The sequence below is a fragment of the Corvus cornix genome, chromosome 10 (genome assembly GCF_000738735.6).
Source record: "Corvus cornix cornix isolate S_Up_H32 chromosome 10, ASM73873v5, whole genome shotgun sequence".
Taxonomy (NCBI): Eukaryota; Metazoa; Chordata; class Aves; order Passeriformes; family Corvidae; genus Corvus; species Corvus cornix.
Genome location: NC_046340.1, coordinates 17229176 through 17366122, shown reverse-complemented (window position 1 = coordinate 17366122; position 136947 = coordinate 17229176). Strand labels below are relative to the sequence as shown.

At 39.5% G+C, this 136947-nt stretch overlaps 5 protein-coding genes across 19 annotated transcripts; 3 read left to right on the top strand and 2 right to left on the bottom strand.

Annotated features, from left to right (window-relative positions):
• Positions 1-24325: 24325 nt before the first annotated feature.
• Positions 24326-31715, top strand: WDR61 (WD repeat domain 61). Its single transcript, XM_010412348.3, has 10 exons — positions 24326-24433; positions 24550-24577; positions 24926-25031; positions 25814-25986; positions 27104-27252; positions 27572-27665; positions 28435-28528; positions 29178-29270; positions 29915-29993; positions 31433-31715. Exons 1-10 carry the CDS (start codon positions 24422-24424, stop codon positions 31520-31522), a joined length of 918 nt encoding a protein of 305 aa, XP_010410650.1. The 5' UTR covers positions 24326-24421; the 3' UTR covers positions 31523-31715.
• Positions 31716-32147: 432 nt separating this feature from the next.
• On the bottom strand, positions 32148-38335 carry DNAJA4 (DnaJ heat shock protein family (Hsp40) member A4). Of its 3 annotated transcripts, XM_039558028.1 has the most exons (8): positions 38226-38335; positions 37998-38138; positions 36178-36358; positions 35174-35278; positions 34240-34467; positions 33930-34160; positions 33271-33371; positions 32148-33188 (listed from the first exon to the last, which is right to left on the bottom strand). In XM_039558028.1, exons 2-8 carry the CDS (start codon positions 38127-38129, stop codon positions 32970-32972), a joined length of 1197 nt encoding a protein of 398 aa, XP_039413962.1. In that variant the 5' UTR covers positions 38130-38138; positions 38226-38335; the 3' UTR covers positions 32148-32969. The 3 variants fall into 3 exon arrangements, with proteins under 3 accessions (XP_039413962.1, XP_019149098.1, XP_019149099.1); XM_019293553.2 differs by lacking the exons at positions 37998-38138; positions 38226-38335 and adding an exon at positions 37353-37934; XM_019293554.2 differs by lacking the exons at positions 36178-36358; positions 38226-38335 and having other exon boundaries at positions 37998-38132.
• Positions 38336-45191: 6856 nt separating this feature from the next.
• Positions 45192-80047, top strand: ACSBG1 (acyl-CoA synthetase bubblegum family member 1). Of its 3 annotated transcripts, none has more exons than XM_039558026.1 (14): positions 45193-45356; positions 54215-54297; positions 62753-62970; positions 63602-63690; positions 64462-64582; positions 66385-66465; positions 68890-69039; positions 71294-71470; positions 71956-72137; positions 72755-72985; positions 73553-73770; positions 75523-75662; positions 76661-76907; positions 77531-80047. In XM_039558026.1, the coding sequence occupies exons 1-14, from the start codon at positions 45277-45279 to the stop codon at positions 77605-77607; spliced, it is 2094 nt and encodes a 697-aa protein (XP_039413960.1). In that variant the 5' UTR covers positions 45193-45276; the 3' UTR covers positions 77608-80047. The 3 variants fall into 3 exon arrangements, with proteins under 3 accessions (XP_039413961.1, XP_039413960.1, XP_010410651.1); XM_010412349.3 differs by having other exon boundaries at positions 72752-72985; XM_039558027.1 differs by lacking the exon at positions 68890-69039 and having other exon boundaries at positions 45192-45356; positions 72752-72985.
• A 103-nt stretch (positions 80048-80150) lies between these two features.
• IDH3A (isocitrate dehydrogenase (NAD(+)) 3 catalytic subunit alpha) lies at positions 80151-92405 on the bottom strand. The gene is made up of 11 exons (XM_039558029.1): positions 92287-92405; positions 90155-90217; positions 88377-88460; positions 87109-87223; positions 86381-86568; positions 86033-86166; positions 85341-85443; positions 85197-85261; positions 82933-83017; positions 82271-82423; positions 80151-80398 (listed from the first exon to the last, which is right to left on the bottom strand). The coding sequence occupies exons 1-11, from the start codon at positions 92311-92313 to the stop codon at positions 80315-80317; spliced, it is 1101 nt and encodes a 366-aa protein (XP_039413963.1). The 5' UTR covers positions 92314-92405; the 3' UTR covers positions 80151-80314.
• Positions 92406-92563: 158 nt separating this feature from the next.
• On the top strand, positions 92564-133478 carry CIB2 (calcium and integrin binding family member 2). Of its 11 annotated transcripts, none has more exons than XM_019293557.2 (7): positions 92793-92855; positions 96445-97114; positions 109114-109148; positions 118429-118540; positions 126293-126440; positions 126539-126734; positions 132377-133478. In XM_019293557.2, the coding sequence occupies exons 4-7, from the start codon at positions 118451-118453 to the stop codon at positions 132396-132398; spliced, it is 456 nt and encodes a 151-aa protein (XP_019149102.1). In that variant the 5' UTR covers positions 92793-92855; positions 96445-97114; positions 109114-109148; positions 118429-118450; the 3' UTR covers positions 132399-133478. The 11 variants fall into 11 exon arrangements, with proteins under 11 accessions (XP_010410664.1, XP_010410665.1, XP_019149102.1 ...); XM_019293559.3 differs by having other exon boundaries at positions 92820-92838; XM_019293561.3 differs by having other exon boundaries at positions 92839-92855; positions 96481-97114.
• Positions 133479-136947: the final 3469 nt, after the last annotated feature.

Genomic DNA, 136947 nt, shown 5'->3' with positions numbered 1-136947 from the left:
TGAGGTATGTATAAAATGTGTTTACTCCTAGAAAATGAATAGAACTGGGAGTTACTTTAGTATGTTAGGCAGGATTCTATTTATGCTGAAATTTGCTCTCATTTTTTATTCCAGGAAGAATTTCACCTGAGTAAGAACCATAGAGCAGAGCCAAGTACTTGTCTGTTGATTGTCACTCTTTTTCTACTGATTTTTGTTTCTGCCTTTTCAGAACACCCTGGAGACCTGGCATCATTCTTTAACTGAAATATTTTGATGAAAAATCTGGGTTTTTTTCCAGGAAATGAACATTTCATTGAGGAATATCTGTTTTCAATAACAGGGTTTCTCTAAAAAGAGAAACAGAACAATACAAACCAAAAGCAAAAGCCAGAGCACGAAGCATTCTTCAGTTGTTTTAGTAAATGACTATAAATTAGTCCCCATCTGAAAAACTTTCTTTAAAGATTTCAAATTGCCTCAAAGAAAAACACTTGTGAAAAAAAAGACACACAAATAATTTCCTATTGCAACTAGGTTTAAGACTTTCAAATGTAAGGCTGCAGGCCCAACAAACACATACCAAGTCTGTACATTGCTATGAAACACTGAAGAAAAACCCTGCTCAGTCCCTCAGTTTCAGCTTCCCAACTGCATAACTGAAAACATGCTGCCATGGTCCAGCTTTGCTTCCAGAATCCTGCAGAATGTATATACCTGCAGCCCAGTGGAAGTCCCTAGCTACCTATGACAGAGAGTATGAACAGCATAAACCAGTTGGGAACTCCTATCTCTACCTGAGAAAAGAAACTGACTCAAAAGATTTTAGGGAAGGACAATTTATTCTTTAAAGGACCATTTAAGTTCTTTCGTTTGCTGTCCCACTCATACAAACAAGAACTATTCCAGCAGATGTCACCTGAGAGAGTGTTTCTAAGATGGAGGATGCATGTTCTAGGTGTCGGACTGTGGACATTGACCTATTCCATGAAGACCACAAGGAAGCATTCAAAATACCCTTCATCTAGAAAGTGCATCAGGCTGGAAAGAAGTGCCTTCAGACAATAAAGGCTCCATTCTGTAATGGCAGCACATTGAGCTATTTACCCTAAATACAGAGATACTGAATTACATTTTTATTTGTGTTATAATCTTACCTAAAGACCATGAGGCACTGTTCCACCTCTACAATACGGCTTCTAACACAAAAACCCAGTTCACTCTAGAGTGTCTAACTGCCTCTCTGTGTCAAAGTGTACAGATTCACACCTCATTTATATAGAGAGGTGGTTTCCTTCCAGCACTGCATGATACAGATTTAGCAAGTATTTAGAATTAGACCTCAAAGATCAACCCCAGAAGGAGTTGCTCCTCTCTGAGAGCGAGGGTCCACTGCTGCCAGCACAGGCGGGACACAGGCATGTGCATTTCCAGAGCCAGTCTTCCCTCTCACCCGCAGTTCTTCATGTATACACAGTAGTTGAACTGATCAGCAACAGTCATTCCCTCTTACCCTTTGAGTTACGCTTCTTTTTGTATTCTTTCTGCATGCTGCTTCTCTTTTAAATAATTTATGTTTTTCCTCTTTTTATAAAAAATAAGCCTTCATGTTTCTCTGGCTTTACTAATTAATTTAAAAGTCATCATGAGCTAAACTCCAAACTCAAAAGCAACCTAACTTCACTCCAACAGTTTAAAAGCAAAACATCTCTAGTATTTAACTCAATTAAGACAGCCAAAGCTCAGTGAGAAAAACAGTCTTTTTGGTTTTCCATTTGGTGTTTCATGAAAACATTGTGGATTGTAATTCCATTGCATGGTGGAACACAAATCCCCACTTAGGCTGGTAAGGCAACACAGTGAAACGTAACTTAAATGGAAACAAACTTCACATGGTTATGCACCAGTTACACCAATTAATTATGCATATATTAATGATATAAAAGTCAGTAAGAGCTGAGTTTCTATTTTACAAGCTGTGATTCTATCAGTTAGCTCAATGTTATGAGATTCATTTTCATGCTGAACTGTTTGAAGGAAAGGGAAGGAAAAGATAAGGAAGAAAATATGGAAAGAAGCTTAAAGGGAAGAAAAACAGAGGTGTGGTGCAAGACCCATAAGGTATATAGCAGTGTTATAATAAAAAAAATAAGACAGAATGTGAATTAGGATCAGTTTACTGCATGTCAGATCACCCAAATGAAGGACAGAAATAATGCCACTCTGGCAGACATGACTCAAGTCTCTACTGTTATAAAGTGAAGATCAGAAAGCTATACTGATTTATATTAGCTGAGAATGTTGTCCATGGACTTTACCTTAGCCCACTTCCTAGATCCTTTTTCCTACCACAGCAGCAATGATGTTTATCAGGTCATGCTGAAATAACCCAGACTAAATGACAGTTTTACTTTTCTTTCAATCTCCTCCTGCATGTAATTTCCCCATTAATGTTATGAAAACCAGTTTGATTTTCAAAACATGCCCCTCAGCACTTCTTCCCCTTGGCATTTATTTTATTTACCTGAATCCCCTAAGGCTGATCCTTTCCTACAGATGGACCTAATTAATCTTTCCAATGGTGCCTCTAAGACAAAAGAAAGTAATATAAGTACAGATGGGACTAGGGCACTCCATCATCTATAGAAATAAGTGACCAGTAATGTGACCAAAACTGTCCCCTTGAGGTTATTGACTGACCACTGGGAAGTCACACAGGGCTCAGTGTAAACAATAGATTTTATTTACTAAGGTGGTACCCTAGGGGGAAAAAAAAAAAAAAGAAAAGATTGGTTTAAGGGAGAATATAATAAATTATTTCTGACCTGAATAAATTATACAACTGGAAGGTAAATTGCCATTGTAAATTTATCCGCCAAATTAATTTACAGTGGGCCTCTAGCATGACAAGAGGTGAAATGTAATATGAATGTATGCAACATCAACAGCATTTCTGCAGTGTTGCATTGTATCTGCTACCGCACTCTCATTTCAACTCTCAAATTGAAAAAATACTGACTATTCCGAAGCTGAAATGTTAGAGGGATTTCCAATGCCAAGTTATCCTTTTTGTTTCTGAGACTTAACTAATAGGAAAGTAAATGAATTCTTGCATTGTTAGAGGCAAACAGTAAAGTGTTTGCCAGTTTTCTGTTCATTAAAAAAAAATAGATATGATAATCTTAATTCCTTCTCTATAATATTCCCTTTCATGGGGAACTAATTGATCTGTGTTCCACAAACAGGCTTTAAGCTGGCCACCTGCTCTATCTTCTGATCTGCTACAAGGATACAATAAAACTGAGAATTTTTTTCCTTAACCAAGTAAAATTTGCTACTCTGACTCTGAAAACAAAGCGAGTTTGACTGTCTTTTCACTTGGGCATTAATTCTGCAGATTGCTGAGCAATTTGATCCTGATCCAGCAATGCATAGTAGCAATGCTAGTAACACAGTCACCATGAGCTGCGCTTCAGAGGTGCTCATGGGTGTGTTTTCCTGGGCTAGTACCAGAATAAAGCCACAAATATGAGGAAAGAGGAAAATCAAGATCATTCAGTCTCAGACTAATGTTCTGTCTGTAATATAAATTAATTTAGAACACTGTTTTGGAAAAGGACTTAAAAACTGGTAAATAATTTTGTAGAAGGGCCATATTGAATAACCAACATCCAATATAGATTTTTAGTAGCTGGACCTTTTAATGTACATTTAATCATTTGTAACATAATGAATTTGAGCATTGACTGAGAGTGTAAGGAACATAAGTGACATTACCTTCTGTCCAAACTGCCCAGCTGCCTCCTGAAAGTCAGATTCTGCCTGTGGCTTGGCAGCTGAAAGAGAGTCATCAATCCCCAAACCCCTCTGGTTCAGACAAAGCAACATGGCAGAAAGTAACAGCTTAGAAGCAACATTAACAATCTGCCAATTTTAAAATACAGTATTGTATGAACAGGAAGAAAAAATCTATTCACATTATTAAATAGAGCTTTCTGTTTTATTGGGCAAAACAATGTACTTCAGAAAGAAAAAACTAAACAAGGATTTATTGATTTCAGAATCCATGGCCTGGGGTGAAAGTCATCCTCTGTGAAGAGCATTACACAAGTTTTAATGGATTTTTTTTTGTGGAATTATTTGTCAAGGATGGCTCTCTGAAAGAAGAAGGTCCAGAAAAGTCCCAATAGGTTCTTGACTAACTAGCAAATAAGATATTAGCCTCCTTTTCTATCTCCCCAGCTTTCCTTTCCTTTATCTGAAGGAAGCTATTCATATTGATTTGACTAATTTTGGGGGTGCTTCCCTTCAGCACAATACCTTCACTTCAGACAAGATAATGAACATCTCTTTAAGCAGTTGAGTTACCACACTTGCTCACAGGCAGCCTAAGACAAGGACTAAGCCAGGAGAGTAGAGGATCCGAGACAGGAGCTTCCTAGGCTCCTGAGATTGGGACACACTGGTCTACATAAATCTCTAGGAAGTAAAATCAAGCAAGCTCCAAGCCAAAGAGTCTTTCATAGGTATGTCCAACAGTCAGGAACAAAGTTCCTGTTCCCCTATCGGACACTTTTAAGGAAATACCTCATAGGATGTATTTATTAGATGTCTCCAAATGTGTACTTCAGTCAGGCAAAGGATAGAGGTGTTGATAAAGCAGCTCTTAAAACCCAGCCTTTCCTTTGAGCTATGTCTGGTATGGTAGTTTGTCTGGTATGGTAGTTTCCTCATGTGGTCACTACAAAAATCTGAACAAAGCTGGAAAAGTGAGACCAGTGCTCTGGGTGTCACAGCCTTGCTTTGCTACTTCAGGCTGTGACATTGCTGAAGTTTGGTTGCTAAATTGGAAACGCTCCCTATGATCACTAATGCAGAAAAGTTGCTTCTTTTTCATTAAGGGGTTACCATGACGTTTGAAACCAGGGATTTTCATAGAGGCTTTCAGGAAACCAGCAATTCTCCTTTTCTTGAACAAAAGGCATTAATAAAGCTGTAGCTGTCAATAGAAAAGTAATCAAACTGTGTCAGCTCTCTGAAGACAATGCAGGTCTATTAAGATTGACTTACTCAGGCAGATGGGCCGAGCTGATGTGTGGTCATTAGAGATTCTTAAAGGATCTTCGTCTCCAGGGATAGAGGACCATGGTATTTTTTCCAAATGTCCAGAAGAAGAATGAGTGAATTCAAAGGAATATATTCTCATTTAGGTCTGGACTGAACTCCCAACAGGGCCATGTCCTGAAGCTATAGAGGCCATGCCATTTGCACAACCGCAGGTTTTGCTCTGGTGCCCTGACCTTTGTGTATGTGCTAAATTCAAAAGCTTTCCACTACATCTGGCAGACAAAAAGAAGATGAAGAAACTTCATTTTCCCTTTCCTAACAAAATAGAGTATTTAGCATTCCACATAAATTAGAACCAGGAAATAGGGATCCTTTCCATTAATTCAATTTAAAATTCCAAATGTCTTTGAAAGGTTTTCCATCAGCTTGTTTTGAAGCAATAATACATCTAAGCATTTGAGCTAGTTCTTACCAATATAAACAGCTATAACTGTACCAAAGAAGACACAACGATTTATACTATGAGAAGATGAGGTCTAGAAATATGTAAGCCGTAGGTGTTCTAACTCCTATCAATTCTTCTCCCAGCTTTGTTTTGTCCTGCTAAACTTTGCTCAGAAAATGACCTTGAGTACAACTGCTCCTTCTATTGTTAACCCTCTGACCTTCTAAACTAACATCCTTTGCTCTTTCTAATTCAGAAGGTTTCTGGGGCTTATTAACTGAACAGGCCAAGTGACCGTTCCCAACAGAAACCGAAGTCCCTGACAAGGAGGTCATTGTTTTCCAGGCTTCCTCCCTAGTACTAGATCTGCAGATTTCAGACTGAAAAGGAATAATGCAGACATTCTTTGTCTAAACATTATCTGGAAAGCATCAAGATAACTCAAGCCACTTCCTCGCCAATTAAGATTAGAGGGGTCATCTCTAGGGACCTAAGTGATTATGGCCAGTTTTCAAACTTGGATGATGAAATTTGTAGCAAACTATATCATGAGGCATCTAAATTAAAGAACATCAGTCGTCAGAATTAATAATTATTTGAACTAATGTCAGTCAAAAGAGAGGGTACTCAGCACCCCTATAAAATGAATATTTTTACTTATGTCCCTCACTATATATTTAGATGAATAGCTGAAAGCAATCAAATTTGGAAAGTGTGAACAAATTTCTCAAGAGAAGATGCTGTCATTAGGCTTCTAAGTTTAGAGTTTAAGATCCACGAGGTCCTTGTATAATACATCCTGGAAAAACAGAAATTCTGGCCGAGATATAGGGGCGTACTACTATGGGCTTCAGTCCCTTAGGAACAGCAGATCATGTTCATGCAACCCATTAGTACAAATAAGTAATTTTCTACAGCATTTGTATCACTTTTCCCAAGAGACCCTCCCTTACAAGAGGCCACTAAAAAGCTAAGAATCTAGGAAATCAATTCTCTATGTTTTAAAATATCTTTGAACCTCTCTTATTTTAAAGGTGATGGCAGTAAGTGTACTGGTTCCCTGAGGAGGCTGTAGTTTCTCCCAGCAGCACCACCTAGTGCAGAGCACGCTCCCTGTCACTGCACCCACGGAGCTCCTCCATCTGTATCCCAGATGCCTTGAGCAGTTTCCTGTGAGCATCTTCCATCAATAATGCTAACAGGAAAAACATGGGAGAAGGACAGGATGTTATGTCAAGAAATTTCGAGACATCAACTCACAAAGTAAGGCTAGGTGAAATACTACAGCTGAATTCCAGGAGGGTATTTTTAGAAAAAGCTGACAAATAGCTCATTACATAGGTAACACTGTTAAAGGGGAATTGATAAACTTTACACTTGGTTGTGCTGATGCAATCTCTTTACTTTTCAGGAGAGCTGACAGAAAAAAGGACCACAGTGAAGCTGCAGGAACATTAAAATTTTTATTTTAATGTAATACTGGTTTATTTTGCAAAGAACAGCAACATCTTTCCATGTCAGAAACCTAAACAGCAATACCAAACCACAAATTTTTAGAGCAAAAGGTTAAATACTTCCTTTGTACCACTAATTACTGTGGGTCACTGAATAAAGACCACTCTCCTCATCTGAACTCAATTTCTGTCATATGGCTATTGCTTTCCAGGCATACAAGAGATTTTCCCTTTAGAAAAGACAAAAAGAAATGCATTGTTTTTTATAACATTTAGAGTGTTTGCGACAGGACAGATAGTTTATAAAAGCACAAATGCCATTACATGCACATTTTAAAAGCAGTAGTCTACAACCAAAAAAAAATTAATAGTTCCATGTAAACAGCCAGACCTAAATCATAAAAGAGCCGATGACCACAGACAACACTCATCTTTTTCAGCTATGCACTGTTTTGTAACATTGCATTAAAGAGGCCCTCCCAAGATTAAAGTCCCCATTATGTCATATGCTATAGATGTAATTCTGTCTACACTTTTCCCATTCATAAATAATGGTGAATGCTATTTTCTTGGTAGAAACAAATCAATGTCCATATCTGAGACCCAGGCTGTTAAATCTCTGCTAAAATGAAGGCTACAGGCCTAAGCAGAATCTCTGAAGAGAAACGGAGCCCATATGTCAGAGACACAACTTCAGATTATCACAGCTGGAAATGAAGAAATTGTGGTATATTGATTAATTTTGATTTTGCTTAATGAGCTATGACAGAAAGCCACTAAGATGAATGCATCTTCCTTTCTGGAACAGGAGGGGTTCTGCTCATAATACCACTGACTTTGAATGGGGTCTCGCTAATGTTTTTTTGGATTTGTTTCTGAAATTCCGTGATCTACTGCCAGTAATGAAAAGACAGACTAAGCAACTGAAAGAGTAATGGAGGCTACTTTCATGAACAAAGAGATGTTCCAGTATCAGAAGCAAGCTTACTTAGAGGCCTGTGATCTAAAGCAGCAGGAAAAGGAAATAATATCAAGGCAATTAAACTATATTCAGGAGCTTGTTGTGCTCCAGGAATCTGAACTCACTGTCTAGTAAGGACTTGAACCACTATAGATTGTGGCATAGGTGTAGCACAGGTGTGGCACAGGTGGCAGAATGCCTAAGCAGACTATGGGATACCACATACCTCTGCTTCCAAGTGCCACATATGGGAGATGCACCTGCAAAGCAAGAAACTGAGGAGCAGAAGCCTTGATCAATGGAGGGAACTAAGAACTGTATAGGATTCAGCATCTTGTTTCAGTCGCAATGGACTCACACTCTCCAGACAAGGCACACAAGGACAGATTGTGACACCAGCTACAATTACCTTTGTCCACTGTTACACATGTGACAGGTTTGCTGGTCTACTCAAAAAAACCCAAACCTCCCTGTGAAAGAACAATACCTTGCTGCTTATGATTTTGAGATGTCCCAGTTCTAGAAGCAGTATTTGCCTTTGGGATGTGGGCTAAGCATCATGGACTTAATAATGAAACACTTAACACATTAGAACAATTATAATAATGAAAAAAATGTTTACCATCCCTTTGAAGGTAAACAGCATATAAACTCCAGACTTTGTGCTGTTAAATAGGATTTTCATTCTGATGATTTATTTCTTGCTTCAGAAAGACACTGAAGACACTGCCTGTAGCTGTGATTAGACAGAATATACTTTCAAAACGATCTCTAATGTGCTTCCCATGTTTTTTAGACTAATGACTGTGACAGTGTAGTTTGCTGCTGGCTAAAGGTTTCAAATTCTGTTTTATCTGACAGTTGCAAAGGCTTGGTTGTACCATACTCACATACCGTGAGGGGTATGACACTGGCCATATACAGTGCGCCGCACCACGAGTCACTTTGGGCAGGAAGAAACCCTGCAAATACATGAAATGTATTAGTAGTTTAAGCCATTCTCTCCCACATCTGAAATGACCTCTATTGCCAGTTCAGCTGACACACTTTTCACATGGAGTTCCCAACCTTGGAAAAGGGTAGGCAAAATATAGGTGAAGCATTTGACCAGTCATATTGTATGATCCTGATGAGGGAACCAGTCTGTGCAGTCAGCTCCAAAATGTCTTTCCTTCCTGTAGATGCTGTGACATTAATTACATCTGACAAGAAGAGTAGGTGGGCCACCATGTTAAATACAAAACAGACTCACAATAGCAATAAAAAGTGAGACAGGAACAGGAAGGATAAGTGATATACTGAAAAGACAAACTGACAGCTGACTACCTGTGTGGGATTGTAATTGAAGTTGTACCCAATCTATGCCTCCTTGAAGCAAGAATCAGAAGCAAGAATTAAAAGCCCTCAGTACCTTGCAGGATCTGTAAAACTTGATTTTTTTTTTTTTTTTTTTTTTTTTTTTTTTGGTGCAGATCTTAGCTCTTCACAATAAACCCACCAGTAAACTGGAAAAAAAGATCCACAACATGGTGTCCTGATTCTAAATGTGTACCTAAAATGGAATGCAAATAGATGTAAGGCCAGCTAGAGCTCATATAGCACTAATTAAGTGTATGATAGTCCCTACTATTATATCTAGAAGCCTGTTTACTGCTGCTTGTCACAGCCCAGCAGCAGCACACCAGCAGCCCTGGTTTCAGAATAGATTAAAACCTTTCATTTCCTGGCCTTGGGCACTGACAGCAAGAGAAAAGAGAAGGTCATTTACTCATGATACCACTGGTTGTTTTGGAGTAGCTATGCTGGACTGACTCTGTGATCTGTAGATACCATGAATGTTGTAGTGGATGAGAATATTAGGAGAGCACTGTGTGCATGTGTAGAAAGATTATGGGAGTATTAGAAACATTTACTTCACAAAGCCATCAGGCGTACAAGCCAACACATTCAGACAGTTTTTAAGTTCTTGGCATCTCCCCCAGACTAATTGTTTCACTTGTGGAACAAAAAGAAATAACTGATATTTGGAATATTATCAGAAAATTATGAAGAAAAATCACGTCCCTTTTGCAATTTAAAAGAATCGTACTGTAGGAATCTAGTGCTTTATTACTATATATCTGAATATTATGTTAACATAAAACTGATACAATTTAGAGGTGCCACAAACTAAGAAAACAAATCATATCTGTCCGTGATTTTCTTGCAAATTCCTGTAAATGTAAATAATTGGAGAGAAAACATTATTCTGATATTCTTTTCAACTTGTTTACTCTGTGAAAAGTAGGCTCCAGTAAATTTTGGTGTTTTGCTCAAATACTCTCTGCAGCCAGCTCTGCCTTGTAGGATTAGTTTCAGTTTGGAGATGGGAGGGAAAATCTTAACCAGGACTATGCATGTACATATGGTCACCCATGAGCATGCAGTAGCAGTGCCCCAGCATTTAGTTATTCCACATCCCCTTTTATATCTTTACCAAATAAACAGTACAGAGAAAAGCATGTAAAAAAATAAGAGAAGTGGTAACAAAACCACAGACTTGCGGGAGAACTCCCTGCAGCACCTACTTCAGTTTTAAACTCATTGCTTTAAATTGATTTGGTTTTCTGCCAGCTATATCACACCAGGGTGCCTATTTTCAGCAATAGCATGAAAGCAAGCTCACACTTTTAAGTGAGATGCCAGAGTTGGAGTTAGTAGGGAGAAAAAAAAGGAAATTAAATTTTAAAACTCCTTGTTATATCCCCATCTTCACATGAAAGTACAATGCCAGAATAAGCCTCTGGGTCAGGCAAAAATAGAAAATAAAGATGAGACTACTGCACTTCACACTTGTAGAGGAAGCCCTGTGGCATAAAGCTCTGCATGAGGAATGTGGCAGAAACACAGACTTTCACTGCAGATGCTAATATGATCTGCTGCTTTAGGAAATCATTATTTCTCTACCACTTGGATCAGTTCTATGAAGATTAACTCATGCCAGAATGGATATCACTGTACTGATATCTAAGAAATTCATCTGACAAAAACCCAAATTTATGTCTTTGACATACATATACTTCTGTAAACCGCACTTCCTCGTCATTTCTCCCTAATACACAGAACAGTGCAAGATAGAATAATAAAACTTTATCTATGAGACTGATTTATGTCCCTCACTGGAGATACTCAAAAACCATCTGAATGCAATCCTGTACAATACTCTTCAGAATGACCCTGCTTGAGCAGGGAAGTTCGACCAGATGACCCACTGTAGTGCCTTCCAATCTTAGTTATTCTGTAATCTGGTGATTTCACTGTTACACAAGCTTTTAGGAAAAGGCACTGTTTTATCAGGAACATTATGAAAATTCAGCTATTTGCTATCACTTTCATTAAATGCATGTCACATTCATTCATAAAGAGTATTTTCCAAAAAGCTTAGAAAGGCACTTTGATATGAATGCACTCCTAATGCAATTGAAAATAGAGGAATCTACTCGAAGGAAAAAGATAAGGAAAAGCAGAAAATTACTTATTTATGTCACTTTCAGAGTTTTAGATATATTTTCTTATATTGGAAACGTTTTTATACTTTTTTTTACATTTTACATTTTTGTAGAGTGAAAAACATAAAACATTGGTTTTAACCCTACAAAATTTTAAAAACAAACTATATTAATCTCCAAGTTTTTAGTTATTATCCACTCCAAAGCAGTCAGTGCTTTCTGATAAAGCATAATACACACAGAGAAAGACCTTGACACATGACACAAATAGACAAACCAATGAAGTATTATTCTTCATCATGGCAATGAATCTCAACTGCTGTTGTAGGAAAGTCTAAATCTTGGACTTGAAAGGAGCTGTTTTGTTCACTGAAACTGTTAAATCCAGTAATTTCTCTGTGGCTGCAAGAGCTGCAAGAGGTATTTGTAGTTTATTTAATGATATTTAATTAAGTCTCCATTAATGCTCATTCTAAAATAGTTTCATCATTACCAAGAACGACTGCTATTAGCTGCAAAGAGGGTAGCCCTAGGCATTGAAAGATCAAAGAGTAGTAAATCAGCTTATTAGTTGAGCAAGGCACTTTTAAATCTGTCTATAACTGTCTCTGAAAACTTTCTAAACTTGCTAATAGTGCAGTATTATAGTTCTGATTGCATTTAAGTTTATTTAATTATGCTAATTATTCACAGTTTTCTTGCCCTGGTTGTTACAAACCATGAGCTGATGGATGTTACAAGAGTCAGGGCATTCATGCACAGGAATCTATTTACTTCAGTTCTAATGCATGCTAACATTATGATACATCTGTTCTTGTTACTTGACTGTTTCAAAGGATACTGATTTTGACATCGATCCAATTATTTCATCTGGAGATTATTTATTATATAATAATAATTCAGAACAGATTTTCCTGGCCTACAGACTCAGGCTGGGCTGTCTGCAATCTCTCAAGCGTGCCCAATGAAACCAAAGAGGCTGCTCCAGGAGTAATATACTGTTGCCTGTGAAAAAGAGAAGCAGACTCCAGCCCATTGTTACAAGATTATTGCAGAACCTATTGTACTGAGTGCCAGATGATAAAAGAGCCAGCATTTGTAGCTAGGAATAATCTTGAGAATGACGACAAGTAGCTTATGCCTAGCAAGATATAGTTACAAAAACAAGTGAGTCTTTGCAGATGAGTCAGAATTGTGATAGCAGAATTGTAGACAGAACAATCCAAATCATCAGGACAAAGAATAGAATATTACAGCAGCAGAGACTCAAGTCCCAGGATGAAAGTTTAGCTGCCGTGTGGCTGTCATTATCATAGAGATTTTACGAGGAAGAACTCTAAAGGCTTTAGAGATGGGCAGATAAAAACACAGGAAAGAGGAAAGTCAAAAGTGAAATTCAAGTCTGAGAAACAAACCTGAGAAATACTCTGAATTACTATGTTTTCCTCAGTGACTGGGAAAGACATAGGGGAGATAATGAGCTCTTTTTGGCTAGCTTGAACCTCAGCCAGTTGTGAGACCTTAACAAAAAAAGGCAGAAACAAGTACAGTGATTCCAACTGAAATTATGTGGGAAAACTACATTACTCAGAGATGTGTAAGAGAAGAGATTTACTTCAACAAATATGCTTTGATAATTACAAGCTGTTACTAATTTTACACTCATTTTACAAGGTCACTTCTACCTACAAATACAACTAAACAACTAGAGCTACACACAGGATGTATTTCCTTTGAAATAGTGAGGAATCAGAAACATCAAGGGGACATTCACCTTTACAGAGATCTCCAGAAGAAGTCTGCAGTCACCTACTACAGTGGAGTCCTTGGATTCATTCTCAATCCTCAAGTTTGTTCCTCCTTCTCTTTTTCACGGATATGTTTAGAGTTCTCTTTTCTGCAATGCTTATTGTCTTGTGGTGCAGACTTTATTTACATTCCACATGAATCCTTTATCATGTACAAGACTCACATAGGATCCAAAGGGACGCCAGTTCCACATTCCTGGACCTCTCATATCAGTGTTTTTAATTATAATAATTTTGCAAGAAAATATACACCTAAACCACAAGTACTGTGCCTACAGCAATAATATTTCTGAGCATGTGTGTTCGCCTTGAATGCACTGCAATGACGGGATAAAACATGTCTGATCAGAATTCAGTACATGGTGTATGTTTCAGAACATAGGTCATGGAGACTGGTTTCATCAGAGATGACAACAAAATATATCCACTCTAAAAAGGAAAGATTATAGCTGTTCCTGAGAGGAGTTTGGCATGATATAAAAAAAATTGCTGTCTTGATTGGATTGCATTGGGGCAGAACCCTCTAGCAAACACTGGGATTTCTCATCTTTTGCAAGTAATTACCCGAAAGAGTAGAAGGGGATGAAGGAAACTCTGGAAAAAGGGTAAACATGTTCTCCAGCACCATGTATGCAGCACCATCAGTTCATGGAGAGCAAGAAGCAGCAACATCATGGGTAGCAGAGAGCATCACCTCTGCCTTTCCCTCCAACCCTCCTCTCCACCACAAATGTGGTGAAGTTCTAGCTCCCTGGAGCCCAGTATCTGCCCATACTGTCCAGTTTGTCTCCTCTTGCCTCAGCAAGGAGATTTACATGGCTTGCACTAGCTGGATTTCACCACAGAGAAGCAGGTAAAGAAACAAGCAGTAGAAAAGCGTGTTGCCTGCCTTCTTGCACAATGCAGCAGTCTGGGAAAGTTCAGATGAGCCTGACCCGATGGTCATTTCCACGCTAACTCACTGTGTATCTCAGATTTCCCTGGTTGTTTTCCCCTTTGCTTATGGACTGCCTCCCAGATCTGTTTTACCAATTGAAACATAGTCCAATTAGGTTTCCAGCAGTTTGCTGAAAAGTCAGTCAATGAAGAGCCTGGAAGGACTTGAGACTGTTTTCCAGTAGATTAAATTCCTCCAAGGGCAGAGCCTTCCTTTGCTGCCTCACACCTCCCTCTTGAAAACATTGAAACATTTGGGGAACTGTCACATTGGATTTTGTTACCATACTCTAATGCAAGGAGACCGGAAAGTGACCCAATTCATACAAAAAGAAAAAAAATCAACAGACCAGCAATAACAAAAAGAATTTGTGCAGATAGCAATGCAGAGATGGCAAAACAAAAGGGATTGTGTTTACTTAGCAAGCTGATATTTTCTTGAAGGAGCTAGACAACGTAATTCCTCACAGGCAAGCTCGCTATGTTAAAAACTGAGTTTTGTCCACTTGCATTTGGCAGAAATCTAGCTCTCAAATTTAAGATGATCATTACTCAAGGCAGTCAAAAACCCTTTTGCTTTTATTCAGTCTCTCTAAGGTAAAACTGTCCACTGAGACCCATGACGTACAGTCTACATGTCTTTAAATCAGCACCTTATCAGCAGTTACTATAACATATTTCTATTACCACACGTGATAAACCCAAGAACTTCCCATCTCTGGAAGAGAGGCCGTTATTGCTGTGATTTGCACAGAAGAACAGGTGGATACACAATGCAACATAACTGGCCACAGCTGCCATCGCACTGGGAATAAACAGCCAGCCAGGTTTACCACTCTTCCACACACCGGCTCAGGAGGATGATCCTAGCTATGCAGGGCTTAGGGCTCCAAAGGATATCAGATTCCAGCTCACATTACTGAGTGTCCTTTAGCTTTTGTGCATTCCTCTCCCAGAAGAGGCCTTTTCCTGGGCCTTGCTTGGTTTCTCAGAAGACAAAACCTGGCACAGGAAGCAGCATATGGAAACAAGAGACGACTGGTCCTTCATACTTACACTAGAAATCTGTAATTTGTTTTTTCTTCACATTGTAAATTATTTCAATTCTAAACATGTGCTGGAAAAGCTGCTTTTCAAAATCTAAAACTGCTGCAAAGGATCATGTGCCAATATTTAGACCACCGGCTGTGAAACTGAATTTCCCATTTTCTTTTCTGATGTTTGATAGAGCACCTTTTATATCAAAAAGTGACTCTTCTCAGAGAGGGCCCCATAGCCCACACATATTTTGTCAAAATGTATGGAGACTCTACTAGGAGCAATCCCATCTCAGGAACTGACATATCTGACCTAGGCAAAACATCTGTCTAAAATATCTCCTTAAAACTGATTCTTCATGATTTGGGCAACAATTTTCACTGAGACAATCTTCTCTGAGGAGATGGGAGAAGGCTTTTATTACCTTTGTCTCCTGTAATTAGGACTGAGAACCAGCAAAATACTTAAACATCATGATTCCAAATACTTGTATTTCAATGCTAAAACACTTAGTGTATGCTTAAATACCGTGCTGGGTCAGGACTTGAGCACACTTCTGTGTACCCAGTTTATCAGTGCAAAAGAGCCAGAAAAATCCCTCCACTTTCTGAGCACTCTCATAAAATCCCTGTTTATAATGTCAGTCCAGACAGGACTACTGCTGTCCCTTCTCTTATCCAATACTGATCTACTGGGCCAAAACTCTAGTTCTCTGCTTTCTAAGACTGTGTTTGTATTGTCTGTTTGCACTAGATTAGTGAATGCTGTGCTGGCCAACACTCACATACTTTTACTACCACCTTACTTGGTGTTCAAACCCCTATGATACAGCTTTTGCTGTTAAACTGCCAGTTAGGGACTTGTACCACTCCCATAAACTCCATCTGTGATCACTGAATGTCACAGGAACATCCAGTGGTGGCACTCAAATTGAAAATATCCCAGTTATTTTTATGATGACTGTAGCACTTCAAACAATTACCTGCTAAATCTCTGCCATTAAACAACATGCTAACTAAGACTAATAAACGAGAGCTAGTGACTGCCCTTCATGGAATCTGGTGCTGCCTTGCAAGGGCGTAAAAGATCACTCTCTTCCTGACCTCAGAAGTTTAGGGGTCAGTGAGTAATTGTTTTCATGCAGGATCAGCTCTGGCCTAGGTGTCATTACAGAGATGTGCATGACTTCCCTCCATTAGGCAGCATCAAGAGCTGTAGCTAAGTGGGTCACAGATGAAAATAGAGCTCAGTGCAGCTGCTTAAACTCATTGTTCTCTTTCAGCTGAGCGCAGAAAGCACTGACTCCTGTGCACTACAAAAGCCTCTTCACTAGCACTTGTCAAACATCATACGATGAACACGTTTAGGGTTCCTCACCCTTAGTACCTCTGAATCTACCCTCAAGGGCCAAGACACCACAACGAAAATTGCACTCTCAGTATTTTCAATGCATCAATCTCTGCAAGCAAACCTTCCCACAAGAGTTTCCCAACATGTTTTTTGAGAATTTGCACTTCAGTGTGGAAGGGACGCTTGCATTTTAAACAGCATTTCAAAACCACCAAACTGGAAAAATCAAAAAGCACAGGGTTCCAGGTGTCACTTCATAAATTAACTCAAATATCAAAAGTGTCAAAGGAAAGGTTTTCTTGCCACAGAAAACACAAAGAACTGAAGATTTCCTGGTATTACAGCATCCAAATTCCAGTACAGCATTATGTGATCTCAGCAACAATCCTCCAGTCACAGCAGTTGATCTGAAGTTCACTGAAATCAGGAGTTTTCTTCCTCCTTTTTTTTTTTTTGGTTCTATGTCTGACTTAGAAAGCTTGAAACCCAGAAGACAATTACCTTACATACAAAATCTCTTATTTCCTCATGCCATGCTTCCGCTAATGTCAGTAACACATCACTAAACATAGGTGGACCAAAGCAGTCAAACAATCACCTCATCACACATCTGACTTTTTTTTCATTATATGAAACACCCATCACTGATACAATGTCAAATGTGAATGAAGTACTTATGATGGGAACTCAAGAAAGTGTCCAGCATTTTATATGAGGTATTTATGGAACCAACTCAGTAGAGACTTGAACATGTGTTCAGGACCTAGTAAAATCTATGAGACATGAACACATGGTCTTGCTGTGCAGAAATAGGATGTTGAATCACCACTGTAAAATGGGCTTTCACAGCCAGCAACGACACAGTGATTTAACCAACTTGTATGGTTTGAGTCAAGCATCCCATCCAGAGGTAGCTGAACATAATGTTTTATGATGTGCCATACTTAGTCCTCCTCCCTCTGACTTCCATGGGAGCCAGAGCTTGCAGAGCACTGGCATTTATCCTCCAGCACAACTCCTCTGTGTAAGGTTAATACCATCAATTTGATTCACAGGGGTTTGTGAGCCAGACAGGCAAACTGAAGAAGAAGAAAAAGCCTCTCTCACAAGGAGACAAGAACACGAAAGAGGTTGCTCAGCAAAGTCATCAAAGCAAACAGCATGAATGAGACAGTGTTGATGAAGACAGAAGAGGCATTGAAGGCTGCAATAACAAAGCAGGGCAGTGACATGAAGATAAGTGGCAAAGTAATTGTCTGCTTGAGCCAAGTGTATCCATACAGTTCGTCTGCCAGCAACCCATGCAAATGGACACCAGAAGACCTAAGTACCTATTTATGTAAGTATATTCCAAATGGTGACACAAAAATACATAGGAGCAAATAGTTAGTAAACACAACTACAAGTTTTTGAGAGTATCTGAGCTAATTATTATGAACATTCTTTGCATCTACTGCAAATGAACGAAGAGCTTTCTTCATGGGTTTTCTTACTAATTATTCTAAAAAGCTAGAGTTGTGTCCTCTACATTTGATCCTCTAAAAGTTTTTAATATAAAAAAGAGTCTGGATGTTACAAAGGTGCCATATTGACAGGCCAGTTTTAGCAGCTAAGTGGATTATCAATTTATAAAGAGAGTCCCTAAAAAGAACAAACTTAATAATGTTTTACAGTAGAGCAAATAACATATCCAGAGACTGGATCTACAGTGCTTTCAGTGCATCCTTAGTTAATTGTAAATAGTTTGGTCAGGCAGAGAATGTCCCATAGCAGGTGAAGGAAAACCCCTTCCCTCCTGTCTGTCTCCCAGTTCAGCAACCTATTCAAGTCTTTGTCTGTATGGATCAGAAAAAGGAAAAAAAAGGTGCTCTGTCTTGTCTTCTTTACTACCACTCACCATAACCTCACATGCCTGAGATGCAAGTAGAGCCAGCATTCTGCGTAAAGTGCAGGGGATCCTTGATGCCTTCCTCCTCCTGCTTTGTGAGAACAGCATCTCACTCTGCACAGGCAGTGACTGCAGACATTCACTGGCACTTGAAGATTGAACAGCCCTTGGCTGAGGGTTGGCACAGAAGAGCCTTCCATTACACATTATGTATGGATACCAAAATAAAAAGAACACAATCAGGCTTAGAAGAGTGCCTTAGATTAGGTGGTGAATACTTAGTTGCTCACAACTAAACAGCCAATTATTAATTGACAGCCAAAAGTGTTTTCCTAGAGCTCAGGTAGTTCAGTTTTGGTGCATAAGGTCATCAGGTCATCCCCAGCTGTCTCATATATCTGAAGCCACAATAGCAAGGGACATACATTAATTTTGGTAAAACATGTAAAATTCATCATCCTGGAGAGAAAAGTTTTACTGCTAGACTTGATCTATGGGTTGAAACTTGTGCTTTCTGTAAGTCAGTCCCAACTACATGCATGATGTTTTAAAGGTCCTTGTTTCAACCCTGATGAATGAGCACCAGACGTTTATTTTATCATAGTTGCATTCTATATGGTCATTCAACATTTTAGGCTCATGTTAAGGTCTGAGAAATTCTCTCTGATCCACCTCTTGCTCCTTAAAAAAAAAGAAAGCTGTGAGGGAGAATAAAATAAAGAATAAAATATGATAATTCTGATTAAGTTAATAAATGAAGGAAGAACTGAAGTTTTTCACAAAGAGAAAGAGAAGATAGGTAGAAAATAATGTCTGGGTTCATTTATCATCAAGACCAATTGTTAGAAAATCTCTCATGAAGAACAATGACTTTTGCTGGTTTTTTGCTTATTTTTTTATTTCTTTCAAAACAACAGTGCTCTGAAAGGTTCTCTTTGACCTATACATGCCATTAGGAGGAGGTTAAAAGGTCTGTAATTACATCTAACCATTCTGGCTTCTCTGCAGGTGACACTGGGGATGAGGTTCCTTCCATGGGGAAGCAAGCCTAGCTTTTAGGATTTATTTGTTTAATTAACTGTTTCATTTTCTTCTTTTCTTCCTAGAAGCAGCTGCTCATTCACTCCAATCTCACTGCCCACCTTATCCATTCCAAAGGAACCCGATCCATTCTGAAGGAAAGTACTCTCCAGGCCAAGCTTTCCCCTGACTAGAACCCCACCAGGACACCTTGAGCTGGAACTGCATACGGTCAGCCAGAGAAAGATTTCCTTCTGCAAGTGCTAAGTATTATTTTCATTCCTGTTAGGCCAAGTCTCTGGAAGTTTTGATTTTCCTTTCCATTTTTGTCTGTCCCAAGTACTTTTCCTTGCTTGTTGAATGAATACATTGAAATACTTCCTTTCTTGTTAGCAAAACAATTTAGTATTTAAGTGTAAACTTGAAGCAATGTCATTGTGTAGGTACACACTGAGCTAGAGCACATAGCAAGAGGCTGAGAAACTGGTTCCATTCTTCCATCTACCGCTGACTAAATTCATCACCTTACTTCAGATTTCACCCATCTGTGAAATGGGATAATGATCCTTTCTTAACTCATAGGGCAAGAATGTCATTAATATTTGGACTTGGCTTCTTGATTCTTGAAGAAGAGATTTTCCATTATATCATTTCCCTGTTTTGGCCAGCCCTTGGACTACAGATGTGACTGTAGTTCCAATTCTGTATCCTATAAAGTGTGGTGACTGGGTTTGGTGCCATCACTTGCAATATGCAATGCCTTTACAAAGGATGTTTTTGGAAAAAAGACAGGAGCTTTTTTAAAGCAAAGCTTTGATTTGAAACTCTTCAAACTTCAGGAAGGTTTATACTCGACTCCAAATCCCAATTCAGCTGCTTGGAACCATCAAAAAGAAGCTTATCAGTGAAAAAGCATATGAAGTTGCAAGAAAAGGGAAGGGGACAGTAGCTGACAAAAAGATATAACAAAGAAATAAATGAGCAGAGGAAAACCAACAAAAGCTGAAAGTTCATCAAATCTGCATGCAAGGAACCGGAGTTGTTTCAAAAGTGGAACTGAAGGCTGTATTAGGATTTGATTTTCTGTGGCTCTTGTCTTTTGCCTCAACTGCCCTGTTGCTGCCTGTTCCGAAATTCCCCTCCCCCCTCCCAAAGACATGTGCTCTGAGCTCCTTTGTTCCAAGCGCGGGCAAAGCCAAATGTAACTCAGACTCTTCAGCAGTGTCTGATTGGCCGCTCACCCCGGGTCCGCCCCCAGTCCTCCCCTTTCCCCTTCTCCTAATAAAGATGGAGGAGGGGAGGCAAACGCCCTCTCTCAGCTCAGCTACTTTCCTGTAAACATCTCTGGTCGTCTGTCTCATTTTGAAAGCTTCTAACTGCAGGGAATTGAGCGAGCAGGGAGCTATATTTCTCCCTCTTTGCTTCTGCTGATGGTATTTGCTCTGCAGCTGATTCAGGTACCGATTTTAGAGCTACTAAAGTGCTAGATCGCCCTTGCTACCTCTCAAGGCTGCTCGAGGCTTTCTAAGGCATTGAAATACAAGCGCTAGCCGGTATAAAAGCTGAAAAGATACCTTCCACACTGCCCCAATGCTAATGCACTACAATGCTGACACATGCTATACAAAAAAGGTGTAGGTACTCTGAGTGACTTGATGGAGTAGACAGAGATCTGAAATGCATGAGCAAACACTGCAAACGCCATTCCAATTCACTCCCAGCAACACAGTCCCTTAATGATTTCCTAGAGACACAGTACGCAACATAAGCAGAGGATTCTTTGCTCCTGCCACAACTGTTCAGAGTCCCCAGACACAGAAGGAAGTGAAATGATCAATTTTTCAATATGAATGCCAACCTCCTGGAAAGAGGATGGAGATGCTCTTGCTGCTGCTGCCCCACAATGGCAGATGGTATATACTTACATATATATATATATACACACATATGTGTAAATCTGCACACAGGCTCTGTGCTCTGTCACAAGTCGCCCTTTGTTTCTGCAGCACCTGTGGGTGACTGATCCTACACTGAACCCCAAGATGGAAAAACAAACCCAAAATTGATGGATCAGTCCTGAATGGAGCCTGGAATTGAATCCAGCTCTCTGCAGGTACAGTTGTATTACACAGTCCCTTTTCTAAACTGTCATGGCCTGACATTAGTAACCACAAAAATACATATTCCTGTATTATCCACTTTGGCAAACACCACCACATAACTTAAGTATAATTCTCATCTTCCTCAAACCCACAAGCAAATGAATTATTTGGTGTGGAGCAGGGAGAGGAGTTAACATGTCTGGCATTTGAATGCTGCAGTGTTCATGTACCTGCAGACCTGGAGCTCCCAGTTAATTATCTAGCCTTCCTGTTTTATGGAAGTTCATGCGTCTTCAAGACCTTAACGAATCCAGGCTTACTTGGCATTCGTCTTGTGTGCGAGGCTGGTGTTGAACTGTGAATGCTGATCTGAACTGGGATTGTAGTAATCTGAACTGGGATTGTAGTAACGGGCCACAATGGCACTCAGCCTGTGTTTTTAAATTGTCTTTCTCTCAATGTGTTCTCTGCAACTGAACTTTGGGCTGGGAAATGCCTTTTGCGATGTTTATGTGGCATCCAAAGCCTTGACCTAATTCACTTCTATGTGTAAGCACAAAATGAGGGTGATCATAATGGGTTTTAATACGTCAGGTTTCTTCCCTGTAACATTGTTTTAAAAACTGTCATTTGAACCCAGAGACACTCCTACGGCATTGTTGTCATTAGGGCTGAAATATCCATACAGACACAGTGCTCCAGAACAAGGACAGACATACAGAAACCTGCTCTCAGTTACTATTCCACAGAGGCAATTTATCTGTAAATCAAACATGTGGCACACTTTGCTTCAGATTGTCCTCTTGATGCACCAAAACAGCATCTAATCAGCTTTCACTCTAACAAATACAGATGTGTGTCATAAGTAATGTAGGAAATAACCCACAATCTCACTCTGCACTCTCACAGGAGAACAATAACAATCTTTTGCCATGAAAGCCTAAGGTGATCAGTGTACAGAGTAAATACCAGTGCACAGAGAGAACTTTGCATGATACAAAACCTCTGGAGGGATTAGAAACACTTTGTCTGTCAAAGACTATGTTACAATACTGCAGCACTCTATAAAGAACTGCAAAACAAAGCTTGATTATTTGAACATAAGGTGAAAGTATTACATTTTAAGTGCAAATTTAAATGGCAGAATTCTTAGAAGAATACTGGCAAGAAACAGAAATAGAACAACGTCTTTTATTGTGGAAAATGTTTACCGTTGTGTCATTAGTAACGAGAAAATAAGGATTTCTGAAATTCAAGACATTAAACCCATATGCCTTAAAATCTTCTCAAAACTCAACCTAATCAGAGAACTAAGGATTCTGTAATTATATGTAAAAGTCTGTAATTATGTGTAAGAGTTTTACCCAGATTTTCATTCTTGACTGCAGAACTGTGTTAAGACACATTCAGAATTCCTGTTTTGGTTGTTACTCTGCTTACTCAGACAAGTTCTATTGATCTCAAAGAGCTTTGTGTACACATAAAAACTGATTAAGAGCTGTGAAAGACCACTGATCCTTTGTCTTTAATTTTAAGCCTCAGGGAATCTGATTTATTCTCCTGAACTTTAATTCTGACATTTTTTCCGCTTCTAACTCAAGCAGAGGCAGCAACTTGAAAAAATTCAGCTTCCAAAACAAAAGTCATACCTTTTTTCCTGGTCTGACACAGATGATCAGTAGGGAAACTTCCTTTCTGGAGCACAAGGAGTGGCTGAGGGACCTGTGGGGACTCAGCCTGGAGGATGCTCAGGGGGGACCTTCTCACTCTCTATAACTCCCTGACAGGAGGGTGTAGCCAGGTGGGGATCAGGCTCTTCTCCCATAAACAAGTGACAGGACCAGAGGAAACAGCCTCAAGTTGCGTCAAGGGAGGCACAGGCTGGACATCAGAAGAATTTCTTCACAGAAAGGGTGGTCAGGCATTGAAATGAGCTCCCTAGGGAGGTCATGGAGTCACTATCCCTGAAGTGTTCAAGAAATGACTGGATGTGGCACTTTGTGGTCTGGCTTAGTTGACAAGGCGGTGAACTAAGGTTGGGCTTTATGATCTTGGAGGTCCTTTCCAACCTTAATGATTCTGTGATTCTGTGAAGTTAAAGCCTTCTGTGCCGTGGTGAGAGCCATGGGCAGTGCTGCAGCCCCAGGAGCGTGGGGTCGGTCCGTGCTGTGCTCAGCCTGCCCCTTGCCCCCTCCACACCTCAGACAACAGGCAGCCAGCTCAGCCTTCCGTCAGGAGCTTCCTACACGGCTGGGCAGGCGGACTTGAACGCACCCCTCAGTCCTTGGTGTGTCCCACAGCTTACACCATCCCTGCCATCGCAGCACCGCAGGGCATCACTGGCAATGGTATCACACAGCGAAGACGCTGAGGGCTTCTGACAGCGGCGGCGCCAGCCCCGCGCCTGGGGCTCCTGTGGGTGAGCGGGACGGATGAGTGAGAGGCGGCGATGAAGATGTAAGCTGTGGGACACAACTGCGGGACGCGGGGCCGAGGACTCAGCCCCGCTGTCCCTGAGGGCGCTGAGGGTCAGGACGCGAGGCCGGGGACTCAGCCCCGCTGTCCCTGAGGGCGCTGAGGGTCAGGACGCGAGGCCGGGGGACTCAGCCCCGCTGTCCCTGAGGGCGCTGAGGGTCAGGACGCGACGCCGGGGAACTCAGCCCCGCTGTCCCTGAGGGCGCTGCAGGCGGCGCGCGCCATTCCCGCCGGCGGGATGTGTCCGCCTGGGCCTCCCGGCCACAGGGCGGCGGTAGAGGGCGCGGGAGCCGGCGGGCACTGGGGAGTGGCGCTCTCGGTGGTCACTGAGGTCATCAAGGCGCGACGGCGGCAGGAGTTGTGTCCGGCTTTTTCCAGAGCGCTCCCGTCGGGATCGTTTTCAGAAAGACATGACCACACAGGTAATTAAAAACAGCGTTAGCTAGGCTAACTGCTGGCTTGAGGTATATATATATATATATGTGTATATATATCTGTAGGGTGCTGATGTGTAATATTTATTATTTTTTCTTTTTAGTACGGTATTCTCTTCAAGCAAGAGCAAGGTGAGCAAACGCTAACGGGTATTGAGCAATGTCGGTGTTCTGGGATGATGTAAATTTGATAATGGCAGGTATCCGTGTGAGGAGACCTGATTATGTTTATATTAGGCATAAATCTGAGTAACTCAGAGGTAGCTGTGCTGCTTTTTCAGCAGTGACGTTGGTCACACAACACATTGCATGTTTTGGAGCAAAGAAAACAGTGACAAGGCTCTCGAAGCACTCAATAGAACCGAGGAGCAGGGGGGTCTATTGCCAGCATTGCAGTTAGCCATTTCAGCATTACCAAAACTGATTGTGGTCTTCTATCAAAAGAAAATATTTAATTCCTGTGCTTATATTCTCTTTTAGCTCACGATGATGCCATTTGGTCAGTTGCCTGGGGAAAAAATAAAAATGATGGTTCTGAAACAGTGATCTCTGGTTCTTTGGATGATCTGGTGAAGGTCTGGAAGTGGTAAGTGTTCCATGTTAACCTGTTTTAGGCCTTGGAAGTAGTCAGTGTGGAGCAGTCTTGAATTTCCACCATCTGCAGGGATGTTAGAAGTTGCCTCACGGGAGGGGTAGCCTGGCACACAGAGGTGCTTCTTTGAGCAAGCTTATCTCCAGTGGTGTGTGCTTTCTCTTGGAGTGGTGGCATTCTGGTGTGCTTTCATTTCCAAAGAATGAGAATCCTTTTGAAAATGCATGTCAGAGAATAGTTGATGTATTTCTAAACCAAAGAATGAGAAATGCATCTTTTGATGACACAATGCCCTTGGAGATGTGTATTGTGAAAGCAGTAATGGGAATAGTGGAAAAGAAAAATCCTGATAATTCTTACGGAAGTGTGCTTTTGCAAAGAAGTTATTCTGTCTCTTAGGCAAAGCAATGTGAAGGATGTGCATCACTTCAGTGACAGGTTAGCTTGGCTGTGGTGGCTGTGAAAATGTCAATCATGGCACTTTGTGCTGAGCTCACAGGTGAACATCAGCTCTGTGAGCACCCATAGACTGGTGTGTGATGGACGTTTTTTGGTGGGATGAAGTACCTGCTTTGCAGGAATATGGTAAATGATTGATTTGTCAGTTCTTTGAGTACAGAGAGTTTGTGTGTAGCCCTTCACATTTCAAGGGTGGACTTGGATTGCCTTGTGTTGATCAAGTGGAGGAATGTGGATTGTTTGTTTTGTGTGAGGTTGAGGATGGTTCAGTACCCCCAGCTGTTCCTAATGAGGCTTTTCTTTCTCTTGCACCAAAGGAATGATGAAAAGCTGGATCTGCAGTGGACTTTGGAGGGTCACCAGCTGGGGGTGGTGTCTGTGGACATCAGCCACACGGGCGCCATTGCAGCATCCAGCTCCCTGGACGCCCACATTCGCCTCTGGGATTTAGAGACTGGCAAACAGATCAAGTCCATAGATGCTGGTCCTGGTAAGATACCAGTGCTGAGCTGGCTCTGCATGAGAACAATGCTTACTCTTCCTGGCAAATACTGAACAGTGGGGGAGTGGGGTATATGAGGGGATTAAGGTGTTTGGGGGCTTTAATCTTTCTCTATTTGCAGAAATCATAGTGGTTGGGGATTAAGGTGTTTGGGGCGTTTAATCTTTCTCTATTTGCAGAAATCATAGTGGTTTTATGAACTCAAGACAAAGCAGCATCAGACAATTTTGCATTTATTTTTACACGCTACTTGTGCTTTCTCAGGTACACATAGATTGGCTTTTTGCTGTATGCATAAAGCAGAATGGAAACCAGCTTGCTCTTACACATGTATTGATAAAAGGATATTTGGAAGGAAGAATTCAGGTGCTTATTCAGATTGATTTACAAAGAAACTGAACATTCTTCATCACACTGCAATGAATTTGAGTCATGCATGTGATCCTTTTTTATCCAGCACATCCAATCCTGAGTGAGCAAGTTAAAACAGTTATCAATGTTAACAATGCTAATGTTTTCCAAGATGGAATTAGGCTCCAAGGGCCTAAGGTCTTATTCCAAATATTTCATGAGTACATTGGAAGTCACAAATTTAAGAACAGTCTTGCAGTGTTTTAAGCAATTAATATTAAGCTTATAGAAAAAAACCTGTGAATTACATCCTGCCAGATAAATACATTGCACTGCTATAAAAAACAGTGGGTTTTTACATTCAGTTGCGGGAATGTTATCTGTGTTATGTTTGTATATCTGCATTTCTCCTGCATCTTCTATGCTTTGCTATGCGTTGCTTTTTTCAGTAGTTTCAATCTTTTGGTACTAGGAGAAAAGTAAGAATTTAGGCTTAACTGATGCAGTCTTAAATTCTAAATTTATTGTTACAGGAGGGCCTCATAAGATCAAGGTCTTACTAGAAAATGTAATCTTTTACTAAGTGTAAGTAAATGGCTCAAGATATGCTCCATTAATTACATAGAAGGGGTAATGTGATAAGCTTGTACAGTCTTAGAGGGCTAAATGTCTGAACAGATGCATACAGAACTGACACTGTTGAATAAGAACTAGAAACAGGATCCAGCTAACTGGCTTTTTCTTTTTAATACAGTTGATGCTTGGTCCCTGGCTTTTTCACCTGATTCCCAGTACCTTGCAACAGGAAGTCATGTGGGGAAAGTAAATATTTTTGGTGTTGAAACTGGAAAGAAAGAATATTCTCTGGACACCAGAGGAAAGTTCATCCTTAGCATTGCATATGTAAGAAGCACAATTGATAATTTCTTATGAGAAATTGCTACTGCTGTAATGTTGTAAATAGGTATTTTTGTTTCCATCTATCTATTTATCTCTACAATAATACTAAGTGACAGCTGTAGGTCCAAATACAAATTGTGTGGCGTTTCCCCCATGCACATCTGGAAAATACATTTTAATCTTGCTTATAGTCTTCAGGATTTTTGGAATCCAGGTATCTTGCATAGATCATTACTTGTGAAAAGTTGGCAAGGGAATGTCAGGGGTTACACAGCATAAATGCACACAGATGTTGAATCACACTTTTTGTGTTTTATTACAGAGTCCAGATGGAAAATACTTGGCCAGTGGAGCAATAGATGGCATTATCAATATTTTTGATATTGCAACTGGAAAGCTTCTGCATACGCTAGAAGGTATGGTTTGGTTATTTGCAACACCCAAATTCTGGCCTCATTTCTGACAAAATCAAAGGATATAATGCAAGTCAGAATAAGCTACAACAGCCGTGGCATCAGTGAGTTGACATTTTTGTCCATTAGACAGTGTTTAGTTATTTAGTGTGCTCTAACCTAAACCACTTAAAATATTAGAGGCAAACCGTAAACTCAGGCTTGCATCATAAATGCCTTTTTTCAAAAGATCCAGTCAGTAATGCTTAACTAAATTCTTAAATAGTAGTTCCATGTATTGCAGAAAGTACAAGGGAATGAAGCTAAACCAAATGTGGGCTGCCATGCATATGGTTTTTCTTTTTCTTATGGTATCTGTTCTATAGCAATTTATTGCTGTTTTAAAAAATAACTGAACATTTTATGTTGTAGAACGCATGCATTTTCCTAACAGATACATGGGCTTTTAATGCTCTTGCAGTTTCTGCCCAATTGTAACCAAAACCCCAACAACTTAAATATGCAATCATACTATAAAATAGGACATAATTTCTAATAAAGATCCACAGCTGAAAAAAATACGATACTCTTTGTGTTGCAGACATGTCTTAACATTCAAAATTGAGAATTGCTGTCCGTTTCCATTTTCTGTTGTGGGAAGAAGCCTCTAGAGAGGAAGAGGCTTCAGAGGCTGCTCTCTTTGAGCAGGGAGTGCTGTTGTGGTATAGCTTGCCAAACACTGGCATTAGCCAGAGTAATAGCACGTCCTAATCTGTGTCCCTGTGCCTTGCAGGCCATGCGATGCCCATCCGCTCGCTGACGTTCTCCCCAGACTCCCAATTACTCGTCACCGCGTCCGATGACGGCTACATCAAAATCTACGACGTGTGAGTGGGGACTCTGCCAGCCATGCTGGCAGGAGAACACCTGTTTAGAGAGGCTGATACTGTTAAAAATAGATCAGACCCTCTGCTCTCTAGAATTCCTTTCAGCTTTTGGTGACTTTTTATATAATAAATCATAAAATACTACATCCTTAGATAGTTTTTTAAAGTGTATAGGTAGAAGACAGCTGCAACTTGAAAACAAATTACTTTCCTCATATTTGCCTGTAAGCAACAAGCTAATTGTTCTGTGTATCTTTCCTGTGAGCTTGTGTTCACCCTTCCTAAACATCTGTTCTGTACATAAGAAATTATATTTATGACCTATTTCTGTTGCATCTTGCAATACCTTGGAAGACCCTGGGGAGGAAAAGGCCCTGCTTCAATGGTCTTCCCTCCCCTAAACCTGCATTGTTTTGACTTTGGTGAAACTATTTTGTCCTCCAGTGTATCTTCTTAGTGACTTATTCTTATGTTAACTATTTGAAATGGAAAAAACATAATCTGCTGTAAGACCAGTTCAGGTTGGGTGAACAAATGTCCAGAAGTCACCTTCCATTGAATCATTCTTGATTGCACTAGCTAGAGTATACTCCTGTTGCTTTTTCCCTGGAATTCACAAAGCAAATGTTAACATGCATTCTTTCCACAGGCAACATGCAAACTTGGCTGGCACATTAAGTGGTCATGGATCCTGGGTTTTAAACGTAGCATTTTGTCCTGATGATACCCATTTTGTTTCCAGGTATTGAGGATTTTTAATTGTTTGTGATTACTGAAGAAAAAAAAATTATAAGGGAAGATGGATCATAAAAATTAAATGTGTACAAATTAATTGCAGTGGGATCTATAATGAAATAACATAAAATTTAAAGCTCAAGAGCCAATCTGTGGTGTGATACCAGCTGTAGTGAGAGCATTCTACAGAGTAAGTCATCTCACTGCACTGTAGTTCCTGACAAGTGAAAAACACCTAAGAGAAGGGCAGTTTGATTCTAAATAGCTGAAAAATTGCAGTTGAATCAAGAAGTACAACCTAATCTAGTAGTACATTAATCTACTTGAACTTTAGTATTTATTCTTAAAACAGCTGAGGCAGTTGGGGGACCAAGTATATGTAACAGGAATTTCCTTATCCAAAGAACTTGCCCGAAAGAATTTTTTGGCCAAAATGTGGGTCTTCATTTTCACATTGCAGATGTTGGAACAGTAAATTTCTTTTAAAGGTAATGGAACCTGGCAGAAGATGCAGTCCTTTGCTACTTCATCCCTGTATTTGATGGGTGAAAGAAGGTTTCTTGTGTCTACCATATGAGACCTTTTAGTGTTCGCATTAAACTTTAGTTAATCTATTAATTTAAACATTGATCAGTATTATTTTTCTTCCAGTTCATCTGATAAAAGTGTAAAAGTTTGGGATGCTGGAACGAGAACCTGTGTCCATACCTTCTTTGACCACCAAGATCAGGTATGGCTGCTATTCCCTAAGTCACCATGTTCCCAGGAGAGCTTGTGTAGTTGTGCACATTTGTGTGTCACCTTGGCGCTGCAGCTCCAGCCTTGCAGTAATGCAGTAACTTTAGCTTGCTGTAATGACATTTTAGAAGTTGTTTGTGGTTATTTGGCACTTAATATTGAACTAGTATTCCCAAGTGTATATGCTGATCTCTTCCAAGTAATTAACATTTTTCAGGGTCAAATAAAGGCAAGCCTGAGTGGCCAAAATCTTACCAGACTCTGTTAGCTTTGTCTCTGGTCTTACTTATTTCTGTCACTTACACAGCATATGCATGTGTAAGGGTGGAAATACTTATCTAAAAGGATGGAATTACCTTAACAGATGCTTGAAAGCAGCCTTGAAACTTGGGACTTTTTCCTCCTCTACTGTCTGTAATACTGTGGTTTTTGTATTTATTGCTGAGTGCTAGCTACTTGTGAGGGAAGGAGTTAGGTTTCTACCTATTTACTCTTTGTCCAAACATCAGGTGATAAATAGAACAATATTATATTTTAATGGATCACTGAGTAAGAAACAAAGGCTATTCTTCTAGATTTTATTTGAACTCTTTCTTCTGTAGTACTGTTTTGCTGGTAACCTTCTTTTCAGTTACCTACGGGTATGAGGGTTTTAATACTGAAGTACCAAGTGGGATTTGATTTCCCCTGTTGTTTTAGCTGTTACCTATAATCTCATTAAGTCTGTGGCAAACAGAGATGTATCAGTTATTGGGAATGCTGGGTTTTGGTATTAATGCAAAATATTAATAATACAAGAATGCCCAAAACATACTGTTGTTAATATACCCATTCTGCATTTCACATTAATGTGCTGCTGGGTAGCCTTCACCCTTCCTGATGTCATTCTGATGGAGAAGGGTGTCACTTAAGAGCTTGTGTAACTGTCGTAAATCAGAGGACTGACCTGAATTTTTCTAAGTAAGCTTTGCACTGGTACGGAAATGGCTCTCTGAAAGAGCTCAAGGATAAACCAGATCATTCTTCAGTCTGTCATGATGTGTCAGTCTGCATGACAAATACCTCCTCTCTTGCTTTCCTGCACTGTAAAATACTATTTTCAGAAAGGGCTGCAGGATGGGTAAGAGTGAAAATGCTTGGGTTGATTTATGCAAACTGGGACGAGTACTTTTCAGCCCTTACCAAGTATCTCTGGCTTGTATAATCCTGTCAGTGGGAGTGGGTGTAGGAAGTCGTCAAGCTCCTAGATGGCAGTGTCCTGCTCTGGTTCAGCAGCCTTAGCTGCTGTAAAAGCAGAAGCCATATTGCACCAGCTCTAATCAGGTGACCTTTAAAATACTCCTTCCTCTTCTCCTTGTAATAAATATGACTGCTACAAAGCTCCTTTTACTTTGTCCTCTCTTGGTAAGCTTGCGTATGTCTTATTTACAGGTTTGGGGAGTGAAATACAATGGAAGTGGGTCCAAAATTGTGTCCGTTGGTGATGACCAAGAAATTCATATTTATGACTGTCCAGTTTAAATGTCTTGATTCCAATGCTTCACTAAACTCTTGTGGCAGTTGCAAGGACTACTACTGCCCTATGTAATTTTTTAGTATGAAAAAAGCATTTCATACTGAGCTGCAAAACCAGATATGTTTATATCTAATTTTGATTTTGTTTAGCATGAGAGAAAGCCTTACTTTTTTAAAATAAAAGCTACAGCTGCAAGTCCTTGTGTCTAATTCTTGGAAAAAAGTATTTTTGGAAATATGTAGTCAGGGGTTGAAGTAACTGCTCAGTTAATCGCCCCTGCCTTTAACCATAAATAGAGCAGAGCTGGAAAGCACAGGCCAAGGCTCACAGCAGCTTATTTTAGCAGAAGGAAAGTGACTGAGGCTGTTATAAACGTGGGAAATGACAGCCTGGCCTTGTCTTGATGTGAGCCCAGTGAGTGCATGAGGAGCACTTAAGCTGAACACCTGTTTCAACAATTGTGTGGTACATGGAGATCATGCATCATGGTTTAATTTCACTAAAGGGGACCAGTTGTTTCTAAACCTGACTTAATACAAACACTACAAGAAAATAGGTAAAAGTGAAAAAAGCTTTAATGGTATCTGTGTGGTATCACGTGTGTTTATAAAACAGCAGCAGCATAGCCAATGCATGTGATTTTGGTTTATTCATTTTAGTTAAGGCACAAGTATACAATGCCTAGCAGGAAGTAAAAACCCTTTCTAGGGACGGCTGAAATACAAAGCTTGAGCTTCTGAAAGGTCAAACTTTTATTTGGAAGTAGTTGCCTGTTGGTAACAGATTAGAGGACAGCTTGTAACCTTAAGTCACACTTACACAGAGAAGCAGCTGAAGGAATGCTACTGTAAATCCACAGAACACAGGAAGAGGGCTATGAGGCAGAGAGGGGGGCATGCACAAAATGCTTCTGAAATACAAAATGAAGACAGGTAGTAGTGGTGCAACTAACACAAAGTTGATATTGAGAATAATCTTGACTAGGTAAGATGAGTCTGAGCTTAGAAAAACTTATTTAAATAAAGAGGGTTCCAGAGTGGCTTACAAAGTACAAGAGAAGCATGAGTAAAGGTGAAGTACTATTTATTAGAAGTTATTCTGCTATGTTTTATTCTATGAAATTAATTTTCCAGTATGAAAGTATTTACATAAGACACTCCACTTAGCCTCTATCAATATTGCCAAAGTCTTATAGAAATAGCATAGGTGAAATAAATTGAGAACCTTCACAGCAAGAAAAATGTATACCAACTCAGTTGGTTCTCAGCTGTATGACATTTGGTTTATATAGAAAGACTACAAGAACACAATATAAATTAGTTACAAAAAGGTGATACTGACAGCGCAGCAACTCAATTTGCTGAACACAAAAACCACAAGCAGTGGCTATTACAGCCATGCAGTTTTCATTGTGAAAATTTACATCTTAGATGACATCCACTCCCCCTTGCTTTAAGATGTCTGACATTGTACTCCTGTTCTTGGACCCTCATCATCTTCTTCATAGGCTTCTCCCACACTGTTACGGTAGGTTTGCTCATTTGGATCAAAATCTTCAAGGTCTACCTGATCCATCTCATCTGTAACCATAACATCTTCTCGTGAAGGAAGCAGAGCCTCCAGCAGAGACAGTTTCTCCCTTGGGAGCCAGTAGTGCTCTGGAAACTGGACCTACAATTTTACACATTTTTTAATGAATATTTATTCATGTGCAAACACAAGTATATTGGCTACAGAAAAGCATGCAGCTTACCAAAAATTGTATAATCAGGCTGCCTTTGTCCATTGGAGATTTGTAGACAGGCATCCCTTCATTGTAGATACACTTTAGGTCACCATGTTTTATCACTTCACCTATGGAGGCAAGAGCTGTAAGTAAGCTGATGTGATGTGACAGGCATTCAGCGCCCCACAAGGCACGGCTGTACACAAGGAGTGTTCCCATGGCACCTCAGGGAGATTGTAACCAATTCATAGAAAAGAGCTAAACCCAAGCTGTACAGAACTAAGGTCATTTAGACTATTTCCCCTGCTATAAGAGAAATCAGCTTTTCTTGGCACAGCCTTCAGGCTGAATGAACAGATAATTTAGTAGAATTTTAGATTCTTGCCTCCTAAATTTATTTTCCCGGCTATCCACCAGCTGGGGCTGAGGTTTATTAAGACACATTTGACAGCTTTAACTGTAACTCTGCATGTTTTAGAAAGAATAACAACAAAGAACCAATTAAATTAAGTGACTACCTCGTGAATCTGTTGTATCATAGTTAGATATGTTGTATCATAATTAGATAATCTGTTGTATCTGTAGTTAGGAAAAAACCCCCCAAACAGAACAATCTCCCCCAAAAATGCCAGTCCAGGCAAGTAGTTGATACAGTCTACACAGTATTAGAATTCTTTAAGACCTACCTGGCCTAGTAGATATGACAAGAACTCTGTTGTCCAGCGTTTCAATTGTCTTTCTGAAACCACATAAAGCCTCCGAGAGTTGAATTCTCATTTTTGTGATTAAGTCATGCCCTCGTCTCTGAAAAACACTGTGATCCTTTTGATCAAGCACAATTATAACATCACCAGGCTCCAAATCAGGCTCCTGGTCACCTTCTCCATGAAATACTATCTTCTGACCATCTTTCATACCTGAAGAAAAGAAACCCATTTATTCTCTACAGAACTATAGACTTTTACTAGGGAACCAGTACAAATATACAGTTCTTACCTTTATCAACATGAACTTCTATGATCTTTTTCTCTCTTACAACCTTACAGCCATTGCAGTTGTCACATCTGTCCTTTGGATTTATTCTTTCACCTTGGCCTTTGCATTCTGGACACACAGTTTGGATTTGCTGCACCATGCCAGGTCCAATCTGCTGAACTATAACTTGCATCCCTCTTCCTTTACACACAGGACATTTTTCTACTGCCCCTCTCTTTCCGCCATAACCTATGACAAAAGAGTTAAGTTGGATCTCAGTCTCAAAAAATTACAGTAGTCAGGCTGGAAGTTCAGTAATGGAATTTAGTTGCCATCACAGAACATGCCCCACAAGCTGGATGTTTCTACAAACAAAATGTTTATACAGCTTGTTGTATTAGCCTCTGCCCCACCCCCCAGTAAATCCTGGTTTCCAAGGAACTGTCAGCATACCAGATTCAAGACATAAACATTCCATTAATACTTGGAAAAGAATCTGCTTACTAAATATTTAACAGAGTACTAAGATCCAAGACTTTATTAAAATTTACCTCGAATAAGTAAATTCATTAGGGAATACTTAATAACTGTAAAATTAGTAACATAACACAAGCTAGACTTCCACCCACAGCAATTTAAAAGGTTTTACAGAATAGACATTTACATCCAAGTTCTGGGTGAAGATAGTTTTAATTTAGGTACCCCTAACAGTAACTCACAGTGAGTTTTAGTCTGCCATTAGAACAATCACTTTGTAACATTGTGGTCGAGAGACTTATTCTTGGACAAGCGTTAAGTAGAACTAAATAACCCTGGCAGACTTTCAGGAATCAGGCAAAGAAAAAGGAGAGAGAAAAGTAAGAAAGCCTTCAGACTTTTTTCTCAGCCCAGACAATCCACACAAACACACACAAAAAACTTGAAGAGGGGTTTGAAACCACTACTTGTTTTTTACCTTCACACTTTCCACAAATGACATTCTTTTGCAGTGCCAGTTTCCTTGTAATACCATTATATAGGTCTTCAAGAGATACACCTAACTGGTGCACAACATTTTTGCCTTTAAAAAAAAAACAAAAGGGAAATATTAGTACTTGTTCAGCTGTTGTGAAGACAAATGTTCATGCACAGTCTCAATGAAGAAATGCAGAGTTCATTCCAAACTTTGAACACAACTCAGCCCCCTTAAAAGAATATGCAGTTCCATCAGCTTCCACTAAGCTCCACCCATTTATGTCCAAACATAAAAGTTGAGCTGTAATTAGGCAAAGCATCATTAAAGCCACCCTGTCCCTGCTCCTACTCCTAATTTTATAAGCTTAACTGAAACAGCAAGATACAAGGACACTACCAGCTTCAGCTCTGTTGATTCAGAAGTTGCTATTATGCCTGCGTATGAATTTCCATGCCACTTCATATTATAATTTCAATGATTTTACAGCAAGTTACTATTTGCTCCTTTAACAGGCACTGGGCATGGAAAAGACAAAAATCATACTGTGCTTTGGCAGCACACTGCACTCAGTTTCACATTATTTCTCCCAAATATTTTCATGAGATTTAAAATTATTGAAGTTTAAGTTGATGGTGTCCTTTGAAGCAAGTTGCCCAAAAGCGTATGAGCAAGTGAGGCACAGATTTGGAAAACAGGTAACTTAAACAGGTCTAATTCAACTGCTGACTTACTAACGTTTCCCCCTCCCCTACAGGCTACCCAGTCCCCCTTCAACAAAAAATAAACAGAACTTAGCAGAAAGATGGCTATGGCTAAGTCATGTTATCTACTTTATTAGAATCTTAATGCTAGAGTAACTAGAAAAATCATAGTTTACTTATTCTATTGTTGCAACAAGTAATATCCACACTATGTGCACTTAGCAGAACAGCAGTACCATAGCACAGGTGTTTTATGCTTAAGTGCATGGTTAGAGTTTCTAGAACTTGTTTAGAACTGTGTACCTCTTCTCTCTCTATTCATTCGGCCTCCACCACCAAAGAACATGTCAAAGATGTCCATGGGTGAAGAGAAGCTGCCGCCACTCAGGCCTCCTTCTTTAATAGCCTGCTCCCCACCCTGGTCATAGAGGTCCCTTTTCTTTGGGTCCGACAGAACTTCATATGCCTGGGATATAAGTTTAAACTAAAAAGAAAAAAGAAGCTCTGAACAACTATGACCAAGAGGAAAAGTAGCCCTCTCATATACAACTCCATCTACAGATCGAGCCACTACAGCACCCTCTTGAAGTATTTGTCTGTTTCCAAAAGGAAACTCCCTAAACAAATGGGTAACCGACTATAACAGTACACTTTTGTCCAGGAAAACCACCCCTTTCCTCCCTCTCCCCCCTCCTCCCATGTTTTAAGTGGGCTTAATTCAGAGTCACATCCACCTTACAAGTATATGCCAACTGCATTTTGTTGCTTGTGGTAGTTGCAACAACCATTATAACCTCTAACAAATCCATTTAGAAAGGAATATGGTACTATCCCTGAAGTCCCCAATTGCTCATGGCCACAGCAGTGCTAGTCAGCCTAGAGCTACACAGGGATCCTCCATGCCTGCTGAGCTGGTACATCCAGCTACAACAGAGATTTATGTGACCAGACACTGGTGTTGCTTACTCATCACAAACACAAGGACTTAGATACAAATCAAAACACATACTTTAAAAAAACAATTAAGGAATTTTCTTAAATAGCTATAAAGAATTTCCTATTACTAAGATTACCAACTCAATTTTTAAACATAATTTGCTATTGCTGGAATGACCACTTCCATTTTAAACTTAATTTACTCATGGCCATGTAAAGTGATGTAAGCAAAAAAAGCAGGCCCAAAATAAAAGCAGGAAAGGTTACCTTTGACTAGGCTACTGTTTGTCTTGAGTTCTGTAAATTAGTATTCTAGAGACATAAATATGGGTCTTCTATTCCTATATTAAGGTATTTAGCAGACCAGCTTTTAGATAAACAATCCCATCATTCATGTTTTCCATAGTTCTCCAATTGCGGTGCTCGTTTATGATCCAAGCCAACACAGGGAGCAGAGCAGGTCTGTGCTGATAGCTTGTAAAATAGTTCTGTTGTAAGCAGTCCACCCATGTGCAGCCCAGTGATTCCCTAGAGATAGTTACCTCGGACATCTGCATTAGCATTTTTCTCTGAAGAAAACCCATCCAGTTCAGGAACACAAATCCATCCAGCACAACAACGCTGGCAGCTGGATCGACTACCAGCCTTTTCAACATCTGACAGCACAATGGCCACTGGAGCACTAGAAATCCTTCCAGCTTTGCCTGTTTTAACCAGCACCTTTAAGGACGATTTTTCTACTGCAACTACAGGGAAACTGGTAAGCACTACATCCAAAAACAAGAAATGCCGCATCCCCTTTGCCACAGCTGGGCCGTCTCACAGGTCTGAATAGAGATCTGGAAGTAGGGGAGCCTTCACATACTGGCACTACGCCGCAGGAAGGGCAAAGCAGAATTTAAACTACGATTGCGTGCACGCCGGATAATAACAACAGCCTATCTATGGGGGATCCGCGGTGCCCCTCGTGGGCGGCCCTGTGCCAGTTCCCGGTTCTCCCTACAGGGCCGCCCATCCCGCGGCCCAGCAGCGCCTGCAGTGAGCCCGGCTCAGCCCCGGCCCGCCAGAAGGGCCAGACGGGGCCTGCGCCGCGCAGGGGCCGCAGGTGCCACTGGGTGCGCGGCCACCTCACGGAGGGTGGGCGGCCCAGGGGCCCCGGCCCAGCCCCGGCCCCCAGCCCCGCGTACCCGCTCGCCCTCGCTGGGGTTCTTGTCGGGGTGGTACTTCAGCGCCAGCTTGCGGTAGGCCCGCTTGATCTCTTCGGAGGAGGCATTGGGCTTCACCTGCAGGATGTCGTAGTACTCCGTCTCCTTCACCATGGTGGGTGCCTGTGGGAGGACGCACCGCGTTAGCGCCGCGTTATCCTTGGGTTACCCCCACGTTACCCCGCCCGGCGCCCCGCCGGCCGCGCTCACCGCCGCGGTCCCTCTGGTGCCGCCACTGCCCGCTCACCGATCCCGGCAGCCCCGCCTCTTCCGCGGGCTTTATACGGGCCCCGGCCGAATCTTCTGGAATGACGCCGCGCGTGACGTCACGGGGCTGGAACGGTCTAGAACTGCGGCGCGTGACGTCACCGCCGGTGCGCGCGGGGGGAGGAGCCTCGGGCCGGGCCCGGGGCTTGCGCTTGGTGTTTAATTTGGGGTTTTACGGCCGAGTGTCTTGATTGTCTTTAAGCCCACAGTCCGTACAGCTGACGTTCCCCAGGGGTCGTGCCTGGCATTCCCTGAGTACAGCTCACACAAATCGGTACTCGGGCAGTGGAGTCGGCATTGAATGTGAGCTGAAAAATGGTTATCTATGCTAATGTGGTCAGGCAGGTCTATTCTTACCTCTTCTTTATTGCTTTTAGACTTATATGTAATACCATTTCTCAGTAGTTTATTATAGGGAAGCTTTAGATGTGCTTTCCATTAGGGTTAAAATGCGACTATTCTGTGGGGCTAAAAATACATCAAAACCACCCCATATTTTATACCTTTGTATTGTAGAAACAGTATTTTCAGCCTAATTTAGAAAGCTTCTACCTATGTCAGCTTTAGACTAATCTAAAATAACGTGGGCCTGGCTGGGCTGAGGGGTCCCTCCTGAGGGGTCCCTGCCGAGGTACCGGGGTTTAGCCTGAGGGGGCCCCCTCACTGGCGCCGGTTTCTCTCCCTGCTCTGTGAAATCCATTAATTCACCTCTGGGAGAGCCTGGCAAGCACCCTGGTACGACCTGCCCCACGCTGTGTGTTAGATCTTGTTCTGGTTAATTAATAGGTGGCTTTCTTGATGCCTTATTCCTCAGTATTTTGAGCCTTTTAAATCAATTGGGCTAATGCTGTGCCCCTGCTCTCCCTGTTTGGTATTTGCCCTTTCCTCAAGCCGGCCTGCCTGGAGCAGACTTGGAAGCTGGGCTAGTTTTCATCTTTCTCCAGGTAACCAAAGGTTCTCAATTAATTATTTACTGCTTAGGGGAAAGGAGATAACTGGTACTGGTGTGGACCTGACCAAAAGCATATTTTCATAGAAGATGGCAACTAATGCTGAAAAATCTTAAGTGAAAAATACAGAAAAGCTGCGTGAACTGTGAACAGATTTTGTTCAAACTTAAGTTGAGTAGAAATGCTTACAAGCTGCTTTTTAATTCCAGGAAACAGTTCCTTATCCCTAGAAATAGTTTTATGAAACCAGAGCATCTCCTGTGGTTATGATAACCCAAAGGTTCCAGTGTCCTGTGCTGCCAACCACAGCCCAGGTAAGGAGTCGGGATGACTCTGAAGGAGAGGGCCCTATTGTGTTGTTTAACAGTGGGAAATGGGGAAAAAGGGGAAGGAAAAGCAGCAGTGTGGGATTTGAATGAAAAATTTTCGTTTTTTAGAGCTCTGTTATAATGAACTTCCTACTGTATTTCAGGTAAATACTATTAGAAGATTAAATTAATACAATCTGCTTATATTAAGCATGTAAACTTACTGAAGGAGGGGGAGCTAGGAAATCAATAGAAAATATCAATGAAAGGAACAGTTCAAAACCCCAAGAAAGAAATCAGTGTTGGTAACTATTACTTTCTCTAAGCATAATTATCAGCAGCTGAACATGTAAATCTGTGTTTTGCAATTGTGAAATTACATTGACAAGTAAATACAGAAACTATTTTCTAAAAATAACTATGGTAAGTTACTCTGTAAACTTGTAGGCCAAGAACTAAATATCCCCTTTTTAAGGCAAAAAAAGGTTTATTCTCATAATGGTCTTCACCTTAAAGATAGATGAGCTATAATCTGTAGTTCTGAACATAATATTTCCATTTAAGAAGAAGCAATAAATCTGCTTATAGCTTTGTAGCAGCTGAATGTTTCAACAGATGAGAAGCTTTTGAAGCACATAATGAATTTTAGAGTTCAATTTTTAGTATGTCATAAAAAGAGTATATAATTTCTGTGAGTAGAAATCCTCATGTAGGTGTGTGTAGATATTGGTAAATATAATAAGAACTCACACTGGTGGGTGGTTTCTTACTGTTAACGTTTGTTACTAGTAATAACAGCCAAAAATTTGGTTGGTATGGATCTTTGCTTAAGAGGATTGAGCCTCCTGCTTCATTTACTTTTATTTTATTAGGGAGACCTATCAGGTTATATTTACTTTAATATGCAGTATTTGTTTTCTCCATCTTTGGTTCCAGTTGGTCCAATCAAAGTCCTTGTTTATTCAAAGAATTAGTGGGACAAGTAGTAAGGGTTGGTGCTTGGGATTAGAAAAACAGGAGAGATACCAGGCTGCATATATGATTTGCATCATCATGCACATCTCCTACATCACTCTAGCCTGAGCGATGCACTCATTCTGATACCTGAGAGGAATACAGTCCTATAGGTGTCTGAAGCAAAACATTTCATATTTATCAATACTGTATTTATGGAACAGAGTTTGAATCCTCAGCAGCTGATTTTGTCATAATTAGTAATAAATGTCATACAGCCTTTACACATGCAGCCATATTTCTCAGCAACTACAGTGATGGTTCCTGTACTCAACCAGCCTGGTGATCAAGGGTGTATATGCCCAACTCTGTTTCTTTTGGTGCGCACCTTGCCTCCTTAAATCTATGGTTGTTGCTAACCAGCAGTTGCTTACGCATTTTTGAGATGAACAGCTAATTTCTTTTAATGTTTTTTTCCTCTCTTCCCTCCTGCTACATGTAACATGAATCACCTTGTCACTTTTTACTTGCACAGTATCAAACTTGCGTGTGGGTGTCAACAGGAAAACAAGCAGAGAATTTCTGTTCTCTGCAAGGAGGCAGGACTGGACTGGGAATGGGGAGTAATTGGATCTGGTGCCCGTTTCATTTAACCACCAGAGGACTCTGGTTCTGAAACAGGCATTGCACTGTTAGCACAAAACAAGAGTTAAAACTGCTTCCCCCTGACCTTGGGACCATGCAGTATCTTTATATGCTACAAGAATTATGCATGTATCTTTTAATCCCGTTATATAAACCACTGTTAGAATCTCCTTGTTTGCATTTCTCTCTTTTATATTACTATTGCTCATTCTTGTTGAAAGCAGCATACTGGAGACACAGGTAAGAGTACAATCTGCTGAACTGCAGCTGCATCTTCTTGCAGCACCCTTGATTTTTGTAAAGAAGTATCAAGAGTAACTTTTATTACAAACACTGGAAAAAAAAGTCAGGAATCTGCGGGATTGAAACTTGTGTTTCTTTTCAGTCACACTAAATTTGCATAAAGAGCTTCAGTAGTTCCTGTATAAGGTGAAGTTAGAATTACAGCAGACTTTCCTTGGTGCTGAGGTGGATTCTTTCAAGCATCCAGGCCTCAAAAGTTATCACAATTTCTACAAACCTCTTAGGAAAATACCTTTTAAATAATATTTTTAGGCTATGATTTTTAGTCTTTTAAAAAATATATGTTAAACAGTAAAGTATGACAGTTTAATTTAATGAACCTTTAATGGTCCTGGGCCCATAATTGATATACGAAAAAGATATTTCGTACAGAAACGAGCTCTTAGGAAAATCTTTTTGCTACAGATAGAAAGTAAAAGGTCTGTATCTGCAAGAAAATTTAAATGATGGCATTTGTTTTGAGCTGTTTTAGGGTAGTGTATAGTGAGTGAGTAGCAGTCACAGCTTTCTCTAACTTGAATTCCTTCAATAGAAATGAATTAGTATAAAAAGCATATGTGAATTAAAAAAGTTATTGCTTGTCTGGAGCTTTTAATTCTGGAATCTGCCCTCAGCATCATCTCCTTGGCCCAAGGTAGCATAAATTGGTTGATCCTTAAGGTATGTGTTGAGACTCACTTGTTTAGTAAGACTTAATGGAGGCTTTGCCACAGCAATGTTTGAAGATATGTTTGGATTTAGAATTTTGCATAAACCCAGAAGCCTACTCTCATTTAGTAGTATCTGTGGAGTTTAATTTTTTTTTTTACTTTAGCGAAAATGTTTTAGACACCAAGTGAAGTCTTTTATGAGAAAGTGGGAAAAAGAGAGCTATATATAATCACAGTAAATGCAGTTAACAGAACATAGCAGGCAGAGGGCTGCAATTAGTAGCAAGTTGAAAAGTTGACAAGAACACTGATTTGAAATAATGAAAGAAAGATTAGAAGTAGTGCCATTTATGTAAAGACGTGTAACAAAGCCTTTGAAATAGGAAACATAAAGGTTATTAGATGTTTGGCTGATGGTTGTTGTGGGGTAAGGCTTTTTTTGTTTTGGTTTAGACTCAGTGCTGAAAGATAGGGATAACAATAGGACTACCAGTTTAATGTCATGTTTGTACCAGAAAGTATTGTTTTACACTATTTGTTACCAGTTACGTAACTAAAAAAAGAAAAAAGGGAACCTATCATACAGTTGCTTAAACTAATTGGGATGAGTAGCAAGGAGCATCCAGAATTAGTACACTCATCCATTCATTTTAAGTAAATACAAGTTTTGTGGTGAAACATTCACTTTCTTGCCTTACACATAAAAAGATGGGGGAGCGCAGCACAGCCCTGGGTTGTTTCATTTTGCCATAATGTTATTGTAAATTAAACCTGAAACATTCTGTCCCAAACATGCTCCACCCACGCCAAGGCTGGTCTGCCTTGTGGTTCTATTGGTTACTGACCTTAGTAACAACACGGCTTTGTTTTAACCTCTCTGATATTTCTGTTTGGGATCTTGTGACAGTGCAAATTTATAGTGACAGTGTCTTCAACTCTGAGGTATCAGTTGCAAATTTCTGAAAGATACCAGTCCTAATTGCAGAGCAAAGGATGTGAGTAGTATGTGAGCTTTATTTGGCTTTTCTGTTCCTTCATAGCTTTGTAAGCCTGTCAACACCCAGAAATCTTAACCTGTAGCTGCAAAAAGCAGCCCATCCCACCACAAAAATTCAGTCTGAGTCTAGTACAGTGTTGTGCAACTTGCATGCAGGTAGATCTAGGCATAAAAGAAAAGGATCATAGCATCTTGTAAGGTGCAGAATGTAAAAATCATTTCAAGATGAAGGTCTTTTCTGCTGAACTCTATATAAGTTGCTGGCCTCGTTTAATAGGATTTATTTCTTGAAACTTGAAGACAACCTAGAAATGTACTAGAACTGCAAAGGCGGGTTCTGTGTAGAACTAGGACTACAAAGGCAAGGTCTGCATAGAACTATTACAGCTTGACATTCATGAGCCTACTGTTTAAGTGGCAAGACTGTAGCTGACAGTTGCAGGAAACACAGTTTATCACAATCATGTGAGTTTTCTGTTACAGTCACACAACAAAGAGTCCAAAAGCAACTCTTCTCCACCAACTCCCCTTGATAAATTCCCCTTGCTTCACAGCCTGGCTTCCCTGCAGCTGCCCTTGTTACTGGGGGAGCGATTTATCATTGGAGAATGCTTGATTGTGTCAAAAAATTTGCTAACCATCAGTAAGTTTAAAGAAAATTATAGGAAAAACAAAACAAAAACCCCTTCATAAACACAGTGTGTATAGAAGACACATATATTTGAGGTTTTCTGTTTATTTACTGTAAGTACAAGTCTTAGAGAGTGAGCAGCCATTTCCTTCTGTGAGACCAGCCTATTATCCAGCCACTAAACACCCAAGAAGCAACTCAAGCAAAGTAATTAGCAGTTCTCTAATTGGATTCTTTCATATAGCACCTAAAACACTTTAGATGACCTGAAGAAGAAAAATAAGAGTTTTCTTGCAGCAGAGTTTTCTTTATTCTATTACTGGAAAGTTGGTTGCAAGGAAGAGACCTTGTAGCTTTCTGCAAAGAATCTTTGGAACAAAGAGTTTGGAGAATTATCCCAAAATGAAGGAGCTAAATAAATCCTGACAAATATGGAGTTTTGCTGCATATGAGGACCTATTTTTACGATTGAAATATCCTCCATTATGTGTTCAGATATTTTCAAATCAAGTTTCTGGTGTTGAGAATAGATCCCTTAGAATCTCACTTCGAAGTTTACTTTCATTTCAGATTGCATTGTCTACAATTACACATTTATCTATGGTGTAAGACACTCTGGAATAAAATCCACACTTTCTATAAAGTTAATATTTGCTGATCTTACATGCTCCTGATCACTATGGCTGTCTTTGTACCAGTAAGCAAAACATTTTAGATGATGTTCTCTGGCTCTGAAGTCTATGACATGGCATGGCTTGCATCTGTCTTCCTCTTCCAGACAGGGTAGTCATTAATATCATCTCCAGTGACAGCCTCTGGCCTGGGTTGTCCCAGGGAAATGCCTGTTCATACAGATCAAAACCATGCCAGGGAAGGTGCTCACAGTGAGTGGCTTGAGCCATTCTCTGGATTGTTTACCAGTACAGAAGTAGCCTAAGTAGCTGAACTGGACTCTCTTACATCCTGGGAAGTAATTTGTTCAGTTGTGTGTAGAAACTTTCACATTACACCATAGGCCTGCTCTGATGAGGTGCAGGAAGTGCTGCTGTAGTTGTGGTGCTGGAGGAGGTGCTTGGCTGTTGCAGTACTGGGTTTTATAGGTATAATTGACTTGAAGGCATTTCCTAATGTAATTAATCTGTGTTTTCCTTAAGAAAATAGCTTCATTGAATGTTCTTTTTTGAAACCAGACTTAGTAAAGTTCGAATTGCTTCAACTTGTGTGAACAAGTTTGTTGAAATCTTGGCAAAAGAAAAGATTTGCATCTTAAAGCGTTGTAAACTCATTAAAATTCTTCTCATGGATAATTAAAGAAAAGTGAATTAAAAGGAAAGTTTAACAGTAAGCAGCTCACAAGCACTGCGACATTTCAAGCATGTTAAAATCAGAAAGAAATAGCTTTTGTAGCAGTAGTCTCCTCCTCTTGTATTACGTGTTGTTTTTTCTAACAAATAACAAGTTACTGTTGGTTTCTTTGGTTCTCCAAGTAGCTCATTTATGCCTGACCTGCACAGTTCTTTAGCATATTTGTGACCAGTTTTGGAGGGTTTGTCAGCATGCCTAACAGTGGAGAGACTCTCACAAAACAATTGCAGGATGAAAATGCAAGGAATGTTTCAGGAAGCTGTGAAAATGGGTAAAGTAGCTTGAGCATTTATTTTAACAAACTGATCTACCAGTTTTTCATAGCTTAAGTTTGTCTTGTACTACTGTGCAGATGCACAAGAATTTTGTCTGGTGTCTACTATCTAATGAAGAATAAGGTATATCTTTTGAGGCTAGAATGAGAGAAAGTTGTTGATGAAGATTCTAAATAGGTTTATTCTCCTATGCTAAATTCTGCTTTGACACTAAACCTAATAGCCATCACTGAGTCTGGACTATGTTGCTTGTATCCTATTGGCATAGAGGATATATCTGTATAGTGTTTATTTTATAGCACAGAGGCTATTTAGCCTCTTCTGGATTTGGGGGAGTAATCCTTAGATAATAATTGATCCTTATGATAGACCATCTTCTTCCTGTCAAAGGCAACAGAACTTTACCAGGTAACTCATTTCTTAGAGACAGAAGTGGGGAAGTGAATTTTAGAAGAGTGTATTTTAATGTTTATGTTACATTTTACATGTAAAATAATCCCACTGGCTGCTCTCTCCTTTGTGCCCCAGGCAGCACAAAAAGAAGGCATTATTTCTTCTACCTGTTGATCTGTCACTGGAATGCTATCTTCTGATAGAGAAATCTTCCCATCTCTAGAGTTTTTGGAAGTACTTAAGATTAGAACAAGACATCTCACAGGAAATATTTTAGCTTCTGATTGTTAGAAGTTTGTCAGTTTTGCTAAGTACTAATATACATTTCCAGAGACTGAACTATTGTATGATATTTAGTCTTCTGTTACATCTAACTTCACATTTGTTTAGGGAACAACTTGCATGTTAGTCTCTTGAAAGATTTGCTTGATCCCTTCAGGTAAAGGTTTGGTTGGGATAATTTCTGCCATAATGGTTTCTTCTGTTCTGGGCTTTGTAATCCTGGATAAGAATCATGAGGAGCAATCCAAAGACTTAAGGTTTTCAGAACAGGAAGAAGTTTAAGAAATCTTTGAAAACTTTTGAATATATTGTTGTTGCTTCTGGAATCCTAATGTAGTTGGTAGTAGAATTGTCACTTTTTGGTTTAATCTGTCCAAAGATCATAAAACACGTATTTGATTTATGGTCAATATAGGTATATGTACACTCTGACTCATGAAAGTTAGGTTTTGCTAAGTTAGTAATAATGCCTCTCTTTTAGTCCATGTATGCTTCTATTTGTGACATGCTTAAGTAAAAAAAAAAAAAAGTTCCTGTGTTTTCTTCATTAAAAAGAAAAGTTATAGGAGAATTTAAAAGTACAGTGGTTTGGGTCCACTGCAAACAGGAAGTTTAAGCTTAAACTTGCTGTATTAGAAAGATGTTTTTTCTGAATTTGTTTTTTTTCTGTATTTCTAATGAAAGAATATCAGACCCTAGAACTCTAAATACTTTTGATGCATTCAAAGTCCTTGGCATAAAACTTGTGTGTTTTGTTTGTGTTTTTTGAAGTAGCCAGTGCATGTTGTCCTGTTAAATGCTGTTGTTTACCTGGTAGTGATTTGAAGTTAGGTAACAAACTTTATCATACCTTTTTTAGTATGCTGGAAGTAGGATTCCAGGTGGAAAGGACTAGACAAAGAAAAAAAAATTGTATCAAATGGAAATAGGAAAAAAAGACCTTTTATAAGGCTGAAATTGAATCTGTGTGACCTAAAAAATGAGGAAGAGATGAAATAATGAGTTCTGTGTGACCTAACTTTGCTGCTTTCCCTGCAAATAGCCATACAGAGCCAGCTACTGGAAGATTTCTGCTTCAGGTCTAGGTTTTTGCTGTGCAGGGGAGAACAGAGCCAGAAAATCTGTACCAAGGTCAGGGCAGGGTTGTAGTTTGCTCCCAACTGCTGAATAGAGCCTTTTTGGGGGGAGAATAAAAAAGGCTCGTTACATTGTTCAATTCTTCCCATTCAACCATGTAGTTCTCAGCTATCCATAAAACCGGTCTGCTCACCAAAATAAATGACCTGATTTTTGAGAATATTTATTCTTAACAAGAGAAAAAAAGACTTCAGATCTATTTTTTGCAAGTAAAGAGATAGGTTTTGCTACAAGGTGTATGCCAACTGTGTTATATGGTAAAATAGATCTTAGCTGTTAACTTTATCACTAGTAATTTGTTCTTTTTTATTTATTAAAGCATTTTTTTAGCTTTTAAATATATCTTTGTGAGAGAAGAAGTTGTATGAGTAATTTGACAAAGAGTGGTTTCTTGTGCACTGTGAAAAGCAAAGGAATTGTCGAATCAGCTGGGCCTTTTTGCAAGAGTAGGAACATATCTGGGCTGATCCGTGGCCCTGTTTTTAAGTCTCATGAGGGCATGGAAACCAATTAACAGCTAAATCTAACTCGTTCTTCAGGGACAAATGGGAACTTTTAAATAGAATCAATAAGGAATGTATTATAATATTGCCCTCATTTGAATAGAGGAGTAATTAGGAAATAAGATGACCAGTCATAGTAGACAGCAATGTCTAAAGGGCCATGGGGAACTCCTGTGACTCTACTCACTATAGGAAAAATATTGCATGACAGAAAATGTGTATTTATAGAACTAATGTGGTGCATCATTACTGTGTGTTTTTTTTCTCTTATGTCATAAAAAATGAGAAAACATCTTCAGAATGTCTTAGGTAACAGTTGACAGCACCTCAGAGTCTGGAGATGCAGTATTTGCTTGGCTATTTCTGTGCCAGTCACACGTTTCTATTTAGCTGCTGAGCTATCAAAGTTGCAGTGCTATGTTGACTTAAATCAGAGTGACTTTATTGTCTTTGACTAGAATTCTAGGATATATTTGTGATTCTAAATTTATTGTCTTGTGCTCATGCCTACAATCTGTCCCCAGAGTTCTGTTTTAACATACTGGATTTGACTCTTGCAGGATACATGGGGATTTGGGAAAGGATTTCAAATGAATGGGATCCAGATGATGATATTTAGTTTCTAAAGTTTCTAGGCAAAATGCCAGAATCATTACAGTTTTCGGAGGTTACCTCTAGGTAATTTAAGCCATTGCTTTTTGCTGCCAGAAGAGTTGTCGGATGAATACTTAATGGTTTCATCTTGAATTCAAATGCCACAATGAGCTGTTGAAAATGTCTGACACCCAATGAAAAGTTTTTAAGAATGTGCAGATGTAGACCCAAAGCAGCTCTAATGGAGAGTAATGCTGTTGGAATGTATATAGCCTGGAGAACATGCAACAAAAGCTTGGAGGGGGGAATTTCTGTGTTGGAACAGAGATCAATATTTAGGATGCTTGTCACCAAGACTAAGACAGCAAAAGATGGACACTTGATTGGAAGAAGAATGTTTTATCATCCACTTTATAATGGATTCCATAAATAATCAAACCACCAAGATGGAGGAGTTTAGAGAAGGAATTCATTAAGTTGTCCTCATGAGAAGCAAGTAGTGAAAAATAAAAACAAAATTTATTAAAAAGTTCTGTGTTGGAAAAATGCATATTTTCCACTTCAGTCTATTTTTTTGTGTATATTAAATAGGATTAATATTTAATAGTTAGGAAAGCCCGTTCAACAAAGAAGTGTTTGGGAAAAAAAATACTTGTGCATATGGGGATCTGCACACGTTGCTCCCTAAGATAAACACCTGTGACTTACAAAATATTTCTTTGGGCAAGGCAAGCAGAGAAAGGAGTTTAATTAAAAGGTGGGGACTGTGTTGTAAGAAGTATGAAGTAACATGCCTACTGCCACATGAATGCAGCCTGGTGGTGGGTGAGCTTGTAGGTGATATGCTCAGAGGAACAGCAAGTCAGAGGAAGGAGCTGCACTGCTTTGGATCATCACAGTGAGGGCAGAACACCAGTGAGCCTTCCTGAGAGCCACTGAGTCTGGAAGCAGTGCCATGAGAGCACTCCCAGGAGCAGCTAAATGGGATTGCTTTTTGGAAAAACCATGTAAGTGACAGAGAAATTGTATGCACTCAGCAGACACTGTAACTGAGCATTCCCTCCTTATTGGCTGTGTTCTCTGTTGCAGACATTCTGCAAGATAATTTTTTTTGAAAGGATGAAAGCAGAAAAATCATGCAATAGTTTTATATTAAAAGCTTTGGAATTTAAGTGGACCTGAACTGCAGTAACATGGTTGACCACAGCCAGAGCTTTGCACCTTGAACATACTGTTCTTCTAAAATTAGGCATCACATAAACCTCATCTTATCTAATAATGTATATTATGAATGCATTATCTTCAAAAGTGCATATGTCTCATACATTAAACCAGAATAGAAATAATTAATTAATAAAAATAATTTTGCTGTATGGTAATCTCACATATGTGGTACAACAGTATCCAGGAGCAGGGTGGGAGTGGAGAAGCTGTGTAATGGAGAAGCCTCTGCAACAGGAATACCAAGAAAGGGAGGAGAAGATGGTATCTTCATTGTGAATCTGACAGCACAGGTCTGGAAGCTCAGAATATGGATCTGGGTGAATGTGTAGTCTGAACTACCTACTGGTTTCATGGCAAAAAAATGTTTATTTGAGTCTTCTTCATGAGCAGTCGTGAATGTGATTTCCAGACTTCAAAGTACTTTGACTTGCTATATGTGTGTAGAGGGTTATCAGTAAATATCCTGAAGTCTAAAGGAACACCTTGTGCTGAATAATGTACTAACAGTTTATGTATGTAATTATTTGTTAAACAGCTTATTTTTGCAACTTTACAGAAAGTCTCTCTTTCTATAGGAAGGTTGATCTTTTAAAATTTTTAATAATCCCTGTAGAGAGCCAAGTGGTAAAAACTTTATACTGACAAGGTTACAAGAATTGAACAACAGTGATCAGGAATAGGAATACCAAAAGAATGAGATGTCTTTTTACTTGTTCCCATACATAATCTGTTTAATGAATAGGTTCCCCTTAAATTTCATATTAATATGATGGCTGCATAACAGTGTTCGTTTGGTCCAGTTTGTGATAGTAGAAATCCCTCTGCAGAAACAAGGCCAAAATGTATCCTAGAACATAAATTTCATAGTTTTTAAATTTGAGAGAAAAGCTGCTAACCTAATTATACAGGACAATCAGCGTGTCCTGTAGGACTTATTTGAGTGAGAATTTCTGTAAAATGTTTTCCCCATAGAAGAAATGGTTTATTGTCATATTAAAGACTGACTTCATAGATTCTCTTCAGTTTTATTGTTTGTATTTTCACCAGATTTTACTATGAGGAAATAATTTAGAGGACAGCAAATATCTGACTGTATTTGGCCTAGAGTATGAGGTGTAAGCAGAAATTCTAATTGCCAGACCAGGAAACAGAGCCTGTGGAAGGAAAAGGCTAATTCCGAAGTCCCTTAAAACAACAACAAAATATTATGGAAATTAGTATCGCAGTAAGTAGTGCCATAAAGCACTAAGCATCATTATGGTAACAGAACAAACAGTTTTTCTAGTGTGCAATTAGCAAAAGAGCACTGTCATTTTGCAATGATAAAAGCAGAGAGATTTAGCTGTGGCATTCAGTTTCTGTAGCTACAATAAGAAATGATACTGTATTCAGTGGTTGCTATCAAATACACTCAGATAAAACCAGTAATTGCTATGCCAGCAAATCCAGATTGGATGCTTCTCCTCTGGTGACTCACACCCAGCAGGAAGGGCTGTCAGTTACATCAGTCATTATTTTACCTCACACACACATTGCTTCCACGGGGTTGCAAAGATAAATCTCACTAGAGCTGTTACAATCATGGAAAGACAGACGGAAAGGAAGCTGTCCCTTTGTTAATCCAGTATAGAGAGCATTCAGATTCTTGCTTTTCAGGTTGGCCTGGTGTGTGAGAACAGCTTCAGTGTGAAATAGCGTCCAAGGGGCACAGGGGAGTGGTGGGAGCTGCGGGTGGGTTGGGCTTTGTCCCAGACCTTTGGATAAGCTGGTCAGCCTAAGCTGTGCTTCTGTCTCAGGTGAGGGCAGTGTGTTGAATTCAGGCAGCAGATGAGGTCGTGTTTGCTAGAATGGTACCTTGAAATTAAAGTCCAAATTACATCAGGAAATACTGTCATTCAAAAATCACCCATGCTAATGGAGTTATACAGAAATATGCTTTGGATAGTTCTAGCTGGTCAATGTTTTGTAACATGATCTCATTTTGGTCTAATTGACTTGTTGAAGTGACCTCTACTGTTAAATTCTTGCTCTGTGTGATTCGTAGAGGTTTTTGCATATTATCTTTGGAACTATAAACTTGCAGGAATCAGACATAGAAAATCAACTTTTAAACTGGTAGTTGGATTTTGGAAGATGCTGGCCCTGCACTAATAACACTGAATAATTTATGCAGAACCTCAGTCTTAATAAAAAATTTAAGAGCCAAAGTCCAGATCTCCAAAGCATTTTGGTTTTGCTGGGGCATCTTGGCACCACGCCGTGGTTCTGCAGTGCCTTTCCTCCTTGCTGCAGTATATGTTCAGTAAGCTCTTGATCAGGCAGCCCCACCAAATTCTGCTCAGTTCAGTCTTGAACAATTCCAGATACCATAACCATTCTTGGATATTTACTTAATTTTTAAAGAACAAGTCCTAATAGGAGGTAAAAGTAAGGACATCAAAACCACATTCTTTCAGTCAGAAACGATGGTTCTGAATATACACAGGAATTGTTGTTGGAAGAGAAAATTTCTTAATTGTACTTTCAGGGCAAAAAACTTCACTCTCAAACAAGCTGCTTAATTCATGGGGACAGGTAGCAACTTTATTGCATGGAGTGTTACCAACTTTAACGTTCATGAAGATACTGAACATGTAGGACTCTTCACAGAAGTTCTGCACATTGAAGCATTACCAGAGGAAGTTCAGAAGTTCAGGTGTTGGTTGGCTGGTTTTCTATAAATGGAACATAATGTAAGCTGAACCAGTATCCTATAACAGATAAGACTAAAGCAAACTAAAAAGGTAATAATCTGGGAAAAGACATTAATGATGTTTATTAAAGTTTTGAGTATCCTCAAATGAGGCTCTTCTGATACATTACTAATCAGAGTTGTTTTATTCTGAAGGCTTTTCTGCTCTTTGTTTTCATCAAAAGGGATGTTCAGTTATCTTTAGACCAAGACTTCGGCTTATTTGTTTTGTAAAATAGTAAAATTTAAAAAGCTTTATTATTCCCAAGATATTTAAAGGAAAAGATTCCACTGGATTACTAAACATCAAATGTAGGTTTTCTTTAAAATAGGAAAAGAATCAATAATTATATCAAGTGCTTTGAGATGGCAGACAAACACTTTTTTTTTAGGTTATTTCAGATGTTTTGTTTTGGTTTTATTGCCAAATAAGTCTTCCTGGTCTTTCATTCTGTCTTTGCAATCCCACTTCATTAAGTCACCATTTCTTCCACATATCAAACACAGGCTTACCTCTCAAAGTGCAGGATAATCCCCTTCTATATTTAAATTACTCAGTTTCTCATCAGCATCTGCCTTCACCAAGCCAGTAACTATTTTCAGAGCCTCATTTTGCTTATCAGACAAGCCCTTTCATGTTTTGTCCTATTATGCCATTAGCAAGAGAGGAAATATCCTCACAGGCAACATTAGTGATGACTCCTTGTTTTCCTTCAGCTGCTTTTGTGACCTGTGCCCTCCTCCGAGAGGACCTGCGGGGCGGAGCAAGGCAGGAAAAGAACTGTGGTTGTCACTTCTGAGGGGTGAAGAGTTACGCAGTCTGCTGCATTCTTGTAAAAGGGATACAAATTGGTTAGGGCTTTTTTGCAGTTTTATTTCATTGTGACTAACAATAATAAATTCTAGGAGTGTCCCACATATGAGTATTTTACAAGTGTAGTTGTTAATATGAAATAGGTGATAACGTCTGATGTAGTGTTTGGTCCTGCCATTTGCTCCCCGTCACCACTGTGTAAAAAACTGCTTTTGAGGTTGTTGTTTATTTGAGCTGTGAAGAGCATTGTTTCAGCTTTCTTTTTCTATGTTTTGAGTTAATTTATTGCACTGTGGAGGGGAAGGACTTCCTGAGCTTCACTCAGGACTCTTCTGTTGTACCTATGGAGATGGAATGAAGGAAATCTTAACTTCTTAGCCTCTAAAGGCTGCTGATTCCCACTTGTTCTATGAAATGGAATTAATTAAATTAAAAAATCTTTATGCTGCTATTCATTAATAATCTGCAGTGCATTGCTATATGCAGTCATTCTAAATGCTGATTGTTAGGTATTTTGCTGATGGAATTCTTTGCAGTCTGTCACCTTACAGACTTTTTGGGTTGGAATTTGTTTTTGTGCTTTAAACTTGGTTTGTTTACTTTTAGCCAGGAAAAGTTAATTTCATCCATGTGTTAATGATAATTTGTTGTGCTGGTGAAATTTTTGAGAAACTTCATTATTATTGTTATTGTTATTATTATTATTAACTAAATTGCCTTCTCTTCCTGGCCTAGAATAACCCCCCCTGACTTCAGAGCTTCAACAGGTATTAACAGTGGCAATTTACAAGGTGTTGTGATATTAGTAGTGGCAGTGTAATCAGGTTTAAGATTGGTAACTCATTTTTCATACTTGTATTGTTCACGGCCTCTTTGTGGAGGTTCAAAGTTAGTGTCTTCATCTGGTATATCCCATGATGTTAAAACCAAAAGTGTGAAATAAAGAATTTCATCCTTAGAGTGAAGACATTTCCATTTAACTGGGTTGTAGTGGAGTTTGCAACAGAGTCAAAATGTATTTGATAGCTCTGAGCTTTCTGGTTCCACCTGCTTGAATTTCAAAGTGCTTGCAAGCTGTGTTTTTGTTTCCCTTTTGATACTTATATTGCATATTGTATGTTGATTGTAGTAGATCCTACTCCTGGATAACATCTTAATAGCTCTGTTTGCTTTTAGAACCTTTGTAGATGCACAGACTGTCTGCAGAGATCTGCTGCCTCATTTGGAGGAGGCCCAGGGTGAAGGCATAGAGCCAGCAGGTAAGCATGTAAAAGGTGATCCTTGGAAATTCGAGCTCTTCTTAGAATTTTTTTTAATGTAATTTTTGTGTCTATTCTAACAGGTTATGACTGACAATTTCTCAGATAATGTAAGACAAAATTAAAATAAAACTGAAGTGAGTCAGGGCAGCTGAAAAAATTTCAGGAGTTGTCTGTAAATTTGCATGGATTTAATAGTTTCTGCCAGTGTTTGTCTGTATTTGAGATGATGACTAGATAAAAATGAAAAATAGCTTGATCCCATTGGGAATCATGCAAATTGTTGGGTTACCTTTGGCATCACAGCCTACTCACCAGCTGTCGACTGGGGAGGATTTGGTGTGCAGTGTAATGACTGGAGGCTTTTAAGGAATATCTGTGCTTTGGTCAGTTCTGTGTTGCGTTGCAGCATGTGCATAGCGGTGTCATTTAATCCAACTGCAGCGGTGAATGACTTGCCTGAATGTGCTATCATGTGGCTTAAAAGAGGTTTGCTCGCAGAACTTTCTGAGGTTCTTTGGAAGGTTTGCAGCCCTAAGGGAGCTCCCTGTTGCCTTGGTGAGGCTGTTACTTTTATCTAAATATGCTCATTGAAACAGAATATTTGTTCTAGGAGAAAACTGAAGCAATGAGTACACAGATATAGATCTATGTAGGAGTCTTGCATGCAGACTTTATACATGTGTATAAATCTATCTGTGTGGCTATATAGTTGCTTTTCAAAAGGCAGTCTTTGATACACAGTTGGGTTCTTTCCAAGAAGTGAACTGCTAGCTGTATGCTTTCAGTGAGCAGGAAATAAATGTGGATATAAATGAATAAAGGTGATAACAAATGCCTGTTTTCAAATTTTCAGGGTATCTGATTGAACTATTTGAGCCACACGTTCTATATGTAGATTATCACTGAGGCTGTGATTCTGCAGAGTACTTGCTTGTGTGCTTGTGAAGGCTCTGACCTATTTTTCTAAGAATTTATCTGGGACAGTGGTTAATGCTGTCAGCTGCCTACCTGCTTCTCTCCCAGAGGTTGCTGCTGGCTGCAGTTTAGAGAAGTAAGCTGGGTTGTAAAGCAGTGCTCTGGAAGGAATGCACATGCCATTCAGCCACTCCTACAGAGGTGACCACAGCCTCTGCCACAAAGGTGAGGTGAACAGCTAAGGGTAGAAGCCATTCCAGCTGTTCCATCATAATTTTCCTGCAAACACAAGTCACACCTCATCCATTTTAATTAAGCAGTTCCTTTATTGGTGTTTAGGTATGTTTCTAAGTTGATGAATCAGGAGCTTACAATTTGTTAGACTTTGTCTTCTATTTGGCTTTGGGAATCTGTGGCACTACTTCTTATCCATTTAAATGAGAAGCAGTGTTTAACTTGAAAACATCACACTGCTATGCAGATGCTGTGTGGTGAAGTGAGGGCTGAATTTCAAAAACTCCTCTCAAAAAATACTCTATGAGAAGGAAGTTCAGTGTCTGGTTGCAGGGCGTCTACATTGTATATAAAGAATAAAGAAGGAGATTCTGGTATTTTGTAGTTGTGCGGAACTGTCTTCCTCACTTTATAATTGGTTCATTCTGCAACCTCAGGAGTAAATTTTTCTAATGAAGACCACAGGTTGTTCTGGAATTTTTTCCTCATTCCTTTCCACCAATGTATAGAAGCTCATTCCTGTGGAAGCAGGCCAGATTTTGTGGTTTCTAATGGATATGTAAATCCAGAGTATCCTTACTGTTGGCAGCAAGGATTACATTGACTTAAAACCAGTGTGAGGTTAGAAGAGAACTCATCCATGCTGGTTTTATACTGATGGAATCAACAAAATAATTTATGTTGGAAAAGAGCAGTGGAGGGCAACTAGGACATCTTTCTGCTCATAGGAAGCCTTGTGGCTTTGTTCAGCTGAGTTTTGAAAACCTCCAGGGATGGATATTGTACAGTCTCTCAGTCCCTCTTCTTAGGCTGAGTCACCTACATTGTGAAATTCTTGATCCAGCAAGAATTTTCCTTGCTGCAGCTCATGTCCATGGCCTCTTGTTCTTCTGATGTGTGCCTCTGAGAAGAATTTGTTTTCCTTGTAACACCTGCTTTAGTCTTTGGCAAACTGCAGGTAGATTCATACTTCGTCTCCTCCAGACCTGCATGGGCTTCTCGTACATGGTGTGCACTGGGCCCCTGACTGCCTGGGAGTCCCTCTTTTGGGCTTGTGCCAGTTTGTTTGTCAGGATCTCTCTCTTGCACTGGGGCTGCCAAAGCTGCACACTGCTTCAGGTGCAGCCTCAGGAGCACTGAGTAGGGGCAAATAATCACTTTCCTTGGTCTGCTGGCTATGATCTTGCCAATGCAGCCAGGGGTGTAGTTAGCCCCCATTGGGGCATACAGCTGACTCGCAGCCAACCTGTCCACCACAAACCTCATGGGCTTTTCTGCTGAGCCAGCTGGCATCCAGCCCATGCTGGGCCATGGGGTTATCCTCCCCAGAGTGCAAGACTTGGCTGCAAGTTTGTCGAGCTTTCAGGTCATACCAGCCCATTCTTCCAGTGTGCTGAGGTCCATCTGGATGGCTGCCCTGCCTTTTGTCCTGTCAGTCACTTCCTCAAGTTTGGTGTCGTCATTGAAGCTGGTGAGGTTGCATTCTATTGTCCAGGACAACAGTGCCATCGTTGAACAGTGTCATTCTCACAAGTAACCCCTGATGAATGTCACTTGGAATTGACTGCTAATTAGAGTTGTTGATCACTGTTCTCAAAGACTACTTATCCAGTCAATTTTTTATCCACCTGTTCCTCCAATTCCAGCTGGTTCAAACCTTCCAAGAATGCTGAGCTATATAGAACTTGTCAAAGACCTTGTTAAAGGTAAAGTAAGCAATGTTCCACTGCTCTCACCGTGTCAGAGCCATGATGTAAGCCAGGTGAGCTAGATTTACCAGGGCCAAGTCAGGTCGGTCCGTTCCGGCTGTTGTCAGTCACCATTTTATGGCTCAAAATGATTTATAGGAGAGTCCTATAGCATTTCCATGGACTGAGGTGAGGCTGATTGGCCCTTAGTTGTCTGAATCCTCTTTTCTTCTGCTTTTTGAAGACAGGTGTGACATTTGCCTTTTTTCTTGTGATGGGAACCTTAGCAGATTGCTGTGCTTTCTCAAAGTTGACAGAGAACAGCCTTGCGATGGCTTTGACCTGGTTTCTTAGTGTCCACTCTGAAGGATCCCATGTGGTCCCATCAACTCTTTTGTATGTGTCTCACATGCCACTAGGCATGGAAACTCAGGAAGCCTGACCTTGCCAGTAAATACCAAGGTGAAAAAGGCACTGAGAGCATCAGCCCTTTGCATGTCCTGTGCCAGTGAGTTGCCCACAGTATCACTGGTTATCCTTTTGGCTGTCACTGTACCTGTAGAAGCCCTTCTTGTGCTTTGTCACATTACTCACCAATTTCAATTCTAAGTTTTGATTTTCTATTCCTGCATGCCTGGGCAATGTTTCTGTAGTGATGTTTCCTCCTGATTACACCCTCTACACACTTTCATTTTGGTGCATTGTAATCAGTTTTAGAAGCGTCCGTATTGTTATGAAGCTTATTTTGTACTTGTCGTGGTGCACCACTCCCTCCCAGCTTGTGAAGGCATTCTTTGGACCATATCTTATTTCTCTGATCCACACTGGTAGGGGTTTTCACTGATGTGAAGAGCAGAGTATTTTATTGCAATTAATAATTGTTCCCTTTTCCTCCATTGGAAAAAGTATAAGTTTCCATTAAGTGAAATATTTTTGTGTGTTTTGGCTAATTTAAAAAGATTTCCTCTATTTATTGTTTTTTCTGTTACAGAGGGTAAAATTACGTGTTTATTGTGGAAAACTGGTAATATAGAAGAAAACCCTTTTCCTCCCCAAGCTGTTGAAAGGCAAGCCACAGGAGCTGGTTTATGTATTTTATTGGAAGAATCACCATGTGTTTAGGCTGGCTGAGACTTTCAGGTTCACTTGAAATTGCAAAGTTCTGTACTTTTGTTTAATCTGTTTCTTGGCACAAGGAGAAGTTTGACACAGATACTAAGCTTTCAGACTCTAAGCAGTGTATACTCGGCTAGAGCTTCTACTAAAAAGAAGTTAATCTTTCAGGGTCCCAAACATCTTGAAGAAAAGTGAAAAATAGTGGGTGAGAGGAGGAATTATGTATTTCTGTTGTCAGCAGAATGTGATGACATCATAGCTGTGGAATCTTGCGTGATGACTGTCTGTCAGGAATGCCTCCAGCAAAAAGCTGAATTCCTTCTCTCATCATTAGGGCAGAGTGTTGTTTTGCAGCATCTGGCATATAATCAAGACACTGTTTTGTGAGTTAAATCTGATTCATTTTCAAGCAGAAGTTAAATTACTGGTTTAGTTCTTGCTTCGCAGGGCACATCTATGGAATATCACTTGGAGTGGCTCAGGTCATGCAGCAGGGCCATTCCACAATCAGCCTGTCTGTTTGTTTATCTGTCTGAAAGGTGACCTTGGGTCTTTTGCTTTTTATATGACTCTCAAAACTGTTCCTCCATAAACATCTGAATTCATTTACATTCTCAAATCCTTTTTGGCAGTCACCAGAATACTTGTGGGTCAGGTAGTGAACAGAGAAAAGGTTTCACTAATTATATTAGCTTTAAGCTGTAGATTAGTGTATTTCTCTTGTCTTTGTTTTTTAACTACTACAGAGTCTCCTTCATATATCCCAGAGGCCCAGCAGTTTCAGCCAGACTGAGTATTCATGAAAAAAACCCCCAAAACCCCCAAAACTAACAAACAAAAAACCAAACAAAAACCCAAACAAACGAACAAAAACCCCCAAAACCCAAACAAATAACAATTCCTTTATTTGTTTAAAGTAATTTTTGATATCTGAGCTTGTACCATGTCAAAACTTCCCATTGTACATGGTGGAAGGAATAAACTGGCTGTTAAAAATACAAAATGTGTTTTATGTTGTGTATCATTTCAAACTTGGTAGAAAATGTCTGAGTAACAAATGTACTTTTGTAAGTCAGTATTCACATGTAAATGGTTCCTAATTTTAGGATTGTATTGTAAAAGATCAGTTGAAAACTGCAAGTGTATCTTTCAAGTGGTTCTTAACTATTTTTTTTCTCCTGTAAAGTTCCTTGTTGAAAATTTATGCCTAAGTTTTCACCTTAGGGGGAAAACTGCCCACCTGAAATCCCAGGTATTTAGAACAGTTCCCAAGACAAGTTGCAGTACAATCATCCTGATATAACTTATGTGTGAGACTACCCCGAGCCATCTCTTCCTTTAGTAGTGAAGACAGTGAAACATGTAAAATGCAGTTGGATCGTGGAGTTTTTGGCCTTGGAGGAGAACGACATGGGGAAAAAAGTGTACTTCAAGGGTCTCAAACAGTGACAGTCAAGATTTTATTACCTGGATAAAATCTCTGCTCTTTTTGTTTTACCTTACAATATAGCCTTCTTTAAGCAGAAATCTTTTTGCAACATACCTGCCCTTCAGAATTCACATGAAGGACATGAGCCAAGGTCACATAGTAGTGGATGGAGAAGTATTTGGGGTCTGAAGTATAATGCAGGTAGCAGGAGTTAGTGGAAGAAAGAGGAAAGGAACAACTTTCATGCATACAGAAAACTTTCAGTGGCATTGAGTGCTTTGTGCTGGAATGCTGGTTTTTTTCCTTGTACTCTGTGAAGCTACAGTTGTATAATGAACCAATGATAATAGTGTATTTAGAGGGGTCTTATTCTGATTTCCACTTTGGTTTCAGGAGGTACTGAGTTGATTTCCAGCCTGGACGTTGCAGTTTAACTTTCAGATGCTACTGAGGCAGAGCACCTGTTTTGCTTCTCCCAACATTTATAATTGATGCATTTAGTATTTAGCCAGGCATTCCTTCCCAGGCACTTTCTGCAAAGAATGAGCCCTCTGCTCAAAATCCCTCTGCAAACTGACAGAGGAATATATTGTTCATGTTGTTTTTACTAGCTCTGGGGACAGACTAATTAGATTTTCAGAATTATTTGGCTTATTGAGATTTCAGAACAGTTTTTGAGATTTAAGTTCTACCTGCAAAAACATGCAAAAGTGGACGCTGAATGGGCATTCAAGTTTATATTTATTTGCACTGTATCTTGAGTATTATTAAGGTGGTGCACACAGTCTCTGAAACCAGTTCTGTTCTTTGTCTTTTATATGAATCAAATATGCCTTTTTAATGCTGGAAAAACCTGAATAAGGAAAACAAAAGGAAACCCAGTTTTCAAGTACATTTTTGGTTTCTATGTATATTTCAGGCATTTGATTGATTTTCATTCTTCTCTGGGAACTGTGCAGTTATCTGCTGCACATCTGAGATGAAAATCACTATTAATGCAATTTCTGTAATGTTATTGTAGGAATGTTGCTAATATTTTCTGTTTCCTTCAAGAGAGGTACCCTTTATTCAGGAGCATTTTTAGTACATGGACCAGAATGTTGTATTTTAGTTCTGTATGGTATGATTTTGTTTTGAACAGAACAGTCACCCACCTGTGTCCAAGCACGCCTGCAATCCCTGACACCTTTGTTGTTTTAAGAAGCCAGAACATCTCTATATAGAGTTTTTCATCTGGGCTTTGGTGTGTCACTGCAGACAGTAAACCTTTGGATTAACAATAGATTCTGTGTCTGACCGGTCTTACCTTTCAACCTTTTCACACCTGCATTGGGGTTAAGTGCGCAAACACCTGCTTTGCCTTCTCAACTCATAAAGTATTTATTGGGTGCTACTGCTTACACTTTGATAAAGTCTATTACCTAATATCCTTCAGAGCTATTTGTTTTCTAAACTGTCTGGATTTATGATGCCCTTTCTCCACTGACCTCAGCACAGCTCCACCTGTTTTGAAAATCACTATGTGCAATTTACACATGAGAAAATGAAGGCACGTGGAGATGAAGCAGCTTTATTTGTACTTATTGTTGTCATTAGCACCTTCTATTTGGCAAATCTGCCAGCCAGGAGCAGGAATGGAATGAAATGTTTGTGAGCTTACAACATCTTGCTGTGCCTCTGGCTCTTGGTGCAGATTGCTAGCCTGACTTGAGGGAGGCTGCAAGTGTGTTCTAAAGCACTGGTGTGGCTCCAGCTATGGCTGGTGTATTCATATATTGTCAGAAGTGCTCAGAGAGGCAGTTCCCAGACTTCTGAAGCAACTAGAATAGCATTGGAGAGGGATGTGATGCATGTTGTACTTCTAACACTCCAAAACTGCTCTTTTTCAGCCACTGAGGTGGCAGGAAACAGCACAGATACTAACTGAGCTTGCTTTACAACTTTTGCTTTCTGTAAGTGTAGTAAAAGACAGTTATGCTTATTAACTTGTATTAGGAACTTCAAAAAGTGCTGTTTTCTGTTGCTCTTAATTCTGACAAACCCAAGCACTTTGGTCTAAAATTTTTTCATCAGCTCACTGTAGAGTATATATTTTTTTATGTCTATGCTAGAAATATTGCTTCATTTATGGAAGTAAATCTAAGGAAAAAAATGTTGTTAAAATGTTCTTATACTATTCTGTTCATAAGTATACAAACTGTTTGACCAGGGAGTTATGGGAATGTTTGTGCTTTGCATGTGAGAATTCACCTGAATTTTGCCAACTTGATAACCCCTAGGTTCTCTAAGGAATGTATTCATACTCAGCCTCTTGCAGGTTTGCAAGAACCAAGGAGAGTCTTTGAGACACATATTTCTTGTGAATGCCAGGGACTGTCCCAGTCCTTGGCACCAGTGGTGAGAGCCAAGTGACATTTGTTGGTGCTCTGCGTCTTTGTCCTGTCAAGGAAGGGGAGAAAAAATACAAGGAGAAAAAAGTGGGTGGTATAAAGACAGGGTGAGGAAGACAAGAGCAGAAGATGAAAAATGGAGGCATGGAACCAGGGTGAGACAGGAGTGAGTGGAATGGACACATTAGAACAAGGGAAAAACTGTGGGAAGTAGTGAGGAACAGGGACAGGATGAAGGAGAACAGCTGGAGGGACAGGAGGGAGAGAAGAGTTATAACAAGCAAAAGGAGCTTGGATATTGAGCAGGGGCAGAGGTTTCATGTCTTTTGGATCTCTTTAGCCTCCTGATTCACCAGCTACTCCATTGGCACAAGGGGGAGTGCAGAGCTGAGTACAGGCAAACAGATTCTTCTGGAACTGGTGGTGTGCCTGTAACACACAGAATCATCAGCATAATTCTGTATGGCACTTTTATGCAGAACAAAGAATAGGAAATAAAGATTTCTCTTTCTACATGGTCTATTTGATAATATAAAATTGGAAAGCCCTTCTCTCAAGAGCTGGGAAGTGCCAGAGTTGTGCTTAGTCCCGTGGTCTTTATTCAATCCTCTTGTTGTCTGGTACGCAGTCCGGTAATTTTCAATTATAGATTACCTTGACAACGGTGCTTTACCTTCCAGAGTCCCTGTGGACTTCGTTTGCTGATGGCAGAGTCAGACTGAGAATAGATAACTCATGTCCACAGACTCCCATAACAGTTCATCAGATGTTCAAGGAGAGCCTGGAAAAATATGGATCCCTTAATGCTTTGGCCAGCAAAAAGAATGGAAAATGGGAGAAAATAACTTTTTCAGAATATTATTCCCTCTCTAGGAAAGCGGCCAAGAGCTTCTTGAAGGTAGGTACAGGAAACAAAACCAATTCCTTGAATCCTTTTGTCTCCTTCAAAAACCCAAAAAACAAATAAACAAAAAACCCCCAACCTCAAAACCCACAATGTAAGAGGCTTTTTGCATTACTTGAAGATCAGTAGTCATATTCTTTATTGAAATGATAGTGATGAAAGTGAGTTTTGGTCAGAGGTAACACTGCTCTCAGGGAACCTTGACTGCAAGTGAGGAGCTGCTGTGTTCCACTTTCTCGGTGGGACATAGGTGCAGAGCTCAGCTTGAGGCCTTGAGAAAAATAGGGGAAAACTACTATCATGAATTTGGTGAGATAAAGACAATCTTTAAAACATTCTAAACATAGGGTGATATTAGTACTCATTAGGCTCTTATTCATATGAAATATTCTGGGTTTTAGGCCTTTCTGGACAGCAGAGTTCAACCAGACAGGAGAAGGTAGTAGAAAATTCACATCCTGTTAATTGCTGATAAATACCATGTTTGTAATGGATACCAAAATGTGCCTTCACATGCCTTGTCAATACTGTAATAATAAATCAAAGGTTTCCATGGTTTATATTTGTGTGTATGTTTCTCTCCAGTGTGCCTGTATTATATAACCTTATGTATATTATTTTTAAGCTTGGTCTTGAGCGATTCCATAGTGTAGCAATCCTTGGATTTAATTCTCCAGAATGGTTCATCTCAGCTGTTGGAGCTGTTTTTGCTGGGTAAGACATTTTGGGGGGGGTTAATTTTCAAAGGGGATTTGGGGATTTCTGTTTTGCTAGGTCTGGAAATGTAGCAGATCAGTATTATGTGTCATATCTTGGAAGTTGTGTTGCTACTGATTAACATATTCAGCAACCTTCTGGAGTCTCATATCCCAAATAGTCCAGGCATTTATAAATGGATCCTGTTTGCCATGGGCTTAACCGTGACAGTTACAGAGAGGCTGTTGTTCAGGATCTGATCCATGGAGGATGTGGGAAACAGATGAGAATCACAGTTTTATATTAATGATACTTGTCTACAGTGAGCAGATGAAGTAACATATGAATACTAGCTACCCTGATTTCTTCTGTTCTGATACCTGTTAATTTGGATTTTAGTTCTTAAGCTGTTTTGTACCAATGAAATCCAAATTAGTATCTGTGTACAGCTTGAACAAAAAAAGGACCTAAGTGGGGATTTTTTTACCACTTCCTGAGCTAACTCCTGTGTAGCCTTAAGTGGGTTAAAACACTGTGTCCTAGCCTACAGCATCTTTTGATGAATAGTTCAAAGATTAGTTTTTGCAATGTGCATAAATCAGAGATTCGTGTATATCTGAATATGTGAAACAAACATTAGAGCTGTCCTGCTGTTTGTTTCCATGTCTTCATACCCCTTCAGGTTTCATCTGATCTTTGATTATTATTCTCTTTTGATACTACGTGCATGTGTATGTGTGTGTATGTATGTAAATATATGTTCTTATATATATAAATTTTCTGATGCAGAGGAATTGTCACAGGAATATATACAACCAATTCTCCAGAGGCCTGTCACTACATTGCTCATGACAGCAAGACTGATATCATGGTCGTGGAAAATCAAAAACAGCTGGACAAGATAATGCAGGTAATGAGGTGGCTGAATGGTTACTGAAAAGCCACAATTTTTTCATTTCTCAATGCTGTATTGGTCCCAAATACCATGTACACTCCCTGTATCACAAAAACTTTCTTTGTGAGGTGTGTGTTGTTACTCAGAAATGTGGTATCTGGTGTTAAAGCTTGTGGGTGGCTCTGACCTACAGTGTCTGTGGCTCCAGCAGAGAGCTCACTGGATGGTTCGCTGCAGGCTTACCTGAAAAAAACCCACATTTTAATCCCATGTTTTTACTGTCACCACATGATTCTGTTTGGAAAAGCACAGTCCACTTGAATGGAAGAGATTATGCTGATGCAGGTTTGGAAAGGTCTGCTATTAAAATATTAAGGATGTCAGTGTTCAGAATTTCCTCTTTCCAAGGTATTATCTTTTCCTGCGTGTAATATCAGCCATTAAGGCTCTTGAGTTTACTGCACTTTGATAGCATGATTGTTAACGTCAGATAGACCTTAGTGAGAAAGGAGGAGCCTCCTGAAGTGAACAGCCACAATTTTGACAAAACTCTTGGGCAGCTGGGACTGCCTTTCAGCAATAGTGCCAGATGGAAAGACCAATTAGATGGAAAGATGACTTGGGAGAGGGGCACAGGCAGCTCCTTGGGAAGGGCTTGTCTGTCTGTCAGATATCGAGGGACACCTGTGGCCTCACCAAACTTGCACCAAATAGCACTCTTTGCTGAAGCAAGAGGGGCCTCCATGATGGAGTTTTCTGCCAAAACCATGTACCTGCCAGAGAGAAAATAGGCAGTGTTTTTTTTCAAATATATTTCATATAAGCTGTTCATTAATTACTTTGTATTCTGTAGTTTTGTTTTACATGCAATACGGAGGAAGAGGGGGTTTTTTTAAGTATTCTATAAAAACACACAATCAGACAAGCCTTCTTACAGGGTCATTGTGTGCTGTTGTGAACGTGGAGAGAAGAATCCAAATGGAGGAACTCGAGGGGTTTGGTTCATACTCAACTATGTAGAAAAAGAGAGCTCTGGCCAGCACTGCTTTATCCAGCAGAGGATTTTTTGAAACTTTTTTTTCTGGGACCCAAGACTGAAATAATAACATAACATTTCAATTGCTGTCCTTCTAATAATATGTACATAGTGGCTACCATCAAGCCACTGCTTTTGTATTGGCAAAATTCAGTTCAAAATGTGATCAATTGAAAGGCGTCTGTGAGGCACCGGCTCCCCCAGTATTCAGTGAAATCAATGCTTTCTGCAGGCCATGCAAAGCACACAAAGAGCTGCTGAAAGCAGCAGCCACTGCTGTCTGCCTGTAAGCCTGCAGCTTTATATTTTTATTTATCCTTACAATGTGCATACAGCTTCCTGTTCTTTTTTCCTTAAGGAAGTAGAGCTTTTTTTAGCACTTGAATGGCAGTTTGTGCTGAGGGACTTTATCTCTATTGGTAATCACAGCCAGGGTCAGCTTCTAGCTTGACCTGCACTGTTCCTTGATGTGCCCTTTTGTGCATTATGAGTAAGGATGCTGAGGAGCCATTTCTGGTGTATTTTTCATTTTTTTTAAACTTTTGACTGAAACCAGATTTCCTAGAGCAGTCTGTGTAGATTGTGTAGTTCCCTCCTTCTTCCCACCTCCTCTAGTTGAGCTAGGTGGTGATGAGTTTAGGGGAAAATATTTGGGGGTGGAGGGAAATGGGAGGATTTTTGTGCCTGTCAAGCCATTACAGTTTTGGCAGCATTTGAGTGGATAAAAGCCCACACAAGGTATGAGTAATAAATCATAATTTTGCTTTAAAAAATCCAACAGATCTGGAATCGTTTGCCACACTTGAAGGCTGTGGTGCTATATAAGGACTCCATTGCAGAGAGACATCCAAATATGTACACGGTGAGTGAATACTAGAACAGAGGCATAACCAAATAATACATGGAGTTATGCCCTTGTATTACCAGTTAATACGTGGGGTATTATTTATTTGATAAATTTCTACTGTGAGTATCTACCATTTAGAAGGCATTGCTGTGTTCCAGCAAACATGTTCAAAAGTTTCATCAGATTTTTTTTTTTTAATTTACCTTTGATTCTTCACATTTAAAAAAAGAGCTACCTTGCTTAACTGTTTGTCTTGTGTCTTCCTGATCTCTAACTTGACTGGGTTATTAAAACACCTGTAGGTTTTAGGTGGGAATGTGTACTCTCAAATAGTTAAAAATAAAAGTTGTCCCCTGATGCCCGTGAATTCGGTAACTTTTTTTTAAATCCAGTATTTTAACTGGACTACAGATTATCAGATTTTAGGCTGAAAAACTTCAACTGCGGAAAAAATATATTGAAGAGAAGTATAATGTATTCAGTATATAAAAAGGAGGAGTGAACAGCATAGAAATATTTTAAAATACTTGCAATTTTGATAATCTGATAAGAAAAAGGTTTTCGGTGTTTTTTTTTCATATCCTGCATATAACTTAATAATAAACCATTACTGTTCTGATACTGTACATATTGGTATAGAGCATGCCTTGCATCTTGTACAATAAAAACGTTAATACAAAGATGATCTTACTATTTAAAAAGATTAAGTGCTAGCATTTAATTCTTGAACAACCTGCAGTTGCTGAAATCTAAATGTCTGAGAATTGCAATATTTTTAAACACTGGTTCGGTGTTCAGGTGTCATGTTGGACATTTTCTCAAAGGAGCAGGGTAGCTGTTGAGTGTCTGACAGTTGCCACAGTTTGTCATGTAAAGAAAAAATTAGAGATCAGATCAGCAAAGGCAGAAATGATTGTTGATAAGGTGTGATGTAGAGCAAACCACCAGCCCACATGGTGTTTGATAAAAGGGATTTGTGCCATGTAATGAGCGGCTGCAGGGGCAGAGCTGGCTGAGCAGTGTGTGTTTCCAGAAGGCAAATGCAAAGTCAGGAGTGTGGTGTGACTGTTCTGTACCTTCCACAGTCGCTGGAAGGCCAACACCATCTGTTGCAGGTGCTGTTCAGTAAACAAGGCCTGGGCAACAGATTCTCAGTGATCAATGCATTCCACTGTGTGAATACAGTAAAGGTCAGGAAAACAGGAACGACTGCTTAGTGACATACAAACAACTACATCCTTGACACCTCAGGCTTTCCAGGAGCTTGTGAAATTGATGCAGCCACATTCTGTGGGAAGGGATAGAATGTGACAAATCCTCTACTTGCTACAGAGCTGTGCAGTGCCTTTCTTTTCAGAGGTGTGGTTTGTTGGAAGAAAGCATAAAACTGATGAATAATCCTTAGGACAGCCTTGCCACCCAAGAAAAGGAAGTTAAGGTGGCCCAGAGGCTGACTATTGTAATCTTAGTAGCCAAGTGGCAATGCCAGAGGTCTAAAAGAAGCAATGAACTACCCTCAAGCAGAGACTCTCCTTTTTTACCTCTGTCTTTCTCATCATGCCCGTTACTGCTTTATGGTCCTAGATACAGCCCCAAGAAATCACTGAAAAATGAAGGTGCTGCACCTTGCATTTAAACAAGACAGTTCTATAGCACAGTATAAATCACATGATTGCAATGGGAAACTGACAGTTTGGTTATCAATTTTCTTCCAGTTAGCATTGAAATCAATGGTACACTTGGCGGCATATCAGGGGTGTGCAACAGAAGTATCTGGGAGCAACAATATAATACAGAGAATCAGGTTCAGGATTCTTCTGGGCCAATTTATGTGGCACAAAAGTCCAGTGTCATAAAAGTTTTATCTCTAGAATGAGACAAATTTGAATGAAAGTTGTGACCAGCATCATATGCTGTTCCCTATAAAATAGCACATGTTTTGGGCAAACATTCACACATCTAGATAATGATGCTTTTGCAAAGGAGCATTCATCCAATTGCTTTATAGTTATATTTATATAGTGTACAATGAATTATAGATGGGCTGTCACAAGTGTACTCTTAAAAATGATGCATCCAGATTCCTTTAAGCAGACACAAAATCATTCTTAAAGTGTGAGATGGTAACAGAATTTTAGCCTCCATGACTTACCCATAGTATCCACGTTGGAGGATATTACTATTACTATTCCCTTCTTAGACACTGAAAAGACTCTTGGCAGCACAATTTTAGATAGTCTGTTTGCAATTCTCACATTAAGCTCTAAGATAGACTTACCATATTTCTTACATAGCCAAGGTCTGGGGAAACTTGCCTTGGATACATGTTCAGAACAAGGCACGGAAATGTTCTAACATTTTTGAGACAGGAAAGATGCAGTACTGAGTCAATTTGTAAGAAGCCATTTGATATCCTGAATTTTCTGTTCCGTGCTCTAGATGGAAGAGTTTCTGGAGCTGGGAGGTGACGTCTCTGACATTACTTTGGATGACATTATTAACTCCCAAAAGCCAAATCAGTGCTGTGTTCTGATATACACCTCCGGAACAACTGGGAAGCCAAAAGGAGCCATGCTGAGTCACGACAATGTAGGTACTTCAGGTTCTTCCTGTAGCAGAGAAACAGCAAAGTGTGAGGGTATTTATTCCTGTGATTTGAAATGGCTGGTACATCCTAGAGCCCTGAAATGCTTTTGCTTTTACAGCATGGATGCTGTACTGCAAAGCAATGTCCAAGTGCAGTCAGCTGCTTGTGGTAAAGTACAAGCAAGGTAAAGAATGAAACTCCATTTCAAACAGCACTTCACAAAGTTGAACAGTTTGTTATGAACAAATCATACACATCAGCGAGCTGCTATCAAAGCAGCCCAATGGACTGCTTTTGCAGATTTTATTAAAATTGAGGGTGGATGTGTGGGTTATTTACTGTGGTGTTTTTTGTTCCTGGACTTGTATGCAGTTTTCTGCATCTGTCCCTGGAGGATAATACAGCTCCAGTGCTCAGTGCTGGTACTTACAGTAGCCCTACCTGCATTGCTGCAAACAGAAAATTTTCAGTTATAGAGAAAAGCAAAGTTGTTTGCTAAAAGGACTTCCCGAGAGGTTTGCTAGGAAAGATATGTGGTTGGCGGCTGAGCAGGAGTGGAAGGTGGTAGGGAGCCTTTCTGAAAACACAGAGAATCTGTGAATGGGATGGTCTAAGTTGAGGTCTCACCCCTTAAAATAAAGCAGAAATTATTGCAGACATGCACACTGTGAACAGCAATTCACCCAAATGTAGGGAATTAGTGCAGTGGTACCTGGAAGCAGAACATAATGAACTTGGGAGACAAAAAGACTGATCTGATGTTCAAATCTATGCTCTTCTATCTCAAAGAAGTCTGGTGTCATTTCCATGCCAGCTGCCAAACTATTCTTGGCTGCTGATCACAAACAGGCTATTTTTATGTTGACAAACAGTGGAAAGCATGCCATGCCTGTAGCTCTGCTGCTGCCTTGTTTAGTCAAAGATGTTTGCCACTGTTCATATGCAAAGCCAGTGCTGAATCAGTCCTGTATGACGCACGCAGATCTGCTGTGAGTGTGCCTGTGTGCTGTGAGGCCTAGAGTACAAGCAATGAATACAGACACATCTTAAACACATCCCATTCTTCCTACTGTGTACATCTCCCATAGCCACTTGTCCAATGCTGCCATCTAAACTTGGGGTGGTCTGGCCTGGCAGCACGCTGCTCCTTAAAACCCTCTCTTGAGAATCTCTGTTTCCTTAGACCAAGCCTACACTTGCACCTTCTAATTTATTACAAAGGAGCTGGCAGGAACATACTGTGATAACAGGAATACATGTGATTTGTGTCCGTGCTCTGCCATCTTGAATACTCTCATTTCTGTATCCTGCACTACCAGTTTAGATTACAGACTCCTCTGAGAAAGAGCTGTTTCTTTTTGTAGGTTGGGGTTTTTTTGGGAGGTGTTGTTTGTTTTGGTTTTTATTTTTGTGCACATATATCTTTTCTATCACCTCTCACACTATCACATATATTTATGGGTCTTCCCTATGCTGTGTTCTGATAATGAAGCTATGCATATTTAACATCCTTGAACTGCATCTTCTGAGATAAAGTGGGAAATGGGAAGAAGGAAGGGGGAACATCATCCAGCTTCACTAAGAAGTCAAGCAACACAACTTCAAAACTATTCATATATGTGCTACCTCTCATGAGGGGGTGTGTGTATGTGTCAATTGGGAACCACTGCAGTGAATATCCCAGAGGCTTCCAGCTCATATCTTCCTCCTTAGTGCTTAGCCAGGGGATGATCAGTACAAGGCAATGAGCTTGTGGCTGATACTAAATTGTCCTTTGAGCTCACTGATCACTGAATATTTATTGTTCTTTTTCTAACTTGTAGATACAGCACTGGTGCAAGGTGCCAGTTTAATAGAAAGCCTGCAGAGCAGGAGAGTTGCAAAGGAAGGGACAGATCAATTTGTTGCTTGTCCATCCAGCCCATGGCTGCCCAGCTCAGTGTGTCACTAGGGCATGGGGAGCTGCTAGCATTCATAGCCCAGTCAGGCAGCCCAAATGCTGTTATTTACTTATGTTACCTGCACTTCTGTATTGCTGCAAAGGTCATCTGGCTTTTGGCAGAGTGTCCCCAGGGAACTGACAGTCTGGTGTGTTGCCAATATTGCAGTGTCTTCAGCAATTTCTGTGAGCACAGATTTTTCAGTTTCATTAACATAGCAAGAGGATCCTTAGTTTGTGTAAAGAGGAAAAAAGGAAAAAAATCCCAAACCAAAATCCCCACCATACCTAATGCATTTAATTATTTATTTAAACAGATAACTTGGACATCAGCCCATTGCAGCAGAGCAGGAGATATGCAACCTGCAGAGGTCCAACAGGAGTCTATAGTCAGTTATCTCCCACTCAGCCACATAGCTGCACAGATCTATGACCTGTGGACTGGAATCAAATGGGGAGAGCAAGTTTACTTTGCTGAACCTGATGCTCTAAAGGTACCTTGTCTTGCATTACATCTAATTAAGATTGCACTTTTTCTCTTAGAAAACATCCCAATGAGACAATATGATATTTGAAAAGTTGTAGAGGATGAAGAATGAGAGTCCATTATTGTAAGAGTTATGGAAAAATAAAGTTCATTATATTTGTGATCCAGTGCTCTAGATTCCAATTAAAATATATAATTCATATCTGTAAGGTTCTTTTAAGGCAAAAAAAAATATAAGCAGTTTTTGGAGGAAAGGGATGCAGGAGGAACTAAACCATGTGTGTTTTTCCTCCTTGTGTACATACCTCCCCTGAAGTGTCAGACCTGACACATGTTAGTGCATATGGCTGACTCAAGTGGGCTTAGCAGCCCTTCTGTGTATCTTACATATTTAGTGATATTCTACATCACTAAAGATGCAGGTTTTACTTCACCAAACTTCTTTATCTCTGCTGTGTGCCTTTTGTTGAAATTATTTTATGATTATTACAGGGCAGCTTGATTAACACACTGAAAGAAGTGCAGCCAACATCTCACATGGGAGTTCCCCGAGTATGGGAGAAAATCATGGAGAAATTAAAGGATGCTTCTGCTCAGTCAGGATTTATGAAGAAGAAAATGCTGTCATGGGCTATGTCTCTTAGCTTAGAGACGAACCTGAACAGCTCAAGCAGGTATGTAGTACAATGAGTGAGATTTCCAGCAACCTGGAAGTAGCAATTTGCTACTGTAATAAGCTGTGAAGCCTCAGTGAGACTCTTTGTATAAGTGGGTAAAGTTTGGCTTGGCGACATAGCAAATATAGTGCAAGGGGGAGGGGGTAGTTGTCAATTATTATTGATGTCACTTATTTCACAATGAAGTGTAAAAATTTCTTATGCAGAATGGTATTCCAAAAGATCATTCCATGATACTGCTTTGCTTGTCTGATCATTCAGCTTCTCAGATAGATCTTGCAAATTTCAGATTTCAATGATGTAAGTTCTCAAAGTCACATTTAACTGATAAAAAATCAGGAATACAAGAGCCATGTTGTATGCAATATGTTTTTATAGATTCTTTATTATTTGTTGAATTCAGATACCTCAAGAGTTGGAGATAGGAAAGCTGGAGAAATGAAAGAAACTGAATAAATGAAGAAAGGATGAATGTATCACCTTACTTATGTTCAAACTTCTGTCAACACCCAAAACCAAATGACAAATACATCTCTAAGCAAAATCTGTGCCTGATTTTGTTTTGAAAACTTCCTAGGTTGCTCTGACTTACTTGTGTATTTTGTACTCAGCAGTGATCTAAAGCAGCTCTGGACAAGATTAGCAGACTACTTAGTGCTTGCAAAAATACGCAATGCACTGGGGTTTTCTTCCTGTCAGAAGCACTTTTCTGGTGCTGCTCCTCTCAATACAGAAACACTGTATTTCTTCCTGGGTCTGAACATCACCCTGTATGAGGCCTATGGGATGAGTGAGACCACAGGCCCACATTGCCTGTCTGGGCCTTATATTTACAGGCAGCACAGGTAATTTTGCTCTTTTTTATTGCTATTTTTTTAATATGATCTGTTCCATTTTATCTATGAAAAGAGTATTTACTAAGGTCAGCAAAGATATTACAACTTATTTTATTTCTCTGAATGCACTGCCACTCTTTTGTGACTTTGGGAGTCAGAATAATTTCCAGGTCAGAATTTGAACACGTTGACTCCGTAGCACACCATGCCAGGAGCACTGAAACTGAGCTACAACATTCTAGGCAAACACGGTGACTACATCTGACATATACCCTAGCCCTGGCCCAGGGGAGGAATGCAAGACCTCAAAGACAACAGTAGTTTTATGCCTGAAGATACAGGGGGGAAACAAGCAGCAAGCAGAGGGCAAGACAGACTGCCAGAAAGTACTCAGACACCCTGACAAATCTGCCCTAGTGAGCGAATATTCCATAGCTGTGGGACCGCTACAGCACAGTGATATTTGCAGTCACGGATACTTTGACAGTTTCAGGGATCTGGCTCGTTGGCCAACTTATCAGTATTATGTTTGATGTTTCTGTGATCCTGTGGGGTTTTTCTGCTCTTCTCCGGTAGCTGTGGTAAACCAGCACCTGGATGCAGAGTGAAACTGGTGGACAAAGATGCAGAAGGCAATGGAGAAATCTGTTTCTGGGGAAGGACTGTTTTCATGGGTTATTTAAATATGGAAGACAGAACAAAAGAAGCCTTTGATGAGGAGGGGTGGCTGCATTCTGGAGATTTAGGAAAGCTAGACAAGGATGGCTTTCTCTATGTCACTGGAAGAATTAAAGGTAATAGGCAAAATCTTGCTGTATGTTTACGGTAAATGTTCAGCACTATTCAGTCATGTCTCAGATGTGGTCCATCTAAATGAAGTGTCTTTCCTCTAATGCCAGCAGTATTGCCCTAACAGAAAGGTAAAATAAACTTTCCTATGAGAAAACCACAGCGTGCTCTGTGTTCAGGGAAGGTTTCCCTCTAGTCTGCAATAGATGGAGATGATTCAGTTCCTACAATGAGGCCTTTTATCTCCCAGACCGTTACTCAGTATCAATTACAATTAGCAGTATAAACTACTAACACAGGTTTAATGTGTCTTGTTTGATTTGAATGATACCATTAAGCTGTCCAGTCTCCCTCTGAATCTTGTCAAATTGTCTTAATTGCACTTTAGAATGTTTAGACAGTAAGGAGAGGCATCCTCTGTTATACAGACATTGTTGCTGTAGGTCAGAGGTAGGTTCCTCTGGTGCCTTAGGTGAAGTGTTTGCAGAGACCAGAGCTGAAGCTTGAGAGCAGAAGGGAAAGCTAAAGCTAAAGCCGTGAACTTAGGTGTTATTACAGGACATTGGGTAAAGTCTCACAAGACTGAGACTGGTCACTTGTTTACTTGGAGGCTTTTTTCATGATAGTTATTCAGACAGTGGGATTGGTCACAGGCAAGATGTAACTGAGGAAGATTTAAGAACTGAGTAAATATCTTAGAACGTAAGACGAATTACTAGGGAGATAACACAGAGGAGTGAATTTGTCACAGGTGGCATCATGTCCTGCTGGGAGTCAGGACTGAAGTTGGTACTATTAATAGCCTGCACCAAATGCAGCTGTCTTGCTTTTAACTTGTTTTCTTGTCTGATTCATTTTCCTTTAGTACAGCAGTAACAACCCCTTGTCTCAATCCATCTGAACATTTGTGTTTCTCTTATATCTGTCTTGATTGCTGAACTAATAGGAATTACCCTAAATTACAGGAAAGGTAGACAATCTGAGATAAAATGACCATATGTCCAATATCATTGAAGTTTTAAATTCAAGTCCAAATAAGGACAATGAAAAACTAAGGGCCAGAGAGATTGGTAGAGGATCTGAGACAAAGACAGGACTATTGCAAAAGGAGGGTGGAATGAAAGGGAAAGTTAGACCTAGGAAAGTATGTCTGTGTTATTTGTTGAAGCATGTTCTGAAATGCTGCAAAGACAATTATTTAAGGACAATGAGAAGTCACCAATGCAACAAAAGCAAAGAACTGGAATTTACTTAGAGAATACTCAAGTTTGTAATAATTTCATTGAATATATGTATTACACTTCAGAACAAATGTTGCTTTTATGGAGGCTTCCTGCAGTATTAACTTATTTTTGTCTGACCCCTCTTGGTAGATTTAAGAATTGGTTTTACTCATGATGTTAACAATGAACTTGCTTTTTGGTGAGATAGCAACAATAGAATAGAGGGTGAATCCTTTGCTAATTTGGAAGAGATGATCTCTCACAGAAAAATTCCAGTTACGTAACAGTCCCTTGAGGTTAACCTGTTACTGGATTATGTAAAAAATACCTGGAGCAGATATACTGAAGGAGATCTGAGAACTTGAGTATGTTTGAAAAATAGTAGCATTTTTATTTTGAAGATAATTAATAGGATTATCTTGGAAAAAAAATCTCTTATTTTTTATGTCAGACTAAGAAAAGCAGGTTGAGCCAGACATTAACCCGATTTTTGGAATTTATTTGGAATTTATTTACCTTTCTTTTTTTGCCTAGATTTGATTATTACAGCTGGAGGTGAAAACGTGCCTCCAATTCCAATCGAAGATGCTGTTAAAAAAGAACTCCCAATTGTTAGTAATGCTATGGTGATTGGAGATAAAAAGAAGTTTTTGTCAATGTTCCTGACCCTAAAGGTAAACCAGTTTTAATATCGCCTTCAGTGAAGTTATACACGTGCACCTAAAAAAAGAAGAATAATTTTGAACCATTTGTAAAAAGACCTAAAATTAGATAGGAGGATGTTTTGTTAGCAGAGGGAAAAAACGTATAGCAACTACAGACCAAATCCTGCTGGGTCTAAACTCAGGGTTACCTGCTCTGCTAACCATCCATGTATTTACTGCTGTTTCTCCTACATATACAATAAGAAGTATTTTCTATTTAAATGCAAATTTTTATATAAGAAATGCTGGAATATTGAGAAGTCTCTGTAACAGAACAACAAAAGCTTTCATGCTTACAGATGAGCAAAACCAATAAATGTTTCTGTTATGGGCAAACCCAGAAACTTTCTAACAGAAACATTTCTTTACAATTTGTTATTTTTATTACACAAGAAGGATGACTGTGGAACAAAATAATTAATAGCCTTGCTGTGGTATAAGCTTCAATTGAGAAATCACTGTTTTCCTAAAACATTTGCGCTTCAGTTCTGTGTACACACCAAGAGAATGCCACTTCAGGTGTTTTTAAGTTGTTTGTCTCTATGACTGATACTCCCTTATATTCAGGTAGAATAGAAATACTAATTTAAGAAGTCTAAGGAACACTTCTATCTCAAGCTGTTCACGTTACACCATAGTAATTCCATTGAATGATGAGCTAAATGCTTCCCTGTAACAATGGAGTCATTTGGAAAATATGGCAGAAATTCAAGGTCAGAGATGGACTCTACTGCGTAATTCATTCACACGTTTTAAGTCTGTTCATGACATCTGCATATAAGCTAAAAATATTTGCATTTGGTAGCCAAGTGGAAAGAAAAGCCCTTTATGATCTGTAGGTATTTCTGCTTTTTAAGGCTTACAGAATGTTTGCGTATTTATCCTGTAAGGGGGAGGGCCTGGTCAGAGAACTTGTTAATGCCTTTTAGGAGTGAGCGTTTGATGATTCACTTCATTTGATATTTTAGAGTGTGGTGGACCCAGATACATCTGATCCCACTGACATTCTCACAGAGCAAGCTAGAGACTTCTGCCAGAGGAGTGGCAGTAAAGCCACAAAAGTGTCCGAGATTGTAGCTACGAGAGACCCGGCAATCTACAGGGCCATCCAGGAGGGAATCAACAGAGTCAACAGCAATGCTACCAACAGGGTTCATTGCATTCAAAAATGGATAGTCCTGCCGAGAGATTTTTCCATTTCTGGGGGAGAACTAGGTAAGACTTACTGATTTATCTTGAGGTACACAAAGTTAAGAGGCTGCTGATCTAAGAATATTCAGTACAGGGAAAGGAAAAATGCTTATGCAGTGTGTGGTAATGAATACAAAAATTGGACTTCTAGCTGTGCACACATTTATGAATCTGTGCTCATTTGCAAGTAGAGCTCATAAATTTCAGATTGCTTTGGGTAATTAATCAATTTTGGTTAATTCCTTGTGCATTATAGTATTAATAACTTCCAGTAATAATACTGAAAGTTTCTCTTTAAAAAAAACCCCAGACACAGCAAGAGAGTGAAAGCCTGGTAATGGAGCACAAAGTACATTACCAGGCTCTTTGAATAAACTGGGAATTGTTTAAAAGCTTTCAAAAACATATTTTATGAAAAAATACTAGCCAGTTACCACGCTCTTATGTGCAGCTCACTTTGAAGTCCTCATGCTTATGTGGAGGCAACCTCACATACCACGCTTGCTTCTCACTTTTAGCATTTATCTGTGCTTAGAGTGGGGCATGTTCTTCCCAACAGGCTCTTCAATAAAAAACTTAGGCTCCAAAGCTCAAACTGAGCAGGAATTTTTGTTCCAATTTCTGGAACTGACTCTCCCTCTTTTAAGGTCCCACAATGAAGCTGAAGCGGCTCACCGTGCTTGAGAAATACCGAAATGAAGTAGACTCCTTCTACGAAGAATAAGAAGTGTTTCCTCCAAGCATTAAGAAAGATCTGTGAGCAAAAGGAAATGCTTTCTAATCAAAAGCGTTAATGAGGATTTATGCTTTGAGTTTGTAGTCTATTGAACCAAACCACTAGAAAGCTGCTGCCAGTTTAGTTGTTCCTGATACTCACCTGATCATTTGTCCTCTTTTTACAGAAGCATCTACAGTATGTCCGTTCTCTAATGCTGCTTTTATTTTATGACCTAAATGACTAAAAAAATCCTTCTGTGTTGTATAAAGCAGATATAACTAATTCCTCTAGACTGAAACATAAAATTTTTATACAGTGCTCTTCCTTTTTTTTTTTTCCTTTTGTTCTACAGGATGTTTCCTGTAGCTCATGATATATTTTGGTAGATAGCAGCACTGCTTAGTGCAACTGCCATACCACTCCAGTGATAATTATTTTAAAAATATATAAAAATCAAAAGGGCTGGGATTTTTTTCCCCTCCCAGAGAACAACTTTCTTGTTCACTAATATATTTGAGAACGTGAAGACACTCCTCTCCTATTTTTGTAGTGCCTAGAATTCAGACTTCTGGGAAAACAGCAGTTCGTTTCTTAAGTCCATGTTGGAATAAGCGTTACTACTTCTCCTAAAAACAAATAATCAGAAAAAGCAGGGGAACAGCTCCCTAAGACTGAAAAACACAAAGCAGTAACCACAGGAGCTCTCACATGAAAATGCTACTACAGAAATTTCTTTTAAATGGTTTACAGTGCTTTTCTTTGAGCAGTGTTTGTCAGTGTGTATCTGCATGTTTCAGTATTCACATTGCACTAATTCTGACAAATGTGGGCTGCATTTCTTCTTACCCATATGCAAAATAAATCACATTATGTGAAGGAAATGCTTGGCACAAAGTTGTCTAAAGGGTGTGCTGTAAGTGATCTTTGGCAGACAGCTCTAGTAGCTCACACACGCAGGCAGGCCACAGCCACTGTTATTGAGACAAAAGAAATTATGCGGAACAGGGTAAGGTTTCCATAAAAGTTACATTACCAGTCTCACACATCTTACAGACTTAAAATTTGTTGCAAGTACCAATAATCAGCTCAACACAAAAGACAAAGCAGCAGCCTAGGATTATAAAAACAAAACAAGCAATAGGACTTTGAAAAGTTTATTCTTCCCCATTTTGTGCGCAATGGTAATTCAGAATTTCTTTAACAATATTAATCTGAAGGAAACAAGGAAGCAGCAGCTTGTAAAACATGGAAAGAAATGTTGCCCTATTCACCAAAAGCAGAGTGTGGGAGGAATAAAGCTCCTCCAGCATGTTGTTAGACTGTATAAAAAAGCTGGGGTGCTTACTTTAGAGTGACGCGAGAAGTCGTTACTCCAAAGTTGTTTCACTTCTGAAACAGCCAGCCCAAAACAGTCTTAATAGATATTACTCCACTTAGTTACTGTCTATGAATAGAACTAAGCTGTAAGAAGCCTGCTCCTGGCAGTAGGGATAATCCTGTGCTATACTAACGAGTTTGAAAATATATCTTTTCTTGTCAGGTGCAGGAATGGAAGCAATACCTTGATACCTACAGATCAGAGCAACTCGAGTGATGATCTGCATCTGATGGGGAGGGGAGGGCAAAGAGTTGCTTTTGCACCCATTAAGCTTAGTAAGCAAGGAGAAAATAGATTCAGATCCCCTTGAATAGGGATGAAATGTATTTCTGGAACACAGGCACCAGAGCCAAACCGCTGATCTGTCTTAATCCATTTAGGACTAGTCCCTTAGATTCAGAGTTTCTAGAATAAAATTACTAGTCAATACAGGAAGACACGCTCAACAGACTGTGCAGAAAACTACAACACAAAAAGCATTCTAGCAGAAGTCATGAAATATTTAGTATAAATTTGCAAAGTTAATACTTTCCCCTCACATGGGGGGGGAATTTTGCAGAATGTAATTCCCCCTCACATGGGGGGGGAATGGCAGAAGTAATTTTGTATAGTTTGCCCTCATTAGAACTCTATTGTAAAGTGTGTTTCAGAGAGGAAAACTGGTAAGAATTATTTTGGTATATAGATTTGAAAAATAACTTCACTTTAGCATTAATTCTCACCCCTTGTTAATGGTTGTAGGTTTTTTAACATACAGAAATAGAGTAAATCTCTAGAATTTTGTATTTCTTAATTCATGCCTTTGGTGGGCAGGGCTGTATTTCATGAATCACCAGAGTATCTAAAATGGTTTTCTCGTTGCTTCTAACACAAAATTGCTATTTTAAGTTATTTTATACCCGTCTCTGTTTATGAAGATCGTCTTGTGCTACTCTTAGGCTGAAAACCTATCTTTTCAAACATTAAGGTGCTTTTATATTTCACTAATTCTGTTACTGGTTTGTTTGCATAATTTTTCTATTTGGAAAGTAAAACCCTCTAATTGAAATAAAAAAGATTAGACAGTTACAGTGCCAATAAAAGAATTCACTTACATAAAAATGTTCACCAGATAGAAAAAAAATAAATAAGACAAAGCACTTGGAAAAGTCCACCGAAAGCAGGCACAAGCATCATTTGTAGCCATTTGGACTAGATTTATTAATGGAGAGGCCTCAGCTAAAAAGTTTGCTCTCAAGAGATAAGCAAACTATATGCATGTAGATATCAGGTTACATATATTGTACTCTGTGTGATGTGTCCTTCCAGAGTTATCAGCAGGAGTATGAAGGAAGTTTAGTCTTTGTCCCGTACTCGGCGGCAGATCTCCTCTGTGAATTCTGAACACTTGGCATTGCCTCCCAAGTCTTTTGTCAAGACCTGAAAGAAAGAAAGAAAGAAAAAATAATATTACTGAATTGTATTATGGGGCCAGTCTTGTCTCTGAACAGTTCTAGATGATCTCGTGGTATGTTGTGTATGGATAGTAAATAAGGTGAGCAAGAATACATCAAGTTTGAGTTCTGCATCCCATACAGACTTCATCAATAAGGACTGTGCAGGTAGAGAAGACCTGAGTATACATGAAGTACTTCTAATGTTATCAGATTTGAACATGATTTGAACATGATTTTATCTTAACTACAGGAAGAAAGTGTGTGGTCAAAGCTCTACAAAGTCCTTTAATGGTGTAATTAATGGTTAAGTATTTACATCTTCAGTAAGAAGTTTGTCCTTCGGAGGTAAAATTCATATATGAAGGCTCAGCACAAGGACAACTAATGAGAGTCATTCAGAAAGATTGGGTCTTTTTTAAAAGAAACCCACACAGAACAAGCACACATAACTCTTAATGCTACATGTTAACAATTCTCAAAGTTTGCTTAGTTTAGTTAATAGATAGAAAATGTAGAGTTAAAAGTCTCTGTCATCAAGTACAACTGTCTGGCATCATGAAGACAGTAAAATAAAAATTAAAAAGTGGGCAACATTGCTTGTGCAACCTATCTAGATTAAAGCACTCTAGGAGATAATTAAAATCATTAGTTTCCCCACCTACATGGCACTCACACAGATCTTAATTACTGCTTATGGGGAAGGGAGGAATAGCAAGCGATCAAGGTCACTATTTTAGGATCTTGTAATTTAAATTGCATTATGGGGTATTTTCAATTAAAAAGATTCTCTCCATTGTGAGCATATGACATTATAAGTAACTAGTAAACAAGTAGCCATGTCACAAAACTTGCACCGTTATCTTCCAAGGAACTACTGACCTGCAGATGGAGGATTTCATTTCCAGAGCAGTAAATGGGAACTTTACTGGAGCACCTCTTTATTCAGTTGTAAGTTTAGATTTTAACTGGCCCCTATACACAGCAAGATAGCTGCAAACTTACAAAATGATAACAACTTTTGCTTTCAGCATTCTAGTTACTTTTAATTACAAAGCAGCCTCTCATGGTCCTGCCTAACATAACTGAAACAGCATGACTGGCTGCTAATCCTCTTTAACTGCAATCTTCAGGATCTTTCCAACTATGTTTTCAAGAGATGGACATCAATGTAGAGGAGTGAACCAATAATGGTAAGACCACAAATTTGTCAAATTACAGAGCATAAGCCCCCCTCCCTCCAATATCCCATTTGAGTAATGAATCTGAAGACACTCACTTCCAAAAGGAAACATATATAATCTTAAGAGAAAAAGTTAATACTGGATAAAAACTGTTCTTTTGTAGTCAAAAAAGAGTGAAAGCAGTTAAGAATTAAAAAAAGAAGATAATTGAGCTGAAAAAACAGAAACAGAAGTATTACAGTCAGGACTGAAATGCTATGAGCAAAGTGGATGATTTAGCTTGTGAAAGGCAAATGAGTGTCCTTCAGGATCCAGATTTCATTATATATGCTTTGTATGTTTTATAAACTTCATAAGTTACTTAAAACTCTCATTCCCTTCCTGAAAAACAGCCATCCAGTTCACTATTTTGGAGTTCATAAAGCTGTGGAAATGTAAGATGAGCATTGCTGAGACAAAAGGAATGCTACAGCCTATCCCCTTATTACTGAGCTGGGCAGATTTAATATCATCAAAGATAATATAATTACTATCAGAGAAGGACAGTGACACTGCTCACGCAACAGGCCAGCTCAGCAGGCCATCCCTTGCTCTGGTGTGACTCTTCCAAGTTAATTCTTGCGTTGATACAATGATTTTAATTCACTGCGTTTCTTTGCACACCCTCATGTTACCTTTCCATCTTTAATTGTATCGAAGCAAGCTGACTCAATTTTTGTGGCATGTTTGTGTAGTCCCATGTGGCGCAGCATCATCACAGCACTCAGAAGGAGGGCAGTTGGATTTGCCATGTCTTTTCCTGCAATGTCTGGTGCTGTTCCGTGAACCTAGAAATGAGAATTAACCCATCTGTTATAATGTCATTAGGTTGATTAAAATGTCTTAGGCAGTTCAAGTTTACTTAGTGCAAGTAACCTGAGCCATAGGTCTTCATGCAGCAGCATGTTAAAACAGGACTGGCTTTGCTGTGATACAGTCAGTGGAAAGAAGATACCAAGGACCAAAACAATTCAGTTCAAAGACATCAGAAAGGGAAAACTAGATCACTTAATAATTTAAATTGTGCCCCTCAGGTTCTATTTCATGGGGAGTATTTATCTTATGAAAAAGTGGGAAAATAAAGTATCTGTCAAAAAAAGGACATGCGAAAAACCTACGTGTAATATTTACTTTAACCAGTCTCTCAGGCTAAAGCTTGAGCATCTTCCCAGTAAAAAAGAGTTCTACAAAGAACTCTGTTAGATAAATGTCAGCCACATTGTATGGCACGGAAAAGTTTTAGATTCTCAAGTTGAGACAAAGTTATTACTGCTCTGCCTTGTGTAACAAGACTTACCGATTCAAAAATGGCCACTCCATTGGCACCAATGTTTCCACTGGGTGTTACTCCAAGACCCCCAATGAGTCCAGCACACAAATCACTGAAAAAAACCCAACCATCAAATAAAAAACCCCACAAGTTTGTCCATATACAGTTGCCTCTCTGCAAGGTATAAAAATATTTTAATCAATTGCAACTAAATTTATACACCTGCACAGTCTGAGAATAATATGGAGAAAGAACAGATGCTGTTGGCCACCTGTACCCCATCAGAACATTGGAAAATTCTTAGAACTACTAGCAGAAGACAATGTAATAAAGGAAAATTAAAAGGAAATTCCAAATACTAGAATAAACCTGATAAGACATAGGCACAACGAGAAGTACTAGAAGCACAGAATATGTGTAGAAGTCTCAAAAACTAATTGTTATGTACAGTTCTCTGTAACTATACAAAAATCTTACTTCTTCTGAAGGGGTCCAGAACAACTTTTCCTATGTAAAGTCCTTCTAAAAAATGTGGAAGAATTTTGCTCAGGTAGGTAAGTTACTGGTGGTTTTGTAGTGTATTGTGTGCACCTTAAGGAACACTTCCCAAGTGACACTAGACTAGCTTTTTCCCCCTCTCTTTACTCAACAGCCTTCAGGTCACAAATCTGACATTAGCAGATCATCAGATATAAGTAATCTGCATTTGGTTTCCACCAAAATTACCATGGGGAAGGACAAACCAACTGTGCCTATTGTCATCATATTGTCCCCTCAGAGCTGAACACATTGATGAACAAAGCTGGTATATTCAAAACTCTGGTATTTTCACATCCATCCATAATTATTGCCCACAACTTAGCTCATACTAAGCTAAGTTAATCCTTAGTTTAGGACTACCAATGAGAAAAGTTTGGATGACTTTGCAGAATAATATTTTAAGCTAAAATAAACCAATTATCTTAAGTTGCATAAAGCCTGGGGAAAAACTGCATACAGTCTGCATTTGTCACTCTAGGTATTTAATGCTTAAAGAGATTGTCTTCTGCCTATTCAGACCTATACAGTCTAAGGAACCTGCTTGGCATTTTGTTCATACTTCTAGACCAACAGGTGAGACCTCATCCAGTGGTGACAGTGCCCTCTTGAAGAACAGAATCAAATTTGTTGAAAAGTTTTAGAATGATGAAATTTTTTACGGAATTTCTATGAGAACTTTAAAATGGGTGATAATGAACTCAGTGAAATGGTATTGATGATGAGACTCCTCTGATTTCACCTCTTTCAGTTAACCATGTATGAGCTGCTATGAGGGCCCTGTTCACTCCTTTACCAATTCTTAAAGCAAGAAACATCAGTTAGAATCTGATTTTTCTTGGAGTGGATAGACAGCCTTATCACAGAGAGAGTGCTGTTTTAAAAGAAGCTTAAGAACCATTTCTTCTTATACATAAGTTACCTTTAAATTTATTATCTGTACAAAACCAGGAGATGGATTCTAAGAAGTAAATAGTTGAACATTTAAATAAAAATTCCGATTCAGGCTCTTTTCTCAATCTCTCCTTAGAGATGTGAGGAGAAACTACGTTACATTTTACACATATGAGTTTGCATCAAAACACTTCATTTTACAAGTGTTTAATGGAATTTACACTCTACCTAATAATTTTACAGAATAGAAAATGCGTGTTGATGGGTTTTGCCTTCAAGACATAAAGTACCTCTAGTATTAATGTTATTCAAATATAAAATTTAATTTGAAGGTAAGGAAAAGTAATACATAAACCAAGAGCTAGCAGAATATTACGAGGCCACATATTTAATTCTTCAGTGACTATGCAGACTCATTTAACTGGATGATGAGCTCCCTGTGTTCATCATAGTCCCACAGTCGCCCTACACAATCTATTTTAGTGCTGAGGATGAGAAAGTTTTTCTCTAATATCTAACCAGGAATTCATTCTCTATTACAATGTAAGCCATTATATTCTTCACACATTTGGAGAAATTTCTCTTCTGCCCCATCTGAACAATATTCATAGCCTCCATAGGCAGAAACAGATTTTTTTCAATAATAAGTACATTATCATTATATAGCCCCTCCCATCAGTATATTAATAATTGAAGCGTAATAATGCCATCCTTTCTGCCCAGTTAGTGTCTGATTTATGCAGTTTTAAAAAGTCTGAATGCATAAGATGATCACCCATCTGGCTTGCATATGACCTCAGTGATTGTTGGGAAAGTATTAGTATTTTATATGTTGGGAGTTTAAATGAAAATCTCCATACCTGAGGATGTCACCGTACAAGTTTGGCATAACAAGCACATCAAATTGAGATGGATCTTGAACCATCTAGAAGGAAGTATATTTTCATTAAGGTTAAGAATTTAAATTAAAAAAAACCCCACAACTAAAACATGTAAATACTCACATTCAGACATACAGTATCCAGATACATTTCATTAAATTTAATATCTTTACAGTTTTCTGCTGCCTCTCTGCATTTTCTTAAGAAAAGCCCATCAGACATTCTCCTGCAATTAGATAAGCAAGAGAATATTGCAGTTATTGTAAGGAAGCAGTACCAAAGATAAAACTGCATGCAACAGAGGTTTAATTAGAGTTCAGAAACTTAATTGTGACCATTTATCCCTCTTAAAATATTTCTGTATCAGTGGTTTAACAGGCATACAATAATTCTCAGAATGACTTCTATTCATTTATGAGAGGTTTACTGAATTTGTGAAGGTGGTGTCACATAGGATCACACATGTTAGGACTCAGGTGTATGGAAACTGCAAAAGACACCAGCCACTTTCATCCTCAGTTTTAAAATTCATTTTCCTTATGTAAAAGCTTCTAAAATAAGAGCTTTGGAAGGAAGAATTACTACCAACTTGCTAGTAAGAACATTGGTACATAATTATCTCAGCCCTGTCAATACCAGGTCAATACTGCCCATTCTACTTAGGAGGCATTTACTTGACTTTTTTCCCATTTTACTGACTCCTGGTGCCATCAACAGAAGTTTCACATTTGAGTAAGACTTAAGAAGTTATTTGTAATTAAATGTTTGGGGATTTTTGTTTTGTTTTGTTTTTCTCAAAAGAAGTGTCAACATACATAATATTTGCCTTGTGCACAGCAGTCACGTGGCTTCTCTGATTGTTTCTGGCATATTCAAAAGCAAACTCTGCAATGCGCTTGCTGGCTTCCTCTGTGATCAGCTTGATGCTTTGCACAACCCCATCAACAATCTGAAAGAGAGGAGTTGCATCAACAGTGTAAGTGTAATTCTTCCCATTTGGAACCAAGCAGCAGAATTCTGAGTGAGGCAGAATGCATTTCACAACAAAGGAACTTTTTTATGGGTGCCAAATGTAAAAATCCCACTGAACCCCAGTGAGATAGGCAAAGTTAGCAGTGCTGAAGCAGAAAAGGCAGCAGAAAGGCAGCAGCTGAGGAACCTACCACGTGCTCGATGCCGCTGTACTCGCCCTCGGTGTTCTCGCGGATGGTGACGATGTTCACGTCTGTGTAGGGGGTTTTGTAGCCCTCGATGGACACGCAGGGACGCACGTTGGCATAAAGGTCAAAGGTTCTACGCAGCAGCAGATTCATCGACGGGTGCCCTGCAGCAATTGGAGTCTTCAAAGGCCCTAAAGAAAAAAAAATATACACAAGGATGAACAAGAAGATAAACCCCTCCATGGATCTGAGAGCTGAAACTCTAGGTCAAGTGGGATTCCTACAGAAGATCTCCAAATTCCTGTTTAACCCTTATGCTGGAATACCATGGGAATTCTCCGTGCTGTCAAATACTGCACAGGCACATTAATCAGCTGGTTAAAGGCCAAATTGCAACCCTTACCTGGAAGAGATTTTACAAAATGTTTTCATTAAACACATATAAAGATACTACTCATTATAGGAATATAGTTATTGCATACTATTGTGTACCTTAGAAATGCCTTCTGCAGAGAGTCCAAAGGTTGGTATGTACTCACCTTCAACTACAAAAACTATCAAACTTATGGCTTGGAAATGAAAGACTGTTTCAAGATTACAGACAACTACCTGACAGGCTGTCCCCTATAATTACCCATTTTATTGTGCTACGGATGAAGAACTTTGGCCTTACATCAGACTCATAATAAACACAACAATATTTAATATCTCTGTATTAACCCCTAAAATACCTTTTAATCCCATTTTGTTTTTATCCATGGATTCTTTGGCATCTGGAGGTATCATCCACTTCCCTCCTGGTCCTTGGATAGCCGTAACATTCCTCTCTTCCCACTGAATAGGTGCCTAAACATACACACTCTATGTTAACTTAAACGTAATGGTTTTGCTTCAAGTTTTAACCTTCTTTCCACAAAAAGGCGTGTAAGGAATTTTGTTCAGGCCTTCCTGGATTTTCTCTGGTGAGTAAGGGTAAGCATGAGATGTTTGAATTAAAGTAATTTTTAAAAAATGTAATTAAGTGAAAATGAAATAGTGTGAGCAGCAAATTATCATAAACTTGAATGCCACCCTAGATGTCATACACACAGAATTTGTTAGAATTGCAACACATGCCCTATTTCTTTCAAGATTTTAGAGCTGTTGAGCTCCTTGTATACAAGATACAACATTTTAAAGCTGTATTCATTGAAAACTCATCATCCCTACTGCCTGGAAGACAGTACATGACATAGATATGTATCTGTTATCAGCACATGCTCCACAATGCTTTCTGAATTTGCATTCACCACAGGAATCTAAGTGGAGACTGCTACCCATTCATTTCATCAGGAATGATCATAAAGGAAAAGATATAACATAAATAAAGAGAACTTCACATTTTCAAATCCAAGTTGGATAGTTGTAATAAAAAGGGAAGATGCCTGGGTGCTGTTAATAATGTGGAACAATTTAACAGGCATCTTGCCTGAAGAGCTGTATTTCCTTTCCAGGAAACTTGACAAGTTCTGGTGAAGTTTCTCAGATAGGTAAGAGAACTGTTCTTGGGTACAGTCAGTTTTCATATCACTGAAGTTAACGTGTTTGGCAGCACAGCAGCTGGATTGCTAAAATGAGCCAGTCCTTTCACACACACTTCTGACCTGCACTGGAAGTCATAATGAATGAAAGAACATCCTCTATCAGTTGCTCAGGATTACTACATCAACAAGATGATCTCACATGACATTGAGTTCATATTTCCAAAAATTAAACACAGCATTTGCTCTCAAGTCTCTACTCTTCTGTCAGCTAACAGTTTCAAGCCCTGCCTTGGTATCACATTCCTGTCTTTTATTAGCTGAAGCTTCAAACTCTTTCTACTGGAAAGAAGTTTTAATAGTTTAAATATGACTTAATCTCTTGGAAGCTAAAGATAAAGCTTTTCTTAATACGCCTAATTAATATTTCTTCTTGCAGTTAAATTTACAATGCTTATAGCAAGACAAATACAACTTACTTTGGCAGCATCAAAGATCTTCATGACAGCAGCAGAAATCTCAGGTCCTATGCCATCTCCTGGGATTAAAGTTACTGTTTGTACCTAGATGAAGAAATATCAGTAGTACAACAAATGAATGTTTGTTTTCTACATAGAAAACATTTTCATGTGTTGTAGGAACAAAGTAACTATTGGAAAACAAAAAAAAATTTCCTTTTCCAAATATTCACTATGAAGAACAGCATCCTGGACAGAAGTGAGAAGGACTAGCTTGCTTTCCAAAGGAGTGTGCAAATGTTTTGAGAGAATTGTTTAAAAATTTGCCTACTACCTATTCCTATTTCAAAACAGAGGCTGAATGTGAAAGGCAGATTCCTGCTCAGTACTCCTTGAAATTAATGAACTTAGCATCCTTTCCTCTGGAAATCTGGAGAGAAAGTTCCATTACCTAGTTATGGCTCCGTTCCACATATGTCTACAATATTATCAACATGCCGCATAACACTGGCACATGCTAGAAATGATTACATGTATGAAAAGCTACATTCACCTTAAAAAAAAAGGTCATGCCAAGCTAAACTTCTCAAGTGACCTCCTAAAAATCTCAGACACATTTTTAACAATACCAACTTATTTTCCTCTCATAATGTCCTTGGTCTTGTTTGTTTTATCATCATCAAACAGGTAAAAAAAAATGCACAGCCCAGGCTCAATGAATAGCAGGGGAAGAATGTATTCTGCTTTGAAGAAAAAAAAAATATGATCACTGCTTTAAGGATATGTGCTCCAGCTCATTTTGTTTTATTTAAAGAGTTCCAACAGTTTTTAAGGGCTCATTATTACCTACAAAAAAAGCAGCTCACGTACATTATTTGAAAAACCCCCAATAGAACCAACTCACAAGGCAGAATTTCAATATATATTGACTGATTTTTTAACTTTTGAGCCAAAGAAATTCACTGTGCACAACAAAAAAACAGAGCTTCAGATAAAAGCATACTGCTGCTGAGCAAGCTGTCACTGACAGAATGCCTCCAGAGTAGTTTTGTGCTGTCTGACAGCACTGCAGGGCTCCACCTGAGTGTGAAACAGTTGTGTTATAAACAGAACCAGGGGTGCCTCACCTTCTGATTTTTATACTGTATAAGTGACCCTTCAGTTTCTTTTCCAACTGTTGTACCTGCTGTTCTACAAAACTTAAAATTGAAAAGCCACGGTTCCTCTTTAAGATTAAGTCCTGCTTAGGGGTGCTGAGCCCTGCTTCTGCCCTCATTGAAAAGAAGGCCCATGGGCACTTCAAACACATACACATAAAGAAGGTAAAACATCTACAGGGAAATACACAATCAATGTCTAAGATAGTTTAAAGAGGACCTTGAAAAGGCAGAATTTTAGATGCAAGGAATTCTACAAGCAGCAGTAAAGTAAATCTAGTGCTTAGAGGGAAGTCTGCAAAAGAAAGAAAATGAGAAGGTTCTCAACAATTTTTCTACTTTGCCCAATATTTGCCCATTCCCAGATGAGTTTCAGAAGACTGGCTTATGTCCATATTTTGTGAAAACTTTCCATGCCACTTCTATCTTTTGCTAGAGCCTTTTGTATTCCCACATTGATATGCAATTGCCAATGACAGTGATTAACTGATATAAATCCAGGATGGCATTAAGAGCATGCATGTTCACTTGTTTGGCCCTTATTTTTTGGGAACATAAGAATAACAACAGTGATCTTATAAATTTCCAAACCCGTTTATTGAGAAACTTCTTAAAAGAAAAAAATGGGACTATTATACTCACAGCATTACCAAAACTTCTGGTCACCTTTTTTTGGTTTTTGAAAGCACCTAGCAATCGAGAAACCTGCAAAAGTACAAACCAAAAAGATCCTGTTTTACTGCACAAATGGGATTTTAAAAGTTTAACAATGTTGCAACAAATCTGCCTTTTAAAGTCATACTGCTTTAAATCTCCTATCTCAAACTAGTATAAAAGTCCAAGTGAAACCAGAGTACCCAGTGCTTTGCCAAGTTGCAGTGCAGCATTGCCTCGTGGGTATTCTTAGCACAAGGTGAGCCTGGGACAGCCACACTTTGCCCTGCGCCTCGTTCCCCTCCTGCCTGGGGGTCACTGCACCCTACCTGAAGTCCTCACACACAACATGTTGGAAGCCAGGCTGCAGGAACTCTAACTAAATACATGATACACTACAGATGAAGATTTGTGGAAAGCAAAGTGAAAAATTAAATGCTTTGTTGGTAGCAGTTGGGTGGACAGTATCTTTACACATTTTAGGTAATGTGTCCAAAACTACATTAGTGTCACTTCTTCCATTCAAACTGTGGTGGATTTTATTCTTCTGCCTTTTATATCTGTAGGTGTTGTACTGTTGCCTTCTGCTTGCCTGACGGTTTTTTAAAAGTGGAACTGAAATGCACATTAAAGACGAAATTCACCATAGCAACAAGTTTACACAGCATAGTCAAAGAATTACATTTTCTGAGTATTCTGAACTGGCATTAAGCTTCAAAACTGGGATGTTATTTAAGCCTGGGCTCTTGCCCAACTGAGCACCATGGACAAAATCCCTAATCTGCAGAAAAATCACAGCCTCCCAATCTTACCCTCCTCTCTAGGAATATTGATGCCTCTGTGACTTAAGAGCCAGAAGACTTCTAACTGCAGAGACTTACACTACTTCAATTCTGCCATACTCACATATGCAGGCTGTCTGCAGCTATCAGGCTAGAAATGACTTTGACAATTTGTATTCCTCTCCTGTCCCACTTGTATTTGTTATTTCTTATGTTTACTGATGGGTATGGTGTATGGCAAAAGGAACAAACTATGTTGGCACCAACAGAAACAACTAGAAACAATATAATTCTCATGTATATTGTAATGAACGCTGGGGGAGGAGTAATCTAAGATAGATCTATTTTTACTTGTAGCCCCACATGAGATGTACAAGGTCACTGCAACAGGCAAGCAGTGTTTACCAAAGCAAGCCATATGGTTGAGGATAAAGGCAGAGCAATCAAACGGAAACGTGAAGTGGACTGTAGAGTGCAAGTGTTCTCATGGTACAGTTCCTGCATACAGAATCAGGATTCACATTTCAGGGTAACCCTGGAAAGGGCACAGTCTGTCTTGTCAGAAATCATGGGCCTAGTACGTTATACAGTTCAACACTGGTAACACCAACGAAGAATCCACCTAAGGAAAACTGATCCATTCTGACCTTAAAGTCATGTGTTGTGATTAGCTCTTGACAGTTCTTCCTTTTTTAGCAGATAGGCTAAATGGGGCGGCCTCAATGACTTTGCCTCTAGCAGGCTGTTATTTAAAGGTGCAAAAGAAATTTCATTTACTCAAAGCAAAAAGCTGCATCTCCGTGACAACCCCGGGATAAGGCCTGCATTTCCGAATGGTTCAAGAGCAGTAAATCCCAGAGGACAGGTGTGGGGGCTAGAAAGCCGCCAGCCAGAGCCCGGTAGCAGTTCTTCCCATCCGGATCTGCAGTGCCTAGTACCGCGGGAATGGCGTTTCCAGGCTGCGCTGTCTGTCAGCCGCGCATCGGGAGCTGCCCGCAGCCGCGGTGGTCCCGCCGCTGCTGTGACCTCTACGGCGCGACCTCCCCGCAGGCCGCTCCGAGGGATGGCGCGGCGCCCCCCCGGCCCGGCCCGGCCCGCTCGAGTAACGGCCCCCACGGCCCCTTCCCGCCGCCGCCCCGGGGAGGAGGAAGAGAGAGAACCCGCGAGCGCTGCGGAGCCGCCATTCAGCCCGAGCCCCGCGGCCCTTCACCCTCGGAGCGCTGCCAGGGCCCGGCGGCACCGCGACCTTGCGGCCAGGCGGCCGCGCCTCAGGCGCCACCAAGCTCCGGGGCGCGTCCCGGGCGCCGCGGGGCAGAGTCCGGACCGTCCCCTGCCTACCGTGGGCATCCACGCGGTCGCAGCCATGATGCGCCTGGGCACCGCGGCTGCCGAGACCCGAGAGCTCCGCGCCCGCCGCTAAACCGGAACCGGCGCGCGGGGAGCGGCGGCCCCGCCCCGCCTCGCGAGGCCCCGCCCCGGGACCGCCGCTGCGGCAGTGCCCGCGGCCCCGCAGCTGCCGTCCGCCGCTGCCTGAGGCGGTCCGGGCCTCCTCCCCCGGCCCTCATCCCGCGCCCCGCATCCCGCGCCCCGCAGCTCCCGTCCGCCGCTGCCTGAGGCGGTCCGAGCCTCCTTTCCCGGCCCTCAGCCCATGGCCCCGCAGCTGCCGTCCGCCGCTGCCTGAGGCGGTCCGAGCCTCCTCTCCCGGCCCTCATCCCTTGGCCCCTCAGCTGCCGTCCGCGGCTGCCTGAGGTGCTCCGAGCCTCCTCCCCCGGCCCTCAACCCTCATCCGTCCGCCCGGCGAGGGTGATACCGGGGAGACCTCGCTCGCGGCGGTGCGGGAGGTGCCGGGGTGGACGGCCCGGTTGCCGCCGGAGGACGCGGGAGCTCCAGGTGTGGTGTCTGAGGAGGTACCGTTGTGGCATCTGTGTGGAGACAACCAAGCAGTTCTCAAAGACGCCCCAGTTTTGAAGCGTTCGATGGTTTTGTAAAATCTCAGCCTCTAGAACTGGGTTGTTTATGGGAAAAAAATAGTTCTTGTTAAGAAAGACGTCAGACTTTTGTTGAAGTAGATAAGAAGCCTCATAAGCCTATGTAGTTTAAAGTGTTAAAGCTGTTGAAATCGGGACAATTTAAGACTTCTATTTGCCTTCATTTCTGAGGTACTTGTCTCATTATTTTTAAAACCTGCTGCCGTATCAGTTCGAGGAGCGGCGGAGGCCGTGGGAGGCCCTGAGGGCGCAGTGCCCCTTCCCAAGCAGCGCCGGCTGAGGGCCGCACCACGGAGCTGTTCGAAAGTCCTGCCCAGGGCAGCTCGCTCGTACGGATCGCTCGCGCTGAAGGGTGGCCGGAGAGCCTGGCGTGTTCCGCGGGGTAAAGCACCAAACTAGAACTAAGGCAGTTTGAGCTCATACCTCTGGGAATGACCGCTTTAAAAAACTTTTCCTATCTTTCTTACACTTGGCAACATTAAAATTTGGGGTTTGTCTCAGAGTAATTTCGTACCAGTTTTTAGTGATAGAGTTATCAGATTACTTGCAGCCTTTCCAGTTACTTACCTCAGTCCTGGGTGTGCTTGAAAGCTGAGGACTAAGACTGTGTGTTTAGTTTCCTATTATCTTAAATGTGTGAGTAGAAATTCTTAGAATTGATATTTGATTATATACAGCACTAGTAGCCTCTATTTTCTGAGAATCATTGCTTTTTTTTTTTTTTTTTTTGTGACAGGACACAAGAGGTACTTACAACATTTCCTCTATTGGTGTTTTATCTTGGTTTTGATGTTGCTTTGAATTGAGAATTGTTATTCAGATATCTGTAATGGCAGATGTGCTGAATTCTCTTAATACTGATTTTCTTCTGGTAACTATATACATAGTTAACAGATATATTCATGTTGCTTTCTTGTGTTGTGACTATATCTGCATCTACATTGTTGGGTCGCTCTTGGATTGTAAATTGAGGGGAGATATTGTGGAGAATTTTTTTACACATTTTCAACACCCATTTGTCCATGTCTTGTGGGTGTTACCATAATAATGCTACAGTAATAAGGTGTTAACAGTGGCTGGTTTGGATCTGTTCTGAGAAGGGCTGAACAACACAGTAATAACCCATGAGCAGTTATTTTGCCTAAGAAAACGATGCCTGTATGGAGACAGCAGCAGTGTCTTTCCCCTAGTGATCACTATACTGAGACTCCCTACAGGGAAATTCATTATATGACGTTTAGTCTGCTTAGACAACCATTACTTATTTTTTTATGATTATTTTGTCCCTGAGGCTGGACACTGTCTTGTGTAAAACATCTTAAGAAAAAAAAGGTAATTTCTATTTGATTTATTATGGATAAATTAGGCTTAATGAAATGCAGTCAGAAATCACCCTTTTCTAAGATAGTGTATTTTTTAAGCTAGATAGATAAGATCATGAAACCAACAATTTTTCACACAAGGTTTTCCTTTCTGTTTATTTTCTTTAGCAATACAACTCCCTAGAAAATTCCTGCTCCTCATAGCGAATGCAATTTAGTCACACAGTTGGCAGCATTTCCTGGTTTGAGAGACATGAGTCTTGCATCTTTCTCAAGCTGTTTATTCATTCCTTGAGCAGGGCTCAGACCCATGAAGCCTTCTCTCACAGGATAGCACTTCCAGACAAATTTAGTGGGGTCTGAGCATCCTCCCATCCACCATGTGTTGGAAAAGCAACTTTTTAACCCGTTGAAGTAGCAAAAACTGTCATTTTCCATATATTTTACCTTTTCGTAACTGTGTATTTACAGTTCATTTTTTTATTTAGAGCTCACAATAAGTATTAAATAGGGGGCAAGTTATAACAGTCAGTGTAGCATATTGCAATTGTAATGTTTTGTAGCTCTGTAGCATCTTTAAGGAACTTTTTTTTTAGCTCCACAGTAGCTGTAGTAGGTGAATGTTATTATTCCTTGTTTATCTGTATGCAAACAGATTTGTGAAATAGCTTTCCAGTAAATAAAACAAGTCCCAAATACCAGGGGGAATTTCTACAGCACCAGTGGAGGATAGAACTTCTCCCATTGCAAGTAGTGATCACTGTTACTCACACCTGCAGTAGCAGTGGGCCCTAAGGACTCATAAAAGGTTACAACAGAATAAATGTACAGGCAGCCCCTCTGAATCAAAACCGTTTGTTTTGCTAACAGAGTAACTCTTTATGAACAGTTATTCTGCAAGGACACCTCTGTGTGAGAGGGAAGTTGTTGGAATACTTGGTATAATGGGTATGAAATTTCTTAGATTCTTTTCTCCCCTATTAAAAGCTGTAGCAAACCAGCACGTGAAGGCAGCAGATGTGTGGCATGATTGTTAAAACTCTGTGTGGATCCTCTCATGAACAGGTAAAGTGATCTGTTCTGAGTAGCTTGATCTTCCTTTGCTGAGGAGGAAGAGTTTTCATACTTAAACCACCGTCGCATTCTCACTGCATAATTTACAGAGGCAATTTAAGGTACTCTGACCTGGCTGTTGGAGGTCGTTAAACTTACACCTCTCCTAATAAATCAGAGCAGTCACCTGCTGTAGTAGCCAGGGCTTGCAACACTTCAGAGCAGAGAAACTTGCACCAAAGGCTGTCTGGAGCTGCCAGTCTGGTGTGTCCCACTCCCTTGAGCTGTGGCTGTGGAAACAAACTCCTGCAGCTGTGGTCAGGTGAGGCCATTGCAGCTGACAGCCATCTTGCTATCAAATACTAAATTGGGGGGTGTGAGTAACTGTGTTTTCTGCTCTGGGATTTAAGCTTCTAGAACAGATGAGCAGTTGCTATTTAACTATTGTCTCTAGTATAATGGGCGGTGAAATGGCAAGACTATTCTATATATACTGTCCTCCTTACTAAACTTTATCTGCAACTGATTGCAAGATGTATGTTATGTATTCCTAATAGCTTAAAACCACTTGGTTTGGCAAACAGTTTTTAAAAACTGAAACACAGTGAAATGTGGTGGTGCTGGTAGTATTTAAGGTCAGTTCTTGTTGTGCACATTGAAAAGTATTGATTTGTTGCTGCAACATGCTGGGAGTAAGTTTGCTTAACACCCAACTGGCAAATACAACTAATCTTTGGTAAATATGAACAGATAGAAGAAGTGCAGAAGAGTAAACTGGAAGATCATCTGAACTTTGACATGTACAAACAAATAGGAGTGAAGAAGACTTTGTTTGTTATACTGCCTTTAAATTTTACCCAATTAGTATAGCAAGATAATTATGCATTGAAATATAGTTACCACTAACTATGATATGCTTGAGAAGAGCTAGCTGGTGTAGTGTAAGCCTCAACAGTTAAATCTGAATTGTCTTTTTTAAAATGTGTACTTTAATTCTATTTACTAAAAAAAAAATACTCTTCAGAGTATGGCAAGAAGAATTTGAGAAACTGTTTCTTTTCAGTCCATATACTCAGAGGATGCTGTTCCCTTGGTAAGCTGAGTCTTTCTTTTAAAGCAATTAACTCCTTCAGCCATACAGGTTTCCCTGCATACTTTCTCTACAACAGAATAAACCCAAGGCATTCCTAATACCAAGAGAAACTGGAGGTGGCAGGGTGGAAAGCCAGGCCCAAAGGAAGAAACAGGAGTACGTCTGTGAACCTCAGGAACTCTACCTCTGGCCTACAGTGTAACCACAAGTACGCCTTACCTGGTTAATGCTTTCCATTAAGCTCTGCTGCTGTTTTTCTGCTGTTATTCTGATTCAAAAGATAGAGACTTCCTGATGTGTGTGTCATCTGGGGTACAGTGGGACCAAGCAGCCAGGGACATAAAAGCAGGGTGAAAAACGAAGAGATGTGCTATCAGCTTTTCACTGTAGGAGTCCCATTAAGTGTACAGAATCACAAGATTAAGATACGGAGCCAAGTCCTGCTGTCAATTAACTTCTGTATAATGACATTAGAGGTAATTTGGCCGTTTATATTTAATCTGATTTGCATAGATGGGCAGCTTGAAGTAGGTGGCTGTGAATGGAATGCTATTTCATGCAAATCACTTGCCTAAATATTGGTCTGGTCTGATTGAGAACAGCTGTTATCTTTTGTGTTTCAGTAGCACCAGATCAGAAATATTAACCATGCTTCATTATACATATAGCCACTAAAGCCAGCGATGGAGCTCATTCACAGTTGAGGACAGGTAAGAACTTTCAGAACTGTGCAAGTTCTTAATTTCAAGGGGCCTTTAGAGATTGTTGTTCTCTGGTTTAAAAGAAATTTAAATACTGTATTTTGTGGATTTTTTACAATTGTTTTTAATGTTCTGACTTACCTATTGCGAGCTTTTTGGAACATAATAAGAATCCAATGCCACTACACAACAGGGAAAAGAAAAAAACCCACTGGTGGCTGGGACAACAGAGATCAGTTTGACCGTGTAATGGTCAGTACAACTGTATGATATTTGAACAGGTGCATCTTGCACTCTTGATTTGATGGTAAATAATTCAGTTTGTATTTTCCTTACTACTGTAGCTTCTTCCTTCTTATTCTGAAACTGTGCTGCAATATGCTCTATTGCTAGAATCCACTTCTTTGATGTTACAATTCTGATGTTTGCTTATTACTAATAAACCTTGTTGCCTACATTCTCATCCCAAGGCATTTATTTTGTGTATGTGATATACCTTGTAATTTTTGTAGCTCAGGGCAGTGCTGGTTTGCAGCTAATCAAACCTGCATTTCTAAATGTTATAATTTGAATAAGCCATCTCTTACAACAGTCTGTGGTTCAGCACTTTGTAGAATGTTTTTACTATATATCCAACACACTTCATAGGATATTTTTACTATGTATACAATATATTTGCTTTCACTATTACTTTTAAATGGTTGTTCTTTGTTGTTATATGCCAAAGTAAAGTGAACTCCTATTATCCAACCCTGCTATCAAGCCAGGATCATTAGAAGCTGTAGGGAAAAGCACAAGATAATTCTCCAAGTGTTTTTTTTAAACTTGCTATCTTGATGAGGAAATAATGACCATTGGTAGACTGTAAATAAAGAAGTTAGGAATTTTACCCTCTCCTGTTCCTATGTGCATGAATGGAAAGTGAACTTATAACGGGTCCTTCTTCCCCGTTGCCATCCTTTCTCACTTAGACTTCTTCCTGCTGTTGTTATAAGAGCTTATCCTTCTGCAGATGTTAGATAATATAATTTTGTCTGTCTGCTTCTCATAGATTCTCTTTAATTTTTTTTATTTTCCCGTCGGTAGGGTTGTGGTGCGCTAAAACACCCCGTGAGCCCTCTACTGGCCCTTTCTGCTTTCGCCTTAGGCTGTGGTAGCGTTTTTTCCTTCCCAGCTGTTCTTGCTAGAGCCTAAGGAGTCAGGTTAGCGTCTGTTAAACTGCTTTAATCTTGCTGACTTTTAAAAAAATTTAGGTAGTGTGCGAAGGAGTCCTTGCGTTCACTGCTGTACCCGGGAGTTTGGTACCTCTGGTAGTGAACTCACATCCTCGATAGGCACAGTGCAGACATGAGCGTTTACTGCGGAGCCCCCGCGGCACCTGGCGCTGGAGTGGGGCCGCTCAGGACACCGTGAGGCTGCACCCGGCCTCGCGTCTCCTGGCAGCCTGGGGCAAGGGCAGCTCGCAGAGCTGGCTGGGGTCTGTGTGCGGTGCCCCTGCACTCCCCAGTTCCCAGGCTGGCTGTGGGTGCCTGGCAATACGGCTGCGCTGCCCAGCGCCACCGGCTGACGCAGAGCTGCTCCAAAACCTGGAGGTGCCGTGAGGAGCGCCCTGAGCGGGACCCCGAGGCAAGAGAGAGCTGCGTTCTGCTTGGAGCGGCTGCTTGGGGTTTGGGTTATAAAAGCTCCGTATGCCTCTTAGAAAAGCATCTGAAAAGGGGCAGATTGGTATCCCTGTTTTTGCACGACACCCGCCTGTGATTTTAACACTTTCTTTCCTGGCACGCTCCAGTCAAGCCTTTACAAAGATTTCCCAGACTTTGGCCTTCTTCACTGGGCAGGTACAGTCAAAACCAGTTCAATGCAGGCTCTGGGATTTTTTCAGCACACTCACGGAGTATACGTGCTCTAAATGCCTACAATACAGAGGAATCCAGCTACTTCTAATGGGATGCATTTGCAGAGAGGAAGAATTCCTCATTTAAGATGGGTAATAAGCAAACGATATTTACTGATGAACAGCTAGATGCCTATCAGGTAAGATATCTTGGTTTGCCTTAGGGGATGGAAGGGAGTAATCTACATATGTTTATGATTTGGGTTTTTGTTTGGTTTGGGGAGGGTTTTTTTCTAATATAATTGAAAGCTTCCTTTGTAACCTACATGCATATATTCTACTGCTCCTTCCAGCAGCTGTAATAATATTCTAAGGCTGGGTTGTTGAATATACTCATTTAATTCCCTCTCTATATAGAGGGAGAAGAGTCACATCCTCAATGTCTGAACTAGGAAGCAGAATAAAGATTGTGACTAGCTTGACAAAAGTGTAGCACCTTCTCTCCCTGATGCCTTTGCTGACAATAGAGTAGAAAGGAAAAAAAGAGGTCTTGTCTAAATTCACTTCTAAGGATAAGTCACAGAAATAGGCTTAACGTAATCCCAGGATAGGTGTCGTTATGCTTGCATCCACTCCTGGAAAGCAGTTTCTTACCTGAACATAAGTAAGTGTGCATTTATGTCAGGAGTAACTTGGTACTTCTTTATTTACTTAACATTGAATCAACTGCTTTTAAATAGGGGAAAAAAAAAAAAAAAGAATTGCCAGGTTTTAGTCATGTTTCAGCACACTGCAAATCTCACTGAAATGGATTGCAGGAAGTTCTGTGCACAGTGGGCATCTTGAACAAGTTTCTGAAAATACAGTGAGGCAAAGCATTGAGTAGAAGTGTGCCAAAGAAGGAGGCAGCTGACTACTTAAGAGAGGCAGCCAGGCTGGCTGCATTGCTCTGTTCTCCTACATGAAGTGACAAGCATTGAGTTAGCAGCACAGGAGATCAAGATTTAGTTTATCTTGTGATAACCAATGGACAGACGCAGACCCTCAAGGGACTGGGTAACTTAATAACATTTTACCCTTGTGATCTTTGATGAAAGCCATTGAGATAGAAACTATAAATTTAGTTACTAATTTTATTTCAAGTTGGTTCTAGCATGGACTTGTCACAGGTGTAAATATTGAGCCACAGAGTGAGGCCAGGTGTATATGCTAAAATGCCTTGAACCATTATCCCATGCTGAAAATAAGGCACAAATTAAATGATTTTATAAATACCTAGTCTTTTTTTGTCATTGTAGGAAACGTGACAATGGACCTTCTTTAATTACCACTTTGTCATGCTTCTCACCAGCAGTCTGTAATGTATTAATCTAAGCTAATGGTCTTAGACTTAACAGTCCAAGATCCAAAAAAGCTTTTTCACATTCCTGCTGGATAGGCAAGAGAGAAATCAAAGCTCTGTAAAGCACCAGTGTCTGTCTTCCTACTAACAATAAAAGTGAACACAGAACAGAGCACAACTGCAGCAAAACAAAACAAAATCCAAATGTAATTAATGTTATCTTCTTGACATAAACTGGCAAATGCAAGAGCTGAAATGTCATCCCTAATTCAGTGCTCTTCATGTAGAAATTGCCTCTCTCTAATGGCTTCTGCAGCCCCTGCCTTTCATAATGCTGGGTAATTGATCTCGAAGCCTGGCAGGAGTTGGGCCCAGTGGATTGAGTCGCCTTTGGGATTTCTCTGTTACAGGCAGACTTGCAGTTCATTAGTGCAGAGCTAATTTTTGCCTGATAATAGCACTTGTTATATTTGGAAAGTACCATAAAATAACAGGTTTCAGGACAATAACTGACCTGCTGAATTTGTTAGGAAGGAACGTTAGCCTCATGCTCCGAAGAATCAGACAAAGATGTCATTTTGATGGTGATTTGCCTCTGATCCATTAGTTCTGCATCCCTCTTGAGTCTTTTAAACAAAAAGATCCTGGGCTGACTGCTGGAGCCACCCACACAGAGAGCTCTTGCATCTCCACTGCATCCTGGCGGAGAAGGCAGTTTGTGTAACACAAGTGGAGCTATTTGATTTGGAGTTTGCCATCTTACCTGCCTGTTTCTCATTCGTGGAATTTCTTCAGAATAGAAAAGAGAAGAATGCGGCAATGTTTCCATAATTTTTTTAATGCAGGTTTTTCATGTCTTGGGCCAGCACTAAGTTACCAGGGCCTCTAAACCCTGGGCCAAAGTAAAACACTGTGTACCAGTCCACTTTGCAACAGTCTGTTGTTCACATCTGTACCCCAGTGACCAGGAAGGGTTCTACATATAAATTGCTTTTATAAATGGATCTTTTTTTTTTTTTTTTTTCCCCTTAAACAGTTTCTTGTGGATTTATGTGTCTGTGAGTTAGTACTGTACTCCTTACAGTAGTAGTCCAGGGTACAGTGTTCATAGTATCAGCATGCAGAAGCAAAAGAGTCAGTCTTTCTTGTGAAATATATCTTGGTTTTTTACTTCCTCCCAGTTCCTGTTGGAAGACTGTTCAAAACCTCACTCACCTCATGGTTAGACCTATAATTTCTTTACTGAAATATATTTCTGGACATTGTATTATCCAGTTGTAACTTCTGCTATTTCTGTCTTTAGCACAAATTGCTTTGTGCTTATAACAGCTAAATATTGTTTCAGGAGGAAGATTTTTATAATTTTTTAAAAATTCATTATGTTTTACGTGCTTGTTCCATAGAAAACACTATGAGATGGAAAAGTGAGGACTTTATGGGCTTAAAGTATGGTAAAACCTGTGCAAGTGGCTTTGACTTTAGAGAGTGGAGATTAAGCTGCAGAAAAATCACCTGCTTGAAGAACTAGCGTACATAAATCTCAGATCATTAGTATGATATTAATGAAATAAAATAAATATGTTTGATTTATCTAAAGCTTTCTGAAAAGCATGTGTATGCACCTTTTTTGCCTGTAAATGTGATATTGAAGAGCCACTTTTTAGCAGTACCTTTAAATTTAAATTAAAGAGTTGTAAATCTGGTCACCCACAGGGATGACCTCAGTATTGTCGGTGGACAAATTTTTTAAGTGCTCTTTATTAAGACTCGTGATGGGTAGCCAGTTGAAACTGTAAAAGAGACCTCTAACAGAACTTGATAATACTAAACCTTTCAGCTTTTCTTTAAAATCAAAGTAGGTAGAGGCAAATTAAAGAAGGGAGATTTGCAGCTTTCCAGTCTAACACCTTGCCGTAGCATCTGCTGTTAAGATCATATCACCTGTTATTACGATAGTGTTCTAGTTGGCACCTCTTTACATTTTCATAAGATTAGTGAATTGTTCTGCAAATTAGGCTTTTGCTAGCACTGGTTTGCTCATAGAGATTCACGTCATTTAAAGTGCTGGCCTTGTAAGAAAAGGAATTTTACTGGGCATTGATGATTCTTATGCCCTTAGAGTTCTGGTTGTGGTTTTTTGGGGGTTTTGTGCATGGGGGTTTTGGTTGTTTGTTGAGGTTTTTTTATACAGAAAATGTGAAATCTAACCAAGATCTGGTGAGGGAAAAGGTGAGTATTGATAGGCAAGAAAGATGGATTTCATTGTAATAAACGAACATTTTAAAATAAAGGTTTTAAAAGTTGCCTACAGATTTTGGTCAAGTCTCATATTGAGAAAAGAAAATGAACTGAAATTTTAGGGGGTCTTGAGTGATGCTGTGTAGAGATGCTTGAAGCAATGGAAAATACAGGTATGCAGTAAAGCAACATCAGAGCCATATATTCACCTCAATGCACAGCATTTCTAACTGAAAAACGATTGTATTGAGTAGGAAATGCAGATTGTATTGAGTAGGAAACTGCACTTGGGCTATGGACAAACTCCTGCACTGTTCAGTCAATCTCATTCCCTTTTCTGGGATTACTTGAATAAGGGATCTGAATTGGATACAAATTCAGTGGTTCTTCTTTTTTGTTTGTTTAGGGTTTTTTTCCCTTATGGAACCTAGAGATTATAGGGCATATTACTGATTTTATTGCTAGTCATTTGTATTTGTTCATTAGTGGTATTATTTACTTTGCATTATTTAATGCAGTCTCAAAACTGATGTTTACCCTGGCAGTCTTATAGGCAATATTGCAATACAATACAGTACTATATGTACTGTAATGAAATAATGACTGGCTTCTTTTACACAAGAATTTCTCCATTACAGAGCTCACTTTTTTCCTTTTATCAAAATTGAAGCCAAAGTGCAATTCAACTGTATTTCATGAGAATTATGCAAAACCAGATGAAACAAGTTATGTTATGATCTGTCAAGAAACACCATTTGTAAAGTAAAACAAGTTCATCAAGCTCTCTTTTAAAAAGCCATGCTTGACTTCATCCATGGTCTTGGAAAATTAACCCTTTGCAAGAATACAAAAAGTGCATTCGCAGATTCCCCAGGATCTTCTGCAAAAAGTATTTTCCACTTGATAGATTATTGCTGTTACTATGCAAGTAAAAGTAGCATAATAATGGAGCAAGTTTTTTGTGAAAATATCCTTTGGTCAGGTTCTGGTTTCACGTTACCATTTGGTGGATATATAGATTGAGTGAAATTACTTTAGTTGGCAGTTTGCTTCTTCTCAGTCCTTGCTGAAGTCTGACTTGTTTTTACTTCCCTGTTGCAGTATGAATATATAGACTGCTTCTTACAGCTGCAGATTTTTTCCTTCTGAAACTCAGTGGGTGTTTTGGTTGGCTGGGGGTAATTGTAAGGTATATATGATGACAAATAAACATGAGCTGTATGGTAAATTTTTCATTGGTGGTCTGATGCAAACAGCATTTTTAACTCATTAACTCTGTTAACTCTTCATACACTCACAGTGATGAAAATATGTAAAAATCTGTCTGACTCAGTCTTGCACAATTCTATGCCAGTCTTAGTTGTATGGAATGTAGAATAAAAGTATTGCATTTGTAAAACACTACCAGAATAGAGTTAATAATAGATCTTAAATGAAAGTTCATTTGCTTCTGTCTGGTACCAGATTCTTGGTTGCTTCACAGGATGATGTTTTAATGGTGTTTTGATTAAATGCTCTTACACGTATTTTGTACTTTGGCACAGTACAAAACATCATTTGTGATTTTCAAAATGAAACCTCAGAAGTAATTTGCTTGAAATATTACATTTTAAAGTGCTGCAGCATCCAGTAGTTAATATTTTTTAAGAGCTGGTCTCTCAGATAGCTATAAGGTTTACAGTTGTCTGCATTATCTGTAGTTTGCTGGCTTTTGTTTGAGACTTTTTTTTTTAATTTGCACTGATTGTGTAAGACTGATTTATATTATTTTCTTATTTATAAAACTTTCCAATGAAGCTGTTGCAGGATCAGAATAAACCTGACCTTATGAAACTATACATATATAAAGCAGAATATATATGTATTGCCTTAGAAGAGAAATATGCATTTAATGGCTTTAAGAAATACTGTTTCACAGCATACTTGAATATTTCTATTCTTTCATTCCGTTGTTCATTTCTCCAGTTTTTGTTCTGTAGTGAAGTGTTTTGCATACCCCCATGAAATTAGCTTTATTTCAGAGCTGTGCTTTATGCACAATACTTGTTTCTGGAAGTGGCGATTGGTCACCTCCCATTCACTGGGCTCTGCTGCCATTCATAAGCTGTGTGCTGCCCTCGGGAATTGGCAATCCCATCCCCCAGAAGAGCTGACGTGTGGGCAGAGGGTGGAGCCACACCTCCTGCTGGGTATGGACACTACAGTGAGTTAAGCAGCAGCATTGTCAGCGCAGTTCTCTGTCTCTCCCTATTTTTGTCCTAATCACTGTAGAAATCAATGTGAAGCAGAACCAACCTAGGAGTTTGCAGTAAAGTCCTACAGACAAGTGGAGAAGGTGGTGGACCACCATATTTCAGTCTGTTCTGTCCTAAATCTTCATTCATCTGACATAGGAAATAAAAGAATAAAACTAACAGCATGTGCGTGCTGCTCTTCTATAAAAATGAGTTTTAAGAGCAGAGATCGTTAACTGTGCTTTACAAGCAATGCTGAGTGACTTGCAGAAAGTCCCAATACCAGCCATGAGCCAAGCTACCCATGGAACCTAAATACACCAGCTGTCTGCCTCTTCTCTCTTCCAAGTACTTTAAGAAGCAGTTAAGCTATCTAAACACTAAATTTGAGAATCAGGTCTGATTATACAAGGTCATGATCTCATGAAAATCAACGGGAAATTTATTTTCTGTATACTTGATTTTATTCACTTTGCTATAAGACGTTAAGTAGATAATTGCAGATTTTAGTATCTTACCTCCAAACAGCCATCAGTGATCCCACGTTGGACTTCTAATGAACTTGGTTATTAAGGGCACAAGGATAGACCGAGTGGGACAGTTGATCTTGGAAAAGGGGCATGTATGTTCTCAGGGGCTGGAATAGGTGACCTGTCAAGGCAGAGCCTCTGTTCTAAACAGGCTAAAATCCCCAGGGCCCTGCTGTTAGCAGAAGCCTTTCACAGGCCTGTGTATCCCACTAGAAATAAAGGCAATGATTCCCAGGATCAATTCTTGCCAGAACTGTTGAACTAATAAGAATTATGAAAACTCTGGTAATGTTTATTTGTTCAGTATTTAGTTTGTGCTTTTCTAGGGGGACTCCCAGTTGCTTTAGTGTCCAAACAGACCAGACAAGTTGCTTTTTGGGTTCATAGCAAACCCAAATACAGTCCACAAAATAACAAATGTGTTCCATGATACCTCTGGCTTGCAGGAAAATGAAAGTTCTGTGCATAAATGACAAATGCATTCCACAGCCCACTTCACCTTTCCTTATGAGAGAGTGAATTTAACATGTTAATTTACTATTTACTGTCCTTCGTTGTGTATTTTCTGTATGAATGAAGTAGCCAGAAGAAAATTGGATGATTCACTGTTGGCATTCGGTTAGAGGATCAGGGGCATGGATCACTGATAGAATTATGGGATCAATAAAAGAACTATACAAGCAATAGGCCTGCAAGCAAAAGGCCTGTGTGTGAGAAAATCTCTCCATGAGAAAATCCCTGTGTGAAAAAAACAGGGCTGGGAACAAAAAGGGAGTTTTGAAGATTTACGGCTGTGTAGATAAGACCTGGAGAAGGGGAGGTGAACTCTGAATTCTTTTAATCATAACATAACCGTAGAAGCTTGCCAATGTAAGTCCAATTATGTAGAAGTAGAAATGTGCTTTGATAAGTTTTAAGCCACTTAAGAGTTAACAAGCTGGTCTACTATATAAGTGCCTCTGGATTGCTAATAAACGGAGTTTGCTCTTATCAACCACATTGGTTTTGGACTGCAATTTCTCCTCTCGCCGGAGTTGTCAGACTTTTTTTTCCTTTCCGACAATTCACCTCCATGTTTCTTTGGTCAAAAGTCTTTAATTAAATTGGAATTAAATTGCTGAAGTTGCAGCAACTATAAAATGTAATTATGTTATTTAGACCTCTTTTCCATCATGATTTTAATCCAAATGAGGGCTGTGCTTTCCAAAAAAAAAAAAAAAAAAAAAAAGGAAAAAAGTCAGTTCTGCACCCTCTTTCCTGCCATTGATCGATACTTGATTCACCTTCATCTCTTGTACCAGCACTGCCAGCACTATATTCTAAGTCACTAAAAGGAAATGATCCAAGCTGGAAAGACATCCATTATTTCATTTACAAACACATTAGTTCCTTCCTTCAGAGTTCTCTGATGCAGTTATTCTGTTCATCAAGGTGAAGTCTGCATAAAGGAAAAGGCAGAAATAAGAAGGTGGGAGGAGCAAGAGGGATGGCTGGACTTCTCTATCAGAGGTCACGTGGGGCTGTGGCTTTTGCAATTGCCATTTGCTACCAGACAGGCTTTTTAATGGTAAATCCTTTCATAAGTGGTATCATCTGGCTGGATCAGAAGTAGAGGCCAGGTCACAATGAATTTGTGGTACTTTGACCCTGAGTAGCTTTAAGATCTCTCTTAAGAGTGAGACCACTCTTAAATTTTTTTTTGACGTCCCTCATCCCTGACAATTCCATGCAATTGGCAGGCGTGCTTGGAATAGTGCTGTCAGTAACAGTGGTCAGGCAGATAGTTGCAACTACTTCTGCTGTAGAGGTTTTCAATATTATTGGGGTTTAGATTATAGTAGTAAAAATTTTGTTGATTAAAAAACAGGCAGGCAGCAGTGTTGTCAATGTCATGAAGCAACTCAGAATAAAATATAAAAAAATGTGTGGACTGTCAGCAAAAATGGTTAATTATTTGACCTCCTAATTTGTCTTCCATAGCATTTTGCAGGACTTCTACAAGGCAAAGGGTAACTTTTCTTTTTAATCTTTGTCTCCATTTGTGTATCGCTTCCCTGTCACCCTTCTAGTTAAGTGGCTGGCTGTTTTCCCCAGCCTGTATAGTGACACATGGTTGCTGCTGAGAGCATTACAATTATTTGCGAGATTACACCTGCCCTTTCTTAGTAAATGAAGCATCCTTAAGTGACAGTTTGACTGTGTTGATTGTGTGGAATTAAGGAAGACTTGAGCACCTGGCTCCAGTGTCACTTTGTGCAGTTCCAGACAATGTGACATCAATGTCAGCAGCTCCCAAGGTGCTTCCTCCTGGGTTCTGTAACTGCACAATCCACTGAAGGAAGAGCTGCTGCTCCTGCCACTTTGGATGGAGGAGAGCAAGTCAGCTCAATAATTGATACCCTGTGGGACTGATAGTGTTCCTGGACACCTGAGACGGGCTGTTTGTTTCAGCCAGCTGGGATCCTTTGCTTCTCCCCTCCTTGGAAGAAGCAGGCATTTAGCCCAAATGAGTCTCAGCTTGGGAAATAAATACTTTTCACTGTTTGAAGAGCAGGACTGGGAGAGTCAAAGTAGTTGTTTGTACCCTTTAAGTATGACTTACCAAGTGTGATATTGTCATCTTGTCACAAGCTGATTTTCAAAGATGATATATTCTAAGTATCTTTACATTAAAGGGGGAAAACTACAGAGCTGAATTGTTAGGCAAATGCCTTGCCACATCACATCACATAATCAGGAAGAATTTTCTGTGTTGGTGGTTGTTCCCTCTATATATACTCTCACGAGCTGGCTCTGAGATCAAGTTGCATATTCTCTAAATTGATGAATATGTTCTCAACTGATTATCAAATATTTCATTACTACTAGTGTTCCTAGTCTTGGATGAAGGGCAGAATTTCCATTAAGTGCATGCTAGGTAAGATAGTGGAGGTTAGGGGATTATTTTTGAATGGGATAGGACTGATTATTATGTTTCCTCACAGCCCCTGAAATCATTACTTTTTTTGTGACTGATGTAGAAATGCATGAAATGCAAACTCTTCCACTGCTCATGTTCTGGTTCTTTGGTGAAGTATTTGAATTCTAGTATGACACAGCTGTTCATGAAGTGAATTAAACCAGTGTACATTCAATCACATCACAGAGCCATTTAGAATGCAAGTGCTTGTATGCTCTTCTCTCATGTTCAGCAAGCTCTACTTTGCATTTTAGTAAGTTATTTCTAACTCTGTGACAGCACAGAGAGAGCTGGATAGTTTTTTGCTGTTCAGAGCAGGGGCTGTCTGTTTATCCCTGCTCCTAATATAGAGGAGTTTGCGGCCTTCACCAAAGTGACCATAGTGCAAACTGATAGTTAGCAAAAAGAGTTAATAACTAAAAAATAACCACATAATTTTATTATTAAACCAGTTTTCTCTAGTAGGGGGATACTTCAAGTTAGAAGACGGTTTTTGTCATCTATTTGTTGTTTATAGTTTTCCATATTCATTTATTGAATACTTTTGGCATATACCTTATTTTTTGGATTTAATTTTGTTTCTGGTCTGGTTATTCCACATTGGAGAAGTGTCTCAGCAACCTGGTTTTTTTTTCCTCCTGAACTATCACATTGCCAATATCTTCTTTTTCACTGATAGGCCTGTCCTTGGAATATTTCTGTTATTTTATAGTGTATATTGCTTTCTGAGTGAAAAGTAGATGGCACCCAAATGGCATCTTTAACGTTTCTCTGTCAGATCTGAGTTTCCTTCCAAAAGCTTGAGAAATAATTCTTTGCAATTGTTTTTGATATTTCTGCAGTACAATGACACATTTTGTTTCTTTAACAGGATTGCACGTTCTTCACTCGGAAGGAAATCCTTCGGTAAGTAAATTGTTTTAAACTTCTCATTTGTGATCCATGTGGAAGAGGCTAAATCTTTTTATCTGGCATGTGAGGAAACCAGATAAAGCCAGTTATTCTGTAGGAACCAATGAGAATAGGATTTGACTTAAGATACACTTATAATGTGTAATTGTCATAAGGAGATTGATGGTGGTGATTAGCTTAAGGTGAATATCATAGACTTTTTTAGGGTTGAGCCAGTGACTTGTATGAAAGGGATTTGCTGCTTTTCTGCTCAGTGATACCAGTGAGGGCACGTCCTACAGTCAGTGTAGAATCCAGAGGTGTTTCTACATATCTGAGGTGAAATTTTACTGAGCAGGAATAAAATGGGTTATTACCCCCTGGTTAATTAGCACTTACTGATTTAGAATCTCTCTGTCTCATTGAAGGGGCAGCCAGGTACTGCTGGGCACTTATTTATGCACTGCAAGATACTCACAGGGGTGAGATGGAAGAAGTGCACGTCCAGTCCTTTTTTAGGCTCAACTGAATTTCTTGTGCAGCTGCTGAGTTCAGTGAGATGATCCAGCAAGGAGCAACCTTACGAAAAGAAAAAAAGAAAGCCCTGTCTGGCTCACCATCCATTTGCATGACTGTTAATGACCGTTAGTGAGGAAGAGGTACTGTTGTGTAGATGGGAATGAAGGGATTAATATGGCAGCTTCAATTTAAATTGCTATAAACTGATGTAAACCAGCATGAGATTGCAATTAGGTGAAATAAGCTAAGTGTTTTTATCTGTCCCTACAGGGAAAGTAGCCCATCAAAACCCCAAACAACAGTAAATCTATTTTCTGCTGGTTTAATAAGCTGAATCAGCTCTCTGAAGGATCAGATGAGTTCCAAAGCTGGCATAAGAGCCAGAGCAAGAAAATGCAACTGAAAATGAGGAAAGGAGAGGAGAGCAAGACTTAGCGTCTCCCTACCAGTAAGGTCTTAGATTGACTTACACACTGTGCAAGGCTTTAGTGTCAGCATCAGCTTAAGTCAACATAAATGCAGGCTGTGGTCAGAGGGATTGAGGACACATTCTTTTGATTAGTAATCTGAGTGTGGATAATTTGCAAATTATTAGAAAATAATATAACTTCTTAATTTAAAGTGAAGAGAAAATTTTCACAAAATGCTGAAAATGGATCTAGGAAAAAATATAAAGTAAGACTGCGCCAGAGGCAAGAGTGCCTGGTAAAAGAGAAAAATAGAAACCATAGCTCACTATTGGTGTTTGATAGCTGTTTATCACCAGAAAACCTAAACACATTCCTAAGTATTTATTAAAGATGGTTAATTTTGGGAAGTGCCGATCACAGCTGCAAGCATTTAGTCATGGGCCCAGGGCAAGAACATATTCAAGAATGCTGGCTATTGTAGACATACTTACGTTATCACTGACTCAAAACATTATCTAAAATACTCATAGGACAGCTGACAAATTTTTAGAGCTGTTACTGATTGCTTTGGTGGTGTTAGGCCTTTGAAAACATGCCCCAGTTTTCTTAAGGAGAGTGTGGAAATGAGACCAGTGTGTGCAGCTTCAGGACACAACTTTTCTGTGTGGAAAGATGCCAGAACACACTGGTAGACAATCAGACTGTAAGTTAATACATGCTCAGAGGCAGCCACTGTGGATTTGTTAAAAGCAAATCTTCCTGTGAGTGTCTGCTTTTGTAAACCAGAGAAAAGAAGCAGCTGCAACATATCTTTATTTTGGTAAAGGCTTTTGCATATTCCAGTTTGTGTTAGTCCTTTTCTACTTGTGTAAGTGCACTGACCTCTTGGTCAAGGTACTCCTGAACATAGAAGATTGGTGAGAATGGTAAGAAGTATTGAGGAAAAGAGAGTTGCAGATGCTATGAAGATCAAGATTAGCTTTTTCAGCAGTACTCAGTACGTTAGAGAAATTACTAGAGTCAAAGTGAATAAAAGGAAATTCACACACTCAAGTCCTAAGAACTGAGGAAAAATTTGCAAGTGCAGAATGCAGTGTATTAAAAAAAATGGGCTGGGGGTTAGTGATCTAAGCAAAGTGAGCATAATTTTAACAACACCACCCCCGCAATGCTCTTGCAAAAAAGGGAAATTAATTTCTACGATGCATTAGCGTCAGCAGTGTTTATAAAATGGGAGAATTCCAGTCAGCTGTACTGGGACCTCAGTAGGAGTAGACTGTCCAGTTTTGGGCATCACCATTCAAAAAAGATTTGTTATCCTGGAAAACATCCTGTAGAGAGGAACAGGAATAAAAAGAAAAAAATGACATGAAGAAAAGTTGGAAAACCACTTTAGTCATAGCAATGAATCTGTTTGTATAACGTGTCTCTCTTGTGATTGTAAATGGCTAGGTTGTCTCTTATAAGGCATTATTTCTCTTACTCAGTGTTACAAATCTGATTTTCTGGCAGACAAGCTTTTACTCCAGCAATAATGCTTATCGGCTCACCAGCCCATCTGTTTCTGCTTCTCTCAGTAGACTGGTACTGTTTGGCACCCAAACAAGCATTCAAACGCAGGTGTTCCTGGATATCTGTCCTAGCCAAAAAGCACAAAGTATTACTTGAAATGGACTTAACCTAGTTAGACAACTGCCAGAGGAGTATGGCACTAAATGATCAAGCTGGACACTGGCTGGGATGTCAGCAAACCTTTGAACCTTTTTGTAGAAGAAAATTAATTCTTCTGTTGCCTTCTCTTCTCTGTCTGTTCCTTGGCTTGTTCTTGATGGATGAAAGGTGAGGTGAGAGGAGCCCTTGTAGCTAATCCACCCAAATGCTGGATTTTAAATCTGAAATCTGCCAGAGAATTAAGCAGTGGTTTCCTTCGAGTGTCTGCAAAGCTTCCTTATAAGGGCACAAATGCAGCAAACTGCTTGGGATGCAGCTGCCTGTAGAGCAACTTGCTACATAAATGGAAGGAGGAGTTAGAACACAGCTCCTCTTTTTCTTTTAAAGAGTTTGAAGTTTTGTATGCAGAAACGGGGACTTGCCCTATGTCAGCTTTGTGGGAAAAAACACCAGCCAAAAGAATGAAGTTGAGGGGAACTCTATACCCTTGGGAATTTTCCTGAGTTTTAGGCAAGAAACTACATACACGAAGAACATATATCCTGAAGCGACTATTGATCTTGTTAATTATGTTACTATTCTTGTTGTTAAAAATGTTTCTGCATCCTCTGTGAATGAAAAAAAAAAAAGACTTATAGGCAGTTCCTGCATTTCTGTTTGATAAACTTTTCCTATATTATATTTTAGTCAGATTGTACCTGTTTTGCTAAGGCTTCTGAGAGGACAGGATCCCTGCCAGCGTTGATCTGTCTGGAGTGCTGGTGTACTGTGTCCTGTTCTGGGCTCCCCAGTACAGGAGAAATAAGGAGCTGCTCCAGGGTCTGGCAAAGGGCCATTGAGAGGACTGAGGCCATAAAGGACTGAGGACTCTCTCATGTGAGGAAAGGCTGAGAGAGCTGAGATCAGGAGGGTGCAAAGGAGACAGATGCTTGTGCCAGGAAAAGGGGTGGTGGGTACAGACAGAAACACAGGAAGTTCTGGCTGAACATACGGAAACACTGTGAGGGTGACCAAGCGCTGAACAGGCTGCCCAGAGAGGTTGTGGAGTCTCCAGCCTTGGAGATACTCAAAACCCATCTGCATGTGGCAGCCTGCTCCAGGTGCCCTTGCTGGGCAGCAGGTTGGACCAGATCATCTCCAGGAGTTCCTTGCAACCTCAGTCCTTCTGTGATTCTTTGAATCCCCAGCAGAAAAGAGGCCCGTGAGCAGGGCTTTGAGTGCTGCTTCAAGGAAGGGAAAACATTATAAAGTGTTTTTATCTATACTTAGTATGCATCACATAATTCTGGGAACAGTAGAGTACATGTACTGAAAGTCAGAGGTTTCCTAGCTATGACTAGACTTAGAATAAATGTATTATAAATTGTCTGCCAAAAGCATTTATTGCAATTTCTTTTAAATTTTACTGCAGATGATTTGGGAGGATATTTATCTAGTATTCTTTTGAATTATTTTTGAATTAATTTGTGCTGCTTCATTTTGAATTGCAAAGATGAATAAATATTTTACATGCTAACTAAAAACTAGCAAAAGACTCATCTATCCACTTTTTCTCATCTTATGCTGCCTTTTTATAAATCTGATTTCTGTGTCCAGTTATTGTATTTTATTGATACAATGAAAATAACTTAAGTGGAAAACATAAAAGGGACAAGGCATATCAGTAACAGAATTCCTTCAGCTTTCAACTCTTCCTGCTTGTGTTTCTCATTGCTCTCTGTTCTTTATCTGTTTGTTGAACTGTGGCGATTTAGTGAGTTGTGGTTTCAGTTTCTGTCTGTATTTCCTTGTATCATGTTTCCTGTCATTTTGCTTCACATGGTAGACCCCCCCTTCTCTAATAGACTATTCTAACCTCTTGCAATCCTTGGAAGCAATAATTCACTAAGGAATTGGTGCAGTACAGAGATTTATGCCTCAGTTATCATGTGCAACATTTTACATTTGTTCTTGCAAAAACAGTTTGTGCAAGTATGGCATAAATCTGAGACCCTGAAAGTACTTTCTTTATCAGTTGCTGACAGCCCCAAAGGCCCTTCCTTCCTCAGGTTTTCAGGCCCAGATTAAAGAACCTCCTTCTCTTTGAGCTATAGCAGCTTTTTCTCCCTGTGTGGCAGACTTGTAGATTTTGGTCTGTCTGGCCCTGTTCCCCATCTGTCCATTAAAGCACTGCAGGACAAGAGAGCATGTGCAGTTCACTGATTTGCATCAGTACAGTGCTAGAGCCTCTGTAGCAAGGATTGTAAATCAGTTCCCATTTGTGCATTCTGTCCTGCATTCCATGCAATCCCATCTTCAATGTTGTTGCTTCTTTTACTTCTAGCCATCTCAGTCTCCAGGTGGTTGGACAGGCCGATTGTTGAGACCTGCCTCTTTCCAGGGCTTTGGGTTGACTTGTCAGTTTTCCTGCTTGTCTCTGGAGTGGTGAATTCTTCTCTGTGTATTATAGAAAGTCCTTCTCCAGCTGTTCTGTTCAGCTCTGGCATCTGGACCGGAGCCTATAGCTCTGATTATGGTGAATAACCAAAAGTGCAGCTGAACTGCAGCTGAACAGCAGCTGGGCACTTCTGGTCCTGCTGCTGGCACAGGTTATTCCGTCCTGTGTGTGGTCAGATCTTACCACAGCTGCTGTGAACCCCTAGCGCGACTGTCCATCAGCACTCACTGTCTGGTTTCACTGCTCTAGTTAAGCCATTTTTTATTTCTTTTCTGAGCATGCAGAACAATTCTGAGCAATCTAGAATTTACTCTTTGAGGTGGTCTTGATTGTAATGTACAAGTCTTTGAATACATCCCTTTTATTTAGGAATAAATAGGATATATATTGCTGAATAAAAATGTTTTCCCCTTGCATCATAAATCAAGTGACTGTTGCTGTGGGACCAGAACTGGGGAGATGTTTATTCATTTCTAAAGGCCACTTTAAAGCCTTTACTTATTTCTAATCAGTGAGCCATTGCAAGCTTTTATCTTTTGTTTTCAGCAGTGTGCCTGTTAAAAAGGCAGCCCAGCCAGCTATAGAATGTGTTGTCACTACATTTAATGGTGGAGATGAATGCACACCAAGCCAAGGAAGAGCTGTTTTGTTTTAACACACACACTGGTGACCTTGGGTACAGTCTGACTTCTTCCCAAAGCTCAATAGTGAACTTAAATGGTTGCTGCAGGGTGTAAGCTTAGAAATATCTTTTTTCAGATCTATTCAGGTAGAGCTGGAGGCTCTGTTGTAAGTTTGGCGACATCCCAAACTGTGTCCAGCAAATACCCACAGTGTCACCCTCGCTGACTCCAGGATGCTTCACCCTTGAGAAGTGAGAACAGACTCTGACCCACCTTTTTTGCCATGTAAAAAGTGGTAGAATGAAAGTTAGCATCAATCAAAAGTAGGCTGTGGGGAGAAAACTGTTTTGAGGATTTTTTTTCTGAACACAGCTTTTTTTGTTTTCACTGGTTGATGGGCAGCTGAGTTGATTTTAAAACTACTGCTCTCTACAGGGGTAAGTCTTGTTCTGCCTTTACTTTATTGATTAATTTAATAGAAAATTAAACCCTCATTTTCTTCCACTGCTGTTGCAACTGCTTCAGTAAGCTCAAGGAGCTGACTGTGAAAACTTCTATATTTTCAAACACATCAGATCCCCGAACTTCACTGCACATTCTTAAGTGTTAGTGCTTATACAAGGGACATGAGTGCCTGGTGGGTTTCAAATTTCTGCAAGGGCAGATCAGCAGTCTGGGTTTAGACTGGATTAAAGTGATACAGAATCACAGCCTTAATCCTTGAACGTTGTACATGATGCATAAACATATACCAGCACCTGTGGGGACAGAGCATCATAAGTAAATGAAATTTGCCATTGAATTTATCACCACATTCCCTCCCACTCTCGTTTGTGGCGGGGAAGACGCTGCCAATTTTTCCTTTCCTACTTCCATGCAAAGTAAATAAGGAATCCTGCTGACAAAGAGAGCACATCCAGGAATGGGAAAATGCTTCTGCATGCATCCAGAAGAATCTTTTAAAGGAAATACAGCTGCAGGATCTGTAGTAGTTACTGCTGCAAAGACAGTAAGGTTGGTCTTGGGCTTCTGAATATACATGATGGTCTCTGTATGATAATGGCAACTTTTCCAAATCTGCGTGTGTTCAGACAGGACTGACAAGAAATAAATGTTTCTGTGTCTAGAACAGATAGAGAAAGCAGCTTTAGGTTGTCTTCAGATATCCTTCTTGTGAAGGGGATGCTGAGTAAAATGACAAGAAGCCTTTCCTCTAAGTCACAACAGCTCTGATATGTTCAGGTCACCTGAAGAGCCTTCTGCTTCTACAAAAACAGGAGAAGTATCAGAGCCTCTACCAGAGCTTTGTTTCTTTTCTATTTGCAGTTAGTAATTAATGTTATTGAGAGATGTGAGAGAACAGTCAGTAATGAGAGCAGCATTTGGGAACTGGTAACTGAGTCTGACTCACAGGATTTGTCATAGTGCACAACACTACAAGGTGTAGTGAGGTATTGCATACAGGCAGGAGGATTATGGGTGTAAATAACCCAAATGTCTACTGAGCTTTACATTGTCTTACAGAGTAATTGATCAGACATGCACTGTTTCCTTGCCAAAATGTAACATAAGTTATTCAACCAAATGGGAGTGTTGGTGGAATTCCTGCACAAAGGACTGTGTTCCTTGTGATGGGTGGTTTTCTTGGCATCCGTTTAAGAGGCTGAAGCAGGTCTGTTATTTTTTCTACAAAGTCCAGCATTTGATATTGGCAATCCGGTTTATTATAAAACAGTACATAGTGTCCCTGAAGAACCTTTCAGCACAACGATCTTCCAGTGGGAAGAGGTGTTACTGTATTTTGTGGTTGTTCGGTTGGTTAGAGTTTTTTTTTATTTCAAAGGATGATGGAGCAAGTGCAGCATACTATATGTTGGGTATAGAGAAATCTTATGGCCCTTTACACTGTCATAAATGTTAATCATGCCATGTGATAAGGCTATTACAAATAGAGTTGCTGGATCCTTGCAGATAAAAGCATGTGAAAGATGTATTTTATTGCTGTAATTTAGTTTGCAAGAGTTAGATCAGAGCCACTTCCTACAGACTCATTTGGATGCTTTAGTGTGAAATCCACTCAGGTGGAAAGGTCTTACATCTACAGATCTTTGACTTATTTGGTGAATTAATGGCAGAGTTAGCTGGGAGGAAAACAGGATATGAGAGCTGCCCTCAAATCTGCAGTTAATTACCTTCACGTTTCTGTGTCCAGTGCCTGTCTCCCAGACAACTCTAGCGGAGTCTAGTCTAGAGTTGGAAACAGTATCCTTCTTTCAGCTGCTGAAGGGTATGGCAGAACTTCAGTATAAATAGATTGACAAGATAGTGAATTCTGTCAGCAAGAAGTGACAGGTGTACTTTGTGTTGATATTGCATGTTATAAAGAGACAAATCTAATATTAGATAAAGTATAGAAGCAAATCTTGGCGGTTAAAATAAGCAGGGATTGTCAGCTCCTGAATTTCGAAGTGTTGTCCACAACGATCAAGTTTTGCCGATAATGAGTGCTTAATTTTGTTGAAGACTAGAACACCATTTCAGTATTCTAGATTTTAAAAAAGAAGGTAGCCCTTAGGTGGATATTTGACTTGAAAGGTTTGCTTTCTTTTAAATGCTTTTAAGCTGCTTTTTCTGTTGTATTTAGAAGCATCTTTGTAGCTGTTATTTACAATGGAGAAATCAGTTGCTAGCGAGGGAAATGGCTATTGCATCTTGAATTACACAGTATTTATGAAATGTCAGGGTGAGCTGTGGTGAGCAGCTGAAATGTGCTTAGATCAGTGGATATCCAGTTTCCGGTATGGCACAAAATATTGCTGTGCAGGGAGAAGACATCAGTTTCCTACGATGCAGAAAAAATGTGTTTCTGTGTTTCATTTCATGTGTTCTTTGTGGCACACCATAATAATGAGAAAATAGATGCCTGTAGATTATTTTCTCATAGCTTTTGAGTTTATTTACACACAGGAATCTGAAGTAGTTGAGTGTGGGGCTGGCTGTGGGGCTGCTGCATCTAAAGCTGGAAAATGAAGGGGTTGCTGAGGCATTGCTTTCTGTATTACTGCTTTCTTTATGTTCTGCTGTCACAACATGGTAATCTCTATATCTAATCATTAGTATGCCTAGTGAGCAGGCAGGATTTTTTGTTAAAAGGAAAAGAAGTCGCAAAATACAGCTTTTTAATATATACAAGTAGTACATGTGACCTACTGAGAGATCAGAATACACTCTGTTAATACATAGGACACGACAAAGGAACCACTTTCTGCCCTAAGCAGTTTATGATTTAGGTGTAAGGCTAAGCTTCCACATATGATAAGAATTGCATTTTATAGTACATGCCTTGGTTCAGGCCTTCTGTGCACATGCCTAGGCAGTGCCTAAACGTTACATACACATAGTGTGAAACACTGCTCAGTTACACACCTCAGGGAACACATGGCTGTTGGTAGCAGTTATGCTGGATACTGCATCAAAGCCCTCTTCTTTTCAAAAAGATGGGAATTTGGTGGGCTCATACTTGTGCACTGAAAACAACAATTAGAGCTGCAAAACAAATTTGTATCTGATTACTGTCTGAATGGAATTGGTTATTTAAAATTGGTTATTGGCTGTTTGTTTCTGCTTGTTTACAGGTTGCACGGCCGATACCATGAAATGGCACCAAACGTTGTGCCCATGGACTATACAAAGGACCCAGATGTTAAACTACCTATGCAGCTTATAATAAACATGCCTGAGCTAAAGGTATCACTTCTGACTGCTTACAAACGGTATATTAACTTCTGTAGCTCGTCTGCCAGACTTTTTGCCAAGATTGATATCCAGATGCACTCTGGCATGCTGAGGTCTTCCCCTTCCTGCTACTGTTCAAGGGCAAAACCAAACCCAGAAACTGGAAAATATTTAGGTGAATGTCTTTCTTGCAGAGATAGTTGGGGTAGATGTTAAAGGAAATGAATAGGAAACAGAATTAAATTTAGCTATCGTTGCCCTTTGTGTATATCCCCCATAGAAGCCACGTCCCCCCCAGGGATCTCTGTGTGAAGAACTGGTTAGAAATCCGAAGTTCTTATCTCAGTGTGTTCATAGGAAATTTGCTAGCAGCATGCAGAATATTGCTGATAAAAAGTAAAGGTTTTCCCCTTTTTTCTCAGCTACCTAAGCACAATTAATATTATTTTTCTTAATTATCAGGAGTTTTCATTTTCATGGAGACATTACATGATAGGAAGTGGAGAAACAGTCCATGTAACTGCAAATGAGAGAAGCAGTAGGTATAAAGCAATCAGTGCAAAAAAAATTGAGACAATATTTGTTTTTATTCTCAATTCAACAATTTAATATGGTTTTAACAGGACAAATGTGGATTTTTAGCATTTATTTTTTAAACACTTCATTGAATTGTGTTTTGTCACAGTCTATTTTTTATGTATGCTAATCAATTGATAGCTATAAATTACTATTATGTGGAAACAACTCTGTGTTCAATCTGATAGCTGCGTGAAGAATTATTAAGCTTTTTAAGAACAATGCGATGAAAACCTTGCAATTGATACAAGGTCACATAATTTTAATGATCTAGAAATTCTTCCTTAGTGTTGTATTTTTTTTTCAAATATCTGATATTTTACAAGCAGAAACAGTGCTTTAGAAATTCAGTTGTGGAGGACGCTAAGTCAACATGAAATGAAAAACATTTAAATTAGATTTCAAGTTGAAGTTCACGGAACTCCTTGTTCCTTTAATACCACACTTGTTGTGTGTTTGATTTTGGGACAACATAATTCATTGAACAAGAAGCACATTTTGTTGATTTATGTTTGTTAAAAAGTGCTTGACCAGCATTTCATATAAATGGAAACATTAAACACATACAAGCATTTAATTCAATAGAAAACCTTGGAAAAGTTTTATCCTTCAGTTATTCTTCAGACTCTGATTCAGCAGATGCCTATGGACAGCTTATGTTTCTGAAGAAGCTGAGAAATAATTTAGAATTCTTTTTCACAGTAAGCACGGGCTTCTTCAGCAAAATATGTTTATGCTTTTTCTAATGGCATTGGTATTCCTTAGGGTTTACATTATCATCTATGGGATCTTGATAGCACAATATGAAATCCTTTGGCACAGTTCTTTGATTCCTCGGAGTTTAACTGCCAGATGGCAGAGATTTGCTTTGTGACAAATCAAGGCTAAGCTTAGAAAAGGAAGTGAGAAATTATGATCATACAGAGTCTTTCTGGCTTCAGTGATACAGGACTGAACACTTAAGGAACAGTTCATTCTATGAGAACTTTAGAGATGGAAGGTCTGGTACTTAAGCTGATGTACAAACCAGAAATTTTATACAGGATCATATTTAGATTGAGATACAGGAGCATATCTTGCTAGCTTAGCAAATTTAGGTGGTAATGATAGACTTCCTAAGAGACTTCCATACATGAAGTGGATCATAATCTATCTTCTCGCACCACAAGTCTATGAGCCTTTCTGACACTGCTTTAGAAGATGTCTCCAGGGTAATGGAACTTGACTTTATGAAAATAACAGGACAAATTTAGTGTTGAATTTTATACAGATCCTCTCTCAGGTCTCATAAGCCTGTAGAAGAACCTTAGAAATATTGGTGTCAAACCACTCAATTTATTTCAGGAATTCTAGGAGCTCACAGAGAAAAGGGCTTTCAATAGCTACTGAGCTTGTTTTCAGTAAAATCACAGTAAGAGGAGACTAGGTCTTATTCCGTAACTCTTTCAAAGCATTGACACTAAAAGATACTAAAATGCCTGGGATCTTTGTTATAAACTGGGGTCCATCTTGGTCATGAAGCATCTTGTGTGCACCTGTGCAGATGGGGGTGAGGGGGAAGAGTTTATTTTTTTTTTTATATGAGCTACGTACTAACTCCAGCTCATATACCAAGAAAAAGAAAATATTTAACCTTTGCAACTTGACCAGACTGCCTAAAAAATCATTATGGTGTTTCGTTTCTTCGGTAAATTTTCATCAAGGTGAAGACAAAGCCAACATTTACATCTTAAAATAGAAATAAATGACCTGAATGTCTATTGAATTCTAATAAAATTAGTGCTAATTTCAATGCACCTGGTTTTTTTCATATACACATTACATTTCTAGTTACTGGCAATGTTGAGCTCAATACCACTGCAGGTTCTGACAAACGGATAGAATCAATAATGCACTTTTCTAAATTAGATTCTGCTACAATAAAGAAAGGTCTTTACCTCATGCATTAATGTTTTGAGCCAGGTTTTTTGTGTTTCAAGGAAAAAAAATGCTGATGGTCATTCACTTTAATTGGTAATGAATTATTCACTAACTCCTGATTCTTAGAACTTGAAAGTCGGGACAAGAAATAAATAAGTAAAGAAGGGAAAGGTACTTTAAGTTGATTAGGTCTACCATTACACTGAAGTTAACAGAGCTACTTTAGTCCATCAGTTTCATTGCAGTCTCTGTTCTCTAATTTGGACAATCTTGGTTACACAGGCACCAGTCTAATAAATTAACTTTGGGGCATCTGGACACCTGTGAGATTGCAGTAATTAATATTGCAAAACTGTAGCCATGATATTGGCTGTTCAGTGTGGGATCAGTGAGAAAGCAAAAGTGATATTTTTTTCAAATTAAAACTGATTTCAGTCACATTATGCCTGTCATTTCCACAGAGCTGCAGGTGGCAATATAACCTGGTGCCAGAGACCCCTGTGACTGGTAGCAGTGGGTGGATGTCCATACCCACATCTCAAATTGTCTGCCTCTTCCCCCAGAGTGTGGGCTGTCTGTGGGTATTGCAGCGCTGAGCAATCCTTCTCTCAGGAGTTGGGCAGCAAAGGGCTCCTGGAGGGGAACCATTTTTGTTTCACTCCCTTTACAGTCTGTTGCTTTCTGGGTTTTGGCTCACACAGGAACTTCATTGATCCTCGCAGGCCTTGTCATTAGCTGGGGAGTGAGGGAGGTAGTTCATAAATCCACTGCTGAAATGCGATGGGTAGCAGGCACAGGAATCAGACAGGAGACGGGAAGGACACAAAGGGAACAGTGACTCCATTGCACATTTCAGAACTAATGTTAGCACCCTATTTTTAGTAAGGTTAAACATGAATGCATGCAAGTTGCTTCAAAATAAAACTACTTCCTACAGTGTTAATAGGATGAGGTTTTAGAAGTGATTTCAGTGAGTCTTCAGGTTCAAAGCTTTCCATGTAATGGGAAATGACACCTGAGAGAGCAGGGTGCTATTCTTCCCAAGCCCCAGCCCTACTCTGGCCAATCTTTGCCTCTAGCTCATCTGAACATCCTTGGCTGCATTCTGTTAGCTATTTCTAGTTATGATGGGATGTTTTACTCCCTTCAGACCACTCTCCTTGCTTCTCTGAAGTCCCTTTTTACCCAAGCATCTCAACTGTGTGTGCTCCAGGTGTCATAAGTGAGGGCTGTTTTCTCTCTGTCAAACCCCAGACCTGCACCTCCCTGAGAATCTGCAGCATTGTCTGTGCAGTTCCCTGACACAGTTAGGAATCAGTTCTTGTCACAATGCCTTATCGTCCCATGACGTACTGTTAAGTTCTGTAATATTCAAGCAATTCTGTACACAGCCAGAATCGTTCATTATTTGGCTGTTTTGACTTCAGTAAAGAGTCACTGCTGAGCTTGTGCTTCTGTCTTCTGACAGAACGAAATGGTCTTTGCTCTTAAGACATTAACATATCAATTTAGCTCTATCTTAGCCTTAGTTTCTGCAGGAGTTTCTTAAACAGTACCCTGCAGGCACTGCAGAGAAGTTTGATGACGTTAATATAATCACAGACACATAAAACCCAAGTTATTGATTTTGAGGAAGAAGAAAATTAAGAAAAAAACCCTGCAAAGAAACTTGCTTTTATCTGCTCCAGGAACAATTTGCTATTGGATTTATTATACTTCCCTTCTAAAGCACCAGTCTTTCCTATGGAGCTTTGGTAATGAACAATTTAGCCATTTTTATATTAATGTTTGTCTAATAGCAGTTAATGTTCTGGGGTTTTTTTAATAACTCCTGAAATTTGAGAAAGGTTAGCTTTTTACTGTTGCTGAAAAAGTCCTGATTAAAGCATCCAAAAGGATTCAGACTTTCAGTAGTCTGCAAAACAGACTGCTTTGTGCTTTGAGATATGTTCTCTAAAGTCAGTGGGGACTTACATTCAAATACAAAAGAGAGTATCATCATTGTGTTTCTGTGGATATGAGAATTAAGTAGAATTTTGTAATGACTCTCCATATCTCCAACCTAATTATTTTGGCCTATCTTCAAACTTCACTTGAAACCTTTTATTTCCAAAATGCAGTCAGCTTGTGGGAATAGGACTGGATGCTTGAAATTATTTCCTGAAGCTACAAAACAGATAAGGCAAAAGGCCACTGAAGTGCTTTCCTAGAGTCTGGGATGGAAACTAGAGGACAGGGGAATATAACAGGTGATTTAGCTGCAATCTCAGGAATAAACTCTCTAATAGTTTGTTAGAAAACAAATGGTTGTGTTTTCTTGTAAGGTGTTATAAGTCTATATGTTGGAATAGATGCTGTGTGAGATTTAAAAATGCACAGAAACACAACTATCTGAGTAAAAGAAGTATTCCTTACAAAGATGGATGGCACAACATCAATCTGCAAAACAGCAGAGTTGTTTTTCAGTTATAGCAATTTATTATTGCAACCCTAGGGTATATCACCGTGTCTCACAGCCGTAGGAGGAGGAGAGAAGATCCAGCAGGCAGGAATTGTGCAGCAAGATTGATTTATTTAATTATTTTACAAACTCTTTTATAGACTTTTTTCTTCATAGTCTAATTGGACAAAGGATCAGCCACCCCTTGGGGTGATTGGCTAAAATCCTAAAACATCCATTGTCAAAATATTTTTCTACTGTACCATAAACAAGAATTTTCAAGGCTGCAGGTGTTTGGTTGTTTACATACTCTGCTACCTCTTCTGTGAGAGAGAAAAGTCTCTCACGGGCTTAGAAAATAGCAAGAAAATCCTTGCTAGCAGCATTTTTGTATCTACAGCAATTCTTTATTGTTTCTGTCTCCTCTCTCATTTTTATCATGAAAGTACAGTAAAAGATTTCTAAGACAAGTGTAAGTTTCTAGTTTTAAAAGGATTCTTTTTTCAACAATTAGTGCTTTTCCCAAGCAATCTAGGAAAGAACAATATCATTTTCTCCTTTGCTCCCTTCCCCCATGGCTCTTCCTTTAAATATGATGGAACCCTAATCTGTGCTCTTTAGAGTAGAGGTAATGAAATTACAGAAAGGATGTGAAAAGTATCTGTGAAGGTAAGCTAATACTTTCCATTGTGTAAGCCACAGATATACTGCCTGAAGACACATAATATGAGAAAGTTAAAGGAAAGAAATCAATATGAGGAAAGATTTTATTTTTCATTTTGGTTTTAGAGATCCATTTGGCAAAGAGTTACTTAAGAAGTATGCTTAGGTCCATTTAATTCATTCTTAATTTTCATCTGTATTTTCAAGATCTCTGACATGCCAAATAAATAACTCATCTTTTGCAACTGCAATATGCTTATTGAGTCAGTGAGATCCTGCCTTTCTAATGCACAAAGTCCTGGGCTTGATATTCACTGCTGATAGGGATATTTGCATCTGTGTGCACCTGGTTGGTTACCCAATGCTGCCTCTAAGATGTCAGTTTACTGCTGTTACCATGCCACCTCCTTCTGATCGGGTTTGTTCCAAAGAAAGCTATACAGCATTTTAGAAATGAAAAATAAATTTCTAACATGTTTTGATGTCCATTCTGATATTTGGCATTCTCAAATATTAAACATATAACACACCATTTCTGTGTGCTTTTAGGAAGAAAATGGGCCTTTTCATATATTTCAACCCAAATGAATCTTACTTTGGCTTATTTTTAAACTGGCAGTTTGAAACAATAGAACCAATTGTTCTTGTCTGCATGTCTCTGTGTGTGTATCTCACAAACAGGTACACGTGTATCCTACAAACAGGTAAATGTATATTCCACAAACATTTCCAGGCACATTTCCAGGCATTTAAGTGAGATACTTTAACCAGAGCAGTACCCACAGATGCACACCTGCTGTACCTACACATCATTCACGAGACATGAGTGATCACTGCATATCCTTTTACAGTGAGGTTCTCTCAGCCATCTGCCTGGTTCTGGGGTGTTGTTTTTCATTCTGAGGCTCTGGAGAGATGTGCCCCTGCTGGTTTTTGAGGCAGCTGTCTTTTTATTTTCAGGAACCCCTCTTTTCTATTCTATTTTTGTTTTATCTGGCCTGGTTTTGTCTTCATCTGAACAGTGAACTTATTAATCTCCTGTCCTTTGAAATCTGTACGCCTGTTCCCTATCATGGAATTTCTTCAGTCATCAAACCCTGCAGGAGAATTTGTATTTAGTATTGACTACTTTAATGGGCTGTCATTTGAGCCTACGGTTCTGTGGTCCCTACTTCACCTGTCCATTAAAACAGTCTTGTTCCTGGCCATTATTTTTTCAGTCTCCACAGTTATGCCAAAAATGTATTCTATAGATGCTTTTGTTCTATGTGTGAATTATCAAGAAAGAATTCAAGTAAACTGAAAAATAACATTTTCTGGTCATTTGTCTCTCAAATACAGCTGGTTTTTGAAATTTCACTTAAAATAATTGGATGGTTTATGAATACCTGTTGGGTAATTAAATTTACAGGAAAAAAAAAGAAATTAAATGGATATATGATTGAACTTCTGAGCTTTCACAGTACTTCTCATTTTAAAGCCAAACAAAATGCTGTATGCATATTAAAAATAGTGAACTTGATATGCACCACAACAGCTGCTTATATTTATGGATCAATATGTTAATCAGTGTCTTGGCTTCAGATAAGATCTGTAGCACAGCTTTGATGAGATGCTGCTCACAGCCCAAGTGATGTTTGTGTTCTGTTCCTATTCAACTGAATTGAATTGATTTTCAGAGTTTTATAGATACAGTTACAAATTAGTGTTAGGCTTTTTACATAGCTGTGAGAAGGATGTTGGGTTTTTACTATAAAAACATTTGGTTTGGCTTTCGGCGTAATAAAGCAGCTTTTCTTATGCTTGCTTGTGTGTTTGTTGTTTTAGAATATTGTTGTATTCTAGGGTGCTAGAAATGATCTCAGGATCATCTCCTGTGGAGATTAAATTTCATTTAAATCTCTGGGATTTTTAATAGTCCAACCACAGGTTTGGACATTGACGTGTACCAGAGAAAATAAAAGGCCAGAAGTGCTACTATGCAGTAGCAAGGACTGCTGAAACTTCCTGCCAAAGCATACAAATGTAAATTTTTTGATGCATTTTTGGGAAAAAAAAAGAAAAAGTTGTCTTCAAAGAGCCAACCATGCAATTAAATATTCATTATCAGGAAGTCTGCAGGTTTTTTTATCTTCCAAATACCCATCTATATATGTCTTTCACAGGAGAATCCCTTCAAAGAAAGGATTGTGGAGTCTTTCTCAGAAGATGGAGAGGGGAGCCTGAGCTTCAATGACTTTGTGGATATGTTCTCCGTGCTCAGTGAAATGGCTCCCCGAGAGCTTAAAGCAATCTATGCCTTTAAGATCTATGGTACTGTATGGGGGTGCTCTGGTGTGCTTTTTGTGCTTTTTGTGTTTGGAGTAAAACAAGTAGGACTCTTGGTGATCTTTGGTTCTTCTGTTGTTTAGATTTTAACACAGATAACTTCATTTGTAAAGCAGACTTGGAAAAAACCCTCAATAAGCTGACCCGGGAAGAGCTGACAGCAGAGGAAATCACTCTGGTTTGCGAGAAAGTGATAGAAGAAGCTGACATGGATGGTGATGGGAAATTAGGATTTGCAGATTTTGAAAACATGATTTCCAAGGCACCGGACTTTCTCAGGTATTATTTTAAGAAAAAGGGAGTCTCTTGCATACTTCCAGGTATTTTTCTAGGATATCACTGTGCAGTCTAATACAAGAAGTGTCAGACATAAGTATTTTACTAGAGATCTGACTAGGGGATGACGTCTTACCTAACTCAGTTTACTTTTATAGGGCATATTCCAGTTCTCTCCTAATTTAAGACTAAGAATTCAATGACTTTTAGTTATCACCTTCCCTGCCCCTCCATCCCTGTTGCTGTGGTTCAGGAAAATATTTTGATCTGTTATCAGCTCAAATTCGTTTTTTTCTTAAGCCCATAGCAAGGATCCCAGCTGTCTGCATAGGAATGTGTGTAAATATTGTATACATGTTACAAATATACATGGAAACACATTGATCTGTTTGATCTGAGAGAGTGAGAGCGATTTTTGAAGAACTTTAAAGTGTCCTGCAGAACACAGAATAGTATTTCTTTCATGAATGAAGTTTCTGAGAAAAGACGTTAAAGGGTTTGACAACAAAGCCAGGAGCCCATGATTCCTGTGAACCTTGAGAAACATCAGCTTCTGGAAAGGAGACGCTCAAAGTTAATGTGAAAGTCTTTTATACATTTCAGGTGTTCCTTGACTAATCAAGTGTATCAATGGAAACCCTTTTAGAACAAGATACACATCATCATTATGGTGAGGCTCAGCTCAGTAGGTATTCTAGTATTTTGTTTACAGATATTTCCAGCTAAGAAAACATTTCCTTTATACTGCTATTTGTGTAGAAGCTGCTGGGGTCAGGTAGGGTTTCCTTTAATCAATCAAAAGGCTCTGCTGCACCTACAAATCCAGTAGAGAACAGTGATCAAATGTGAAGAATTGAAGGCAGATCTGAAGATTCAGCAGAAGCTGCAATTTCAGAAGTTTCCTGTGCCATGACTGACTTTACTGCTGTGTTGTAGAGGCTTGCAAACTGCTGACTGAGAATTCCAAGCTGAGGATGCTATGCAGTCCAGTCATTTCCTGAGAAAGTTGCAGAGAGGAATGTTTGCCAGTGGAATGACTGTCACAAGTTTTCTTCTTTTCCAGTTTTGTGATGTTTTGAGAAGATGAGGAAATGAGTGAAAATCACTGAGTGTTTTCCCACTGATTTAGCCACTGATCTGGGTATTCATCAGGGCAACATGATGAGTAAAAAGTGGGATGAACTGAGATGTGAAGTACTATAGATTAGGTAAGAGAAAAGTGGAAAGTACCAACGAAATCAAAGGATGAGGCTGCCAAGGGTTGGAAGACTGAGCATCCAGTTGCTCAGTTTAAACACACATACTTGGATCCATGCTTGTGACAAGAAACCTCCTTCATGTCTGAGATGGCAATGTGCATGTTTAAGGCAGATGTTTTGCATCCCTGGCTTCAAGAGAAATCTTCTCCCTCTTTTCAGGTTCAGGAGTTTAGCTGGGTCATGGAATTCATCTCTGAAGTCCTCAGGCCTAAGAGCTCCTAATGACATAAAAAAGGGTCTCCTTCCACCTCCTAACCAAAATACTGGTTTAGAGCCTCTGACCAGGCAGCTTCTATATAACAGCAGCTTCTATGGGGATAACAGTACAAAGAAAACCATTTCTTAGCTGGAAATATATGTAAAGAAAATATTAGAATCTCTGAAGAATCTGATGCTTCTCATGGTTCAGCAACATGTGTCTTTGAAGCTATATTGGAAAATGAGAGTGTAATGAAAAAAAGTCTCAGAGTTGAGAAGAGAACGTGTAGGTTCTCTAGTTTGGTTTCTGTTTTAAACAGTTAACAGCTGCAGGAAAAGAAAGTGACAGGATCATGAGACTACTTTTATCCAAACCGATCTATATGGAAGATTTGATACCTCTGCCTTACTGTGGTTTACTGTTCATTTTGCCTGTAAAGGTATTTTATTTTTTTAGGACATTGTTAGTCCTATTTTTCCTGTATGCAGTGCATCACAGACTGACATATTTGTTAGTACTGAACTTCATGTTCTGAGGAACTTATTCTAATTTTTAAAATACTGTGTAAATGTTGCACTCTAAAGAAAGAGAGTGATTTGACTTTTGGAATGGATTCATAGAAGTTTATTGCTGCAATAGGTACACCAAAGTCTGACTGGGACTGAACCTAAACAAGCACTCTGTGGCAATAGCCAGTGCCTGCCAGCATGTGACAGACTTTGTGACATGGGACAAGAGTGCAATTCCTGTAGCTGATCTCTCACTACAAAAAACCCAGTTCCTGTTCATGAAGTTCAATTGTGCCATAACAGTCTCGGACACGTTACCTATTCAGTTACTGAAACAATGCTTTCTTATATCTTTGTGAATTAATCTCCAGCTCTATTCCTGGTCTCTCATGTTCTTCTCTTCTGAGTCTTCAGCTGTAATGGTTGTCTTAAGTGATAGTCTAGGGCTGTGTGCAGCCAAAGGGCAGGCAGGGCTGTGCAGCTTCACTGCGTAATCTAATACAGAGCATGCAAAGCACAGGAAGTGTCTTAATAGCAGACCTGTCACCAACCCTATATGTCAGTGGTAAACTGAACTAGCTTCTTACTATTGCAAAAATATATAAAAACATGTTTTCACCTACAATAAATTGTCCACTTGAAATCTTAAGCAGACATGTGGAAGAAATACCAACCCAGCAGTGTCCAGAAACAGTCACAATTTCATTTGTTTTTGCATATCTCCACTTTTTGTGCTCAGCTGAATGCACTCCAGAATTTAAATTCAAGGAAGCACAGGAGTCTAATGATTTACACTTCCAGCCGCTTAGCAGCTGTTAAAATAGAACACCTAGGAACCAAAGCAATAGCCACATTGAAAATGATTGCCAGTAAGCAATTGGAGATGCTGAGTAATTGCAGTTTGCAGGGATTTTGCTGTGAAGCCTTGGACAGTCAATATTTCTGAACATCTGATCCCAGAATACCCTCCTGTCAGCTGGTATGTGAGCCCTTTGAAAATGCTGAATAACTTACAAGGCCCTGGATGATTTTTTTCTGTAGTAAAGGATTTCTTACTCTGTTTTTTTCCTTTTCTCCCCACCAAAGCCACCTCTTCATATTGTAAAAGGAGGAAATGTAGGATTACAGGCAGTTAAGTTTTATCCCTGGCTCTGCCATTGCTTGAGCAGGTGATCTGTACAAAGCCATAGAACGCTTTGTTCTCTCTCCTCCCTTACATAGGACCGGTGCTCACCCAGCTTGTGACAAACAGTGAGAGCTTTCATCCAGCTGTAAATAATCATCATCATCATTAACATGAGATTGGAAGTTGCTGAGGAGGAATACCTTCTTTACTCTGTGGAAAACCTTTGAAGGCCAGATTCTTATAGCAATGTGTACTCAGGTTTAAAGCACTTTTTTTTACACACATTGGGGTTCTTTTAAGCTGTCAAATTATCATGCCTACTTAACATACACAGCAGGCGTTAAGTTTGGCACCATGATCCAGACTTTGACCTGGTATGAGCTGAAATTCATCCACTCTACATTGACTGATTTTTCTTATCTCATCGCTCCTTTCTCAAACCTTTACTTAATGACCCTGTGTAGGTTTAATCTCCTACAGACATCCTTTGCCAGTTTTGTGCTGCTGTCAGGCAAATGAAGATGCAGTAAAGTCTGTTGCTTGATTTGCACTGCTGTCGTTGAGGAATTTTTTCCAGACTAGAAGAAAACACTGTTAATCATTAACCAGGGAAGATCTATGCAGCTGGCTGTTATCCCAGGAGCTGGACTAAGCTGTAAATGATAATGACAGTTACTAGTTCAGAAAATTTGATCCCAGTAGTTTTATTTCACTCAAAATTGTTATCATTAAGAAGCTGCTTGTAGTTTAATGGAAGCACTGGCAGTTTGAGCTGGCATTAGCTGAGTGTTCTGTTCTACAAGACTGGTTACGTTTTGCACAGGAAATTGTTTTATAAATCATCCAAGTTTCAGCTTATTTGAATGCCTGAGGGTGAAGCATGCTGTAACAGTATGTAATGGGGTTTGAGAGGAATATGGCATCAGTAATACCTGGGAGCTGCCAGAACTAGACAGGGAAACAACACATTAAACAAGATGATGGCATTGGAAATGCAGCATTTCGGAAACCTTTGTGGGCCTTGGCCCATACACCAGTTCATGTTGTGACTCCAATCCTACCAAATGCTGAAGTAAAGGAAGGTCCCTTATAGGGAATGTGCATCTCATGAGACTGTCCCAACATACAGATTAATTAGTTCTTAAGGACTAATAGTAGAACTGGCGACTAACTGGCAAGAGATGCTTAGCAATGAAACCGTGGAAGGAAATAATTTTTGTCAGTATTTTTCACAGAGTATTTCAGCTGCTTCTTAGTAAAAAGCTGAATCTTCAAAGGCCAAAGTGACACTCTGATAAAAAAATAGAATTTTTTAATCTGAACAGCTTGCTGTTCAGATTAGACACTATGAATAAAGGAGAAATATTTTTCTATCTGTACGGTTGTACACTAAAAGTTTCAACGGAAATTTTGGCTATTCAAAATAGAAATAGATTTCCAGTTAGGTGGATTTTGATGGATTTTTTTGAGGAGTCATGCCTCAAATATTTTCACATGCAATGTTATGGATTTTTAGCTCCTAGATATTACCTGTATGGGTGTTATTTTTTTAAGAGCTTGTATTAATATAGTCCCTAAACATTTCTTGAATTGTGAACAAGATATTTATAATTATTTTATTTAAAAAACCTTAGTGCTAGTAAACTATTTGCATCACTATCTGCTTTCTCTCACAGTACTTAGGCTGGTGTGCCAGGCTGCTATACAGCATATCTTTTACTGTCACCCAGATTGAATAAATTCCTGGAGACAAAGGTCCCTATGGTGAATATGAAATTTTATCTCCTCCAAATACACACCACAAGTGTCCTTTAGTGAATTTCTGATTCAAATCTAATAGCTGTAATTAAGTTAGAGTATTCTTTTGGTAAAACAAAATCCAAAAAGTGTGCATCCAGAACCCTTCAGCCTCTCGAATGTTCCAAAAAGGTTTTCTTTCAGAGTAGGCAACAAGATTGCAGAATTTACATACAAAAATACATAATAGTCTCTTCTCATTTTAGTCACTCAGGAAAGAAACTTACAGTTGATACTGTCATGACAGAGAACAGAGCTTGCTGCCTATAGGCAGTGAGGTTTCAGCACACCCTCTTTAAATTGTCTCTCCCTGTCCTTCTGAGATGCTCAGGAACTCTTCTGAAGACTTGTGGCAGATGTAAGACATTCTGCTTGCCTGTATCACAGAGCAAATAGAGGATAACAATCAGGATCTCTTTGTCCCAACAAGAGAAAAAACTTTACCTGCCTAATTTGTCTTGTTTAGAACCCAAGAGCTGTGCCATAGCAAAAGTACCATTGGGAAACATTTAGCTCTACTTGACATCCAATAAATTGGGCAATTTACACCTGATTTAATCCGGTATTGAGCTTGGCCCCTGAGCTAAAATTTTCAGAAGATGAAATTTTCTTGCATGAAATTTAAATCTTCTCAAAGTGTGAAAGAAGAAAGTAAAATTTTTTTACACAACACCTTCCTTTGTGTACTTAAAGGAAAATGTTGTGCATAGTGACAGATGTGTTTGTATGTCTTAATATTTTTCTTTCTTTTGCAGTACTTTCCACATAAGAATCTGAAGATGTTTCTGCCAGTCCAGCCTTTCTGAATCTCAGGCACTCCAGGGCCTTTGGTCCTCTAATGAGGGCTTCTTAGAACTTAGCAGAAAGTACTGAAATAATTCTGGTCCGCAAAGAGACAGAAGCATCATGTGATCTAATGGATATTTGGAACAGTCACATTTTTATCTTCACTGCTGGCCAAGCACTCTGGCAAAGATGGTTGGTTGTTGGATTGTGGTTTTTCTCCCCCCCCCCCCCCTTTTTTTTACAGTCAGAATCAGAATATTATTAAAGGTATTTCCACGTAGTTTTTATATTTATGAATATTTAATACTGCTCTTAAAAGTGCAAAAAAAACCCAAAAAAAGCTTGAGAGAAAGACTAGCTTTGGTGTGTTTTCCAAGAGTATTTGAAAGAAAGCATGGGCCTTAAATAATGAGATGCCTCTATCACTGTGTCATACAGCTGGGGATCTTGCATGGAAAATATCTGAGGTGAAAGAACTGCAGTCAAGATCAAGCTCCTGGTGTTGAAGACAACCACAGCCCAGGTTTGCCTTTCAGCCACCGAAATGGCAACTGCTGGGTTTGGTGCTTACCTTCAACCAATATTTTATGGATTGTTGTGTCCTTATAAAACTTGAAATATTTGCCTTTTGTATATGATAACTGCATATGTGATTCATTTCTTCCCAAGATAAATGTTTAAATTGTGTCCTTATTCTCCAAGGGGCTCCTGCATTTTACCATTCTATGGGCTGATAATGTTGAATGGAGGAACACAGTCATCTGTAACTCATGAAGAAGTTGAAGAAGCACAGAACTACTATTAAGGACATGAAAAGACATTTTCTTTCTAAACAAGCTATGCAATCTCTCCCATAAAATGCATGAATGCAGTTCTATGTTTCTCTTTTCCCTCCAGCTGGAAATCAGCTAGATCATTTTGTTTTTTTTTTACTTCCAGTATTGTTTAGGTACTGGGGCCTGAAGACAATCATATGTGTATTAATTACTGTTCTAACAGTCAACAGAAGGGCTCTGTCACTTACATGGCTTCTGTATCAAAGTCATCACAATTAAAACTTTTGAAGCATTCTGTTGTGCTTTGAGAATTTTTAGGCCGACCACAAACTAATTTCCTTTCTGATCATTTTTCCAATTACTATAAAGTTAAATCTTTCAAAGGATGAAATGTGTTATACAGGAAGTTGTTAAAGTAGAGAACCTAACCCTTTTATTATTTCTGTAGGGATGGAGATGCTTATCTACCTTGGAAACTCTTCTGTGTGGTGAGCTTGCAGGGCAGTTTGCTGTTCAGATTACACACTATGAATAAAGAAGAAATATTTCTCTAGCTCTATGATTGTACAGTAAAAGTTTCAATGGAAGTTTTGGATATTCAAGGTATACAGCACAGTGAAAATGACACTTGCATGTTAGTAATAACATTTATTTTTAATATATATCTTGGACCAATCATGTTCAGTGATGTTTATGGCATTTTAATGCTTCCTCCTACTGATTTCTGTTTGGATAAAGGAATTAAAAACTGAATTCCCTCACCCAAGTTAAAATTAACAGAAATCAATTCTACTATTAATTTCTGATTGAGTAAAAAGAGATTCAAGCCTCTTTTTCATTTTGAGCAGATTGTTAGATATATTGGCTGATTCAAACTATCTGCAGGACATTGGTATTAAGGGAGATTATGTTAAAATAACTTCCTATTAATTGAAGTATCAACCTAATTTTTATTAAATTTATTTCAAGAGAGACATTTAATCCTGGAAGTAGTGTGAGGTGTGTAGGAGGATGCAATTAAGATATATTGTAAAATACCAAGTTGCAAGATTCTGGATCAGATTATCCAGACAAAAAGGATCTGGTGCTGATGACATAGGTCAGTTCCTTTTGACATCGACCTTCTTTTGTGTTTTAAGATTGTTATTAGTTAAAATTCCTGTTTTCCTGGCACTGTGTGTCATTCCTTGGTTGCATCATACTCTCCTCTAAAAGGAAGAGTTGCCTTGGAATGTGCTCACTGTGTTGTTTTCCTGTGTCCTCCCTGACCTAAATGTCACAAAGCAGTTAAGAGACACTTGAGCTCACAGCCAGATGTTTGACCTCGAAGTCATCCACCTGAGCTGAGAAACAAAGAGAAAAAGAAATTAGGAGCACATTGTGAAGAAATGTTCCTGTCCACAGAGACGAGTTCTTGCAGAATACTGCAGGCATAAGTGTGTGCAGCTGTCCTAACTGCCTTTATTTTTTTGACTTACGTTCATGTCCTGTAACAAAAACCAGAGCAACATTGTGTGTCCCCGTCCGTGCACTAAATACTTCAGCATTGCCTAGTGGTGGGTGAGCAGTTACGGCAGCTGATGGCAAAGGTAAGGGATAGATTTCTGAAGAGCTTTGTATTTGCACTTTCTTAGTTGTCTGTAGCTGGATGTCTTGTGACTGAAAGTTTTCTTGCAGCAAGACTGTTGAATGAGTAGTTCAGCATGATGCAAATTTAATCCTGTCAGGAGGTACCAAACCAGCTGGCTTTTGGCAATTGTATTACTGGCACAATCTAACAGATTCTCTAGCAAGTGTGTCTTCAACCAGCCTTCCTCTAAAAGAACTATCCGGCCACATGAAAAGAAACTGAACCAGTAAAGGAGATATAGATTTAAAACAGTTTTGGATTTGGCTAAAAAGCATTTTGAATTGCAGAAAAGTGTTAAACGTGAAGAGACATTACTATATTCCTTCAAAAATGGACAAAGAAAAATGAAAACCATTACCTAAAGCCTCTATTAAAGTAGCTCTAGCTGTGTGTTATCTCTCCTTTATATACAGTTAAAGCATCTTGGGGACAAAATGAGTTGTGAAAGTAACTAAAACAGTATCAAAAAGTAAGAAACAACTTGTTTATTTTAATTGTTCTTTTAAGGAAATACTGTAAGGCAAGATTTGCAACAGCCTTCAGGCCAAAATCTGATCTGCATTACTTCCACATTAATCTCCAGTAACTGCTGACTTCAGTGGAATTAACTCATGTCTGTAATTTGATCTGTGTTGGGGAAAGTACTTGAGGTTTTGCTGCAGTTCTTTGTGCCCTCTCATGCCCTTTTAATGTAAACTTAAAATGCTGAATGCTCTTTTCTTAACCAATAACCACATGCTCCTCTTTGTCAACAGGCTCACTGTTGGAATCTCTTGCAATTTCTTGCAGTCACAGAGGAACATGTTAGAGGCACTTACGGTGAAACCTCACAAGGTGGCACCACACCACCATAGCAAGTCATAACTTCATCATTTCATTTAACTGTTTCAATATCCCTGAAATACACGATACTGAACAGAATCTATGATGCCACAAACAAAAATATGAAACTGTGATTAATTACTGATTTTAAACCTGTACATAATTACAGAGAAAGCTTTTTTTTTTCAACAGCATATTAATAAAAATATGTTTTAATAAAGTACCTGAAAATTGAAATGTACATTAGAAGTTAAAAAGGGATTTTCTTGCTGAAACTGTAAAAACTCATACTCTAGACACTTGAATAGGTTAAGATTATATTCTAAAATAACAGAATATAAAGTAAGGTAGAGTTTTAGTTGTTGATGGGAAATATTAACGCTTGTCAGCTCAGAATCCCCAGTAAATCAATTTGGGCTGAAATAACATCAGGATTAAGAAGAGTTTATAATGTTATTGCCCACTACACCTCATCTGGGACAGACAATGGAGTGAAATTCGATGAGGAAGACATTAAAGATAATAGAATTGTAATTGTTCATGTCCTTAGGAAGATGTGTGTCTGAGACAGAAATACAGGACACAGTGAACAGATGTTCTCCTCTTTTCTCTGTATCATTTTGCAGTTTTGGGTGTCTTATAGAGATGTCAGTGACACCGAGTGACTATCAAATTCTCATTGGCGGGGAAAAAGAGGAGTCTGTTCTTGGTTGAATTCAAAGAGCATCATCATTTCAGATAAAAGTGCCTTTATTTAACTGTAAGTTCTGCCATTCTTGTCTGCAAGACATTTTACGATCTTAACTCCAAGTGAAATTCCCCACTGCTCTTTCCCTATGACTGTCTCACATTGGCAAGAGCAGTGATGAGCCCACGTGTGTCAGCCCTGGGTGCTTTGCAGTTGCAATGTAGATGAGTCCTTCCCTCTGCTCTTTCTCAGTCAGGATCTGCTCAGAGCCACATGTTTCTCTGCATAAATCCCTGACTCCTGTTGTATCCATTCTGCAGGTATAGGATCAGTGGCTGTTGAGTGCAAGCTCACGTGCCCTGCAGCACAAGGCATCATTTGTACCCTGCTCTCCAGTTCCTGCACAGGCAGATTGGGGCCGGATGTGCCTGCAAATGTAGGGCAGAGTGGTTTAACTCTGCTGAAGAGGGTTGTGGGCACCAGGCCAGCCTCCTCCTTTTCTAACTGTAACTTTTCTCCACTGAAATCAGTGGATGTGGCAGCCTGCCAGGAGCAAGGCAACTCATTGCTGTGGGCTTAATCACAGCTTGGGCAATTCAACGGGGATCAAGCTCGCCCTGTGCT

Coding starts and splice junctions, on each gene's coding strand:
- CIB2 (XM_039557593.1), top strand. CDS start 99,089: ATGGGTAATAAGCAAACGATATTTACTGATGAACAGCTAGATGCCTAT. Junction 99,140..109,113: donor AACAGCTAGATGCCTATCAG/GTAAGATATCTT, acceptor TTTCTTTAACAG/GATTGCACGTTCTTCACTCG. Junction 118,541..126,292: donor TAAACATGCCTGAGCTAAAG/GTATCACTTCTG, acceptor TGTCTTTCACAG/GAGAATCCCTTCAAAGAAAG.
- WDR61 (XM_010412348.3), top strand. Junction 27,666..28,434: donor GCTTCTGCATACGCTAGAAG/GTATGGTTTGGT, acceptor TGTGCCTTGCAG/GCCATGCGATGCCCATCCGC. Junction 29,994..31,432: donor TCTTTGACCACCAAGATCAG/GTATGGCTGCTA, acceptor TCTTATTTACAG/GTTTGGGGAGTGAAATACAA.
- IDH3A (XM_039558029.1), bottom strand. CDS start 92,313: ATGGCTGCGACCGCGTGGATGCCCACG. Junction 90,218..92,286: donor CGACCGCGTGGATGCCCACG/GTAGGCAGGGGA, acceptor GTACTTTTGCAG/GTTTCTCGATTGCTAGGTGC. Junction 82,424..82,932: donor GAGTGGCCATTTTTGAATCG/GTAAGTCTTGTT, acceptor TCTCATTTCTAG/GTTCACGGAACAGCACCAGA.
- ACSBG1 (XM_010412349.3), top strand. CDS start 45,277: ATGCCTAACAGTGGAGAGACTCTCACAAAACAATTGCAGGATGAAAAT. Junction 69,040..71,293: donor CCATGCTGAGTCACGACAAT/GTAGGTACTTCA, acceptor TTATTTAAACAG/ATAACTTGGACATCAGCCCA. Junction 72,986..73,552: donor TATATTTACAGGCAGCACAG/GTAATTTTGCTC, acceptor CTTCTCCGGTAG/CTGTGGTAAACCAGCACCTG.
- DNAJA4 (XM_039558028.1), bottom strand. CDS start 38,129: ATGGTGAAGGAGACGGAGTACTACGACATCCTGCAGGTGAAGCCCAAT. Junction 34,468..35,173: donor CATTTGTGGAAAGTGTGAAG/GTAAAAAACAAG, acceptor CTTTTGTCATAG/GTTATGGCGGAAAGAGAGGG. Junction 33,372..33,929: donor TGTCATATCTACTAGGCCAG/GTAGGTCTTAAA, acceptor TTGCCTCCATAG/GTGAAGTGATAAAACATGGT.